The sequence below is a fragment of the Elephas maximus genome, chromosome 12, assembly GCF_024166365.1.
Source record: "Elephas maximus indicus isolate mEleMax1 chromosome 12, mEleMax1 primary haplotype, whole genome shotgun sequence".
NCBI lineage: Eukaryota > Metazoa > Chordata > Mammalia > Proboscidea > Elephantidae > Elephas > Elephas maximus.
The window spans coordinates 17,390,536-17,534,714 of NC_064830.1; the positions used below are offsets into that span (position 1 = coordinate 17,390,536).

The 144,179-nt window shown below is 41.7% G+C and overlaps 1 long non-coding RNA gene across 2 annotated transcripts; it reads right to left on the reverse strand.

Annotated features, from left to right (window-relative positions):
- Positions 1 to 5,839: 5,839 nt before the first annotated feature.
- LOC126086476 (uncharacterized) lies at positions 5,840 to 116,302 on the reverse strand. Of its 2 annotated transcripts, XR_007519538.1 has the most exons (4): positions 116,228 to 116,288; positions 88,613 to 88,709; positions 51,483 to 51,621; positions 5,840 to 6,034 (listed from the first exon to the last, which is right to left on the reverse strand). It is a non-coding gene; the product is annotated as an uncharacterized LOC126086476 (long non-coding RNA). The 2 variants fall into 2 exon arrangements; XR_007519539.1 differs by lacking the exon at positions 88,613 to 88,709 and having other exon boundaries at positions 116,228 to 116,302.
- Between the last annotated feature and the right edge of the window lie 27,877 nt (positions 116,303 to 144,179).

Here is a 144,179-nt window from a genome sequence, read left to right on the forward strand (position 1 = left end):
ACTGACCCCTTATTCCATAATACTGAGTTCAAAAAGACAGGGTTCAAAATTAAGAGGATAATACAATTTTAGTCATAGTAAAAACTATGTATACACCTACACACACACCCATAGGAAACTTCATATGCTCCCTCCTCAAAGACTAGACAAAGCAGCCAAAATCTTCATTATGGTTGCCCCTTCTCGATGACACAGATTATTTTTCCTGGGAGTCTTTATACATTTTATGATTTTCCACATTTTCTGCCCTGAATGTACATTACTTTTAGAATACTTTTATTCCAAACGAACAAACAAACAGGAAAACACAACAGCAGCCAGGAGACCAATGGCTCAATGAAAGCTTTTTAAACAAAGAATTTGAGTAATTGCATCTGTCCATTTATGCCTCTGTATCTCCACCTCCCCAACTGAAAGTCTTTGAGATATATATATATATATATATACATACTTTTTTTTTTTTTTTTTAATTCTGGGAACCCTATGCACAATAGTATAAGAAAACTCTTATCCTGACTTGGCAAACTCTGTTAGGTCTTCAAAAACAGGGTAGGTGTCTTTGTCTCGAAAGATTCTAACAGCTGTGCCAGGTAGATGGAGGTGCATTATCACAGCCTCGCCTGCTAACAAAACTACACGCTCCTGGCTGGAGCACTACTGGGCTGTTTTCAGTGGCTTATGCTCCTTTGGCAACGTGTGGGAGGTGCTGAACTCTCAGCGCAGAACCTTGCAAGCATGTTGACACTGTTGCCAGCCCTAGTTAATCAGATGCATTCTCATAGGCAGAGCATAAACAGCGTTCCACAGATGTCCATAGTGGATAGAAATTGAGTCATATCCTCGGACCACTCCCTAGTCTGAGACCCACAGGAAGACTTCACACTAGAGAGGAACATGCTGTCAAAGTAAGCACCACCATTCCCTGAGTGCTATACACATCTACAAGGATTGAGAATCAGCATGGGTTGGCCATCCCTCCAGTCATGAGGAACATCCACCCAGCTCTGTGCTGCATGCTGAACTCATTTTAGTCCCCGGAACAGCTGAGCCTCTCAAAGTTCCTGGAAGCAGCTAGTGAAAGGGTTTGTCTTTCCACTCCCTGCCCCTACTTCTATTTTAATGACAGACACTGACAGAAGGAAGGCAATGCAGACAATGGCGGCTCCTTTATCAAAGCGGAGAATGGTCACAACAGTGCCCACTTGCAAACTTCGCTGGACCCTCGGCGTTAATGAAGCTCATTAGTAAGTGCAGGTGTGTGACCTCCGACTCCTGAGACTGGATGCCCTGAAGGCCTTGCAGAGGGTATCTCATTTACTAAGAGGAAATGCCCTAATCACTAAGGTTCCCTCACCTTTTTGTTAGAGTCAGAGTTGAGGGAAAGCTACAAAACTAAGAGGATCGTGTCTTTTCAACACCCTGACCAAGCTCAAAGCTACAAATCTAAGGGGATGCTGTCTTTTCAATACCCTGATCAAGCTCACCTAAAGCACCAACACCCTAGTGCTGCAAAAGCCTCAGCTACATAGATCTTTTCTCTCCAAAACAATTTGGTTCCATTAGCTAAAATTGAAGTAATAAGGCTGAATCGGGTGGCAAGTTATAACACCCAAAGTTTAGAGAGAAATAACTATTATAGGGGCACTGGGCCAAAATATTCCAGGAAGACAGAAGGGACTAAAATCCAGTTCTCCGTAGTGTTCCTGATGCTAATTTCTGGCTGTGCCACTAGTTTTAAAAACAAGCAGAGCTATTGTGGTTAAGAGCTCAAGCTGTTTACCAAAAGATCAGTAGTTCAAATCCACCAGCCTCTCCTTGGAAACTCTATAGGGCAGTTCTTCTCTGTCCTATATGGTTGCTATGAGTCAGAACAGACTCTACAGCAACGGGTTTTTATCCTAGATGATGGGGCCCTTGTGGGCGGTGGTCAAGATCGGCAGTTCGCATGCGTCTGCTCCTCCTTGGAAACCCTGTGCTAATCTCCCCAGGGGTTCACGTCCTGTATCCCCAAGGTCTATTGCATCTATTTTGTACTTCTTTATGACTTCTCAGAATTCAGGCACCATACATTTTAGTAGATTTCTTTTTTTACATTAAATCTGACATGTCAATGAACACAATAAATGAAAATATTAAGTAGCATGGTTTAATTAAAAGATCATAGGCTTTGGAGTCTGAGCAACCTGTGATCATATCTCACATCACAGCTTATGATGTTCCGCTCCGCGAGACTCCGACTCCTCACCTTTACAATGGGATAATCCTGAGTATCTGATGGGGTCGTGGTGATTACGAGAAGTAACGAAGGGATGGTACATTAGATGGAAGCTGTGGTTATGACAACATTTTCTCACTAAAAATAAAGCTGATTTTCCTTGGCTAAAACTTCTCACCCGCTATTTATCACTCAACATGAGCTGTTTTTAGTTCAGTAATTGTCGTTATTGTCATTTGTTGTTTTCAATAAACCAAGATAAATATTTAATAAACCTGTATTGGCTGGGTACTGTGGGATGTAAACACAAAAAAGAGGTTTCTATCCTCTAAGAACTTAGACTCTATTGCAGATGGAGTCTAACACAACGCACACACACACACGCCTAGAACAAAAATAAATAGTACCTGATTAAGCGTCTAGTCCACAAGAAGTATCCAGTAAATACTTGTTTACCAAGGTGATTTGATAATTGAAGAATAAAGATGATAAAGACATAATGAGTGATCATGACCAGGAAAGAGCATGTCTCATTCATCTTATTGACTTCATCATGTACCCCAGGGCCCTGCACAAACTGGATTTGCGATATATGTTGATTTGAATGAACGAGAGAATGAATGTATGATGTTCAATGGGGCCTGGGTGGTGAATAGCTTTTAAATAAGTAAGCAAGAGCTGGGTGATGCCATGAATGGCAAGCAGCAGAAACATCTTTTTTAGAAAAAAGAACGTTTGGGTTTCTATAATGCATATTTTGCCTATTTCTGCAGGAGCAAGCAGTAGGTATTATTTTGCTTATTTTGGCTCTAAATACCATAAAAAAAATACCATAAAAATATATATATATATATACCATACAGGGGAACTATGCCTGGTCAGCTAATTTTGTTCAAGACTTTCTCCCCAGTAGGTGAAATCCTTGCTTGCTATTCCATGTCCGTGCTGGCACGGGACACCTGGCAGTAATGGAGACAGCCTGACCTGGTGCTGTGAATTCTGGGAGGTCACCCTGGCCTACCTATCGGTGATGGCCTGGATAACGACTCCATCAATGTAGAAAATGGCAGGTGCCCAGGAAGAGTGCAGGGCTGGAAGGCTGGAAACCTGGTTCTAGTTCCAGCCTTGCCATCCCCATAAGTGCTGGCTGCACGAGGTCATTTCTAAACCCTCATCCAAGCCTTAAAAAGTAAGACTCCATACGTGTATCTTACTGCCATCCATGAGGTGATGCCCCAAGCCCTTGGGCCTGACTTATAGAAAGAAAGGACATCAGCAGCTTTGATCTCTGCCCTCCTGCTCACACAAGAGGGAATCGCATCCTTTTGGAGCTGGAAGGCCCCTCCGAGACCTCTTCCATCCCTCTAACTTTACAGATGAGGAGACTCAGGCCGAACAGGCTGGCTGGCCCCGAACGGCCAGGCTGACAGGACAGCGGGCAGATGAGGCGCCACGGTCTGGGCCGCGGTGGTGCCGGCCCACACTGTCGACCAGAGCTGCCTCTTCACCAGGCTCTTAGGAAAGCATCAGACGTTATATTTAAAGCTGTCACGCTTGGGCCAACAGCCGGTGCGCCAGACATAACCGTCTGAGACGTTCTCCACGTAACTTCAGACACAATTCAGATGCTTATTTAGGTCGCAGTCTGGAAGCACCCAGAAATATGAAGCCATGACACAGCAGAAACAGTCTGGTAACAGCTTCCTCAACGATAAGAATAGTGCTATTGATGGCTCTGGGGGCTGGCACTTCGCACTTGGCACGCAATGATTTTCTGAGGTAGGAGATCCAGGTTAATGGAATAAATCCCTCAAAGTTTCCTGTTTCATAAGCAAAGAAACTGGAATTTGGACTCAGATCTGTCTGATGCTAATGCCATAGGGGTCTTGTGTTGTTTTCTTTGTGTCTGTTTCGTTCTGTTCGCCCTGCCTGACTGCTTTGCACTTTGCTGCCTTTACGTTTTGGGAGTCCATACCAAGAAGATGCCAGAATTACAATTTATGCCAGAATCTCTGACTCTTCTCAAATTATTTTTATCCTCTGTCTCTACCTAAACAAGCCTTGCTCAATCTAATGTGCTTGGCCCCATGGTACCCTAATTGACAAAATGTTCATCAGACATGCAGTGAGTGCTCAGTTTGAGGTAAGTCAGGAGAATGGAGTTCCGGTGGTAGAGTGGTTAAGTGCTCGGCTGCTAACCAAAAGGTCGGTGGTTCAAAACCACCGGCTGCTCCACAGGAGAAAGATGCGGCACCTGATTCTGTAAACATTAAACCCATTGCCATCGAGTCAATCCTGACTCATAGCAACCCTATAGGACAGAGTAGAACTGCCTCATAGAATTTCCAAAGAACTTAACCACTGTACCACCAGGGCTGCTTGGAGACCCTATGGGGCAGTTCTACTCTGTCCTATAGGGTCGCTATGAATTGGAATCAACCTACTCTATGGCAATGGGTTAGGTTTTGGGGTTTGCAGGAGAATGGAATTTATTCCAACCTGGAGATTCAAAGAAAGACCCCTGATATTGTAGTAATGTCTGTGCTATTACAAAGATTGAAAAAGGATGAGCCAGGTGAGAAGGAAATAGCATGAGAAAAAAATTTTAAAAGGCTCAGAGCATCCCGGGTGATGTAAGAAACCTATCAGCATTTCTTTTTGCAGCTCTTATATTGAAAAACCAAAACCAAACCCATTCAAGTCGACTTGACACATGGCCACTCCATGGGTACATGGAGAACACTTACAGGGTCGAAAATGTTACAGAGTAGAATTGCTCCGTAGGGTTTTCTTGGCTGTAATCTTAATGGAAGCAGTTTGCCAGGCCTTTCCTCTGCAGCACCACCAGATATGCTCAAACTGCCGACCTTTAGGTTTGTGATCAATTACAAACTGTTTGCACCACCCCAGGAGACCATTATATTAGAAAAAAAGAAGGGACTACAAATTCCCAAACCATACTCCCATAACCTAGAGGAAAGGAGGAGACGTGTTAGAAATACACTGTGTCCGGTTCTACCTCTGTGCTCTTTTTCATTCTGTTCCAACTGCCTGGACTCCTTTATTTTTTCCCTCCTCCATCTCTGGTCAAATTCTTTCCATTCTCCAAGGACCAATTCATACGCCACTTCTTCCCTGAAACTTCCCTGCTCCCATCAGCTGGAACTGATTTCCCCGTTCCCTGTGCAGGCTGTTAACTCCTGGAGGGAAAGGACCGTCTGTAACTCCCCACAGCACTTTCCAACTTGGTACTTGACGCGTAATAGAAGGTGGGTGAAGATCTGCAGAGTTTAATTGCACCGGATTCCTATGCTGAGGAATGCAGCCAGCCACGGGTGTGCGAAAGACACGGTAAGATGGTAGTTTAAATATAAATGGGGATTTCATCGTGTAGAAGAGGAAGGTAGTGTCTTAGCAAAGTCCCACTTCATGTGGGAGGGGTTGGAGGTGGTGGCCAGGGATGAAATGAGTGATGTGTGAGGATTTGCAAGACCTGGCTTACATTCCAACTCCCACCACTAACTAGCTATGAAATGAAAATAGTAATGCTCACAACAGAGAACCCCTGAGGGAGCAGGAGAGCAGTGGGATGCAGACCCCAAATTCTCATAAAAAGGCCAGACTTGATGGTCTAACTGAGACTAGAAGGACCCCGGTGGTCCTGGCCTGCAGACCTTCTGTTGCGCCAGGACAGGAACCATTCCCGAAGCCAACTCTTCAGACATGGATTGGACTGGACAAGGTGTTGGAGAGGGATGCTGGTGAGGAGTGAGCTTCTTGGATCAGGTGGACACTTGAGACTATGTTGGCATCTCCTGCCTGGAGGGGAGATGAGAGGATAGAGGGGATTAGAAGCTGGCGAAATGGACATGAAAAGAGAGAGTGGAGGCAAGGAGTAGGCTGTCTCATTAAGGGGAGAGTAATTGGGAGTATGTAGCAAGGTGTAACAACAACAACAACAAAAAAACCCGGTGGCGTAGTGGTTAAGTACTATGGCTCTTAACCAAGAGGTTGGCAGTTCGAATCAGCCAGGTGCTCCTTGGAAACTCTATGGGCCAGTTCTACTCTGTCCTATAGGATCGCTATGAGTCGGAATTGACTCGATGGCAGTGAGTTTGGTTTTTTTGGTTTAGCAAGGTGTATATAAGTTTGTGTGTGAGAGACTGACTTGATTAGTAAACTTTCACTTAAAGCACAATCAAAATTATGTATAAAAAAAGCCAATAGCAAAGGTGAAATAAAGAAAAAAAAATCCTATGGTTTTCAGAGGATTTTGTGATTAAATGAGACAATGATTAAGAAAAACAGTACATTCTAAAGTGCTATATAAATGCTAATAGAAAACTACTAAAAAAGGAAGCTGTTGCCATAGCTGTTGTTGTTAGTTGCTGTCAAGCTGATTCCCACTCATGGCAACTCCGTGTGTGCAGAGTAGAACTGTGCTCTGTAGGGTTTTCTAGGCTATGATCTTTCAAAAGTAGATTGCCAGGCCTGTCCTCCGAGGTGCTTCGGGGTGGGTTTGAACCATAAACCTTTCAGCTAGTAGTCAAGTACATAATCTTTTGCGCCACTCAAGGACCTTGCTACCAATAGTAGTGGTACCCTTCCTCCTCTTCACATGGCTTTGGACCGTTGACATTACCAATAGTAGTGGTACCCTTCCTCCTCTTCACATGGCTTTGGACCGTTGACATCCGAAGCTACAGTTAGCACAGTTGATGCCAAGTAATTCATCAAGGGCTGGCAATTCATTCAGGGCAGTGGAAGGAACCCGGAGGTTTGGGGGTAGCTAGGAAAACATTCCAATCCTGGCCTCTGGCCTGAAGGCTGTGACTGGCCTGAGTCTCTTCCGCTCGCTGTGCTTCAGTTGCCCCATCTCAAACAAAGGACTTGGCCTTGATGGTTTCCATGACCATTTCCAGATTAAGAATCCACTGATGAAAATTCTAAAATTTCTAGGATGAGGTCCCCTGCCCTCAGAGCAGCCAATAGTATGTAGTCATGTGGCATTCGCTGCTCAGTTTTTTTTTTTTTCCCCTCTTGCTTCTCCTTCTCTAGTTCCAAGTCTAGTCCATCTTTCCCAAGAGCAATGCTTAAGGACCACATCTCCGCCATTTTCTCTTGTGCTCCGCCATCTAAGTGCACTACTCAACCCTTCTTCCCCAGCGAGCGTCTCTATTCTGTTTATCAATGACCACAGCTGGGTCCCTTTCCAAAACGACTACCAAAGAAATTCCATGGCTGCATTAAGCCACCTGATGAGGAGAGAGGCTGTGAGCTCAGGCTGCCTGCCCACGGTTTGAATTAAAAAGTCCCTAAATTAAGATGGGTGTTATAAAACAAACTCCAAGTTCTCACCAGGAAATGTTCCCTGGTGGGGAGCTGAATTGAGGAAGTGACTTGTGTTCAAGCTGAACCTCTGAATCACAGGTCATTATTACACCCACTAAAATTCCTATTGGTCTTTAGACAAGGATTTGGTATGTCCACAGCAGGGGCCTGGAAGGAATCCAACCTGGGGTATTTTACCAGGCCCTGAGGGCCTCCCTATCCTGCCTCCCTTTGAAACACTATTAGGTGATTGGGTCATTTCCAGATTTGACTGACCCACGTTTTCAATCATATTAAATCACACCAAATCAACGAGCAATAACTACACCCCTACTGTGTGTCAGACTCTGGGCTAGAACCTACGGGAGCCATAAAGAAGCCCTGGAGGTTTTCTTGGCGAGAAAACGGACTCACAATATCCGAAATTTTTAAAGTTATCAAACTATATGGGAATAATACCAAAGTTTAATTGTCAAATGGGACCACAGAGAAGCCTCAAGAAGGCTGAAGGTAAACTGGGCCCGCTAAAGAGGGGGCACTGCCCAGAGAGAGAAGAAAATGGGATTTTCCAGAATAAAGACCAGGCAGCCACATCCTCAGAAGCAGGGGGATACAGGAGGACCCTAAAATTATATTCACTCCACTCATTGCAGCTTCGGAGCCCTGGCGGCACAGTGGTTAAGTGTTCGGCTGCTAACCAATAGGCATTTCAAATCCACCAGCTGCTCCCTGGAAACCCTATGGGGCAGTTCTGCTGTGTCCTATAGCGTTGCTATGAGTTGGAATCGACAGGAGAGCAACGGGTTTGTTTTTTTGGTTTTGGTTTTGGTTGCAACTTCAACTCCTTAACATGACACTAGTACCTTGGAGTCTGAGATGCTGAGAAAATTGCCAATTTTCCAACCTCAACATGTACAACAAGCTTTGGTATGAAATGCATGGGGTAGTTAAAAATGAATCGATCAGCCTGGAGGTCAGGAGACATAGCAACTACAGTGAGCGTGGGCCCTAGAACCTGGTGCTGGTCACAAAAATTCCCCAAGCCTTAGTTTTTTTACTTGTAAGGTGGGAAATAATACCACCAGCCTCCTATTTCATGGGATCAGTGTAAGAATCATATAAAGAAATGGATGTGATAGTATGATAGGACCTAAATTACTATATGACTGTAAAGTATTAGCATCTCAGCTTGGATTATTAATCCTGGCTCGTCCATGTACTAGCTTTGTAACCTTAGAGAGTTTATATGATATCTTTATACCTCAGTTTCCTCACCTGTTAAGTGGAGATAAGAATAGTTCTTCTATTTTGTAGGATTAAATAAGCTAATACTTTTAAAGCCCCCAGAACATGCTTGTCAGAGAGTAAATGTTCAATTAGCATTAGCTGTTATTATTACTAAGAAAGGCCTGGCGATCTACTTCTGAAAAAATGAGCAACTGAAAACCTTATGGAGCACAGATCTTCTGCTCTGTAACACATGGGGTCATCATGAGTTGGAATCAACTGGATGGTAACGGGTTTGGTTTGTGGTTTTATTATTATTACTATTGTTATTATTGAAAAAAAAAAATAAAAGGGACCAGTTATTTATACCATCCAAAGTCCAGTTGGACATTCTAAATAAGAAGCCTAGGAAGCATGGGCATGAGCAAGGAACCCAGGACTGCTCTATCTTCTCTTCTCTGCTTCTGACAATTGCTCCGGTTCACCACGTTATCGCTGATCTCCTGGATCTAGCTGAGTACTCTTCCTGCTACTTGCAACCCTGCTTCCGTCAGGGAATCCTTAAATAATTTCTGCTTGTTCTTTCAACCCAAGGCTTCCAACAGGTTCGTTTTGGATTGAACCCCTGCTGAGAATTTGCATTTCTAACAAGTTCCCAGGCGACACTAATGGTACTGATAAGGGACCAGTTCTGAGAACCACTAGTAGAGCAGTGATTCTCAAAATTTATTATACATAAGAATCACCTGGAGAACTTGTTAAAATGTAGATTCTGATTCAGTATATCTGGGGGTGAAAATGCAAATTCTCAGCGGGGGTTCAAACCGGAACAAACTGGTTCAAAGCCCAGTTTCCATCTCAGTTCAGAAGTCACTCCTCCAGGGAGCCTGGCTGAGTCTCTAAATCGTGTTCAGCTGCCCCTCGTATGTGTTCCTACAATACCGTACCTGCACCTTCGCTTTTCTTTCTCCCTCTGCGGCTCATGAGCTTTGAGAGGTCAGGGGCTCTGCCTCTCTGGTTTAGCCTGTATCACTGTCATCATCTAGCAGAGTGCTTGGCAGTTAGCAGGTATTCAGTACCAATTTGTTAAATGCATAAATGGATGGATGGATGAATAGTTTTATGTAATCACGTAGAGAGAAACTATTGCATTTCAGAGACAATCTTTCCTTTAAAAAAATCCATGTTTAACTGCTTTGGGCACTAAACGAATGGACTTTTGCAAAAAAAGCACTAGCTATCCTATTTTGAGTCTCCCCCTGTGGACCCCAGAGGCCGGCAACATCGCAGTCCAGGCCAGCCCTGTCCTGGCTCACACCCATTACAAAGAATGCCACTATTTGGAGGGCAGAATAGGAAAGGGTGGGAGACATTAAACCCCTGCCAAGAAACTAGCCACTGCTCTTCTGCCTCAGGAAATAGCTAAGGCTGAGAGGAAGCCATCACAGGTGTCTTTTCCATGGGCCTCTGTTTATAAGTGTCTCCATGAACTAGGAAAAATAATAGTGAAAACCAAATGTTTCAAGCGTTGTTTTGAAAATGTATTTGCAAATGCTCTGATCAGATAATTTACACTAATGTGCCTCAAATGAAAAGTGACCCAGAGTAAATTTGGCAGAGAGCTGGTTGTAGTCTGCTCTTTATTCCTCTTAGAGAATTTTGAACATCATTTGGGGTAAGACTTGGAACCTTTGAGGTTCTGTAATGCAGAGAATCAGATGTTTGCTCAAGGGTAGAATTCAAATCCAAGAATTGCAAAATTTCTGAACTGGAAGGAACACTGGGATAATCCAAACATCAGAAGATGAAGCAGAGGCCCAAGGAGGCAAGGGAGTGTGCTCAAAGTCAGAGCTAATTACTCCTGAAGCCAGAACCAGGACCCACTTCTCCTAACCCCTGGTCCAGAGACTTTCTGTTGTACCAGGATTTGCCATCATTTAGAAAAACTGCAGCCTAGATAGACTAATCAAAGTAACCAGTTAGATTGCAACTAGCAAAGATATAAAAATGTTTCCTGGTCTAAAATTTGACTCACAGCTCAGAACAGAGAGACATTCCATGATTTCCCCCTTGCCAAAACCAGTATTTATGGTATTTGAGTGAGCAGTAAATTACCAGTTGCAAGCAAAAAAAATGTCTTTCTACATGTTCACAAACATATCATCACCTCCAATACTACATCACTATAATAAAATATATGACAAATTATCTTATTATATTTGAGGTAATTTAATCAACTGTCTAATATATATTCTACCAACCCATGTAAATGACTCATAATTACAGTGTGTTTATACTCAAATAACTTCGTGTTAATGGGCCAATGAGCCACTTTAAAATGAATATCAGCCATATATATATATTTTATAATTTGGAAAAGTAGAACACTATCCAAATATGTAAAGATCTGTTAACTGTTATAAACTACTTCCTATAGCATTCTGCTTCAGAATGATGACTAAGGACAAACTTATGTAAAAGAAAATCCATTTCAGAGCCCATTCATCCTACTCACTGAGACAGAATTTTTCTGGATTAAAATACACTTGGTTTCATAAACTCAATTTCCTAAAAATGATAATAGTAATAGAAAAAGAAAAGAAAGGAAAAAATCACATACATTTGTGCAAGCAATCAGAACTTCCGGTGGTGCCTGCCTGGTAGTTAAGCATTTGACTCTTCCCTACGTGTTCACACTTGAACTATATCAAGACAAGCCCTGTGGGGATAATTAGAAGGGTGACTTTTGTCTTATTAACACATGTATATTATGTCAATGAATAATATTTTCTCAACCCTTCATGGAGCCTTCACAGAACAGGCTGGTTTGTGGGAACGAGGCAGTTAGTGTGCCAGGTCAGGGACGATGAGTGTCCTCCACTGTGGTACTCCAGCCTTGGAAAGTACGTTTCAATGCAAATTTACACAAGCTTTGCTTCCCTTTTCCTCTTCTCTTGGGAGAAGACTGTATGGGCTTAGGAACAACTCTGACCATGAAGGGATCAGTGCCCAAAGTTTGGCTCTTTTCCTCTACAGTTCTTGCCACCAGCCGCTGCATCCAAGTGGCAAATACCTTCTTTCTTCAGCTATAGTTTTTACAAGAGTTTCTTCTAAAAGCTTCCCCTGATCAAACGAATTCTCCTTGGTAACTATCAGTTAGTTAGTTCGCCCCTCTTCCCACCCCAGCTGTCTTGATTGTTTTTTAATTAGCCTGGCTGACCATAAAGAACGGGAAAGTCACACTTAGCAGCATTAGTACCCATAATATGACATCAATTGCCATTGCCACAAGCCCAGCAGAGGCACAAAGCTGACCATTTTACTTGACAATAAACATCTTCAATTTGCACACAACACCTTCCCATTTTAAAGCTCAGAGAGAGAAAATTTCAGTATAGAAAAAGGCATAATGTTGGCTGAAGTAATGGAATTCCTAGTGGAATTCCCAACAGACTCCATTACTCAACCAAAGATAACAATCAGTTTCTAAGCGGGAATTCCTTCCCTTCATTTCTCAGAAATTTACCAGCTTTTTTGAATCCCAAATCCTAAGAAAAGTCAGCTCTGAAAACAGGAATAATTATCATAATTTTTCTGTTAGAATTAACAATCAAGGCATTATTGGGTTAATGGAAGTCACTGATGGCTAGTCAAAACTCAGAGCAGGAAGTGGCAACACGTGGAGTTCAAGGTTAAGGTTAATGTTTCCAGTAACCCAGACAGGAGCATAGAGAAGCTTCAAAATCTAACCAGTTGGTCTTGCTTGTGCAGCCATTACCATGTTATAAGTGTGTGTTCTGGTCCTATCTGCTGCTAACAGTGAGCTATTCTTGCAAATAAAATAAATATCAATGTCTTTGTACAGAGTATACTTTACACGAGCCCTGTGAGTGGTATTCAAAGGAATAGTAAGTTTTAGAAGCAAAATAAATCTTTAAAAAGGAATATTGACACTTGATTCTGTGTAGTGCTGTCAACCACGCTAACCAGTTAACATCGAGTCCACTCTGAGACATCAAAACCCCATGTATGTCAGAGTAGAACTGTGCTCCACAGAGTTTTCAGTGGGTGATTTTTCAGAAGTAGATGGCCAAGCCTTCTTCCGAGGTTTATACGAGTGTACTTGAAACTCCAACCTTTGGTTAGCAGCTGAGTTATTGACTGCTTTCACCACCCAGGGATTCTTTGCTAGGAGATCCTAATGTTACATTAAGGAGTTGCTGGGTGGTACAAATGGTTAAGTGCTTGACTACCAACCCAAAGGTTGACAATTCAAACCCATCCAGAGGTGGAGGAAAAGCCTGGCAATCTACTTCCAAAAAGCCACAGCCCTGAAAATTCTACAGAATGCAGCTCTACCCTGACACACGTGGGGTCACCACGAGGCAGAATCAACTCATTAGCAACCAGCAATAAGTCGACTCAACGGCAATCGGCAAGGTTGCTTTACTGGACTACCACCTGTATTAGTTTCCTAGGGGGCGCTTAGAACAACAGAAATGTATTGTCTGACAATTCTGGAGGCAAGTAGTCTGAATTCAGGGTGTCAATAGGACCATGTTCTCTCTGAAGACTCTAGAGAAGATTCTTCCTTGTCTCTCATCTTCTGGTAGCCCTAGGCATTCCCTGGCTTCAGCTACAGCTGTGTATCTCTGTGTTTCTTCTATTTTGTAGAACACCACTCAGATGGGATTAGGACCCAACCCACTCCAGCTTGATCTCATGTTAACTTCTCTGGTAATATATGCAAAGACTCTATTTCCAAGCAAGTACAAACTCATAGGCACCAGGGATTAGTACTTCAACACATATTTTTGAAAGAACAATTGAACCAATGTTGATGCTGTTAGATGCTGTTGAGTCTGCTCCAATTCATGGTGACTTTATGTATAACAGAACTAAGTGGTGCCAGGTCTGCACCATCTTCATAAATGTTGGTTTGTTTGAGTCCATTTTATGGTTATTGTGTTAAACCATCTCACTGAGGGTTTCACTCATTTTTACTGATGCTCTACTTTACCAAACATGATATTTTTTTCTAGTGATAAGTCTTTTCTGACAACCTGTTCATATATAGTAAGTAAGCTGAAGTCTTCCCATCCTTGCTCCTAAGGAACATTCTAGTTGTGCTTCTTCTAAGGATGATTTGCTCACTCTTCTGGCAGTCCATGGCATACTCAATATTCTTTGCCAACACCAGTGGTCAAACGCATCAATTCTTCTACTGTCTTCCTTTATTGTCCAGTTTTCTCATGCATATGTCTAGTTTTCTCCTCACATATGAAGTGATTGAAAAGACCGTGGCTTGGATCAGGTGCACCTTAGTTATCAAAGTGACATCTTTGCTTTTTAGAGCATTAAAGGAGTCCTTTGCAAGAGATTTGCCCAATGCAATACATCATTTGATTTCTTGACTGATACTTCCATAGATGATAATTGATCCAAGTAGGATTAATCTTTGACAACTTAAACTGCTTTTTTCTCCATATATCATGATGTTGTTTATTGGTTCAGCTGTGAGGACTTTCATGTTCTTCACTTTCGGGTGTAATCCATACTGAAGGCTCTCATCTTTGATCTTCATCAGTAAGTGCTTCCACTTCTGGCAGTTCCCTGTCGATGTACGGCTGCAGTTACCTTTTTAATTATCTTCAGTAAAATTTTGCTAGCATGTGATATTAATGCTATTGTGTGATAATTTCTGCATTCTGTTTCATCTCCTTTCTTTGGGTTGGGTATGAATATGGATCTCTTCCAGTCAGTTAGCTATCTTCCAAATTTCTAGACATAGACAAGTAAGTACTTCAAGCATTGCATCCGTTTGTTGTTATGTTGCTGTTAGTTGCTGTCGAGTCCAGCTCATGGCTATCTATTTGTTAATACTACCCAATAATGTTCTCTGGTGTTTTCCACTGTTTGAGTATTTGTAATGGGCAACAGTCCTTTATAAATATTTTAACAGAAGAAATGCAAACAGGGGATGTGAACATTGTTGTGAAATACTCTTCATGAAATCAGAAGCTAATCTAAAATTCGAATCAGCAAAATTAATATTGATTTCAAAAGCAAAACCAAAATCTGGGCAAGTAGACACAATATTTCTGTGACTAAAAAAGAGTAACATGTGTCCTAATGCCCAACTTCAAGAAGCTTTTGGATACATACTTAACAATTTGACCAATACAACACAAAATGAAACAACAAAAGTGCTGTCTGGAATATTTGTTACCAAACAGATATTAAGACCACCAGATAGGGAAATTGATGCTTTGGGTTTTTTAAAATGTTAAACTTTTAAATATTTGTGATAATATCTTTCTACTTTTAAATGATTTTAATTTGGTGTATATTTTGCTTTAAAATTTCCTTCTTTTAAGGTTTTATATTATTAAATGTCTCTATTAAGTAGAGATCACTCTTACATGTTATCAAAATGTATAGTCTTATCACAATATATTGGTTCATAATAATAATAAACTTTCAGCTTATTATTAAATCTTGTGTTTACAGAAAGCTTCTGAAACTTTTAGGATAACCCTATTACAAAAAAAAAAAAAAAGATTCACTATTATGATCCCAGACAAAAAATGATCAGTCAGTATTAATTTAAGCTATACACATTAAGTATATGAAAAATATAGCTACTAATTATTGGGTTTAGGGGTTTCCTAGAATTTCCAGAAATTCCATTTCCTCATTCTAGAGTCCCAAATATTAATATTTCTGAGAATTTAGAAACGCTAGGCACAATAGTTAAAAATGAAGGAAGGCAAGATTTGTGATGCAGATCTTGGTGGGCAGAAAGTGTAATTTTTGTCAAATAACACTATCTAGCATTGTAATAAACTTTAACATAAAAACGTGTCCAAAAAAAGTTTAATAAAAGATTAATACTGTTTGTAAAATGAAAGCCATTATTACATGGATGATGTAACAAAGCAAAGAGAAAAAGTCTCCTCCAATTTGTAGCACTCGTTTAGAACCAAATTCTATTTCACTTAGAAATATTCAGAAGAGTTCATCTACAAATAACAATAATAGTAATATTAATAATTTAAAAACATAAATCCTTTGAAATTTAAGTTCTAAATAACTTACATTTTTTTTTCCTCTAAGTCATTTTACTTACCTTATCCCTCGATATTAGTGGGGAGAAAAAAAGAAAGAAAACAGAGAAAGAGAAAAGAAAGAAAACATGATTTTATAAAAAAATAGATTTCCTTGAAAACTGTTGTTGGAGAGAAGCCTGAAATAATCCAATAAAATAAATATCCTTTCAGATATGTCAGGAGGGATCAGTCCCTGGAGAAGGACATCACGCTTGGTAAAGTAGAGGCTCAGCTAAAAAACAGGAAGACCCTCAGTGAGATGAATTGACATGGTGGCTGCAACAATGGGCTCAAGCATAACAACGATGGTGAGCATGGTGCAGGACTGGGCAGTGTTTCATTCTGTGGTATATAGGGTGGCTATGAGTTGAAACCAGCTTGTTGGCACCTAACAACAACAACGACAGATATTCCTAATTCCTCTCTACTTGAGAGCTGTCAGAGGTTGGATTCTCCAGGAAACAGATGCTGAAAGTTGAGTGTACGTACGAGGTTTACTGGGGAGTAACACCTATTGCAAAAGAAAAAGGGAGGAAGCAGGTTTGGGCAAGAGGAACTGTCAGACTGCAGTGCTAAAAGGATAAAATCTCTGCCAGTCACTGGGAAGCCCCAGAGCAAAAGTTGTTTTCATAGGCGTCCCATGTTGGGCAGAAAGGCCTTGTACCACCACTTTGCTTGGACATCGGCTGGCGGCTGCCTGGAGAACAAGCAGGCCCTCAGCTGGATAGCTGAGTCACACCTACAGGAAACTAGCAGCTGAGGCCGTCAGCTAACAACACTCATTGCCGCTGGCAAGCAAATCCAGTTATGAAAGGAAAAATGAGCGCATATCTCTGTATCCGCCACATGGCAAATAGTATCAAAAGAGAGAAAACAAAAACTTGTGGAGCACCGGGAATTTTTAGGGCAGTGAAACTCTTCTGTATGTGACTGCACTAGTGAACACAAGACATTTTGCAGTTTTCAAAATCCGCTGGACTGTACAACACAAAGAGTAAACCCTAATGTAAACTATGGACTTTAGTTAATACATTAAAAAAAAAAAAAATTTTAAAGCATGTGAGAATTCTGCTTTTTGTACAGTTTTTCTCTAAATCGAAAACTGCTGTAAAAATACAGCCTATTAAAAAATAAATTAATTAAAAAAGCAATAAATATCAGCAAAGTTTCCCAAAAGTCCCATTAAATTGTAACGTGGTACTTTTGTTAAAAGGAGTAATTTACATCATAGATCAAGGAGGTGTTACAAGTTGCACTTAGGGGCAAGTGGGAACTAGACCCCAGTATTCACAGGCTGGTGAACAACTCTCTTCTGGGTGGGACTTTACTTTCATCTCCACAAGCACTGCTGTTAGGTGCCAAGGAGTCAATTCTGACTCATAGGGACCTCATGTTCAGAAGGTTCTCTGATACGTACAATATGATTTGAAAAAATTTTTAGGAATTAGAACCACATGGGATGTATGTGTCACAATAAAGTAGCTGCTGAAATGGTAACTTATAGTTTAGGTTATTGACTCATTTCGATTTAGTTGAGTTTCTTACGGGAATGGAAAAGTGTTGGAATTTTGGCACTGGGTTACTGACTTTAATTGGTGAGCCACAAATAAAACTATGTATTTTCTCAATCTGTTCCTGGGGTCATCTTATATTTGCAAAAGCTCACAATGAGGTGCCTGGGGTCCTAAATCCCAACAAGCGGCCATTTAAGATACTTCAATTGGTCTCAACCCACCTGGAGCAAAGGCAAAGGAAGAACACCAAGGTCACACGACAACTAAGAACCCAAGAGACAGAAAGGGCCACATGAACCAGAGACCTACATTATCCTGAGACCAGAAGAACTAGTTGGTGCCCGGCCACAATCGATGTCTGCCCTGTCAGGGAGCACAACAGACAACTCCTGAGGGAGCAGGAGACCAATGGGATATAGACCCCAAATTCTCATGAAAAGACCATACCTAATGGTATGACTGCGACTAGAGGAATCCCAGAGACAATGCTCCCCAGAACTTCTGATGGCACAGGACAGGAACCATCCCCGAAGACAAATCATCAGGCATGAAAAGGACTGGTCAGTGGGGGGGAGAGAGATGCTGATGAAGAGTGAGCTAATTAAATCAGGTGGACACTGGAGAGTGTGTTGGCAACTCTTGACTGGAGGGGGGATGGGAAGATAGAGAGAGAGGGAAGATGGAAAAATTGGCACGAAACGAGAGACTGAAAGGGCTGACTCAATAGGGGGAGAGCAAGTGGGAGAAGGGAGTAAGATGTATGTAAACCTACATGTGACAGACTGATTGGAATGGTAAATGTTCACTTGAAGCTTAAAAATTAATTAAAAAAAAAAAAAAGCTCACAATGAGATATTGGGCCAGATTTATAAAGGGTACTCACCATTTTAGCCCAGGCAATTAAAATGGAAACACATAAACTGCCCCTACAATTGCCTAATTGCAGGTGCAATCAATAGCTGGCAGGTGCAATTAGCCAGGACCCTCATTCAGAAGGGGTGAGTGACAGATTACTCAATTACTCAATAGCAGACGCAATGGTTTTCACATGCAATTTTGTATTCAAAACTATTCACAGACCCCAAAATTGATAAATAATGGGAAAGCCTCATGCAAAATTTCTTTCCCAAACTAATTGTCTGTCATCACAAAAGCAGAGACCGATTTGATTCTAGGCCCTGCTTAAGGGGTTGGCTAAACAAAAGAGAGCAATCCAACCCCCGAATTTATCCAAATTCCTCTAGAACCCTGTGAAGAAGGGAAAACCCTGGATCACTTTAGATCTTCTAAGGCCACTCGTTGGACCTATAGTACTCCTACCAATCTCAACTCATGCCATTGGGGTGAATCCATTACTTATCATATATGCATCATTTAGTCAACAAAAATGATTAAGAGCTTTCTATGTCTCAAAGTCTGAGGTACAAGAGTTAATATGGTGTGATCTCTACCAGGCAGCTAATATTCTCACAAGAGATACAGATTTGTAAGCAAGCAGATGCAATAAATGCAGTAATTGAGATGATATAAGGGTGGGAATAGCAGACAAGGTACTTCACCCTGCCCACCGCAGGGGGTGGTGGGAGACTTTGAGCAGGGCAAAAGCATCAGGCTTTGGCAAATGGATGTATATTCATTCAAGAATAGAATTATCCATTGATCATCAAGGGTAAAATGGCTTCAAATAATAATATATTTCATTCCTCAAGTTGCCTTAAAAAAGTAATTACTTTTTTTTAAGATTATTCTCCTCTATCCGCTGTTGTTGTTTTTAGGTGCTGTCGAGTCGGTTCCGACTCATAGCAACCTTATGCACAACAGAATGAAACACTGCCTGGTCCTGCGCCATCCTTAGAGTCGTTGCTATGCCTGAGCCCATTGTTGCAGCCACTGTGTCAATACATCTCATTGAGGGTCTTCCTCTTTTTCACTGGCCCTCTGCCTTATCAAGCATGATGTCTTTCTCCATGGATTGGGCCCTCCTGATAACATTGCTTAGGGTAACAAAAGCTTTAACAAAAAAAAACCCAAACATATGTATTGGCCTAAATGCCACAGAAATTCATTTTACAAGATAATAGATTTAAATCCATGTAATCGGTAATTTATTAAATATAAATAGACTATATTTTAAGTAACAAAGATTGTCAAACTGAATTTACAACAACAAAAAATTCAACTAAATGTTGCATACAAGAGACATATGTTAAATATAAGGGTACAGAGAGCTTGAAAGTAAACAAGTGGAAAAAACATATACCACACGAACACTAATAAAAAGAAAGTCGTTCTAAATCATACAAATGTTAGCAGAGATGATGAGGTAAATTTCATTAGAATAAAACAATCAATCCAACAATCCTAAATCTGAATGCACCTAATATTATAACATCAAAATATATAAATCAAAAATTTGACATAACTAAAGGAGAAAAAAAAGAAATAACTACAATCACAGTTGGAGGCTGCAACACACCTCAGTAAATGAAAGAACAAGCAGGCAGAAATATCAGTTGAGACAATGAAATATTGAACAATACAAATAACAAATGATCTAATTAACACATGTCGAACACTAAATCTGGCAGCTGAAAACACACATCCTTTTCAAGTACATTTACTCCAGGGCTACTTTAGCCCTACTACTAAGGCATGACGCATTTGGCATCTCTAGTGTGTGTCCCAGACATTCAGAGAGGACTGTTCATTTTGGCTGGTTGGAACTTAAATGTCTCCTAGTTTCATGTAAGATCTAGGAATTATTCATCGTACATCTTCCTAGTCATACTTGCCTGCCATCACAGAATTTCGTAAGATTCTCATGCTGCTTAGTAATTTACAAGAGAATCAAGGGAAAGTCTATGCAAATTTCTGACACTCTTTCTCGGCACTCTGTCTCACCAGTCCCTGCACCTCCACCTCCCTGAACCCTGATTTCCATCTTCTCAGTTCAGCAATACCACCACTCTCTGCTTGGATTCCCCCTCCTTGCAGCATGGTCTGGTTGGTGCCTCCACATGGAAAGCCAGGGCTGCTGGTTCACCTCTAGTGCCTGAAAAATTGTTTCAGATATTTAACCCAATTTTGTACTTGTTTATAGCAGCATGCTAAGTTTCTTCCAATTACTTCATCATGGTTTCTTGTTTCGTTTTTTAAAAAAAAATTTTTTTTAATTTTTATTGGCCAATAATGTGCCTAGACTCACTGAACTACCTTGATCGATGGTGTCCTGGTAAAACTGGTCACCTTTAATATCGCTAAGAATGTGTTTCATCTCTGGGATGTCATATGTGGATTATTTCACATGCAATGCCATGAGTCCATGAAGGGCAGGAATCTTAGAATCTTGCAGTGGAACCTAGATCTTAGGACCAGAACTTAAGAGATCATCTAGTCCAATCCCTCATTCCCAGAGGTGAAGTAGGAACTGACTATTTTTCCAATCTGTTTCTTTTTTCTTCCTGGCACAAAACTAGAATATATTCACCAGCCTCATATGTAATTACTGTTGTTGTTGTTAGGTGGCATTGAGTCAGTTCCAACTCATAGCGACCCTATAGGACAAAGTAGAACTCTGTAACTAGGTGTTGCTATATGACCGAGTTCAGGCCAATGGAAAATGGACAGATGTGATATATGCCATTTCTAGGCTCAATCTATTAAAAAGTACGTCTCATAAAATCTTTAACTTTTTCCTCATCTACCAGCTCAAAAGAAAGGACTAGGAGTTCCTGAAGAAGGTCAGAGCCATAACATGGAATGATATTTGATTACTGAATGACAATGTGAAAGACGGTTCACCAATAAAACACCCAACTGGCCTCGACACGAATAAGAATCTTACTGTGTTAAGCCTCTGAGCTTTAGGGGGTTTACCTACAACAGCAAAGAGTGTTACCTTAACAGATGCAGACGGGGTAACTGATATCTAGGAAAGTAATGCTAATATCTAGTCCAGTATTTTTTCACAACAAAGCTGTTTCCACATTAGTCCTATAGCCAGATCTAAAACTGCGCCTTATTAAATCATCTTCCATACCTAAAATAGTGCCTTCTTAATGTAGCATTTCATTTTTTGCCTAATATGTGCCACTTGAATATGATGAAGATGAAAGGCCCATTCAGGTATCCTCAAATAGTCTTGGAACCCAGTGAAGATTTGTATCACATTTCCCTAAGCAGATATGGCCCAGCACATGAAAGGAGTAAAGAACTTTAACAGAATAACTGAAAAGGGGCAAGTCAGTGGGTTTCTTAGTAGTAGCTATTTGCCAAGTAATGTTTAAGGAAGGGTAAGTTAGAACCTAACAGAATAATCAAATGCTCCTTCATTTAAAAATTTAAATAACCATGGAAGGTACTTCACCAGAGACCACTGGAATCAGACCCCTAAGACCAAAACCCTTGATCAAGACAAAGTTTGTCTCAAGCACCCTAACTTTTATTTAATATCTCTATTCTTGGCTATTCTGGGCAACAAGAATATCAATGTCTCATACAGCAAGTGGTTGTCTTCTTTCTATCTCCTTACCCCTGTCAGTACTATATACTAATTGAAGACCTTGTCCAGGTATTGTAAGTTCTGAGCCAGTTATTAATTTATGGTCTTTCAGCTCCAAATTCACCTTCCTTTGACCTGCTTTGTAATACTCTAAGACTCATTTTTCCCAACTGTACAGGGGGATAGGATATTGATGCTTGCTTCTTCTATGTCAAAGGATTACTTGCAGATCAAATGCAGTAGAGTACTAGAATTTCTTATACAATATTAACAAGACAGCTCTCCATTACTATAATCAGTATAGTCACCCTGGTGATATGGAATTATTTAGCATCAAAGCTTCTAGCAAAAGAGGGGGTTTCTGTTCTGAAAACATGTCAGCCCCTGATAACGTAGAGTCATATGGAAATAGGAAGCTAGCAAGTATTTCTAATCTCTTCAGCCAAATCAGCTGTTTTCTATGCCCTTCTGCTTTTGCACCTGTCCCCAACACTGTTAGTCATGTGGAAAGTCCACCCTGGCGTTCAGTTCCACAATGGGAAGAATGAGCGGAAGGAAGGAAACTCTTCTTCAAGCCCATCTGACAGGTGGTGGAGATTCAATGGAAGTAGGATTGTTTTCCCTCTCTCTCCTTTTATTGAAATAAACTCCCAAGTCCTATAATGAAAAAGTAAAGTGAATATTGCAGTATCATTTCCTGGGATATTTATTTGTACACCCACAGCTCTCAAGGGAGTTGGGTGTGGCCATAAGTATGAAGTTAATCAATTGAACTCTGACAAGTCTGACTGAAAACTTAGCCATTTTCATGGTGAAGAAGAGCAGGTGCACTCTTTCCTGTGTTGAAATGACTGGGCTGGTGGTGATGACTCAGTCACATGTGTCGTGGTTATCTGACAGTCGGTGCTCTGGAGCCCTAGAGAAAGTCTATAACCACAAGCAAATTAGGCTGGCCGTGTGTCCCTGGAGCTCTGGGCCAGCCAGCCTAGGCTCCCCTCAGAAAGCTGAGGCTCCTGGACTCTGTACAAGACACAGGTGTGGGGGAAGGAAGGTGGATAAATTATCTCCATTGTTTTTATAACAATCCCTTCCCATTTTCTATACTGCAGCTTCAGTTCATTACATGCAATTTCCTGGCATCACCCGAGCTTGAAAGGCCAGATCAAAAGAACTGAGTGTCCCAGCTGTGCGGACCTCATTCATACTGAACTTTAACCACAGCATTGCAAATAATTTATTCCATTTGAGACACGAAGATACTCTGTGTGCTTCCTCTCTGTGGGACTGGCTTGACTGTTTTCTCTACACTACATTTGTGAAAGCATTTCCTTGATGTACTTGTCTCCCTTGTGCAAAACATGTCTCCCCTTGCTTTAGTTTTATACCTCTAAGGTACACAAATGAGGAGAGCTCTTGGTGAACTGGGAGAACCCATAGTTCTCAGACATACAGACTGACTACAAGCAACAAGTCCCTTTTATTCCCCATTTGAGGAAACAAATATGGAAAGAGTATGAAGCCACATTTTACGAAATACAATGGCTCAGGAAGCTAAATTCTGTGCTGGTGATCGTATTTTAAGATTGCATTTAAGAAAGCTAAAAAGAAAACATGGGGGCATTGGTGGTTCAGTGGTAGAATTCTTGCCTGTCACGCAGGAGACCTGGGTTCCATTCTTGGCTAATGCATCTCAAGCAGAGCCACAACTCATCGATCAGTGAAGGCTTGTGTGTTGCTAGGATGCTGAACAGGCTTCAGCAGATCTCCCAGAGTAAGATGGACTAGGAAGAAGGGCCTGGTGATCTACTTCTGAAAATCAGCCAATGAAAGTCCTGTGGATCACAATGGTCCGATCTTCAACCAATCCTGGAGACGGTACAGGACCTGGTAGGGTTTTGCTCCATTGTGCGTGGGGTTGTCATGAGTCAGGAGCTAACTTATAAGCAACTAAAAACAATAAAAACAACAAGAAGAAGACATAGAGTGCTTAGTGCATAGTAGGTGCCCAGGAACTGGTAGCACCAGCAGTAGCAAATGCAGTAGGGACAGCAGAAGTAATGAAGGTGATATGAGAGCTGGGCATGGAGCCAAGGACCCCGGGGGTACCTGCAGCATTGAAGGATGCCATTCAGCAAAGATGAAGCTATGAATGCCTCTAGCTCCTTTAGTGTTCATAATTACGTTAGCTACACCAACTATAAATATTTTTAAGCCCATAAAGATGTAGAAGAGGGAAAACACTGAACTAATAGCTCTGGTGGCGAAGTGGTTAAGGGCTCGGCTGCTAACCAAAAGGTTGGCAGTTCAAATCCAACAGCCACTCTTTGGAAGCCCTATGGCACAGTTTTGCTGTCTTATAAGGTTGCTAGGAGTTGCAACTGACTCGACGGCACCTAACAACAACAACAACAAGAGCCACAAGTCCAGAGTCCTATTTCCACTCTTTTATTAACCAGCTCAAGTCGTCTAACATCTCTGACCTTCAGTTTCCTCATCTATTAAAAATAGGAATAATACTCTCAAAAAGCTTGTGGTGAAAAGTGAACAAAATTAGGTAAAACTGTTTCATGGAAGGGATTATTTTTTACCAGTTGAATAAGATAACCAAAAAGTTTAATGAATTATTTTGGTAAAATCTGAATTAGTTAAAGAACCAGGGCTCAACACTAGTCATTTCAAACAAGATGACAGGTCTTTAGTAGACACTCCTCTCTGTGCTTTACACAAAAACAGTCAAAAATTAGGCAAAACCGTTCCCTAAGGAACATATGCATCTTTCCATTTCACATTTCCTTCTGATATTTTCTCCCTCGGGGATAAGTTAAACCACGTCCTCGTCCTCCATTCTGGCTCTTTAGTAACAACTAAGGTGTTACCAAGGCTTAACGTTGCAAAGAAATACCTGATTTTAATGGGAGTTAAAGACTCTGCGGTCCACAGAATCCAGAGGTCTGGAGTTATGACGGTAGAATGACAGGCAGTAGGGTAAATATTTTGGACTGCATGAGCTGTCCTGTATCCATTCATATCATCAGCGAAATACTTCTTCTATAGCTCTGAACACAATTGCATTTCAGGGAAAACTTATGGTTTTGTTGCTGTAACAAAAACTGTCCTCTGGATCTCTTTCATAAACAGATTCTTCCTGAAGCAAGCAGTTTGAAAGAAATGGTGAAACCCAATGACATCAAAAGAAGATATCTTTTTTTTTTTTTTTTTTTTTGGTGGGGGAACTTAAGAAACCAAAGTTTTGGAATGTCTGAGTCAAAATTCAATGTGAGACAGTAGAAGACTATATGATCTAATGTAGAAGTTCCCAAACTTTCTTTCTTCATGGAGATCTTAGTGTCTCAGTAATTTTTTAACAGTGCTGTACGCAAAAAGAATTATCTAATAGTTCCATTTAAGTAATTAGGTTACAAGCATTTATGCCCTAAGAAGTCAGTAGCCTTTAAAAAAAAAGATAATACACAAATTGAACGAAAAATAACATTTTTATTTCACTTAAAATAATCACTAGACAATGCTATGTGTGCATCTGTCGAGCACGGTACAATTTCTCAATCCTCAAAATCAGATGGGACACAGCCACCCTCATTTCCTGTTTCATATTGACTCCCTGCAATAGCTGTTTTGATCATACAACCTTTGAAAATCCAGCTTTGCAAAAATGTAGAGTCAATTCTCATTATTCACAGTAGTTATGATCTATAAAGTCACCATGGATGCTGAATGAGCAAATCATGAACCATTGCTCCCAGGGCAATGTGAGCCTCTGGTCACAACATTTTTGTCAATCCATCAACACATAACCTTGTTTTGCTTGTGTTTCTGCTGAACAGAATGCAGAAATTATCAAACAATATCATTAATATTACATGCAAGAAAATTTTGCTGAAAATAATTCAAAATATGGTTGAAAACCAAAGCCAAAGCCTGAGGGTGAATGGAAGACATTCAGGGAGGCCTTTAGGATTTACTCCTTCACTTCTCCTGTTTTTCTCTTCTTGCCCTTTTTTAATATATATAGTTGATTCATTACCATTGAACTCACTGCCAATAGAACTGTAACTCAACTGAATGAAGGTTATCTCACACATGCATTTTCCCCATAAAGCACGTCACAGCCTTCTTACATTGAGGAACACTATACAGAACTTCATCACTACACACAGGGGCCATTTTAATAGTGAAATCACCAACATAAAGCACAAAAATATGAAAAAACATGGCACAGAATCAGCCAGGAAAAGAACATGTGTTTAAGGTATGATAGTTGAAACAAGAAAGCAAAGCGTTGCCTTGTTTGGCTTCATGTGGGAACATGCATCCTAAACAATTCAAATTTTTCACTGCTCTATGCATGTCTGCAAACGATTGCAAAAGTCTCTGAATATTGATTTTGGCGTTTCAAATAACTTTTAGTGAGTAGGTGAATTCGCAAATACAGGCTCCAAGAATAATGACAGTCAACTGGATCAGTGAAAGGATGTAGCATGACCTAATGTTGACACTGAATTATCTCAAGCTACTAGTTCACATGGTATCTGACTGGTATTGAGTATCACTGTGTTTCCCTAGAAAACTGAAATGTTAAAATGTCCTGAAGCAGCCCTATGAGTTCCCTGCAGTGCCCCGGGTGCATTGGAGCTCAGTTTGGGAATCACAGGTCTAATGAAAACATCTGGACTGGGCAGCTGAAGGCCTGGGCCCAGGTCCTAGCTCTGCCTTCAGCAAGCTAAGTAAGCTTCAGTCAAGAAATTAGCCTTCCTGGGCTTCCATTTCTCCATCTACATATGGGACGTAAGAATCCCTATGGGCAAAATATTGAATGACACAGGAAGTATAAAAAAAAGATGGAAGAAATACATACAGTCACTGTATCAGAAACACAGATTTGGTCTATGTTCAACCATTTCAGGAGATAGTATATGATCAAAAGCCAGTGGCACAGAATGAAGAAGTCCAAGCTGCACTGAAGGCATTGGTGAAAAATAAGCCTTCAGGCATTGACAGATATCAATTGAGATATTTCAATAAATGGATGCAATGCTGGAAGCACTCGCTTGTCTGCCAAGAAATTTGGGAGAGAGCTACCTAGCCAACCAACTGGAAGAGATCCATATTTGTACACTCTCCAAACAAAGGTGATCCAACAGAATGCAGAAATTATCAAACAATATAATTAATATCACACACAAGTAAAATTTTGCTGAAGATCATTCAAAAACGATTGCAACTGTACATCCACAAGGAACTGTCAGAACTTCACACTGGATTCAGAAGAAGACATGGAACTAGCGATATCATTGCTGATGTCAGATGGATACTAGATGAAAGCAGAGAATATCAGAAAAATGTTTACCTGTGTTTTAGTGACTATGCAAAGGCATTTGATTATGTGGGTCTTAACAGATATGGATAACATTTTGAAGAATGGAAATTCCCAAAACACTTAACTGTGCTCATGCTGAACCTGTACATAGACCAAGAGGCAGTTGTTCGAACAGGACAAAGGAATAGCTCATGGTTTAAAATCACGAAAGGTGTGTGTCAGGGCTGTATCCTTTCACCATAGCTATTCATTATGATGAGCACATAAATAATCTGAGAAGATGGACTATATGAAGAAAATGGCATCAGGATTGGAGGAAGACTCATTAACAACCTGCTACATGCAGGTGACACAACCTTGCTTGCTAAATGTGAAGAGGACCTGAAGCACTTGCTGATGAAGATCAAAGACCACAGCCTTCAGTAAAGACAACAAAAATCATTACAACTAGACCAATAGCACCATCATGATAAATGGAGAAAACATTGAAGTTGTCAAGGATTTCATTTTACTTGGATCCACAATTAATGCCCCTGGGTTTGGTTTGGATCCACAATTAATGTCCCTGGAAGCAGCAGTCAAGAAATCAAAGGACATATTGCATTGGGCAAATCTGCTGCAAAAGACCTCTTTAAAGTGTTAAAGAGCAAAGATGTCTCTTTGAGGACGAAGGTGTGCCTGACCCAAGCCACAGTGTCATAGATTGAATTGTGTCCTCCAAAAATATGTGTATCAATTTGGCTGGGTCATGATCCCCAGTATTGTGTGGTTGTCCTCCATTTCACGATTGTAATTTTCGTATGTGTAGTAAGTTGTAATCCCTGCCTGTGGTTAACGGGGCAAGATTAGATTATGTTAAAGAGGATTAGGGTGGGATGTAGCACCCTTGCTCAGGTCACATCTCTGATCCAGTGTAAAGGGGGAGTTTCCCTGCAGTGTAGCCCGCACCATTTTTTTATTTTACAAGAGACAAAAGGAAAGAGAAGCAAGCAGAGAGTAGGGACCTCGTACCACCAAGAAAGCAATGCTGGAAGCAGAGCATGTCCTTTGGACCTGGGGTTCCTGTGCTGAGAAGCTCCTAGTCCAGGGGAAGATTGATGAGAAGTACCTTCCTCCAGAGCCAACAGAGACAAAAAGCATTCCCCTGGAGCTGACACCTTGAATTTGGACTTCTAGCCTACTTTGAGGAAATAAATTTCTCTTGTTAAAGCCATTCACTTGTGGTATTTCTCTTATTAGAAGCACTAGATAACTAAGACACGTGGTATTTTCAATTGCCTCATGTGCATGTGCAAGCTGGACAATAAATAAGGAAGACCAAAAAAGAATTGATGACTTTGAATTATAGTGCTAGAGAAGAATATTGACTATACCATGGAACTGCCAGAAGAAGGCACAAATCTGTCTTGGAAGAAGTACAGCCAGAATGCTCATTAAAAGCAAGGATGACCAAGACTTTGTCTCACATACTTTGGACATGTAGTCAGGAGGGACCAATCTCTGAAGAAGGACATCATTCTTGGTAAAGCAAAGGGTCAGCGAAAAAGAGGAAGACCCTCGATGAGATGGGCTGACACAGTGCCTGCAACAACGGGCTCAAACATGGCAAGGATTGTGAGGATGGCAAAGGACCAGGTAGTGTGTCCTTCTGTTGTACACAGGATCTCTGTGAGTTGAAACCAACTCCACAGTACCTAACAACAACAAGAATCCCTAAAACCTCAACTGGTTTTATAATTTTCTCCTATAAAGAGGTTACACCAAAGTAATTCATATTTTCAGAAGAATAGAGAGAATGTGACCATCAAACACCAATCTACAGAACTCATGAAAAACAGAGACCTCTGCTGCGGCTGGGGGAGTTCTGATTCAGGTCTGAGATGCAGCCCAGAATGCGTATGTTTCAAAGTTCCTCCAGTTAACTCTGTTGCCTGGATTAATTTGGGAATCATTTCTTACTGACAACACAGCAAAATTGAGAGCCTCAAGACACACAGCGCAAAGTCATCACAAAATGTTTGCGCATATTCAAATCCCCCTCATTATTTGCTTGTAATGATACTTCATTATATTCTCTTATTCCTTTTAATGTGATCCCTCCATGCATGTGAGTTTCATTCCCAGTTTCCTGTCACAGTGGCCATGATGCGTTAACCCATTACCATGGCGCTTGCCGTGATAGGAAAACCAGAGAGGATCACCCAGTGAGGTTGGCACCAGTCTCTCTCTGTCCTTTGGCAAGAATTATACAGACATTTTCATAATGTTTTTTAAGGTCTTCTCTGGAATTTGCATTGTCTTTGACACTGACGCCTTTGATTTCTATAACATAGAAATTTCAGGGTCAAGATTCCCGAAAAATAATGAGGAAAGGACAAGCCAGCTGTTCAGGGCCGGCGGCCTTGCTTTCCCCAATGATTAGTGCAATGGAGACATGAAATTCTGATGGGGAGAAGCTGTTCCTTTCTCACAGAATTCAGCTAGTAGTCTGTAAGGGACGTTTATGGAAAAATAGTCGTTGATAAGAGTTATTTGTGGCAACTTGAAAGAGAGTTTTAAGACAACATCCACAGAGTCGAATTTGAGCTCCATCACAAGGCATTCCCTCTCCTGGAGGTTTAGGTGCTCATAACAAAGTTCATTGTTTGGGTTTGAAGCTTTTTCTGTTTTGCTTTTCTTTTTTGCCAGTTACACAAGAGCTATAATCCACAAAATACAGCAGACATCTCATGGGCATAGCTCTCCATGCTCGCAAACGTTTAAAATCACACTTGCGGTGCATAAAAGATTTATAATGATCTCACCCACAAATATAAATTTTATCCCACACAGGATAAAAGACCTAGGAGCAGAAGCAGTGAACAGCTGAATGTGAGCAGAGAGTCATAAATTCATAGCACTTAAAGCTTTTTAACAACCCCATCAAAAATGTGACTGATTTGAATTAAATGTATGGAATTTTGCAGCTGGGTCCAGGAATGTCATTTGAAAACTAAAAATTTAGAAACACCATCACCTAGTGTGGGTTTTCATTAATGGGTTAAGTAACTCTGACAAGACAAAGAACATACAGGAAGTCCTTGGTCAATGCAAAACTACTCAGGGAAATTCCTAAAATCTTTGCAGCAAACTACAGGAAGCAAAAAGGCTCAAACATCAATGTCAAACCACAGTATATACAATAAAGTCTTTCCAATGGATTTCTGGGAAATAATACAGTAGAGTAGAAGAAAAACAATATCTTTTGTGTAAAACAGATAAATCTGGATTTAAAAACCAGTCACTCATTCCTAGCTGAGTGATGATCAGATCAGGTATTTAAACCCTTTGTATCTCAGTTTCTCTATTTTAAATGAGGTATTTATTGAGCCTGTATTATGTGCTGAGTGCTGTACAAATGTTTTAAATATATTATCTTATTTCAGCTTTACTACAACTTCAGGGTGCCTGTTTTAAATTTCATTTTACAGTTGAGAAAACTGAAGCAAATGGAGATTAGCCATTTTTGTAGATTTTACTGCTAATAAATGGTGATGAGATTTACATGCAGGCAGTCTGACTCCAAAGCTCTCGTCTTAACCATTATACTAAAGCCCTTTTCTATAAAATACAAGTTCCAGGATCCATTTCAGAGAATTGCATATCGAAGTATCAAGTACCCAGGACAGTGTTCCTTGGTTTCCCTTTCTGAGATAAAATGATATCTCATCTACTATCATATTAAATAAACATTGCATTGGCCTAAATTTAGATGACCATTGGTCACTGTTAACCACTGTCCTTTGACTGTTCAAACTGATGGTTTTCCACTGAAAATTTCTTCTCACATCCAATAAGACACTATCCTAATCCCACCCTGGCAATGAGAATGCAGTGGGCCCTTATCCCAGGCAACTTCTGCATACCCCCTTCAGTCGTGAGGACTTCCAGGGTCAAATTATTTAAGCTTCCAGGAAAAGTACATCTCATCTTTGAAAAGCAGCCTGTGTTCCCTCTTGGGATTCTAGAATATATTCAGTTGCCACTTATTTGAAGGGCTAAGTACCTACTGTATATCAGGCACTGTGCTATGTACCAAAGATACAGCGTGAACATGATGCAGACATTGCCCTAATAAGCTGTACAGTCTAGAATGGATGCAGACAAGCCACAGGCAATGAGAAAAGTGTTACTGAAGAGGCAGACACTGGATGCACAGGAAAAGGGTGTCTAAACCATTGGGTGGGAGCCTGGGGGTCAGAGAACGCTTCCTAGAAGATGTGATCTCTGGGCTGGTACAAAGCTGAGCTGGGAAGGTAACTATAAGAAAGTTCAAGAAAAGTCACAGGGGAAGGCACGATAATGACAGCATGGCTGATGATCAGAACTGGCCAGGCACAGAATGATCACTGTGCTATGCTGGGCGCTGTGCAGGAGGTGTTGGATTAGAATGGGGACAACTCAGGGGAGAACTTAGGAGGCTATGGCCACAGTCCCAGCACAGGTGATGAAGAATCGGACCTTGAGAGGTGGAATGAGAAGGGAGAGAGGCATAAGATTAACCAAAACTCTAAGAAGATGCACCATTCATTCATTCGATAAACTTCACTAAGGACCATAAAGTGTGTGCTAACACATTCTGTTGCTTTATTATAAACACTGAAAATAGCAAAGAAAGGCTCAGTACAAAACGACTGCACATCTCTTTGTTCTGGACACAACCCAGTAAGAGCTAAGTAAAAAGACTGAGAATCAATCAGAAAAGTATATGATTATTAAAACGTATGATATCAAATTTGATTTGCAACAAAAAATGGGAAACCCAATGATCTTTGCTTTCTTCCCCCAAATCCAGCAAACATTCTGGATCCGAAAATATGATTTTGCAAATATTACCTGGTATAGGTCTAGGTCTGAGGGGAAAAAAAAAAAGATTTTTTTATAGGTCTGATTAACACGCTTGGTGTGTATCTCTGTATGCACAAAGCAAAATTCTATTGAATAAGAACAACTCAGTATCATAGGAAAATGCAAGACTAATAACTTTTCTTTCCTCTGAGCCCAGAAGTTAATTTCCATGCTGGACAATTCTTTAATAACACTGGATACACCATGCGATTTTAGGAAGCTCTCAGTTAGTTTTGAACCCTCTTGTTATAATTTTCCTTCCGGCTCAGATGGATCTTCTATCTATTGTACCCTTAATACCCCTGCTAATCTGAGTATAGAAAAGCTCCATAATTTGAAAAGGAGAAGTTTAACAAGATGTAAAACTGATTGTTTGCAATCAGGACATCTAATTGAGCTATAGTATTCTAAACCATGCTTGTGTGCAGGGAGATAATTTTTCCTTCATTTCCTATTTTATCAGAAAATTAACCTTCATTTAAAACACTGTGGTCTGAAACACTTTTATAGCTACATTTTCTCTGCTGTTCAGAAGAATTTGAATTTTAAATTTGCCATCCCGGTCTCTGAAAATGAAACAAACTGCAGGATACTTTGGGGACCAGGTGTTTATGATCAAACAGACATCGAATGTGACCCACGTCCAAAGCATAACAACTGCCAGCCAAGGGAATATGTAACCATATCCGCTCTTGTTCTTCCAACATTTGGTAAAATAATGAGGCTCCAAATTTGCATAGTAATCTTTTGGTCTGAGATTCTCCACAGATATTTCATTTAATTGTATGAATATCTGAAGCATTTACTAAGTATCTCTCTGCATGTTGAACTCAACAACCCAGACTTGAATTCTGTAATGATGACACAGAGGTGGCTACGGTCCAAGCGAGGTTAGGTAATCCATTTGAGAAACAGTGTGCTAAGCACCACTGGTGACGTGTATGGAAAAAGAATGGGCCCACGTTCTTCTGGGGGTCACCTTTTCTTTTAAAATCCCAATTCTTATGGATTTAAAAGTGTCTCCAAAAAAGATATGTAGAAGTCTTGACCTTCAAACCAAAACTAAACCTGTTGTTGTCAAGTCGATTCTGACTTACAGCAACCCTATAGGACAGAATAGAACTGCCCCATAGGATTTCCAAGGAGCAACTGGTAGATTTGAACTGCTGACCTTTTGGTTAGCGGCCGAGCTCTCAACCATTGCACCAGTAACCTTGTTTGTTACAACAGCTCTAAGAAACTAATATACTGGTAAAATACTCAAACTTCAATCTCACGAATTTCTGATATTCTTTAAGAAATTCAGTTCACTTCCAAAATACTTCTGAGAGTTTGAGGTGGTGGTCAAGAGGGGATATACTTTCACATTTGGCCATCTCAGCTATGATTTTACAACACTCTGGTCCAAAGGTAGACATGGCCCCATGTCTTTCATTCTAATCCAATGCTATCATGTGTAACAGACTTTTACTGAATGAGTATAAAAGGGGAAGAGCGTCACAGAACAAGAAACAATATCCAACATTACTGTTGCTGAATTTCATCACCTACAGGGAAACCCTGGCTGACCACCCCAGTCCTGGGGTCCCAGTTTGTCATCTTGTCTCCAGGGGCAGCTCCTTCCTCACGGAGTTCATACCTCCCCCCTCCCCACACACACACAATTCTCAAGTGGAATGCCCATTTCCATTATCTGCCCTTAAGAAAATCCAAATTATTTTATAGCAGAAAAACCTGTCTACCCGAAGGAGACACCTGATTTCTTGTTATGTAAAACAGCTAAACTCCCATGGTCACAACCTCCCAGAACTAGATTCTCCCCAGAACTATGATATGATCAAAGAACCAAAAGGTCCCTTAGCACATTTTTCTAAACCAATGAATAGTATGTCTGTGCTATTCAGCAACTTTAAGTGGGAGATGGTCTACAAGTTGAGTTCAAAGAGCCTTAAATCAGAATCACTTGAGGTTCTTGATAAAAATGTAGATTTCTGAGTTTGACCCCAGGCTCAATGGATTAGTTTCTGTAGAGGGAGTCGTGGAACCTTTATTTTAATAGGATTCCTTGTGGCCATGAGCCAGTATTAAAGCTACCAGCACAAACTGAAGTCGCCTTTAAAATAGCATTTCTTTCCTTCCCTCTACATAAAAATGGCATGAATGGTGGGACCGATAAAACACTCTGCAAAGTTCCCTTAAACAAAGTCAGCCTTGACTCTCCTTCCACGGGCAGCGACTCTTGAACACCACGCCACCAGCCTCCTTTCCTTCACCAGTACATAGGATGGCTATTCATCTCCATCCTGTTGTTCTCTGCCCACTGAGCTTTCAGCCCACCAAAAACCAAACCAAACGCACTGCCATCGAGTCGTTTCTGACTCATAGCGACCCTATAGGACAGGGTAGAACTGACCAGTAGAGTTTCCAACGAGCAGTTGGTGGATCCGAACTGCCGACCTCTTGGTTAGCAGCCGTAGCACTTAACCACTACGCCACCAGAATTTCCGCCTTCAGCCTACAGACGATTGAAATTGAACTCCAATGCCATGTCTCAATGAAGAACTTGGAATGCTCCTAAGCAGAGCGAGTCACTTTCTCCTCTGCCTCCTTTCTTATAACTCTCCTGTGGCACTCACCAGACAACATTTGACATAGAGATTGTGGACCCCTGGGTGCAGAGATACAGTCCCACTCAGGCTTTCTTGTTCCCCATTACCTGCTGAGACTTGGCAAGATCACCAATATTTGTTTACTAAATGAGTTGAATGAAATAATTCAAATCAAGCTATTTGATTGTATCAGAATTCAGCTCTCAAAAAAATTCTCACTCCCAGATTGGTGTACCATGCTTTGACATCTTTGGCAAAGTATAAAAATGAAGTAGGGGAAGCAACAAATATGACCTACTGTTGTCACTGGCTTTTTCTCTTTTCTTCTCCCTATACCTCCTTATCTCTTTTCCTCCTATTCATCAACACCCATGGAAGCAGCAATCAAGAAATCAGACGACATATGGAATTGGGCAAATCTACTGCAAAAGACCTTTTCAAATGTTAGAAAGCAAAGATGTCATTTTGAGGACTAAGGTGCACTTGACCCAAGCCATAGTATTTTCAATCACCTCATATGCATGTGAAAGCTGGATAATGAACAAAGAAAACAGAAGAATTGATGTATTTGAATTATGACGTTGGAGAATATTGAATATACCATGGACTGCCAGAAGAATGAACAAATCTGTCTTGGAAGAAGTACAGCCAGAATGTTCATTAGAAGCAAGGATGGAGAGACTTCGTCTCACATATTTTGGATGTTATCAGAAGGCACCAGTCCCTGGAGAAAGACATTGTTATGAATTGAATTCTGTCCCCAAAAAATGTATGGCAACTTGGCTAGGCCATAATTCCCAGTATTGTGTAATTGTTCACTATTTTGTCATCGGATGTGATTTTCCTATGTGTTGTAAATCCTACCTCTATGATGTTAATGTGGCAGGGTTAGAGGCAGTTATGCTAACAAGGAAGGACTCAATCTACAAGTTTAGGTTTTGTCTTGAGTCAATCTCTTTTGAGATAAAAAAGAGAGAAGCAAGCAGAGAGACAGATGAACCCCATGACACTGAGAAAGCAGTGCAGAGAGCAGAGAGTCCTTTGAAAGCAGGATTCCTGTGCTGAGAAGTTCCTCGACCAGGGGAAGATTGATGACAAAGATCTTCCCCCAGAACGAACAGATAGAGAAAGCCTTCCCTTCAAGCTGGTACCCTGAATTTGAACTTCTAGCCTCCTAGACTGTGAGAGACTAAATTTATCTTTGTTAAAACCACCCACCTGTGATATTCCTGTTACTGCAGCACAAGACAACTAAGACAGACATCACAGTTGGTAAAGTAGGTCAGAGAAAAAGACGAAGACCCTCAAAGAGATGGATTGACACAGTGGCTGCAACAATGGGCTCGAATATAGCAACGATTGTGAGGATGGCACAGGACCAGGCAGTGTTTTGTTGTGTTTTACATAGGGTCTCTATGAGTTCAAACTGACTCAATGGCACCTAACAACAACAACAGGTAGGAAGGAATCACACATTCATTCAACAAATATTCATCTCCTTACTTTGCTCCAGGCGATGGACATAAGTAATTCAGGGATTCTGACATGGAGGAAGTCAGACTCACACCGAAGAGAGAAACAAATGAACAATATGGAATAAATACGAACCACATTCTATGTGAGTTCAGAGTAGGGAACCCTTCCACTCTACATGACCTAATCAAGAAAGACATCACAGAGGTGATATGAACAGAGGCTTGAAGGCACCCTGAGTGAGGCATGAGAAAGAATGGATCCCTTTAGGGTTGTGTTTTTTTGGTTTTTGTTTGTTTGTTTGTTTGTTTGTTTGTTTGTTTTTTGCTTACAAGCTACAGAAACAGACCACAAGGTTAAAATATCTCACGTCCTTGAAATAACTCAAGGGGCCATAAGGTGTGGGCATTAAAACATCAGCTGCATTGGCCTGAGGGAGTTATGTAACCTTTTTGAGCCTCAGTCTTCTCATCTGCAATATGGGAGTAGTAAGAGAGTTTCAAGCAAATAAAAAAAAAAGTTTCACGTAAAGTGCTTAGAAAAGTACATAATAAGCTTCAGTAAATGCACATCCCAGAAGAAAAGGGGATTTGACAAAGATAGGTCCCAGAGCAGAGGGAAGGACTATAAAACAAGCCACGGGCAGTGTGGAACCAGGCACCTCTAGGAATCACAGCTATGGTGGCCTGTGGACCATCTCTAGGTCACTGTGTTAGATCATTCTACTCCAGGTGCCTGCAAGGTATTCTCCACCTGGCTATTTTATAAAATTCCCAGAAGAGAGATTCTGATTGTCCACCTTGGAGCAGAGGTCAGGTCACAGGGACCCCTGAGGGAGACTGTGCAACTCAGGCAGCCCTGGTACTTTGCAAAGAATATTCCGGACAAGGAAATAACCTGTGCACAGACTTAGAGGCTTGACAGACCATTGTTTCAGGGGGGAACTCAAGAGGCTTGGTATGGCTGGAGTCTGGGGTTTGTGTAGAGAGTGGCCAGTGGAAAGGAGTTTGGATTTTATTCTATGGGCAGTGAGAATCTACTGAAAGAAGCACTGAGTGCTATTTCTGGGACAAAGATCTGGGATCCTTCTTCTGAAGATGCTGTCAGGCATTCAAGCCCATGAAACAAACCCACCTTACCCTAGCCTCACCCCCAGCCCTGCAGGAGGGTCCATCCCACCAGACACTCTGGTCTCCTCCACTAGGTCTCTATGGTAATGCCTTACAGCCCAGGAATGTCTGGATACACTTGATACAAACGTGGCTAGGGTCACACTCATCTCCTTGTATAGTAAGGGTCATTTCTAAATGGCACTCTTCTAACGTGGATGCAACTAAACCGCATGGAGATTCTGGAATTCAAGTTGCAATTTTCAATGTACTTGGCCCCAAAACTCAGCAGAATTTGGATCTTTTCAAGTGTTTTAAAAACAATCTGTACTAATTGCACAATGTTCTTGTTAATGCCCTTTAAGGGCCAAATTTTCAAAAATGGCAAATAAATTTGTTTGTGGTTCCCATGTATAGTTTTATGGGTGGGCCGTAACTGAAAGAACAAGTTGATTTTTCCCTTGCAAACATTCACACTCAGGATCAGATGAGGTATAAGTTGGAAATGTCATCATACTAGCCTAAAAGGGAAGGACCATTCTCAGCTAAGCATAAATTAGGTAGTCAGGGTCAGAAAGGGGCTAGGAATTCCTGCAAGTCAGAATGTTCTCATTCAGACCTGAAGAGCTACTGGGCTGGGCTGTCCACATAGCAGAACGCAGGAAAGCTGATGTGGCTTGCTGTCTGACTCCAGTATTCTCTTCTCATTCCTACTCCCACTCTGCCTCAATTATTACCCCAGATAACCCACCCTAGACATCATTCCTGTCTGCATCTCCCAGGCTTTCTGATCACTTATATGTCAACTCCAGCTTCCTAAATCTGCTCCAGGGCCGCCTTGTTTTAGCAACTGGTTTGGCCTCTGACTTCAAACCTCAGTTCACCTCCACCCCACATCATCTCTAAACTCAGTTTTATCCCCGTTCTTAACCTCTGAGGTGCCCAGGAGTCCAGCCTGAGCCCCATAAACTCCCACTGCTTACTTCCTCATCCCAGCCTTCCCACACCCAGATATACAACCTCTTACAATCCAGGTAAGCAAGTGACTACTACATGTTCACTTTTTTTCTCATGATTCCTGGATGTGGAGAGTTAACCTGCTATCAATATAGACATTTTGAAAGACTCCGAAGCAAATCAGAAGATTAAAGATTGGGGTTGGGTTTTGCATTCTTCTGTATCCAAATCATGTTAGACCAGACTCTAGTCAGGGTGGATATGTGGCTGGGATGCACCGGGACAGCAGGGCCAGGAGTTCCTAGCTGGCTGGTGCCTTTTCTGATTGGTCATGCATCTGTTCTGATTGGTGATGTTCATGCAATGCTAGTTGTTAAATATTTTAAATATTATCCCTGGCTGTACCCATTTAAAAATGAGAAGAGTGAGATCAAACTTGGCATCCAGGCAACACTGCAAAAGGATCAGGTGGATGACAGGCTTGTAGAATATAAAGGAGTAGTAGGTGGTGCAAGCAAGCATTTAAGTGCTGGACTACCAGCCAAAATGTTGGTAGTTCGAACCCACACAGAGGTACCTCAGAAGACAAGCTTAGTGATCTGCTTCTGAAAAGTCACAGCCTTGAGAACCCTATGGAGCAGTTCTTCTCTGGCACATGGGGTCACCATGAGTCCGAATCAACTCCAAGGCATCTAACAAGAACATAAACCACCCAGGGGCTTGAATGTCCTGACCCTTCCCTCCTGGAGAGGAGGAGAAAGCAATGGGTTCAAGAAGAAATCTGGCTGTGCACACCAGGTGGGGCAGGCAGGGCATCAGGAAGGAGGCAAGCATGAAAGTTCACTTTAGAGAGGAGAGGAGGTGGCCCCTCGCACTTAGGCCATGACTCACCCATAGGAATGTTTCCTAAGGAAACCACTTGGCTTCTGGAAGCCAGGAGCTCTCAGTCATTCCCTACTCACATGAGGTCTCCTCCTCTCCAGACTCATCCCTCCCCTCACTCTGAGAATGGAAAGAAGGATTTGGCAACATGTAAGCTAGACCCTCATCCTAAAAAAGCTCACCCTTTAAATGTTAGTTGCACGTACAATACCCCACCTTTGTCCACGCTTGGCCAGGAAGGAGAGGCCTTTACCACATTTCCACACCCTGGTCATCTTCTGTGTATCCACAGCACAGAGCTCACACACTCAGCAAATGCTTGTTGAAGAAAACGAACATTGCATTTCCGAATCCAGTCTTTATTTCCTTCATAGAAGGAAAACATGAAGACAGAGCCCGTTTCCTTCGCTGTTGTATTTCAACAATTTTTCAGTGTCTCTCAAGTGACCTGCACTCAATAAATAGATACTTAAAAATATGTTGACAAAATTAGTTAATGGGACTAATAAAGCTTTCCTAGGACTCACAAGGACCCCTGGTGGCACGGTGGTTAGGAGCTACGGCTGCTAACCAAAAGGTCGGCAGTTTGAATCCACCAGCCACTCCTTGGAAAGCCTATGGGGAGGTTTTATGCTGCCCCGTAGGGTCACTATGAGTTGGAATCTGCTCGATGGCAACAGGTTTTTTTTTAAAGACTGGCAGAAAAAAAAAAATCCTTCCCCACAGCAAATACCTGATTCTCAGATAAACTTCATTTTATTGTCACCCATAAAAGCCCTAGCTTATTTGAGTAGCAAAGATTAGAGTTTATTGGTTACATATGCTCAAGTAAGTTAATGAAGTATTACTCAACAAAGAACTGGATTAGTTGTTATGTTTAGTTTGGAAGTTTCTGGCTTCACGGAAGTCAGTATTGGTTTTTAGGAATTTTCCAGTACATTTTCTCCAGCTTTATTTAAAAAAAAAAAAAAAAGGATCTGATTCAATCGTTATTATTATTATTTCTCTCTCTCTCTCTCTTGAGTTTCTACATTTAGCTTCAGGATTTATCAATGACATTTTCTCAAAGGAAAAAAAGAATCCTCAGCCAACAGCCTATCTGCTCCATAAAAGTTGAAACTTTCTCCTCTTTTGAAACCACTGGTGAGTCACCGAGAGCTCGTCACCAGCTTTTCTGAGGTGGGCTTGGGGAGAGCAGTGAAGCCGAAATTTCACTTGCCTGCCAGATCCTGGGGCAGGCACCACGGCTCTTGGTGGAATATTGCCAAGGGCCATTAATCAAATGCCATCTAATCGTACTAATTAGCGTACCCTTGAGCGTGCCCATGTGTAGCATGTGGAATGGCTTTTGGAGATGAGGTACCCTCTTGAAGTCCAGGTCTTGGTTCCAGCAGGCTGTGTCATAGAGGAACTAGCAGCCGTGGCTGTTCTAAAGGTCGTGAGCAACGTGCTGAAGAGCACGTCGCTGCCAGCCACCAGCTGTTCTGGCCAGGAGTGGTGCAGGGACACTGACCGACCCAGGCTGAGAGGTGATGTCAAATGTTCCTGTCCCCAGTCTGCTTCTGACTAAGCAGAAGCTCTCATGTAATGGGAAAGCAGCTTCCCCACTCAGCTTCACATCGGAAGAGTATTAAGGACTTATAATATCCTTCAGGAAGGTTTTGTCGGAGACATGAAGGTTTTATCCCACTAACTGGTGTTTAGATAAAAATGATTAAACACTACCAAATCTTTACTCACTCTGAATTGATGATAGCCAGAGAAAACTCTTATTTTATAAGTAGTTTTTGTTTTGTAAATAAATACTCTGAAAACTGCTCCATGATAGATTAGTGCATGATGGAATTGGAAAGAAGACAATTATTACGCCTCACTGTTGGACAACTACATGTTTGTAGATAAATTCTTTGGAGACCCCTTCCTTTGAGATAAGAGACATCCAAAGATAAAAGATGAAACTGTGCATCAATACATGAAATGAACTTAGGCCACCCAAAAAGTTACGTGCTTGTATGACTTAGATGGGACCAAGAAATCAGTATACTCAAAATAAGGAGACCTATTGAACTTATTTCGTACACGTGTAGATGTACAGCAGATATTTGCTGGGTGAGCGGTAATCACTGATTCACCTTAAATATTTGTTAAATATTTGGAAAAAAAAAGTTATTACATACTCACTATGTATTGTGTCAACTCTTTATGGGAATCTGTTTCCAAACCACGAGGAGCGCCATAGCCTAAGGTAACTTCATTAGAGGTCACTAGAAACTAGCACAGCTCTGCCTGTCTTGTCTATGAACTTGAACATCTTTTTCATGAACATAGTCAGTCCCTGAGAAAATTGTCTGATGCTTCCTTTTGAAGAATACCCAAAACATCTGGTACTTGGTGCCAACTCTCCTGCCATCTCCTTTGCCTCTGCTTCACCCCTACCCCCAGCCCCAGAGCTGGCTGACTGGTCTCTTCTGTTGGAGAAGGCTCGGCTCCCTCCCCTTTCCTATGCTGCTACTACCAACAAAGGCAGACAGGTAAGACAGCCATGGCAGTCCTGCCTCGTGAAGCTGACAGTCCAGTGAAGATGACACATAAACAAACCAGTAAACACTCACTGTCTTGGTCATCTAGTGCTGCTATAACAGAAATACCACAAGTGGATGGCTTTAACAAAGAGAATTTTATTCTCCCCTAGTCCAGTAGGCTAGAAGACCAAATTCAGGGGGCTGACTCCAGGGGAAGGCTTTCTCTCCGTTGACTTCAGAGGAAGATCCTTGTCGTCAGTCCTCCCATGGTCTGGGAGCATCTCAGCAGGAACCTCCGGTCCAAAGGATACGCTCTGCTCACAGCACTGTTTTCTTGGTGGTATAAGGTTCCCAAGTGTCTCTGATCACTTCTCTCTTTTATATCTCAAAAGAGATTGGCTTAAGACACTACCTAATCTTATAGACCTCATCAGTATAATTGCCACTAATCCACCTGATTACGTCACAGTGATAGAATTTATAACACACAGGGAAATCACATCAGAAGATAAAATGGTAGACAATCATACAAAGGAATCATGACCTAGCCAAGTTGACAGATACTTTGGGGGGACACAATTCAATCCATGACACTCACCAAACAAAAAATATAAAATTGTCAGTACCCATTGCTCCCAGATTCCCCCCGTGCTACTCTGATTTGCCCTTAACCAATCTAATACTTAAATACTGACTCCTCTGGTTCCTCTCAGTCTCCCCAAGAAAGTGTTCTTGCACTTTATTATGATTTTATTCACCACACAGCACACTCAGGATGAGTGGTTAAACCCTGCTTAGAAAATGCTGTGGATTTTTCCCCCCTTGTGGCAATTTTAATTGAAAAATCCTAAAAGCTAACTAAAGCCATGTGGGCAGACTTTTGCCCATAATCTAAACAGACTTGGGGCAACCCCCACTCGTTATGTCAACAGGGCCCAAAGATTCTTTGCAAAGCGTGCTCCTCCTGTGAAAAACCCAAACACTTGATTCTTCTTAATGAAGTGTCACAAAATGTCAATTAAGTGGCAACCAGCGCTGGAAAAACTTACCTGTCTTTCCTCAAGACTATGGAGAAAAAACTGGCATGGTGGCGCTTACGAAAACACCTCCTGGGAAAAGGGCGAGGTTGGCAAACAAATGCAGAGGGCATGTGTTATTTGCGTCAAAATATGGTACCTCCTCGGAGTCAACAACTTTTGGGAGAAAAAGGTCTGTTTTCCTCAGCTTGTTGGCAAGACATTTGCTTACATTCGAAGTTTCCTGTCCCTCTTATCACTCACTGATTGACGTAGGCTGTGGGTTTGCCTCAGCATCAGAGATGGGGATAACACATGGATCACAATTTTCATCCATATTTTTTACCATAAAATAGGACAGCTGGCCCCCTATAGCAAAAGGAGATAGCAGCATGATATGGTCCGTAAGAGCAGGAACTTCAGAGACCTGCAAATCTGCATTCCAGTTCAACTTCAATAATTACTAGCTGAGTGACCCTCGGCCGGTGGCTTCACCTTTCTGAAACTTATCAGTAAACTGAAAAATTACTGTAACAAATGAGAATTAAATAAGGTAACAGGAGTTTCCAGAATGTGGTCAGCACTCTTCAAACAGCAAACATCATTGTTAATGAAATTCTTGAGGATGGTTGTCTCATTTTTATCTTTGTTTGGAGGATTAAAAAAGACTTGGTTGTTGAAATAATTTGGTGCCGTGGCTCATGGATATTTTGTTAGTGGAAGGAGCATGGGTTTTTGACATTAAACAGTACAGTCTTAGGTTTACGTTAATCTGGCTAGGAGATGGGCCATGTTTACTGTGTGTTGTAGCCATAGGTATCAGAGGCTTCACATGCCTCTAAACCACCCCTCCCCAAAAATTTTCCAGTTGCCATCGAGTTCATTCTGACTCATGGTGTTAGAGTAGAACTGCTCCATAGGGTTTTCTTACCTGTAATCTTTATGGAAACAGTTCACCAGGCCTTTCTTCTTCAGTGCCTCTGGTTGGGTTCAAACCTTCTACTTTTAGGTTAGTACCAAACAAACCAAACTGGTTGCAATTGAGTCGATTTCGACTTATAGAAACCTTATAGGACAGAGTAGAAATGCCCCATAGGGTTTCCAAGGAGCAGCTGGTGAATTCGAACTGCCGACCTTTTGGTTAGCAGGCGAGCTCTTAACCACTGAGCCACCATGGCTGAGGACAAACCATTTGTGCCCCCCAGGGACTTCCACATTCCGCTGGTGTCCTTGTTTTCATCTCCCCTCTTGGCTTTGGGGCTTCTCTCTGCACAGGTCCTCAGAGAGATTTTATGTCTTGCAGGTCTTTCAGCTTAGTCCACTGTTACTATCCCACAGCTTGTTGATGTGGTGGTGGGATGTGGGGGAGAGGGAGTTCTATGATCTCATTAAGAGTTAGTCTTTTAAGGGGCCTGTGTCTTGGGGACCTGGTTTTCACAGGTGCTTCTATCCCTCTTCAGTGGTATACAAAAAAAAAAAAAAAGATTCATTGCTATTGAGTCGATCCTGACACATAGTGACCCTACAAGACAGAGTAGAACTGTTCCATAGGGTTTCCAAGGAGTGGCTGGTGGATTTGAACTGCCAACCTTTTGGTTAGCAGCCAAGCTCTTAACCAGTGTGCTGCCAGGGTTCCTTCAGTAGTATAGTTGTCTATTTTTCCCATCTCTTACATTCCTCCCTGGGTGCAGCAATGCTAATTTATTTCCTTGAAGCCATGCCCCTGTTAACTACATTTGTTTGTTTGTGGTATTTTCTTAGGTGAAACAGGAAGATTGGAGGGGGTTGGAGTGGGGCGGGATTCCCTTCTGCAGGCGGGATAAGATTTCAGTATTGTGTTCGTGCTCCAGTGAAGGATGTGTGAGAAAGGCTTCTCTAGAACATAAAATCCAAACTGCTCAGCCCCATCATAAAACCTGGTAAGAGCTTCAGCCTAACCTTCCTCCTGCCTACCTCCACCTCTCTTCACCCTTCCCCTTGGGAAAGATGCAGCCGCACCGAACTTTCTATAGTTCCCTGCAACCAGCAGTGATTTCACACTACTATGTTTGTATGAATTCTTCTGCCTAGGTACTTTTCCCAAACCTATCTACCAGAAAAACTCCTCTATCCATCTTTCAAGACCTAGAATAAAAGCCATTCCTCTCTGACAATTTTCCTGACCTCCAGCTTCCAGGTAGAATTAATCCATCTTTTTTTTTTATACTATCTTAGCCATAGTGTTTTCAGTTGCCTCATGCGTATGCAAAAGCTGGACAGTGAATAAGGAAGACTGAAGAAGAATTGACGCCTTTGAATTGAGGTATTGGCGAAGAATTACTGACTATACCGTGGACTGGCAAAAGAACAAACAAATCTATCTTGGAAGAAGTACAACCAGACTGCTCCTTACAACCAAAGATGGCGAGATTGTGTCTTACATACTTTGGACATGTTGTCAGGATGGATCAGTCCCTGGAGAAGGACATCATGCTTGGTAAAGTAGAGGGTGAAAAAGAGGAAGACCCTCAGCGAGATGGACTGACACAGTGGCTGCAACGATGGGCTCAAGCACAGCAACAATTTTAACGATGGTGCAGGAACAGGCAGTGTTTCATTCTGTTGTACGTGGGGTGCAATGAGTGGGAACCAACCGAATGTCACCTAACAACAACAACAACATACTGTCTTAGGGAGACAGTGGTAGTTCAGTAGTAGAATTTTCACCTTCCATGCAGGAGACCAAGGTTCAATTCCCAGCCAACGCACCTCAAGCACAGACACCTCCCATCTGTCAGTGGAAGCTTGTGTATTTCTATGATGCTAAACAGGTTTCAGGGGAGCCTCCAGACTAAAATGGACTAGAAAGAAAGGCCTGGTGATCTACTTCTGAAAATCAGCCAATGAAAACCCTATGGTTCTACAACCAATCGTGGGGATGATGCTATCGTGGATAGCATTGAGCTCTGTTGCCCGTGGGTAGCCATGAGTCAGGGACTGACTAAACTGCAGCTAACAACAACAACACATACTATCTAATCTCATAGGCCCTGTAAGCCTTCTGCACATACTGAGTTTCCATGGATGTGTTTCCCGCTAGGCCTTCAGCATTCAAGGGCAAGAGCTGTGGCTTATCTGTGTGTCCCTTCTGCCTGGCACACAGTAGATGTTATTTCACTGGCAATGTTTGTTGCAAGATAAATTGAAGGCCTTAAGAATTAAAATTCCAAATCATTATGAAGGAAATCCCTATCCTTATACCAGTCAAAGAAAGAGCAAAGAAAGAGAGGGTTACCAATCATGCAGACCAAAAAAAAAAAAAGATATTTCCATGGCTTTCACTCTGCTATTCAGCAGCTCTGGCCACTTTTCTTGGGATTTCTCTGCCCAGAGAGGCTAGGATTTAATGGGGTTGAAAGGGAAAAGCCAGGTTAGAAGGTGAAGGCTCCTCCCAGCCTTGCCTCTAGCTTCTCCTCCTCTGTTCACATTGCTATGCTCACAGGCTGTGACTCCACTCTCCAAAGAATCCTGATGGCAATGCTAAGGCTGCTCACTCCAGTCTCCATTTATTTCTCAGCACATGGCTACTAAGCATTTCAGTGAAATCTCCTGGACATCACAGGGGCTGAGTAAACAACAAATGCCACCAGTGTGCCTTGAGAAAGCCCAAACGGCCATGTGTCTCAAACCTAGTGCAATCCCAGATGCCAGTGGTAGCACACATTGACCCTGACCTTGACTGCATCATTCCAAAGATGAGGAGGCATTTTTTAGAGGTTTGTTATCTTTGAAGGGCACAGGCATAAGGCTGATGATTTCCCTTGGGCCCTATCACAAGTCATCCCAAGATTTTTTTTTTTAATGCCAAATATTTTTTCACATTTCAACTCAAATTCCAATTAAGATTTTTTTAAACTATGTTTAACATCCCACTTCCCCCCTTCAAACAAAAGAATGCATGATACAATGGACAAACAAATAAGGTGCTGGTTTATTTCTAATAACGGGTGCATGTTTGAAAGTTAGAGCAAGGGGGAGGAAAGTTAAAAGGAAGAACTGAAGTTAGTGTTGAATCAATCAATAGCAAGTAGGTGGCTGAATGGGTCTCAGGGAAGATAAACGTGGCGATGGAGCCAAGGTTATTGTAATCATAATTTGTTCTGAGATGTGCAGTCCTTCTTGTCTCTCATTCTTCCCCAAAGGTAAAGCATAACCCACTGCAAATACACGCTTTTACCTTCCTCTGGGAGTCAGCTATTCATTTCTCACGACGTTCTGAATAAAAGATTTAGTATGCTAGGTGAGTTCACACGCGCTCCATTCTAAAACAGCATGAGGACATAGAAATTGTTTTCCCTTGACCTTGACTTTTTTAGGATCTGGCTCTCTTTCTAAATCTATCTTCCTATGTCTTCTCTCCCTCTCCCTCCTCTTTTCCCCAGCTGGTATTATATGTTGTACTATGCTTTCTAGATCAGAAAATATGCAAAAAGCTTGAGCTAATAGAAGTTGGCGGCATATGAACACTTGCAGAGGTACATTCTCTAATGTTACAAATAGAACGTACATTTGGAGGAGGAAAGACAGTAGAACACTAACTAATTAGAAGTAAAAATATTAAATGTACTTATTCCTCTGCTATAAACTTAGAGACTCTCCCCCCACCCCAATTTGTCTCTGTCATAAAGACAGCTATCTTAGGGGTCATTCTAAGAAAGAATTTTCCTTTATTTCCAAGGGTGCCTCGAATATATCTTCTGTTGAGGAAAAAAAAAAACAAAAAAACCAAGGCAGTAATCTTGCTTCTTTCTATGGGGAAAAGGCAGCTTCTTCTTTTTATGTTAAAGAGTTGTCAAGATACTTATATTTTTCATAGAATTAAAAGTTATTTTTTTATTCTGCTTAATTATTCACTGAGATTTCAAAACGAAATGTGCTTCCTTGCCAAATATCTTTGTAATGTGTACATTTCACACTGGCTTATTATAATAGGTTTTCTCATGGGATCTAGTATTCTGGCATCTGCTTTGTTATGATATTATAACAATAATTAACATTTAGCACTTACTGTATAGCCAGGCTTTGATCCATATTTTTTTTTAATGTAATAACAATGATCCTTTTTCACACAGTGTCTTTCACCCCAGTGACTCAAAGTACTTGGCAGCATCATATTATAACCCGAGATACTTGTATTCACTCATAAAATCCTCCCAACGCCCCCATGGGGTTTATACGCAGCAGGCATCTTCCTTGGGGGAAAGGAAGGGAAAAAGGTCAAGTGAACTGCCAGGCAGCAAGACAATGGCGGCAGAGCCAGGAATAGAATCTAGTCCTTTCGACTTCTTGGTCAGGGATTCCAAAGCCTCAATAGCATTTATTTTTAAAATAAAGAAGATAAGGAGACAGAAGAGAGAGGCACTGACCTTATTATGACAGGGATTCAGAGATATCCTGAAAGTTATGCTATGTCTTCTGAAGCGAATCCCTTGAAAGAAAATGCTATTAGATTACGAGATGCCTCTTCAAAAAATATTAATAAGCACTTACATTTTCCAGACACTGGGTCATTTTCTTTAAGAAAGTGGTTACAAGGAAGCATACGCATGACTTGGAAAGTACAATTTTTCAGTTTTCCGAATCAGGGTAATCAACAGACCCCAAGAAGCATTGCATATGCTAAATGCTCTTTTGATTAGATGATCAACACGCATCAATTTCACCCAAAGCTACCTTGGAACAGTTATCTCTTCTCTTGTGAGTCTCAACTCTTAACCCCTCTTTACATCTATCAATTAGCCTCACAACAACACAACAACCCCATGAGGTCTGGTTATTATTCCCATTTAATGGATGAAGAAACCAAGTCCCAGGCTAATACAGCTAGTAAGTGGTTTCTTTAATGGATCTGTTTGCATCAAACCATTTGCTAGGAACTTCTTTCCTTCTTCCAAAATGAGGGGAAAAGAAGACAACGATCTGATTCTGGAATACTGGCAGCACTGAAGAAGAGAGGCCTGTCTCCACCCTTGCCAATTCTTGTTTGTCTTTTTGAAGCACCTGAAATCCCACAAAATCTACTGGTTTCTGAGCCTTCGTGCTGCCCCCACTTCCATCACCATGAAAATGAGAAAAAACACTTTTGGAAAAGGAGTGATTCAGTAAAGCACATTCCAGGCCAGTCCATAAAGAAAACATCCAATTTGATTTTAAAATAAATTTAGCCCAGATCTACATCTTTACCAATACCATATGCATCTTGCTGGACCTTCATTTTAGTGGATTCTCATGCCATACGTAAATAAAAATAATAACACCCATCAGAGCAGATCTCCAAAAAAGAGCCTTCCTCATAACAAAGCACATAGCAGGAAAATGTGCTTGGCCACCTTCCAATGCCCCAGAGTCAACGCGGGAACTAGGAGCATACATCGGTATAAACTACACAGCAAGCCTATTATCTCCATCCAGCCCCACAGCCCTTCCACACTGAAAATGAGAGACCACAATGATGAGAAACCCAGGTAGAATTCCGTTTCTTGTAACTTGGGGCAGTGAGCTAAGAGAAGTTATAAATACTTCAATTTACATTAAAAAAAAAAAAAAGATCAAATGACACCTCGGCACATTGGTGCCAACTCTGGTTCCTGAATCCAATCTTGTTTCATCTTAGAATTTTTGCCATTTGGATAAATCTGAAAATGATTCAAATTAGACTGATGTAAGTCATTATAACTTGTTCCCAAGGGATGGCATTCTCACAGTCCATGATGGCATATCCCCTGGGATAGCTTTCTCAGAAAGGGTCTTCATACCATTGTCTTTCTAGAGCAGGAACTAAGGTAATAAACAGCTTTTTGTTTCGGTTTGGTTTGTTTTCATATGAAAAGCTTTACTATAAGAATTCGTGAATTGTCTAACCAAGAAACAAACATTCTTCACATGGATTTTGAAAGCAAGGCAACATAGAGAGGACCGGCCCTAGTGCACATTGGCAATTCAATTTGATCAGAAGGAAATAAGGCTTGCTGTAAAGTCCTATGCTGAAATGTAGGTGGTGTCCTAGAACAGGGAGTGCAGAGCAAATGAAGCGCCTGAGCATCACGTGTTCGCAGCTAAGATAACCACATGCCAGCTTCAGAAAGGTGTTAAGATTCTGTCCCCAAAACACAAGCCAGCTAAGGTTTCTACATACTGAGCCAGCAGCACCTTCTCTGGAACCTTCCAGCTGCCTCTTACTAGGTGGTAGGAGTGAAATGATCCTATCCAGAAAAAAAAAAAAAAAAATTTTTTTTTTTTTTTTTTTTTTTGAGAGACTACCCTAAATACACACTGTCTGTGTTTCTCTGGCTGCTGAAAAATTCTCGGAAAAAATGCTCCATCTGAAACATGTGTTGCCTCTGATTGGACTCTGTGCCCTTCCACACTGATATTTCTCCAGACTTCCTATGGGCACGAGGTCGAAAGGGAGGTGGCAAATGCTGGCAGGCAGGGAAAGAAAACAGGGGGTGCTGCTCAGCGGTTAGGATAGAGCGTAATCAGCTGGAAAGCAAGAATTTTCCCTTCTTGCTGCTCATAAGTCTCGAGAAAAAAGTCATTTCAGATTCTGGTCTCAAGTTTGCAAAAGTATCCATTCAGATCAAATGTTGGTTAATCAAACTTATTAAACACTAAATGTTAGAGAGTAAAATTGATTACATCATGTGGGAAGCTGCACTTGGTTTATACACGCTAATCTCTAACAAACTGGAATTTAGTATCTTTTACAGCTTCCTAAATTTTTTTTTTAATGTCCCTCACAAGGAGCCCTGGTGGTGCTAAGGTTAAGCGCTTGGCTCCTAACTGAAAGGTTAGCAGTTCAAACTCACCCAGCGGAGCCATGGGAGAAGGATCTGATCCGTTTCTGTAAAGATCACAGCACAGCAAGCCCTACGGGACAGTTCTACTCTGTGACATGGGGTCGCTAGGAGTTAGAGTTGACTTTATGGCAACAACAACAACAATCTCCCTCATGCTACGGATCACACCAGCCATGCCGTACAGGCAGCTCTGTAGGGTTTAGACCCTACACATGCTTCTTAGAGCACCGCTTTTAGCAGAACCGAAGTTTGCAAGGTTGCATCCATTTTTGAGCAGCCATAATCTGAAGATAGCTCATTATTTTGATGAAAAATGAAGATGTGTCACTTACATGGCCCTGATGGAGATCTGGGGAAGGGCAAGAAATCAGAGCTTCTAAGCTACCTCCTGGGAAGATACCTGAGTTGAATGAGAGGGTGCCAGGGTTGAACTTAAAAGACAGAGGCCCTACCAACGTTTCAGTACAGGACCTATTAATATGAAAATTAATCTAATATGATTGGCTATTTCTCTTAACACAAGGGAAGAGAGCCATGAGAGCTTATTTCGCAGAATGAGAAAACTTCTCTATCTAGTTCATAAGCCTGGGGAGATTTCGGAGAAGTATGGATTTCGATGTGAGCAATAATGAGCTGGTAATGATTGTATTAATTTGCAGGCTGTAGCATTAAACCCAAATACAGACCCTGAAGGAACAGGACTGTTATCTAGGCAACAGTTATAATGCTGGAAACGCTGCTTAGAAGCTGCCCTTTAGTTCTGCTCTGCCATCATGAGCATGACTTTAATTCCTTGGGCATCTTTATTAATCCTCACAAAAATTTAATATATGTAGTGTAATCTCAAGGAGAACCAGGTTGTCATTTACAAATAAGTGCCAGTTTCAATTTTAGTTTTAGATCTCAAACTTGAAAAACACCTTGAAAAGGAGAAACCGTTCCTGTATTCCAGCTTACCTTATGTGCCCTGATTTAGGAGGAAGGGCTCTGTTGTGATAAAGCAATTGAGCTTCCACCTCGGCCGCGTGGCCTGGCGTCCGCAGGGTGGACCCTTAGCTGTTGATTTGCCAGTGAGACGATTTTTTTCAATGGAACTCTGTCCTTCCCACAGTAAGGGAAAAAAAAAAAAAAAAAACCTTTGATTTTAATGTGAGTGTTGAAAAGCAGCAAAGGACAAAATTGAACTTTATGCATACTAAGACTTCCTCACTCCATTTGCCAGGCATGAAGCAGTCCATGTAGGCAGTGCTCTTAGGGTTGTGTGAATTTTATATAACTCCTGGAAAAGAAAGACAACCTGCCTAGTGCAAGGGGCTGCCTTATCAGCAGCTGATTTGCAGCCATAATGGTATAATTATTCTATATTGAATTGGTGGAATTTCCAATACGTTCTGGAGTGCGGTTGTATTATGCTCAGGACTCACCTCTTAGAAGGCGTTTTAGAGCATCTGGGTGCAGAGGAATGCCATTCAGAGAGTTTTTGACGGCTCACATTATCTGTGCTGACAGCTCTGTGTAACCCTTTCTGCTGGTAACTTTCCAGGGTTGCAGCCTGCTTTGCCGGGTCTGGCAACCAAGCCTGCCGGTGTGCTGACAGTAGACCCTGAGGTGAGCACTGCTCTGACATGCTGGTCAAAGGAAGGCCAAAGACCAAAGAGTACCCGGATGGTTGCTCTCTGACTTCCCTTCTGACAGGCAGTGTTGACAGCAGGGACAGCAGTTGCTAAACTTTTCAGTCCCGCCACATTTAACCCGAGTCTTATTGTTGTCATCTAGGTGCCCTCAAGTTGAGTCCAACTCATAACGACCCCACGCAACAGAGTAGAACTACCCCGTAGGGTTTTGTAGGCTGTGATTTTCACCGAAACACATCACCAGGTCTTTCTCCTGCAGAGCTGCTTGGTGGGTTCGAACCGCCAACCTTTTGGTTAGCATTTAACCATTTTGCCACCAGGGCCCCTGTCTTAATCACCTAGTACTGCTACAACAGAAATACCACAAGTGGGTGGCTTTAACAAACAGAAGTTTATCCTCTCACAGTTTAGGAGGCCAGAATTCCGAATTCAGCTCCAGGAGAAGGCTTTCCCTCTCTGTCGCTTCTGGGGGAAGGTCCTTGTCATCAATCTTCCCCTAGTCTAGGAGCTTCACAACACAGGAACCCTGGTGCTAGTTTCTTGGTGACATGAGATTTCCCTGTCTCTCTGCTCCCTTCTGTCTCTTATATCTCAAAAGAAGTTAGTTGACTCAAGATACAATCTTGTAGATTGAGCGCTGCCTCATTAACATAACTGCCTCTAGTCCTGCCTCGTTAACATCATAGAAGTAGGATTTACAACACACAGGAAAATCACATCAGATGGCAAAATGGTGGACGATCACACAATACTGGGAATCATGGCCTAGTCAGGCAGACACACATTTTTAGGAGACACAATTCAATCCATGACAGTCCCTTAGAATCTTAGTATGCACCAGAAAAGTAAGGAGGAAAAAAAGAAACTATCTGTATTCAAGTGGGAGACTCCCCTCCCTGTGACTCCTTCTCTAACCTCATGAGCTCCTTCCCTGACCTGCAACACTAAAGACTACAGCAGAGTGTCAGGGCATGAGCCCTGAGGACAGACTGCCTGAGTTACAAATTCCTGCTGCATTTATTATGCTGTGTGACCTTAAGCTAGATGCTTTAATTTCTGAGTCCTCAATTTTCAAATCAGAAAATAGTAAAATATCTGTTGTATGGTGGTGTTGGGAGGTCTAAATGATTTAATCCACGTACATGTTCAATGGTCTACCAAATAGTTGGGGCTTCATATTCTTATTCAAATGCTTATGGCTATGTCTCCCGCTGCATCCTTGCATATATTTGTGGCCTTGGCATAATAGTTATGCTTTCATCGGTATAGCTCATCCCCCTCTTACTAGTGAACTCTTGGACGGCATGGATTACATGGTGGGCAATACTGACATTAAGAATCAGAAACAAAGGTGGATGGCTTCCACATCTTGAGCAAATTATTTACCATTCCTGTACCTCAATTAAAAAAGAAAAGAAAGAATGTAAACGAGGGATTTCAACAACACCAGCCCCAGAGGGCTGTTGAAAGGATCAAAAACAGGTATCAATAAAAATAATTCCATACATTTAATACCACTTTACAACATCTATTACTATAACTATTGGGCATGCAAACATATTTGTTAATTGTTTCAATTCATGATACTAGTTCTACAGGTTCTCCAGGAGCAACAAGAAAACTACTTCAAAATAGGATATCATTACTAGAATTTCTAGTTGCTCAGAGTAAAAAACTCAACAAATCCAAATAGGTTTGCCTCCTCTTCCTCCTTCTTTTCCTCCTTCTCTATACTCTGCCCCATCTCTGCAACATAATCTTCTCACCAAATCCCTTCGTACCTTGACTACTTTCAAACCATGAGCTACAGATGGGGGACCTGAAGGAATCCTACTCTCAATGGTTTGTCCCAAACCACCTTGAGTTTTCCTTGAAAGGACACACTCAACGTCCTTTCAAAGAGTATTAAAAGAATAAAACAGGAAAGCATTTTCAAAGGAAAAATTCTTTTGTTACATGCAAAGTTGTTCTTCCTAAAAAGGCTAAAAGTACTTTCACATCAATGATTTCATTGACCCCAGACCAATTCTATGAGGCAGGTATTATCAGTTTCATTTTGTGGCTAGTGAAACCAAAGACAAAGAGGGTAAGTGACCTGCCAGCATTCAGCAAAGGCCTTTTGTAAACTGGGAGTAAGCTACTCAGACAAAATCATCTTGGAGCAAACAAAGCCCTCCAGAGAAGGAGAGAGTAGATCCTAGAGGATGCTGGCTACGTCTCTCTTTTTCTAAAGGTGAAAATTGCAAAATCAAATCTGTTTCAAGAGCCGTAGCATAAAGATAGAGCATGGATCCTTTGGGTGTTCTTGAGCCAAATAGGACATGAAGCCTACAAGAAAAAAGTTAGAACAACACTTGGACAATTTTAGACTATCATCAATCTTCCCACCTATGGCAGGAAATACAGTCTCTACGTCAGATGTCACCTGGCCTCTTTTGCCTCTAGTTCATTAAGCACATCACTAAAAGAACAGTCTTCTCTGTAACTAATCCTCCTTCTTTATCTCCACAGGTAATTTCAGAGGCTCCCTGCTGCCTGAGAAAACATCCCAAGGCTTGAAATGAATGTAAAACCTTCCATAAGTCCTTCTCCCACTCCCATCTTTCCAATCTATGGTGCTGGTATGGCAATGCTATGCCTTCCCTTCCCCTGCTTCTCTGTCCCTTCACTGAAATTATCTCCATCCTTCAACACCTGTGTAGGCTCTCTCTCCCCCAAAAAGGCTTTCCTGACCATTCCTGGCCAAATTCAACTCCTCCAACTCTGAACTGGCTCATTCAATGAGCAAATTCTTATTGAGGTCCCACTATTTGCCAGGCATGATGAAGGGAGGAGCATAGAGGGTTATCTGTACTTATATATCTTTCCCGAAGTCTCTTCTTGGTACTTTGTACTTATCCAGCTTTTTATTTGTGTACCAAATATCTGCAACATGAAAAATAGCACTTCTTTTCTTTGAAAACCCATAGTGCTGGGCACCTAGGTGGAGAAGCAGGGCTAGAAAGAACCAATGCAGAAACAAAGTCAAAGCTCAGCTTGCCCCAGTGGTAGACTACCCACAGGGACCATAAAGAGTTTCCTGCTATGAATGCCTGGACCATGCCAATTGCAGCTTTCACTGCTGGCTGGCTGCCCTCTGCCTGCTGATTAGTTCCTCTATGGTTCCTGATTGAATATCAAAAACACATGTAAATCACCAAGGTTTGATAATTTCGTCAGCTAAACACTGTAATGGAATTCAGCCATTAGCAGGACTTATTATTTGATGACACACGGGCACAATTCTTTGCCTTCAGGAAGGATGTGGCCCAGAGAACTGATGTCCTCCAGGAAGCAACTTTATCACTGGCGTTTGGTGTTATAAATCTGAACTTGCACATTTACTTGCAGTTCTTTATATATACATTAGCATACATTTTCTCAGTTAATTTTCACAACAATGGCCTCAGAAGATATCACTGTCCTTATGTTATAGCCAAGGAAACTTGGTCCCCAAAGGCTGAGTGACTTGGCCAAGGTCTACAGCTTGTGGTGTCAGAAGTTCTCAAGTCCAGGTCTTCTGACAATCCAATAATCTTTCCCCGAAGAGCCTGGAAGAAACTGAGGATGTTTTTCCTTCCACATGTCTGAAGGTGGCACTTTATGTCAGAGTCTTTTTACAAATAGTTGTAGAATTAAGCAGGAAATGCTTTTTAAAAATTCTTATCATCTAGCTGGAGGAAGGTAGTATCAGGAAGAGCCTTCAGGGGCAACAAGGAATTAACAGGGCCAGATATTTCAAGTTTGACCTATTTTTGTCTTGACTTAGAGATTGAGTGAAACCAACAGGTATCTACTGAGAATTTCCCTTGTGCCTGGCACTGTGGGGTAAAACCCCAAGTGAAGCATCAATGGAATAGTCTCTGAGTACATTTCAGTTTGGAATTGGGATCCAGGGAATAAGTGTGTTAGGGGAGGAAAAAGATTAACCGGTCTTACCACTACCCTATTGCTTTTTTGTTTTATTGTTCAGCCAAACTAGGCCATCCCCTCAACCCAGTACATATAAATGTACACATACACACACCAAACACTCCCTTAAACATGGCCCATATTCATCAACATCTGTGCCTTTGTGTGCACCATTTTTTCTGTATGGAATGCCCTTGACTCTTTCTACCTCATCTAAATCCTGCCCACCCTTCATAGCCAATTCCAAATGCCAGACACCACTTGCTCCAGAAATCCTTCCTAATTATCCGTAACTGCATGTGCTGTCTCCTTCCTTTAAAAGTGCATAGGACTATTTGTATTTCCTCTTGGCATTTATATCAATTTTGTATTATAGGTCTTTCTGGTCAAATGTTTCTCCACTGATCCCCAACCCGTTCCTGCCGCCCCCACAACCACCACCACCACAAATACAGAAATATACACACTGGTCTGTGTATTCCTGAAGGGCAGGGACAATATTCTGTACTTATTAAAAATAAAAATTGCTCTTCAGCACTTTATATAGTTATGGCACATAGTAGGTGTTCATGCTGGTTGACTTTCACTTATTGAATGAAATATTTATGAGGCAATTAAGTATTAAAGTAAGCTACAGACACTAAGGGCTACTTAGAGTGTACGTTATGTGTTTCTATACATGCTTCAGAATGAAGGAATGGCTATCAGTTGAGTTGAGCCAAACATGTCTCATCCAAGTTCACACCACCTTCCCAGGTCAGTCTGTATCCAACGACTTATTCACACAAGGCCTGACCCATGGCCAAACCTCAAGACATTTCTGAACTGCCATCCAAGCTCCAGAGTTCTCTACCAGTCGAATGAAGCCTTCACTGGTACTGCCTTTCAGCTCAGCTTCTCTCTCTATTTAATCCTGCCTTCATCTGCTCCCTTCCACAGGTGTTAATCCCAGGAGATCACCTTAACAAATGTCCTGCAAGAGCAATGTGGGACCAAGAGCAAGACACATGAACATTCTGAGCAAGAAGGAGTTTCCTTTAGAAGATAGAGGGAATGATGCCTTTATCAATATGGGCGGCCATTCTTCAGCCCCCTATTTACTTCCTATACACCACGCTGATTCCCTAGATTTCCACTGCCCCTCCCTTTCTAGCAGCATCTTTTGGGAACAGCACTTCTTATAGAGTCAAGCTATAGGCCTTTGTTTATTCATTGTGTATCCCTGTAGCTCCCTTCCTTAGGCTGGGGGTCATCTTGGTGGCATGAGGCAAAACAGGCCAAAAGACTCTTTACCCACAAATTCCTTCCTGTGAGACTGAGCCCATGACTGAGATTCCCACCATTATAATCAACTCTTAGGGTGGTAGGGAGGACACACTCTCCAGATCACGGATGGAGTGGGTAGGATACACCCACCCAGCAAAATGAGACACATATTGGAAACAGGACTTGGAGGAGATAACATGTGGAAAGGGCATTTGAGGGGGCACCCAGCTGGAGGAGAGCCCAGAATTTAAACTTATGCCCCTGCTACTATCCAGAGTTTTGGTAGTACTTTTAATTACAGGCATACACAATGAATGCCTATGGGGTGACTATTACTGGTTCCATTTTTAACATAATGAGAGGTGGGCATGGATGGCTTCACTCTGTGCCACTCAATGGCAACCAAGCCTTCCCGATCTTCAGCTTTTCAAGCTGCTGTCAATCTCTTCAGCCAGTCTTCAAGCCACAGCTGAAAACCTCCCTCACCTCTAGAGCCGCAGATCGCCCTCCTGGCTGGCTGCCTTGACCCGAGTAAGGCAGCCTCCCAGCACATGTGCCCACCCTTAGGCTAGCATGGGCCAATGGAAACCCAGCATATGGGAACCTACCAGGAACTTGGCTTCCCTAGAAAAAGTAGGGGATACTATACTAGAATATTTTAATTGCTCCTTTGTCATGGATTGAATTATGTCCCCCCAAAAATGTGTATGTCAACTTGGGTAGGCCATGATTCCCAGTATTCTGTGGCTGTCCTCCACTTTGTGATTGTAACTTTATGTTAAAAAGGACGAGGGTAGGATTGTAACACCACCTTTACCCAGGTCATATCCCTGATCCAATGTAAAGGGAATTTCCCTGGGGTGTGGCCTGCACCACCTTTTCTCTCTCAAGAGATAAAAGGAAAGGGAAGCAAGCAGAAAGTTGGGGGCCTCATATCACCATGAAAGCAGCACCCGGAGCAGAGCATGTTTTTTGGATATGGGGTCCCTGTGCCTGAGAAGCTCCTCAACCAGGGGAAGATTGAGGATGAGGACCTTCTTCCAGAGTTGACAGAGAAAGAAAGCCTTCCCCTGCAGCCGATGCCCTGAATTTGGACTTGTAACCTACTGAGGCTGTGAGAAAATAAATTTCTCTTTGTTATAGCCATCCATTTGTGGTATTTCTGTTACAGCAGCACTAGGTAACTAAGACGCCCTTCTGTTCTAAGACTTCATAGCCAGACAGATGTGGGTCTGAGCCTCAGCTCATTTTCTCTCCAAGAATAAGACCAGAAAGATTGGGAAGCCAGAAGGATATTTGAGAAGCTCAGGCTGAGATGGAGATCCTGGTGCTTAACCCGGGTCTGTCAGGGACTCACGAGGTACACTGCCACTTGTTTGAAAATGTGAAGCAGACAATTGGGTCAAAATCCTGATCACATTTTATTTGCTAAATAGCTGTTAATGTGGCCAATATACAATCAGCCCTAAGTCAGATTTAAAAGTGTTCTTGTTTAGTTTGGGGAGGTCCGGAGAATGCTTTATTTCTCTCAGGGTCATCCAGTTTGGTATAATGATCATTTTCTTCTACAAACTTTTGATTTTTCATTGAATTCATTGACTTTGGCAGTTGGCAAGCAACCTTTAAAAAATTTACCAAAACATCAGCTTTGAAAGAAAAAAAAGAAAAATCAGTGGATGAATTTAATCTAAGTGCCAACCAAAGCACAAATGTTCCCTGTGGACCAGTTACAACATTGGAGGTTCACAATTGATTGCTTGAGAATGAACAAAACAATGCAGCAAAATATTTACCAAGCAAGTGTAGTCTAATATACAGTATGTTCATCCAGATAGTTACACCTGTGTCCTGTAAACCTCCAAAGCCTGCAACTTGTTAAAAATTAATGAGTAAATAAAAGCAAAATCCACCGAAGTTGTAAGATGAGGACGGTGGTAGGCCATGAACATGGATCTCATCCTTAAGAAATGTGGAACTAAACAAGAAACCAAGACCGCTCTGCCTTTGCTGAGTGCCCAGTTGCGTTGCGCGAAAGAAAAACATGACCAGAATATGACGCTGTCAGCAGCTGACTTCAGGTGCCATCTGCAGATATTCCTGGCACTATTAATTTGCAATTAACAAGGGCCTTATGTTTTATCCCCTGCAACTCGCTGTCTTGAAGTCTGAGGGAGGGAAGGGGTTTAGCGGAAGAGAACATACAGGTGGGTGGTGAGCTTTCTCAAAAGCAAATAATTACTGCTTTTTCAATACTGAATCACTAGTATGTAAGCTGCTCTCTCAAACTGATGAAAGGTCATTTCTTGAAGGGAAATAGAATATTTCCGTTATGTCATCATTTGAGGCAACTCCTCTACAGCCCAACAGTGCCTTACAGAGTGTTCTGCTGTACGGACAGACTGGCAAACATTAGCTGCACCAGACGCAATCCATCTCGAAAGTCAAATTGGTGTGTGGAAACTCCTAAATTCTTGAAGGAGGCAGAGGAGAGCAAAATCTGCTGAATTCCTGTGGACACAGAGAGCAGAAGAAAGCGTTCTAGACTGAGTTGCCCCTGGCTTTTGGCCCTGATTCTGTCACTCGGCAATTGTGTGGCCTTTGGCAAGCTCCTTAACCTCTCTGTGCCTCAATTACATCACTCATAAAATAGTAAAAAAAAAACTCATTATGAGGATTAAATGAGATAATTGTAGGTGCCTGACCCTACAAAATGTAGCCTAAATGTGGCTTACTATATGCCAGGCACTTTCCTAGTTTCCTGGTCATGTCTCAAAGTTTACTTAGAGCTACAAAAGTATTTCAGTCAGTCCTCAATGAGCCACTTTGTGATAAGAACGATATGTCCATTTTACTGAAAAAGAAATGAAGGACAAATTGTTTCACTGAGACAGACAACAGGAAAACCGGGTTTGTGTAAAATGGAGGGCCACTCTCCTTTGCCAGCTCTCTGGGACAAATCGTTCCTACCAGGGAGGTAAACAGGCGTAGGTAATTAATTCATAGGCTCCACCTGCATTCATCAGACTCGCTCCAGTTCTCCAAGGGATCGATACAATTTTGGGGTGACGAAATCTTCGAGGATTTTATGTTGTGAACCCAGCTGACGTGTGGCATAAAAATGGATAATTGACTGAAAGAAACTGATTCTTTTGCTTGTTTCTTTAAGATTTGCTTAATACAGATAGCAACAGACACCTGTTAGAGCTGACCGAATGCTGATGTAAAGCTAAAACAGTTCATCAATAGTAAACCAGAAAATCATAGCCTATTCTAAAGAACAACTAGAGTTGTTTAATAGATTCAAAGTCATTAATACTGCCACAAATAAGGCATAGGTTGTTATTGTGTGCCAGCGAGTCAATTCCAACTCATAGGGACCCTATAGGACAGAGTAGAACTGCCCCATAGTGTTTCCAAGGAGCGGCTGGTGAATTCGAACTGTCAACCTTTTGATTAGCAGCCTGAGTTCTTAACCACTGTGCCACCAGGGTTCCAAGGTATAGGTACTCATCATATATCTGCTCACTGTCTTGTAGCCAAGTCAGCAGAAAAGCGAGAACTCTGATACTTAAATGAAGAGTCATCATGATATTTAGGAAAATACAACTTCCTCCAAAGCTGCTCGAGAAATGCAGGTGCCTCTGCACCATCCAAAAACTCACAGAAAGAACATTTCATGCTGGGGGTGCCGGGACACAACTCCCTTGAACAGCCGTTCCCGGGCCAAGACTGGAGGACATGACTCATCTGGAGTGAACAAGGCAATTTTCTGTGGTGAAACGTGTCTCCACCCCAGATGTTCGCCAAGTTCTGCTTAATTAAGAAAAATCCTGTGAGCCTGAACACGTACTAGCAAATGTTTTCAGTTCTCCTTTAACAACTGTGGGAAAGATAATGATGGACAAGGGGGAGAAACAGCGTGTACCCTTGCACTCTCGCTTTAAACCAAATGCAGTATAAGAATGTCTACTATTGTGCAAAGAAAACTGACCAGCATGTTACCATTAATATTATCCAAGGATTCTACACTTCACCAAGAGCTCAATTTAGTTCCAAGTGTAGTTACCGATCATCTACCACGAATAAGAAAATTCTTTAAAAAAAAAAAGTTTGGGGCCGATAGAAAGGTAGGGAGTTGTTACGAAAAGAAGTGGGCAAAAGGTCAATGAAAACAGTTCTTCACCCAGTAAGGTTTCCATTTTTCACAGAAACTTCCATGACAAACATTATACAAGGTAGAATAAATAGGAGATAAACTTTCTCCAAAAGAGTAGAAGGACTGATTAGTTCTCACTGGAAAATATTGAGAGGGGCTTCATAGAAACCACTTTATAAATAATGCCCCAACTAGCACATTTACAAATTATAGGCCTACTAGCTTTTTTTTTTTTTTTTTCAAAAATATGATTTGTCTGCAACTTTCTCAGGCCCGGAAACCCCAGTGGTGTAGTGGTTATGTGCTACGGCTGCTAACCAAAAGATCGGCAGTTGGAATCCCCCAGGCCCTCCTTGGAAACTCCATAAGGGCATTTTTTATCAGGCACAACTTAGCTGCTTAAAACAAAATATAGGGTTTTGTTTTTATTTTAAAGGCTTGCCATTTTGCAACATTTCCCTAGAGTCTAGGGCCTAGACCAATGTCCTCCAAAGATCCTCAAGGTGATTCACTAGGGCATGTATCTCATTAGTGTTCGGCGTATGTTTTCAAAGAATTATATAGAACACAATGATGCAGCATAGGATTTCATTTTACTTGGATCCACTGTCAATGCCTATGGTAGCAGGAGTCAGGAAATCAAACGATGGATTGAATTGGGCAGATCTGCTGCAAACGATCTCTTTAAAGTGTTCAAAAGCAAAGAAATCACTTTGAAGACTAAGGGACCACCCCATTGTAACTTTCGAAAATGGTGAAATGAATACAAATAGCATGGTGGGGTAGCTTTAAACTCCTGTAATGATAGCAATAATTGTATTTACAATTTACTGAGTGTTTCCATGGGACTCAAGGAAGATGAGGAATAGCTCCTGCCTAAGAACCTCTTATTCTAATCTAAGGTAAGGATACACACTGTTCTCTGTTCCAAGAACCATATTCTGTCATTTCTTCTCATAGAGCCTTCCAAAGAGCCAGCACATGGCAGGCACTGAACAAATCTGGGGGCCTTTTGTTGATTAAAAACCAAGTTTTTACCAGCTCCTCCATTTATTCAGGTTGGTCTTATTGCCCACTTAAAACAACCACTTTCCACCATTCACCCATCCAATCCTGACTGTACCTTGGGCAGAGGTCAAGTACTTGAGGCCTCAGTAAAATTCTCTAAACATATGGTCTGCTACCAAAAATTTAGCATTAATACCAGCCTGCCTGAACTATTAATTAATGCATCATGTGTGTCGAGCCTACTTCAACTAGATTATCAGTCCCTTGAAACCAAGAAAGATGTTTTATGCAACCTGAAGCCCCAAGTGCCCAGCCTGGTGCTAAGCTAATGTTGGCCTAATTGACCAAAGTAAAGGACAGTGGAAACACTTGACCATTTCTCTTCAATAGGGGGACAAGCTCAGACTTGGGGTCCGATTGACTTAAATTGGAAATCTGACTCTGATGCACACTAATTTCATGACCTTGAGCAAATTACAAGACTTACCTGCAAGGTGTATATAACAGCATCTCACCCATCAGGTCTGTGAGAGGATCAAATGAGGTAATGCACCTGACAGCAGCCAGTCTGTAATAAGCACTCAGTAAAATGCCTAATACATACCTTTGCCTCTATCTAATTCTGCTCATTATTCGCCTTCCACCTCTCTTTACTGCAAGCCAATATCCATTTTCTGAATAAATCAATATTTAGAATACTACTGGCTGGTATCATGGAAAAAGACACTTTAAAAAAAAAAACCTAATTTGAATGTGATTTTGTTCTTTCTTAGGATCCCTTTCCTCTTAGAGTTACTCAATTTAATGATGACACTACTGATAGACACAAAAGACTCCATATCATCCTCAAAATAATCAAAGGACAATTGGATGAATTCATGTTTGATATTCAGAGATGGGCTGGATTCATTTCTTACAGCTTTTCAATACAGTGGAGTCAGTAATGTCAGGTAGATCAACTGAACACTATTTGTCCAAGTCATATGGCAGGGTCGTGGATGATGGTGGGCAGAGTGGAAGGTGAGGCGTCACGGATTGAATTGTGTCCCCCTAAAATATCTGTCAACTTAACTAAGTCATGATACCCCGTATTGTATGATTGTCTACCATTTTTTCATCTGATGTGATTTCCCAGTGTGTTGTAAATCCTATCACTTTGATGTTTACGAGATAGATTAGCGACGGTTATATTGATGAGTTCTACAAGATTAGATAGAGTTTTTTTTTTTTTTTATAATAACTTTTATTAAGCTTCAAGTGAACGTTTACAAATCCAATCAGTCTGTCACATATAAGTTTACATACATCTCACTCCCTACTCCCACTTACTCTCCCCGTCTTGAGTCAGCCCTTTCAGTCTCTCCTTTCTTGACAATTTTGCCGGCTTCCCTCTCTCTCTATCCTCCCATCCCCCCTCCAGACAAGAGTTGCCAACACAATCTCAAGTGTACACCTGATATAATTAGCTCACTCTTCATCAGCGTCTCTCTCCCACCCGCTGACCAGTCCCTTTCATGTCTGATGAGTTGTCTTCAGGGATGGTTCCTGTCCTGTGTCAACAGAAGGTCTGGAGAGCATGGCCGCCGGGATTCCTCCAGTCTCAGTCAGACCATTAAGTTTGGTCTTCTTATGAGAATTTGGGGTCTGCATCCCACTGCTCTCCTGCTCCCTCAGGGGTCCTCTGCTGAGCTCCCTGTCAGGGCAGTCATCGATTGTGGCCGGGCACCAACTAGTTCTTCTGGTCTCAGGATGATGTAGGTCTCTTGTTCATGTGGCCCTTTCTGTCTCTTGGGCTCTTAGTTGTCATGTGGGCTTGGTGTTCTTCATTTTCCTTTGCTCCAGGTGGGTTGAGACCAATTGCTGCATCTTAGATGGCTGCTTGTTAGCATTTAAGACCCCAGACGCCACATTTCAAAGTGGGATGCAGAATGATTTCATAATAGAATTATTTTGCCAATTGACTTAGAAGTCCCCGCAAACCATGTTCCCCAGACCCCCGCGCTTGCTCCGCTGAGCTTTGAAGCATTCATTTTATCCCGGAAACTTCTTTGCTTTTGGTCCAGTCCAATTGAGCTGACCTTCCATGTATTGAGTGTTGTCTTTCCCTTCACCTAAAGCAGTTCTTATCTACTGATTAATCAATAAAAAAAACCCTCTCCCACCCTCCCTCCCTCCCCCCCTCGTAACCACAAAAGTATGTGTTCTTCTCAGGTTTACTATTTCTCAAGATCTTATAATAGTGGTCTTATACAGTATTTGTCCTTTTGCCTCTGACTCATTTCGCTCAGCATAATGCCTTCCAGGTTCCTCCATGTTATGAAATGTTTCAGAGATTCGTCACTGTTCTTTATCGATGCGTAGTATTCCATTGTGTGAATATACCACAATTTATTTACCCATTCATCCGTTGATGGACACCTTGGTTGCTTCCAACTTTTTGCTATTGTAAACAGAGCTGCAATAAACATGGGTGTGCATATATCTGTTTGTATGAAGGCTCTTGTATCTCTAGGGTATATTCCGAGGAGTGGGATTTCTGGGTTGTATGGTAGTTCTATTTCTAACTGTTTAAGATAACGCCAGATAGATTTCCAAAGTGGTTGTACCATTTTACATTCCCACCAGCAGTGTATGAGAGTTCCAATCTCTCCGCAGCCTCTCCAACATTTATTATTTTGTGTTTTTTGGATTAATGCCAGCCTTGCTGGTGTGAGATGGAATCTCATCGTAGTTTTAATTTGCATTTCTCTAATGGCTAATGATCGAGAGCATTTTCTCATGTATCTGTTGGCTGCCTGAATATCTTCTTTAGAGAAATGTGTGTTCATATCCTTTGCCCACTTCTTGATTGGGTTGTTTGTCTTTTTGTGGTTGAGTTTTGACAGAATCATGTAGATTTTAGAGATCAGGCGCTGGTCGGAGATGTCATAGCTGAAAATTCTTTCCCAATCTGTAGGTGGTCTTTTTACTCTTTTGGTGAAGTCTTTAGATGAGCATAGGTGTTTGATTTTTAGGAGCTCCCAGTTATCGGGTTTCTCTTCATCATTTTTGGTAATGTTTTGTATTCTGTTTATACCTTGTATTAGGGCTCCTAGGGTTGTCCCAATTTTTTCTTCCATGATCTTTATCGTTTTAGTCTTTATGTTTAGGTCTTTGATCCACTTGGAGTTAGTTTTTGTGCATGGTGTGAGGTATGGGTCCTGTTTCATTTTTTTGCAAATGGATATCCAGTTATGCCAGCACCATTTGTTAAAAAGGCTGTCTTTTCCCCAGTTAATTGACACTGGTCCTTTGTCAAATATCAGCTGCTCATACGTGGATGGATCTATGTCTGGGTTCTCAATTCTGTTCCATTGGTCTATGTGTCTGTTGTTGTACCAATACCAGGCTGTTTTGACTACTGTGGCTGTATAATAGGTTCTGAAGTCAGGTAAGGTGAGGCCTCCCACTTTCTTCTTCTTTTTCAGTAGTGCTTTGCTTATCCGGGGCTTCTTTCCCTTCCATATGAAATTGGTGATTTGTTTCTCTATCCCCTTAAAATATGACATTGGAATTTGGATCGGAAGTGCGTTAAATGTATAGATGGCTTTTGGTAGAATAGACATTTTTACTATGTTAAGTCTTCCTATCCATGAGCAAGGTATGTTTTTCCACTTAAGTATGTCCTTTTGAATTTCTTGTAGTAGAGCTTTGTAGTTTTCTTTGTATAGGTCTTTTACATCCTTGGTAAGATTTATTCCTAAGTATCTTATCTTCTTGGGGGCTACCGTGAATGGTATTGATTTGGTTATTTCCTCTTCGGTGTTCTTTTTGTTGATGTAGAGGAATCCAAGTGATTTTTGTATGTTTATTTTATAACCTGAGACTCTGCCAAACTCTTCTATTAGTTTCAGTAGTTTTCTGGAGGATTCCTTAGGGTTTTCTGTGTATATAATCATGTCATCTGCAAATAGTGATAACTTTACTTCTTCCTTGCCAATCCGGATACCTTTTATTTCTTTGTCTAGCCTGATTGCCCTGGCTAAGACTTCCAACACGATGTTGAATAAGAGCGGTGATAAAGGGCATCCTTGTCTGGTTCCCGTTCTCAAGGGAAATGCTTTCAGGTTCTCTCCATTTAGAGTGATATTGGCTGTTGGCTTTGCATAGATGCCCTTTATTATGTTGAGGAATTTTCCTTCAATTCCTATTTTGGTAAGAGTTTTTATCATAAATGGGTGTTGGACTTTGTCAAATGCCTTTTCTGCATCAATTGATAAGATCATGTGGTTTTTGTCTTTTGTTTTATTTATGTGATGGATTACATTAATGGTTTTTCTGATATTAAACCAGCCTTGCATACCTGGTATAAATCCCACTTGATCAGGGTGAATTATTTTTTTGATGTGTTGTTGGATTCTATTGGCTAGAATTTTGTTGAGGATTTTTGCATCAATGTTCATGAGGGATATAGGTCTATAATTTTCTTTTTTTGTAATGTCTTTACCTGGTTTTGGTATCAGGGAGATGGTGGCTTCATAGAATGAGTTGGGTAGTATTCCGTCATTTTCTATGCTTTGGAATACCTTTAGTAGTAGTGGTGTTAACTCTTCTCTGAAAATTTGGTAGAACTCTGCAGTGAAGCCGTCCGGGCCAGGACTTTTTTTTGTTGGGAGTTTTTTGATTACCGTTTCAATCTCTTTTTTTGTTATGGGTCTATTTAGTTGTTCTGCTTCTGAATGTGTTAGTTTAGGTAGGTAGTGTTTTTCAAGGAATTCATCCATTTCTTCTAGGTTTTCAAATTTGTTAGAGTACAATTTTTCATAATAATCTGAAATGATTCTTTTAATTTCATTTGGTTCTGTTGTGATGTGGTCCCTCTCATTTCTTATTCGGGTTATTTGTTTCCTTTCCTGTATTTCTTTAGTCAGTCTAGCCAATGGTTTATCAATTTTGTTAATTTTTTCAAAGAACCAGCTTTTGGCTTTGTTAATTCTTTCAATTGTTTTTCTGTTCTCTAATTCATTTAGTTCAGCTCTAATTTTTATTATTTGTTTTCTTCTGGTGCCTGATGGATTCTTTTGTTGCTCACTTTCTATTTGTTCAAGTTGTAGGGACAGTTCTCTGATTTTGGCTCTTTCTTCTTTTTGTATGTGTGCATTTATTGATATAAATTGACCTCTGAGCACTGCTTTTGCTGTGTCCCAGAGGTTTTGATAGGAAGTATTTTCATTCTCGTTGCTTTCTATGAATTTCCTTATTCCCTCCTTGATGTCTTCTATAACCCAGTCTTTTTTCAGGAGGGTATTGTTCATTTTCCAAGTATTTGATTTCTTTTCCCTCGTTCTTCTGTTATTGATCTCTAGTTTTATTGCCTTGTGGTCTGAGAAGATGCTTTGTAATATTTCGATGTTTTGGACTCTGCAAAGGTTTGTTTTATGACCTAATATGTGGTCTATTCTAGAGAATGTTCCATGTGCGCTAGAAAAAAAAGTATATTTTGCAGCAGTTGGGTGGAGAGTTCTGTATAAGTCAATGAGGTCAAGTTGGTTGATTGTTGTAATTAGATCTTCCGTGTCTCTGTTGAGCTTCTTACTGGATGTCCTGTCCTTCTCCGAAAGGGGTGTGTTGAAGTCTCCTACTATAATTGTGGAGGTATCTATCTCGCTTTTCAGTTCTGTTAAAATTTGATTTATATATCTTGCAGCCCTGTCATTGGGTGCGTAAATATTTAATATGGTTATGTCTTCCTGATCAATTGTCCCTTTTATCATTATATAGTGTCCTTCTTTATCCTTTGTGGTGGATTTAAGTCTAAAGTCTATTTTGTCAGAAATTAATATTGCTACTCCTCTTCTTTTTTGCTTATTGTTTGCTTGATATACTTTTTTCCATCCTTTGAGTTTTAGTTTGTTTGTGTCTCTAAGTCTAAGGTGTGTCTCTTGTAGGCAGCATATAGATGGATCGTGTTTCTTTATCCAGTCTGTGACTCTCTGTCTCTTTATTGGTGCATTTAGTCCATTTACATTCAGGGTAATTATAGATAAATAAGTTTTTAGTGCTGTCATTTTGATGCCTTTTTATGTGTGTTGTTGACAATTTCATTTTTCCACATACTTTTTTGTGCTGAGGCGTTTTTCTTAGTAAATTGTGAGATCCTCACTTTCATAGTGTTTGACTTTATGTTAGTTGAGTCGTTACGTTTTTCTTGGTTTTTGTCTTGAGTTATAGAGTTGTTATACCTTTTTGTGGTTACCTCATTATATACCCCTATTTTTCTAAGTAAAAACCTAACTTGTATTGTTCTATATCGCCTTGTATCACTCTCCATATGGCAGTTCAATGCCTCCTGTATTTAGTCCCTCTTTTTGATTATTGTGATCTTTTACCTATTGACTTCCATGATTCCCTGTTATGTGTATTTTTTTTTAATTAATCTTAATTTGTTTGTTTTTGTGATTTCCCTATTTGAGTTGATATCAGGACGTTCTGTTTTGTGACCTTGTGTTGTGCTGATATCTGATATTATTGGTTCTCTGACCAAACAATATCCTTTAGTATTTCTTGTAGCTTTGGTTTGGTTTTTGCAAATTCTCTAAACTTGTGTTTGTCTGTAAATATCTTAATTTCGCCTTCATATTTCAGAGAGAGTTTTGCTGGATATATGATCCTTGGTTGGCAGTTCTTCTCCTTCAGTGTTCTGTATATGTCGTCCCATTCCCTTCTTGCCTGCATGGTTTCTGCTGAGTAGTCAGAACATATTCTTATTGATTCTCCCTTGAAGGAAACCTTTCTTTTCTCCCTGGCTGCTTTTAAAATTTTCTGTTTATCTTTGGTTTTGGTGAGTTTGATGATAATATGTCTTGGTGTTTTTCTTTTTGGATCAATCTTAAATGGGGTTCGATGAGCATCTTGGATAGATATCCTTTCGTCTTTCATGATGTCAGGGAAGTTTTCTGTCAGAAGTTCTTCAACTATTTTCTCTGTGTTTTCTGTCCCCCCTCCCTGTTCTGGGACTCCAATCACCCGCAGGTTATCCTTCTTGATAGAGTCCCACATAATTCTTAGGGTTTCTTCATTTTTTTTAATTCTTTTATCTGATTTTTTTTCAGCTATGTTGGTGTTGATTCCCTGGTCCTCCAGATGTCCCAGTCTGCATTCTAATTGCTCGAGTCTGCTCCTCTGACTTCCTAGTGTGTTGTCTAATTCTGTTATTTTATTGTTAATCTTTTGGATTTCTACATGTTGTCTCTCTATGGATTCTTGCAACTTATTAATTTTTCCAGTATGTTCTTGAATAATCTTTTTGAGTTCTTCAACAGTTTTATCAGTGTGTTCCTTGGCTTTTTCTGCAGATATCCTAATTTCATTTGTGATATCATTAAGCATTCTGTAAATTAGTTTTTTATATTCTGTATCTGATAATTCCAAAATTGTATCTTCATTTGGGAAAGATTTTGATTCTTTTGTTTGGGGAGTTGGAGAAGCTGTCACGGTCTGCTTCTTTAAGTGGTTTGATATGGATTGTTGTCTCCGAGCCATCACTGGGAAACTAGTTTTTCCAGAAAATCCGCTAAAAAAAAACTGCAGTCAGATCCCTATCAGAGTTCTCCCTCTGGCTCAGGCTATTCAGATGTTAATGAAGCCGCCTGGGGAGGGTGGGGGAGGGAACAGAGAGATAGGAGAGTAGCACCTCAGAATATAGCCAGAGTTGCTTGTCTTGCTTGGAATGACTCTTATATCTGAGATTCCCGCGGGCGCGTCGCCTATGTGTGCTGGCTGTGTGGAGATTGCCCCCGGGGGGTCTGGCCCGCTGGAGTCACGGTCAGATCCTCCGCTTCCAGCCCCACGCCCAGCGTCAAGGCTCCCCTACTGGGACGGTGCACTCTCGTCTCCAAAATCAGTCGCTGCCTCCCGGGGACTTCTCGTCCCTCCAGCCGCGTGGCCGTGCCGCCCCCGTGAACCAGGTGGGCCCCCTCCCGGGGTTAGTTCAGATGGGTGGAGTAGCTCCCCGTGCTTGTGCCGCGACCGAGTGTCCCGGCTGGAACGCTGTTCTCCCCGCTCCAATACCAGTCACTGCCTCCCGGGGACTTCTCCTACCGGCTGCGTCCCACGCCGCCCACGCGACCCGGATGGTCACCTTCCCGGGGTTAGTTCAGGGGGTGGAGCAACTCTCCGTGTTTATGGCGTACCTGCGTGCAGTCCAAATCCCTGTGGGACGGTTCCCCGGCTCGGATGCTACTCTTTCTGCTCCAAGATCAGTCACTGCCTCCCGGGGACTTCTCCTAACGGCTGCGTCCCACGCCGCCCATGGAACCGGCTAGTCCCCCTCCCGGGGTTAGTTCAGGGGGGTGGAGCAGGTCTCTGTGCTTGTGCCATACCTGACTGGTATGCTGGCTCCAGGCTCTGGAAACAATCGCTGCTTCCCCGTATTAGTTCGTTCTCCGTCTCTAAATCTGTGTTTGTTGTTCAGGGTTCGTAGATTGTTATGTATGTGATCGATTCACTTGTTTTTCCGTGTCTTTGTTGTAAGAGGGATCCGAGGTAGCGTCTGCCTAGTCCGCCATCTTGGCTCCGCCCCCTAGATAGAGTTTTAAGCCAATCTCTTTTGTGATATAAAAAAGAGAGACAGGGAGACCTCATATCACCAAGAAGCAAGAGCCAGGAGAATAGCGCATCCTTTGGACCAGGGGTCCCTGCACTGAGAAGCTCCTAGTTCAGCAGAAGATTGATGACAAGGACCTTCCTCCAGAGTCGGCAGAAAGAGAAAGCCTTCCCTGGGAGTTAGCACCCTGAATTCAGACTTCTAGCCTACCGGACTGTGAGAGAGTAAAGTTCTCTTAGTTAAAGCCATCCACTTGTGGTATTTCTGTTATAGCAGCATAGATGACTAAGACATGACAGTAAGATGTAGAATCTCCGGTCCCAGATAACAGGAACCAAGAATCTAACAGATGAGATAAAACTAATACCTAAGCCATCACTTTCCTTCCGGGACTGTCAGTTTCCTCAGCTGTAAAAAATGAGACTGGAGGCACTCTAAGAAAACTAGTGGAAGGTCTGAGGTCTATGTCCAGAGAGTCATGGGATTAATCAGGAAAAGAACATGAGAACTTGGGGGTGCAAAGAGACATGAGGAAGTAAGCTGCAGGAACTGCCAACCAGCTCAGAGAGCACTCTCACTCTCACAAGCTTTGATAATGTGGTTCCAGCCATGTTTAACCAGATCTCTTCAGGATGGAGGCGTCCCATCTGACACTGAGGTTCCATCTAGAAAGCTGCGATCTGTGACCTAGACCCTGAGCTCTGTGGTATGACTAGAGAAGATTAGAACACCTCTAGAGAATAATCTGGAAGAGGAGTTTAATCTGGAAGAGGAAGAGACCATGTCAAGAAGTAAAGGACAGGACTGGCTGACAGATGGTATCTTAGTCATCTAGTGCTGCCATACAGAAATACCGCAAGTGGATGGCTTTAACAATGAGAAATTTATTTTCTCACAGTCTAATAGATTACAAGTCCAAATTCAGGGCGTTGGCTCCAGGGAAGGCTTTCTCTCTCTAACAGCTCTGGAGGAAAGTCCTTGTCCTCAGTTTTCCCCTAGTCAAGGAGATTTTCTGCGCAGGAACCCAGGGTCTGAAGGACGCGTTCTGCTCCTGGTGCTGCTTTCTTGGTAGTATGAGGTCCCCAACTCTCTGCTTGCTTCCCTTTCCTTTTATCTCTTGAGCTAAAAGGTGGTGCAGGCCACACCCCAGGGAAACTCCCTTTACATTGGTTCAGGGAGGTGACCTGAGTAAGGATAGTGTTACAATCCCACCCTAATCTTCTGAACATAAAATTACAGTCACAAAATGGAGGACAACCACAGAATGCTGGGAATCATGGCCTAATCAAGTTGACACATATTTTCAGGGGGACACAATTCTATCATGACAGATGGAATGCAAGGTGTAACGAAAATGGAAAAATTCAAGGAATGCTGACAAGTCCTCACCTATTCAAGGACACCATTCCAAGGGTCCCATCTTCTCTCTCCAGCATGATTAATTTCCCATCTCTATTAGATCATTCACCTCAGCATATAAAAAACATAACTGTTTTTTCTCCCATCCTTAAAGAAGTCTTCTCTTGACACTGCTTCTGCCTCCAGCTACCATCCCTTTCTCTGTTCCTCTTTCCAGCAACACTTCTCAAGAGAATGTTTTATGAGGCTTCAATTCCTCAACAACTCTTCTTCCCTAAGCCTGCTCCCACTCAACTTTCACCCCCTTCACTCTTCCAAAACTGCTCTTATCAGAGACGGCAATGCCTTCCATGTAACTAAGCCATAGCAGCAGCATCTGGCCCCATAGACTCCTCCTTCCTCCTGGAAGTACTTTACTCCCTGGCCTTCTAGGACACCATGTGTTCTTTGTTTTCCCACTGTCTCATTAGTTACTCCTTTTCAGTCTCCTTTGCTGATTTTTAATCTTTTCCCCTGAAAGAGCCTGCATTGCCATGCCCCACCCCCCACCCCACATTACTGCAATTACTGACATTCTGAGAAACATGCATGACTGTGTGTATGGGGTGAGGCGAGTAGTCTCCATTTTCGTGTTAATATGCCAATAGAATCTTTTTTAATTTTTTTGCAAAATGGTTGATCATGGGGTATACAGAACGTCTCCTTAAAGAGGTCACAGCCACATGTATTCAGTGAATTTGACTTAAAGTTTGGTTGTTTTGCAGCAAGATTTAGGACCAAATAATTATTTTAAAAATAAATTAACTTTGAATAGCTCTGGGGACATAAATGAGAAGTCTTGTATCAGGCTACTGAACAGTTAGCGAGCATCTACTACGAGCTAGATGCTAGGGAATCAAAGGTATGAATCAGACATAATTGCAAGATTCTTGGAAAGAGTAAGTGAAATAATATATGTATGAGGTCAGGGGCAGATGATCCAATAGGCAAGGTAAGCACGGTGCTTACCATGTGAACAATTTCGCATTTTTTTTACCACATCAAAGATTCTGCTTCTGGGTACGGCTGGCATCTGTCTCCCAAAACCATAACACCTTCCTACAGAATCAAAGCCTCTTTTCAAATTACAATCCCTGACAGAGGCAGATAACCCAGTAAGCAAGGTAAGCATGGACTTACTTGTGCTTACTAACACATCTTTGATGTGGTAAAACCCATGTGAAATTATTCACTACAGATTAGTAAGCAAGCACAAATAAGCCTGTGCTTACCTTGCTTATTGGATAATCCGCCCCTGTATGAGATATCCAGCACAGTGACAGCTGGCTTCCCCTTTCAACAGCCTCCTGAAAAGCAAAGACCTATACAAGGAACCCTTCCTTCTTCGATGGGTGATCCCCCACAGTCTGAGCCCCGTGCTATGGGAGTTTAGAAAAGGAAGCGACATCACTGGAGGCAAAGGACCTCAGAGAGCAAACAGGACACAGTGGTGTTCAAATAAGAAAAATTTGAAGCTGAGGATTATAACCAAACGGATGCTTTCAAAAGTGAAGCCACTGGAATGTCAGTTTGCTGTCACTTCCATTTCATCCTTGGGCCAGTGCTGTTTCTACCCACCTTGACCGCCACCACCAACAGCTCCTACTGGCTCTCCAGAGGCTATGCAAGGCTGGAGAATGACAGGAATGAAAGAGCCCTCCACCTCATCTCAGGATTCTTGGTGATCAAACAAAAAAAAACCAAAACACAACCTTCTAAAACACCTTAAGCAACCCACTTTCCCATTCAGAATTGCTCTGGGACAATTTGAACAAATGCCTGACTGCAAAAGCAAGCCCATACCACGTACGACCATGCGGCGGCCCCCCAGGAAAGCTCTCTCGGGGCACCCGCCTCACTGTAGCTTGGAGAGCACCTTCCCACCTCCACTCAGCGCCCACAGCCTTCATCCGTCTACACTGAGAACATCTATGGGAGAGAAAACAATTGTCCCAGGAAGACTGAAAACATCACTCCCGCTCCTTGCCAGACCATTTGCATTTTTGGAAGAGGTTCTTATTTCTTTTTAAGGCTCAGAGTGAGAAGCTTTTAGAAAAGCTAAAAATATCTGGTGAAGAAGAAGAAGGAAAAAAAAAATCCAGCTTTCTTTCCTTCGTGCAAAAGGCTCAGCAGCCCTGAGAGGTGCAGAGTCAGCATTTAGATTCTCTCATGAGCTGAACATCATACAAATGAAAAGGTGTCATTGGGGCAGGGGCAGATTATCTAATAGACAAGGTAAGCATGGTGCTTGTCTTGCTTACCAGATCATCTGTAGTGAACAATTTCATATGTGAATCAAAGATGTGGTGAAACACATGTGAAATTGTTCACTATAGATTAGTAAGCAAGCACAAGTAAGCCCATGCTTACCTTGTTTACTGGGTAATCCACCCTTGTCAGGGACTGTAAATTTGAAGATGCTCTTTTTTTTTTTTTGATTCTGTAGAAAGGTGCAGTGGGTTTAGGAGAGAGATAGATGCCAGCCATACCTAGAAGCAGAATATTTGATGTGGTGAAAAAATGTGAAATTATTCACTACAGATGATCTGGTAAGCAAGGTAAACAGTGTGCTTACCTTATCTATTGGATAATCCACCCCTGCATTGGGACCTGGCTCTTTAAGAAACAAATACTGAGATAAAGATAAAAGAAACCCAAGAGCACACTATGGAATCAGAGAAGTTTAAAGCCAAAAATGGTCTCTGAGTTAATATAAATTCCACATTTTACAACTAAAAAAAAAAAAACACAGTTGCCATAGAATCTATTGCAACTCCTGGTAACCCCATGTATGTCAGAATAGAACTGTACCCCATAGGATTTTCAATGGCTGTTATCCAGAAGCATATTACCAGGCCTTTCTTCTGAGGCATCTCTGGGAGGACTAGAACTGCCAACCTTTTCTTTAGTAGCCAAGAACTTAACTGTTCACACCACTGAGGTGGCCACTTTCACAACTAAAAAAACCAAACCATTGCTGTCAAGTCAATTGTGACTCACAGCAACCCTAAAGGACAGTGTAGAACTGCCCCATAGGGTTTCTAAGGAGTGGCTGGTGAATTCAAACTGCTGACTTTTTGGTTAGCAGCCAAGTACTTAACCACTGTGCCACTTTTTTTTTTTTTTTTTTAAGGAGACTAAAATACAGAGTACTTTGCCCAGAGCCACAGGGCACAGAGTCACAGCAGCTGGGACTAGAACCCAGGTTCCTCGACTCCCTGCAGTGCTGCCTCACTGTGAGCCTCTTAGGTGGCAATGAATTGGTTCAGAAGCTCCCCCGGACCATCACACCGTACCTACAATGCCAAACAGGGCTTTTGGGGATCTGTTCAAACCATGTGAGGACACCTGATTCAAAGATATGCTGATTCAGGAGCCCCCGAAGCAGCCTTGGATTTCCTCCCAGCAGCCTCATGAGCTCCCACCAATCTCAGACTGGGGACTTGACTTCTATAGGCCTCACTGAACCACTGACATTTGCAGAGGGTTTTTCCATAGGAAGGAAATGCAATATCCATAGGAAGGTCATTAGCTCATTCAGGGTTTAGGTTGATTACTTGAAGGATTCAGTTAGAGCCATAAGGGCCACTGTGATGGATTGAACTGTGTCCCCCAAATATATGTGCTGTAAATCCTAACCCCTAGAGCTGTGGTTATAATCCCATTTGGGAATGGGTTTTCTTTGTTATGTTAATGAGGCAGGATTAGTGTAGGATACGTCTTAAATCCATGTCTTTTGAGATATAAAAAGAGCAGATTGAGCAAGCAAGCAAGCAGAGATGGGGGAGAATAGAAGCCAGGCCACATGAGATCTCCAAGGAACAGGGAAACAGAAAGCCGGCAGAAAGGGAAAGCTTTCCCCTGAAGCTGGCGCCCTGAACTTGGACTCCTAGCCTCCTAAACTGTGAGAAAATAAATTTCTGTTCGTTAAAGCTGCCCACTTGTGGTATTTCTGTTATAGCAGTACTGGATTAATAAGGCAGCCACACCCTCCATTCAAGAAAAGGAAGGCCTAGAAATTGATCATGATTTGTGCAGCCATGCCCAATCAGTCACGGCAGGTTGGGAATAGAATTCTACTTTTTACATCAGTGCTGGCCCCGCCTTGCTGTGCTGCTCATTGAGCCTTTTGTATATCTTTCATTCATTCTTTCAGCCAACATGCTAATGTGGGAATGGAATTTCACTCCCTTGTGTGTCCTTTGGAGCCCTGGTGAGGCAGTGGTTAAGAGATCGACTGCTAACTGAAAGGTCAGCAGTTTGAATCCACCAGCCACTCCTTAGAAACTCTGTGGGGTAGTTCTACCCTGTCCTATAGGGTCGCTATGAGTTGGAATGGAACCCATGGCAATGGGTTTGGTTAGATTTTGTGTGTACTTTAAGTCCATATCTCTAGCACAGGATTGCCAAATTTGGCAAATAAATATACAGGACACTCAGTTAAATCTGAATTTCCCATAAATGACAAATAATTTTTTCAGTATAAGCATGTTCCATGAAATATTTAAGGTGCATTCTTGGCCAATGCACCTCAAGGGCAACCATCACCCATCTGTCATTGGAGGCTTGCATGTTCCTAGATTGTTGAACAGGTTTCAGCAGAGTTTCCAGACTAAGATGGACTAGGAAGAAAGGTCTGGCAATCTACTTTGGGAAATCAGCCAGCGAAAACCCTTTGGATCACAATGGCCCTATCCCATTGCACATGGGATAGCCGTGAGTCAGGGGCCGACTTAACGACAGCAAACAACAACAAAAACAATACTCAAAAATTATTTGTTGTTTGTTATAGGTTGATACATGTCCTGACCTCCAGTACCTCTGAATGTGGCCTGGTTTGGAAATTGTTCTTGCAGATGAAGTCCATCACACTGGAATTGGATGGACTCTAATCAAATATGACTGGTGTCCTCATGAAAAGAGGAGAAAAGACACAGAGAAGACAGCCATGGGAAGCCAGATGCAGAAATTGGAAACACATCTATTTACAAGCTAGGCAACACCAAGGATGTGGGAAACCATGAGAAGCTAGGACTGAGGAATGATTCTCCCTCAGAGCCTCCAGAAGGAACCAGCCTTGACAACACCTTGATTCAAGACTTTCAGCCTCCAGAACTACAAGAGAACACATTTCTATTGTTTTGGCCACTCAGTTGGTGCTACTTCGTTTATCTGAAATTCAAATTTAACCTGCATTCTGTATGTCATCTGGCAACACAACTCCAGTAAATCATCCTATTTGAAACTGAAGACTGCAATATTCTCGTATTATTAGGAAGAAAATTCCTATGCAGTGTTTTCAAATTAGTGCATAAAATTTGACCCTTTTCTTCAATTTACCTATGGGAGTTGCTTAGGCCTCAGAAACAGAATGTCCACAGTAGAAAACATAAAATAATAGAAAGCTTATGACAACAGATGAGCATTCTAGATCCCTCCACTCTCCTTATACTTCTTATACGCCTAATAATTAGCCAGGCTTGTACTGCCCTTGAGGTTTTTCAGTGCATTTTAGCAGATGGTATTTTCTTGGTCTCATAGCCACCATATATGAGAAATAGGCTTGTTATTATTATTCCCAGTTTGCAAGCAGAGAAGAGGTCTGAGAGCACTTAAGCAAACCACTGAAGGCCCTTTCTGAATGTGGTCAGTGTTAGAACCACATAGGAGTGCCCGTAAGGTGCTAACAGTTAAAAACTTGGCTACTTCACTAAAAGGTTCGAGGTTCGAACCCACCCAAAGGTGCCCCAGAAGGCAGGCCTGACAATCACAGCTATGAAAACCCTATGGAGCAGTTCTACTCTGCACACGTGGGATGACGGAATTGACTCGATGGCAATCTGATTTTTTTGTTTGTTTTTAGAGCCACATATTTCCGTATCTCTGCTGATTTTTAGATGACACAGTGCTACCAGAGCCCTGGTGATTCAGCGGTTAAGACCTCGGCTGCTAACCAAAAGGTCAGCAGTTCAAATCCACCAGCTGCTCCTTGGAAACCCTATGGGGCAGTTCTGCTGTGTCCTACAGGATTGCTATGAGTTGGGATCGACTCAACAACAGCAATGCGTTTGTTTTTTATACTGCTTTTTTTTTTACCAGTATGGGTAGAGGTTTACTCTCAGGTTTCAATTTCTTAATCCTATAGCTCATACTTTGAAAAATGTCAGTAAATGAACGGTTAGCTGAATAATTAAAACAATCCTATTTTATGAAATCACACCCTCAAGAAAAGAAGGTCTTCAGGGAGCCCGTGATCCTCTCCCTACCTTTAGGCAGGTAAGGAGGAAGCCTGTTAGGCAGGTTATCTGGGGCCCACAAGGGATTCCATGGATCCTTGTCCATCCTCTGTGTGAGACCATTTGGTTGTTGTACTTGGAGTCCATTTCTTCTTGCCCTGGACTCAGAAACATGAGCAGACACTCACCTTCCTCTGAGTGTAACACCTCCACACCTTTGCATCAAATAATGACTCAAAAGCCCTCAACCTGTGACCTTCTGAGACATCCATATCAGGTATCAGCTAACTGTTACTGTGCGCGCTAGCACTAAACTGGACAAACAAGGCAACAGAGGCTCATGTAAATAATCTCTCTGCTTTCTAACCACCTGTCTTAGCTTAATCAAGGGTCCCTAGAGAAATAGAATTAGTTTCATATATATATATGTATATATGAAAAGAGAGAGAAAGAGCAGGATTTATTTTAAGGAACTGGCACATGCAATTGTGAAAGCTGGCAAGTCCAAAATCTGTAAGTCAGGTTACAGGCTGGAGATTCCCAGAGGCTTCAATCCTAAAATCTGTAAGTCACCTACAGGAAGACTGAAGTATTTCCAAAAAGATGTCTATTTATAGTCTGGAAGCAGAATATACCCTATGGAAAATTCCATTTTTGTTTTTAAGAGCTTCAACTGATTGGATAAGGCCCACCCACGTTATGGAGGGTAATCAATTGGCTTCACTTAAGGCCAACTGATTTAATCACACATAACCACTTCACAGGGTTGCTACGAGTTAGAATGGACTCAAGGGCAATGGGTTTGGGTTTTGGGTTTTTAATAACTACATGGGAGTCCCTGGGTGATGAAAACAGTTAACAGATTCAGCAGCTAACTTAAAGATTGGAGGTTCAAGTCCACCCTGAGGCACCTGGTGATATACTTCCAAAAAATTAGCCATTGAAAACCCTATGGAGCACAGTTCTTCTCTGACACACATGGGCACACCCTGAGTAGGAAATGACCAGAAAACAACTGGTTTGGTTTAATTACTTCATAACAGCAACTAGGCTAGTGTTTCACCAAACAATTAGATACCTTATCCTAACCAAGTTAGCACATGCAATTAACCATCACACCTCTTGAAAAGTATTAACCATCTCGAAAGTTAAAAAATATCTTTAATATTTTTTTAAGGATCTTCTCAAGAGTTAACAGTAACAACCCTCTACACAATAATTAAAGAGCCCTGGTGACACAATGCTGCTAACTAAAAGTTGGCTGTTGGAACCCATGAGAGAAAGACCTGGTGATCTGCTTCTATAAAGCTTACAGCCAAGAAAACCCTATGGGGGCAGATCTACCCCATTACATGGGACCTCTATCAGCCGGAATCCACTCTACGGCATCCAACAACGATGATAACCAACCAAAAAACCAAACCCACTGCCGTCAAGTCGATTCCGACTCATAGCGACCCTATAGCACAGAGTAGAACTGCCCCATAGAGTTTCCAAGGAGCACCTGGCGGATTTGAACTCCCAACCTCTTGGTTAATAGCTGCAGTAATTTACCACTATGCCACCAGGCTTTCCACAATGATAACAACACACAGTAATTAGCCACCCCATGTCCCTTCTTATTGCATGAGGAAAAGATCAGGAGAGATCAACCCTTTGATTGCTTCTCCTGCGTAGAGGAGGCAGCAATAGCTCTGAAGCAATGGCCACATCATATCACACTACACTACCTGCTGGTCACTGGTTGACCTCTCAAGGGCAGCTGATGGTCACTCTAATCACAGTCTGTGACTCCAGCTAGTTAGCAGAGGCCAGGCCCAGAGAGCCTCCTTCCCTGCCCCCCCAAATGCAGCCCTAATGTCAAACAGATGCACTTTGAACTGGAGACTCAAACCAAGGAAGACAGAAAAAGGAAAGGCAAGATAATAATAACTGTTTTTGTCAATAACCTACCTATCCATCACTTCACTGACGAAGCTTACCATATACAAATTCTGCATGGCACACTCGGTGCCTGGCCTGTATACACATGCACACACACACACACATACACACACACACACACACACACACACCTTCCAAGCAGATTAATACCTGTATCATTGGCTGCCACTGGTTTCCTAAGGAGCTTATCAGGGCATGCTCTAACTTCAACAATGACCTGCTAATGGTTTTACATTTCTCTGAAATATTATAAGCCATCTTTGTCACTCTTATCTTCTAATGAAATCAATAAATTCAGGGGACAGCAAGAGATAGAGCAAAAGCAGTGCCAGAGCCAAGGGCATGGTGTGATTGTCGCTAAGCCATAAATAACTGGCATGAAACAATGATCAAACCTTGACTTTTGCAGAGAGAAATGAAGTTGCAGTTCTCCTTGCCAAACAAAATCTCTCCCCATTTTATTTTTAAAGAAGAATAATGTTGTGGGCCGTGGAGTCGACTCTGGCTCATAACGACCCGATACGGTAGAGTAGAACTGCCCCCGTATGCTTTCCTAGGATGTGATCTTTACAGGAGCAGATCACCAGGTCTTTTCTCCCTGGAACCCACTGATGGGTTTGAATCACCAGCCTTTCCACTCGTAGATGAGCGCTTAACCATCGTGCCACCAGGGCTACTTTAAAATAATAATTCACCCCATATTTTGTGATTTGCTAACACTGAAAAACCTACCCCTGACTGACAATTCTATTCCTGTGTCTTTCAGGGAGCCTGTCATAGCACCTTGTGGCCTTTTATCTCCAGTCCATTCTAAAGTGGCTTTTTAAAGCAACAGACTGCCTAGGTGAGTGGTTCAGTTTTAGTTACCACACGGTTTGCCTTGATCTTTAAAAGTCATCTGGCCCCTACATAAATCTTCCTCACCAAACAGCAAAGATCGCTCTTTGTATTTCATTACTTCTTCCTAATCCTCCCTTATTCTGGGACAAATCTGATCAGATCACCACCAGCCACCATCTCCTGCTTAAATTACTTCAGTGGCTTCTCACTGCTATTATGGAAAGAAAAAAATTTTAATATGTCCTCTGCCAACTTCTTCTCCATTCTCTTCCCTCCTCCTCTCTTTGCTGCCTGGGCTTCAGCTCCACTGGTCCATTTCCAACTCTTACAACCTGCCTTACTGCTTTCGAATACAGGGGCTTTGCAAACACTGTGCCCTACCTCAAGCACCCTCTCCTCCTGCCTATGCATCCAGTGAACTCCTACTCATTCTTCAGACCTGTGTTCCAATGTCTCTTCCCCCAGGGAGCCTTCCTTGATCTCCCTGAGTAGGGAGGGAATTATACCATTGCTTAGCATTTTGGGGAGCCCTGTGTTGCAGTGGTTAAGAGCTCGGCTGCTAAACCAAAAGGTTGGCAGTTAGAATCCACCACCTGCTCCTTGGAATCCTACGGGACAGTTCTCCTCTGTCCTATAGCATCGCTATGAGTCAGAATCGACTCAATGGCAACTGGTTTTGTTTTGTTTTGTTTTTATAGGACTGTGCACCTTTCTTTCATACCATCAATTGCAACCATCATTTTACATTTGTTTAAGTAACAACTTGATTAATATCTATCTTTTTCTCTAGTCGGTAAGTTCCCAGAGAGCAAAAGCAAAATGTTCCTAGGGTCTAGCCAGCATGTAGAAAATATTCCATAAATATTTCATGAATGAAAAAGACAGGAGCCTGAGCTAGTTGGAGGAGATGATATTATTCCTCGACTATTGTCCTGCTCCCCTTGACGCACAGAAGTCATATCATGTGATTCAGCGTAGTCATTCCCAATCAAAGAGACTCTTTGTTCCAAGTTGCAGCTCCCCCAAGAGGGGTCACTGATTGTTCCAGATGAGGTCAGACTGACTCAGCTATGGTCAAAGGAAGAGGGTCACATAGTACGGACAAATCCACAATTGCCTGTTCCACTGCGTCATGAAGCTTGACCCCTCAAAAAAGAATGATGAGCTGATCAGGCACCCCAAAAGTTATTCACCTGCGTCCTATCATGGGAAACACAACACAACATAGCAGAAACACACACACACACCACAATGCGTTCAGTAGTACCCCTCTACCTAACGTGATACACTGATAGAAACATACTCCCTTTCTCCATAATGAAGAACAAGTCAAGATAACTGCAAGGCAATGTCATGCTGCCACCATTCCATGTCCAACATCTCTGTGTGATGTTCTTCTCTCCCTGAATTCTCTCATGATGGTGACCCATGAACTAAATGATAAGTGCAACCACGAAAATGCAAGAGTGAAGAAAAGGAAGAGGAAAGAGAACAAATATTCCCTCCTGAAGTCTAGGCTTCTAGAGAGAAGCATGGGGGAAGGTAGAATCTGAAAGAGGGCTCAGCCAGAGAAAGGCCATGACTCTGAAGGCAAGGATCTCAGGGCCTGGAAAAAGGGCAGGTAAGCCTAGCCCCTCAGCCTACAGCAAGCTTGTAAGTCATGTGGGTGATTATATTTATAGACTGCATACCCCAAAGTCAACTCTAAATCATGTGTAGTTACTCTAAGTGATACCCGACAGTTTAAAATCCCAATTCAACTTCCCCTACCATGGCCCTTAACCTAACCATCTACTCATGCCTCTCATCATTTCACCCCCAACACCAATGTGTTCCAGGACAGCATGTCTTAGACTTTCATGTGCATGTGAATTATCTAGGAATTTATTCTGGGGGTTTGTTTAAATGATGGTTCAATAGATTTGAAATTTTGCATTTCTAAAAAGATCCCAGGCGGTGTCCATGCTACTGGTCCAGGAGCCCCATAGCAGTTCTAGAATGAGTTAACAGATTAACTACATAGCTCTAAATCAGCCGGCTGAAGAGCAAGCTGATAACTAGCTGGTAACCAGTTGTTTTCTCTGGCTGTCTGTATAAGGCACATGTCAGCTGAATTCACCCCATCCTTTGAGATTTACATAAAATTAATTTGACTTCCCTCTTCCATGCCTAGAGAAAAGCGCAATGCCCTGTTCTTTAATTTCTAGTCACTTACATTCTCATAGGCAACCCTTGCCCACACCTCCCTCAGCTGGCCTCCCAGAATGATTCTCTTCCCCCTGCTTGCAACAAGCCTATGGGAGCTGATCAGCTACCTGAAACAACACTACCACCAGGTATTTGTATGTGGCACTCTTTACTGAAGATTTGGAGTCAAGAAGGTGTGTTACATCGGAGAACTTCACTGCTAGTAGCGTAAACGACTTTTCAGATGCCCTTGGAGCCCTGGCGGTGCAGCGGTTAAGAGCTACGGCTTCTAACTAAAAGGTTGGCAATTCAAATCCTCCAGCCACTCCTTGGAAGCTCTATAAAACCAAACCAAACTACACCTGTTGCCATCGAGTCTATTCTGACTCATAGCAACACTACAGGACAGAGTAGAACTGCCCCATAGAGTTTCCAAGGAGCGCCTGGTGGATTCGAACTGCTGACCTTTCGGTTAGCAGCTATAGCACTTAGCCAGTATACCACCAGGGGTCTACTCTGTCCTATAGGGTCACTATGAGTCAGAATCGACTCGATGGCAATGTTTTTTTTTTGTTTTGGGGGGAGAATGGTTCTCAAAAATTCTATCAACCCTCTAATAAAAAAATTTATTCTCACCTCCACAGGGCCTACCTTATCTGCTAGCTTGTTGCTAGGCCTTTCTGCCCCACCCTACCCCCAATTATTTATCTTGTGAGCAAAGTAGTGTTAATTTTATCTCCATTTTACTGTTTTCTTCCAAACTATGCCTTTCATCTCAAGCAAGAGTTTTGCTTAAAAAATAAAATGGCATACAGTCAGAAGAGAATTTAGACTGTTCTCTTAAGAACAGAAGACACTGCAGTTCAGTTGAGATTAAACCACTTTCTTTTTCCTCTGCTAGACACGTGGGATGGTCCAAAAAACATCAAGTTCCTTTTCTAGTAATTTCCAGTAGATGACATTGGACAAGTTGTTTCAACGCCACACCTGTTTCCTCATCTATAAACTGTAGTTAATACTACTTATCTCACAGGTAGTTGTGACATTTAAATAAGCTAACATGATACTGTACCTAATGCAGTGTTGTACATAGGGTCACTGCGAGTCGGAACTGACTCAAAGGCACCTAACAACAGCAACGACAATGCAGACTGCAGCAACAATTGCCTGACTACTACTGGCTACTACCATGCCTTTCCCTGAAACATTCATGATCATCTTAATATCAGCCACTTGTAGAAACAACTGGAGCAGTAGTAGCCCTGGTGAATTTAGAGGGAAAAGTATAATGTATTCTAGACCATTCATTAGTTTGGTTATCCATGCCACACCCCCTTTCAGCATCATGGATAATTGAAAGTTGACTGTACCATTAAATTAACATCAACTGTAAGCTTTCGATTTAATTAAACCTGCATTACATTATTCCTTAGTGCCAAGAGTAAATTCCTTAATGACTAATCCCTACACCCAGGCCCAGGAGTCAGCTTTTGTACAATAAAACCAGCCCTCGGAGGAGACACATAAGCAACCCTTTACAAAAGGAAGCCATTCTATTTTTATTATATTTGTTTTTTGAAAGCCCTGGACCAAAAATCAGAAAGCTAAGCAGAAGGCATCTGAAAAGAAATGCACCATTTGGTTTGCCTCCAAACGCATTAGTAAAGACACACACCCTTTTAGGTTTCAGTATTTTTCTCCTCCGGATTTATGACACACACAAACAGCAAGAAGACAACTGTCCTCATTAAAACACATTAATATTGTAATGACATGAATCATAATGAAAACAGTTAGGAGAACGCTCACAAGATAGCAGGTATTCTTTAGGTCCTCGATAACCCTCCATCACAGCAGTCTTCTTGGAATATTCTTCCAGCCCTTGGAAAATAAAAAGCAAGAGCGGATGGGGGTGGAGAAAATCCTGCCTTGTCTGGGTAGCCAGCAAAAACGGAGATGATGGCTAAGCCAAGTGTCTCTGGACTCTGCCTCATCGTGATTTTCAACTCGAATAGGAGTTTCCTTTTCTTTTTTTCTTTTGAACAAACAAAGCCAGAACATGGGAATTAACATAATTGAGCCCCTTTGTACGAATTCCAGCTGGCACATCTGTGGGCAACATTGTCGGAATGACTGGAACCAGGCCCAAGAAGGGTTTCTGGGGCCCTGAGGTGAAGTCGGCTCAAAGGTGTTACTACTGGCATCCTGTGAACACCCTGCCACCTGCACAGGTAAATGAGCCTTAGAGAAGAAAAGAAAAAAAAGAAGAAGAAGAACGATAACCACAGAGTTTGCAAAACTGGTTATCTCGACTTGCAGGATCTGAATCCAACCAGACCAGCAACTGCAGCTGACCAAGATTTCCATCTTGGAACCCTTGCTGCAAAAGGAGTGAAATCACGTAGCTCAGTACCCAGCCTGCTGAGAAACTGAGCTTCTGCAGACAGCGGGAGAGTCACGGCCAAAGGCATGTAGGAATCTGGATGGGAAAGTGTCTGTCTGTCTGTTGGTCCTCAGACTTCAGCCGCTTGCTTTTCCTCCCTCACCTTCACTGCATCCAAGGGGAGGTTACAGCTCACGTCTAGAGACTGAGTTTCACAAGGCTCTTACCTACACTATCTCATTTAACCCTGGCAACAATACTGCATGTTGGGCTAAAAACCCATTGCCGTCGATTCAATTCCGACTCATAGTGACCCTATAGAACAGAGCAGAACTGCCCCATAGGGTCTCCAAGGAGCACCTGGTGGATTCTAACTGCCAAGCTTTTGGTTAGCAGCCATAGCTCTTAACCACTATGCCACCAGGGTTTCCATGTTGGGCTAGGCAGTGATTATTGTCACATTCACTTTACAGTTGAGAAAGTGGAGGATTAGAGATTACTCTAGGCTACCCAGAGCTGATGTCCCCAGGCGGTGCAAATGGTTCATGAGCTCAGTTGCTATCTGAAAGTTTGGAGGTTCTAGCCTACCCAGAGGTGCCTTGAGACAAAGGCCTGGTGCTCTGCTTCTGAAAAATCAGCCATTGAAAACCTTGTGGAGCACAGTTGTACTCTGACACACATAGGGTTGCCATGAGTAGTTGCTGGGTTTTTTTTCATTTACACATAATTAGTGGTTACTAGCAAAGTGATATCCCCAACCCAAGCCTTCTACCCTCAACATGCAGGGATTCTTGTACCGGGCCATGATGTCCTCTTTAACTAGTGAAGTCCTGAAGACTATGGTTATATGATCTGGACCTGCCCACCCAGAGTGCTTGTACCATTTCTACAGAGGAAAACAAATGGGCAAGAGAGACAGAAAGGAGAGATGAAGTCAAGGGTCTACCGTCAACCACCAAAACGACTATCAGAAAAATCCTGTTGATCAAGCAAAGCTGAATGTATGGGGCTTCCTACAGTAAAGCAGAGCACCATGCTAGGCCTGGTGGCATCTATGGAGAGAAGGCCCAAAAGGGATGTTTCTCAGGCTGTTTTAAGGCCAGGGCTAGGTGATTTTGAGGCAAGACTTACAAGCAGGAAACTGATTGAAATCAGACAGTTTACCTCAGGTGAAAAAAAAAATTTTTTTTTTAAGGAACTCCTGTGGTGTGATGGTTAAGCACTAGGCTGCTAACAGAAAAGGTCATTGATTCCAACCCACCAATGGCTTTGAGGGAGAAAAGACCAAGGCGATCTGCTCCCATAAAGATTACAGTCTAGGAAATCTTATGGGGCAGTTCTACTCTGTCATGCAGGGTTGCTGTGAAGAAGAATCAACTGGATGGCACACAACACGATCATGGTGGCACAAACAGTTAAGTGCTCAACTACGAACCAAAAGATCAGTGGTTCAAATCCACCCAGATGTGCTCCTGAAGAAAGCCTGGTGATGTAATTCTGAAAGGTCACAGCCATTGAAAACCTAGGGAGCATAGTTTTATTCCGACACACAGGGGATCGTCATAAATCAGAATCCGCTCAACGGCAATTGAATTTTTTTTTTTTTTAATGACATAATAGGTTTGGATTGGTGGGCTCAGGAAGGTAAACGCCTTGAAGCAAGTACTGACGAATAGACTGTTAAGGCTGATAAAGCTATTTCATTTGTACACAGGTTTATCTTCTGGAAGCATGTATTCCTGGAGCGAATATCTATGCTATTTTTTGCTTGGTCTTGGTGTGTTAAGCACACCGTACTAAAAAAAAAAAAAAAAAGCACACCATACTACCCAGGTCTAAACCAGACTGCAGCCCTCTTCGGTCAGCCTATCCTCTCCGAGCTTCTTTTCCTCGGCCTTCTTCTGACACTTGGCACAAGCGTGCATTCTCTAGTCCACGCTCAATATCATTTTCCTCCAAATTTTGCTTTCGAACTTTTACCTTCTTTCTTATCTCCAAGGTCTCCAACCTGGACCAGGAATTCTCTTCCCACTGGATCCTATCATCTACCTAGTTTTTGTTTTATAACACACTTAACAGAATAATCAAAATGTTCACAAAGGCATTATAGAGCATATTCATTGAAAATTATAGTGGTAGGTTTTTTGATTCCTAATTGGATAGACAAGAATGCAGTTTTTATAGACAAAGGGTAGAACCATGACCTGTTTCATGATTTCTGTAGCTACTTTCATGTATCGGTTGTTATGGATTGCTGTAGAGTTTATGTCAACTCTAGGCGACCCCATGAGTCAGAGTAGAACTGTGCTCGGTAAGATTTTCAGTGGAGTCATTTTTTAGAAGTAGATCACCAGGCCCTTCTTCCTTGGCGCCTCTAGGTGGACTCGAACTTCCAACTTTTTGGTTAGTAGTCAAGCACATTAGCCATTTGAACCACCCAGGGACTCCTTACTTTCCTATTTAAAAAAACTCATATGAGAAGTGTTTGTTGAACACCTACATTTGCCAGTAGAAAGAACAGACGCACCAGAATCTAATGGCTGTGTCATTTATTCAACAATTATTTTCTGAGCTCCAAATATTCACCAAGCATGGTTCTAGAAAACAAAATGAAGAAAAACAGCCAATTAAATCTGAAATTCAGGGATAGAAGCATTTTAAATAAAATAAAAATAATAAAGCAATGTTGAAATGATTTTAGCACTAGTACATTTAGGATCCTCCAAAATAGAGAATATTCCATTCATTAAAAAAAAAAAAAGATTAAACAAAACCAGATAGTAATAAACAAGAACAAGTAGATATATTTTAAAAACAAATTAAAAAAAAAAACTTTGTTACCATCAAGTCGACTCATAGTGACCCTATAGGGCAGAGAAGAACTGCCCCATAGGATTTGCAAAGAGTAGCTGGTGGATCCAAACTGCTGACCTTTTGATTAGCAGCCGAGCACTTAACCATTGCACCACCAGGGCTCCCAAATTAGAAATACAGGATATGAAATGCTCATACACTAATTTTTTTTTTTTTAAATCTCAGCAGAATTTACCTAGAACATGACACAAGGAGTTTAAAAATTAGAGGTAGATATATGAAAGAGCTGTCAAATAAAATGAAAGACAGATTGAGAGGTTCCTTACCTACATATAATAGGAGTTTTTGGAAGAAAGGAGAGGAAATGGTAAATAAGCAATATTCAAAAAATATAATGGCCAAAAAAAGTAATTACCACAAGGGGGACATGAATCTCAATCTCCTATGATATACGTATTTTAAAACTTTAAGGCAACAAACATTACAACAGCACTAAACAAAGAAAGTTCCCACTACGGTTTCCAAGTTATAGTCGACAGACATTGGAACTAATCAAGCAAATCTCTAAATACTATAGGAAAGATTTTTGCCCCTTTATTCAACTTCACAATGATAAAATACAAATCAACATAGGTTTAACCTAAATGTTGTGTTAACTTTAAATTGTAGATAATCAGTAACTTCTTTTCTTGTCTTTCTTTCTAAACAATGAATAGCAATAATTCAGAGCTTTGCATTCACAAAAATACTTGGTCAATACCTTCTCAAAGATTCAGCTAAGAAAAAAAAAAACTTGGAACTATGCTTTAAAAATCAAAGGTAAACTAAAGATATTTAGGTTTTATAATGAATTTATTTCTAATATACGATCTATTAGTTGATTAGATCTATTTTAGATATGTAAGGATGGTTCAATATCTGTAAATCTATCAACGTAATTTACCACAGAAACAGATTTAAGGAAAATATTAATAAGATTAGCTGAAGAGATACCAAAAAATTATTCAATAAAATTCAAAATTTCTATAAGATTAAGGTGGGAAATATCTCCTAACAATACATGAGAATTTCTTTAACCCCATAAATGGTATCTACCCAAGATCTCTGCAAATATCATACTAAACAGGCCATTAATCTCAGTAACAAGGCAAGATTCTCTGCACCCACTGCTCTTGTTGTTAGCTGCCTTCAAGGCAGCTCCCCACTCATGGTGACCCCATGCACAACAGAATGAAATGCTGCCCAGTCCTGCGCCATCTCCATGATCAGTTGTAGATCAGACTGCTGTAATCCATAGTGTTTTCTTGGCTGATTTTTGGAAGTAGACTGCCAGTCCTTTCTTCCCTGTCTGTCTTAGTCTGGAAGCTCTGCTGGAACCTGTTCAGCCCACTCCTATTCATCATGTCAGAAGGATTGAAAGCAACAGCCAGAGAGCCAAACTATCAAGATTTCAAACCTGGCTCTGCTTCTTATTAGTTGTGTTACCTTGGGCAAGATATAAATTCTCTCTACTTCAATTGCCTATCAATAAATAGGAATGGTAATATTATTTACCTCATAGATTTGTCATGAAGATGAAAAAAGTTTATATATGCAAAGTGCTAAGAAGAGTATCTAGCATTAAAAAATACCATAAATTTTAGTTATTATTATTGCTGTATAGCTATGTAAAAAATAAATACAACAAGTAGACAGGAATAGGATATATAGAACATTAAGAAGAAATCCTAGAAAACTACAAATAAATGATTATATATGAGGTTGCTGGAATACCAAGCCAATAAAAAAATCAATACCAGCAATAACATAATTTTTCAAAGTAAAAAAAAAAAAAAAAACTATACAGAAAAATATTGTTATAGAAATATAGACTGTATATTAATGTAAAGTGTAAAAACCCATTGTATAATATTATTCATTGTTTCTGAATACCTATATGTGGTGAAGTATAAAAACCCATCAGGAAGGACACACCATAATTTCAGGAAAGTGGTTTCCTCTGGGAGTGGAATAAGGAAGGGGAATAGACTTATAGAGGGATAAATAGAAGACTTCACAAATATATAATGATTTATTTCTTGGGGGAAAAAAGATATGAAATAAAATGTTCAGTCTAGGCAGTAAACACCTGAGTATATTTTTTGGATTGTTTGAAATAACCTGTAATAAAAATACTGTTTCTAAAATTTGCTCTTGTGTGGGAAGTAGACTATAGGAGGAAGAGTGGAAGAAAGCAGACTAGTTAGGAAGCTATTTCACAAGCCCAGGGTAGAGGCCGTAGACATTTGGAACACAGTAACAGCTGTGGAAATGTTTTGCTAATATATTAGATGTGGAAGAGTGGATAAAATAAGGAAGAACAAGCTAGAATTAATCCTGAGTTTTTTATCTGGGTAACAAGGGAGATGGTAGAGCCATTAACTGAGAAAGGAAGGCTGGGGAAGAACAGCTTGGAAGGAGATATCAAGAGTCTTTTGTGGACATATTAGGTTTGAGGTAGTTATTAAATATCCAGATAGAGTTGCTTGATAAACAATGCAGAAGATACAGATGGATACAGACAGAAACCTGGAGCTTACAGGTGGGATCGGGGATGGAGATAAAAATTTGGGAGTTACCAGCTTCAAGGTATCACTTAAAACCATGGCTCTAGGTAAGCTCTTCTTATAGGCTGTGGATGGAGAAGAGAAGCCAGCCAATGACTGAGTTCCTGGCACTCCAACATTAAGAGGTGTACCACAAAGGTGATGCTGATGAAGGAATCTGAGAAAGAGTAGCTACCGAGACGGGCGGGGGGGGGGGGAAGTAGGCATGAAATTGTTCATGTTTCACAAGCCAAATGGTGAAAGTATTTCTCAAAGGAAGAAAGAGCACTGTGTTAAACATTGCTGAGAGATTCAGCACATGAGTAGAAAGAAATTACCGCTGGACTTGCTGAGAAGAAGGTTGTTGGTGACCGGGACAAACGTAGCTCCATGGAGTATGGGCTTAAAACCTTTTTTTTTTTAATTGTGGTAAATATATACGTCACAAAACATTTGCCATTTCAACATCCTTCACACGTACAGCTCAGTGACGTCAACCTCTGTTCACCATGTTGTTCAACCATCACCCATATCTGATCCCAAACGCTTCCATCTTATAAACCTACTTTGAAGTGCATTAAAGAGAGAATAGGAGGTGTTTGCAGTTACAGGGCAGGCTACAAGTTCAGAGTGAACACCAAAAGTGGGTAAAAATTTTGGTAATTTTTTTTTTTTTAATTTAAACATCTTTATGAAATAATAGAAAACATCTCAGTGGTAAGAAGCAAGGAGAAATGTGGGGTCAAACAAGGCTCATGTGTTTACTTTCGATAAGCTTGAATGCTAATGGAGACATTCCGGTAGAAAGAGAAGAACTGATTTTCTGGTAGAAGCTCCCCTGGGGAACAGAGAGCGGATGGACCATGGATGGACCATGAAAGCATTGGCCTAGGAGAAGAGCCCCAGAAAGGATGGCAGGAGTGCAGACAATGAGCACATTGGGTGCATGTAAAGATGAGGTTCTTCTTACCTGAGTGCTTCCACTATCTCAGAGAAGTGGGGATCTAGGCAATCAATCGAGACTGGGGAGAAGGGAAGGGTAGGGATTTGGGAAGTTGAAGAAGTTGTGAAATTGTCATTTGGGAGATAGGAGTGTGATCCACCACTTACCAGCTAAAAGACTTCAAGGACGAGTCACTTAACCTCACTGGAGTTCCTATTTCCTTAATTTCCATCCAGCCCAATTTTCTACTGGTTAGTTCTTGTACAGAAAACCCACTTCAAAATGAAATGTCAATAGTCCCAGGCAAAAGGAGAATAAAAGAAATTCTTGGTTTTCTCTTACATTTCCCAGCAACAACAACAAAACTTACAAATTGTCCCAAAGATCATACTTTGTATTTCAGGAAGAAAAAGCATCCCAAAGTAAAAGCCCATTTCTAGAACTCTGACAGCAGGAAATTCAGTCCTAAAAAAATCAATGAGCACAATAAAGTCAGGTCTTTGGGGGACCATTTTGAAACATTAAAACTCAATTTTCAATGTTAATGCTTAAAAAAAACTACATGAAGCTTGATCCTCAGCTATATGAAATCTGTTATCATTTCTTAGACTTTGGAGATTTTATTTAATTTAAATATTGAACTATGACACAATTTTCATAAGCCTACATTGCAAACCATATGTTTCTAGAGTAGAAGGCTGTTTTCACTGCCTCCCCCGTTTAATGAACTATTTCACAACCATGAAAATGTGATTCATTTATTTATATTTAATCAAAATACACTACAAAAACTTGATAACTTACTCTTGAGAGCTTTGCATCATTGATGACAGATTAGAAAAAAAAAGGTTTGGGGAGTTAATCTCATTTACCATCATAAATATTCAAATCTTACATATTTGTTCCACAAAACAGTTGTTTAAGCGGCTTTAATTTATTTTCAATTTTATTGTCTCCACTGTATAATGCAAATCAATTGTTGGAATTGTTTCGTAACATGCATCCAATAAATGCTGAAGAGTCTCTCTCTCACTCTGTCTTTTTTTAATGTACGTGAAGTGAATTAAAATGAACATGACAGAGCTTCAGAACCCGTTCGTCCATCCTGCCAATTTCAAAGTGGGTATTTGCAGCACGTCAGCTGAACCAGTTCTCTGCATGTGCCGAGTGGGGAGATACTGAAATATCTTTTTTACTTGTTACTGCAGATGTCTGAAATTTCACTGTTATCAATAATGTTTTCTTTAAAAAAAAAAAAAAATTAACCTCTAGGAATCCTGTTTCCAGTTACATGGCAGGCTACATGTTCAGAATGAACACCAAAAACAAGTAAAAAAGGTTGGTAAAATTTTTTTTAATTTAAACATCTTTATGAAATAATAAACACTAGTGGCATGGTGGTTAAGTGCTCCGGCTGCTAACCACAGGGTCGGCAGTTGGAATCCGCCAGGCGCTCCTTGGAAACTGTATGGGGCAGCTCTACTCTGTCCTATAGGGTCGCTATGAGTCGGAGTCGACTCGACAGCACTGGTTTTGTTTTTTTTTTTTTTTAATGAAATAATAAGGAATTAACAGCCCAAAATATAAGGGAAAATTGGAAACCAAAGGAGAATAGCAATGAAACCCCTCTTGTCCTGAGAGCCAATCTGGTGAACTTTCATCTTCATGGCCTTTATGACAAAGCCCAGGTCGGCAAAAAAGTGGAGAATCCAAAAAAAAAAAAGAAAAACTTTCTCCATAAAACTGGAACCCCAAAGGGCTATAGGTTCATTGTAAGAGCAAATGGGATGCAAACCCCACACTTGCACCCACAGGAGACTGCCTTGGTTCTGAGAAGGCTGGACTGGAAGCCAGGGAAGGCCTTGAGAACTTGTAACTAAAAAATAAGCTTCCTGTGGATCTATAGCTCAAATTCACAGAGCTCGAGCTTTTAGGGGGTATCTTTTTATGAGCTGGAATTGATTCAACAGCAATGGGTTTGTTTTTTGGTTTTAGGCAAATACTATCAAAAAATTGGAGTAGCTATAAAAATAATCAGGAAAAATATATTTTAAAACAAAAGTATTATCAAAGACAAAAGGGCCACAACATAATAATGAAAGAAAACTCATTAGGAAGGTATTTAAAGAAATTCCAAAAATGTGAGTGCACATAATAATGAATGTGTGAAAAGATGTGAGGAAAAAAAGGAAAACTTTGCTCACAGGGCACTGTATGATCCTAGCCTACAAATACAAGTGTGAACAACGTGCACCTCTGCTTATTTTTCTGTAACCCAACTTAAGTAAGTCACTGGGAGGAATGGTAACGAAGGCCACCCCTACTGCATTCTACTACCTCCTTTGGTTCCCATGCCCATGTATTCTAACTTCTAGGGACGCAGCATCATTGGCATAGTGTGCACGCTGTGCCCTAGAGGATAGTGTCCTGTTCTCATAGGGTATTAGCTGGCTCCTCAGCTGCTTCTATGAGAGGCCTTTCTGCCACTCTATCACGACTATCATACGTGATAGCCATGTCCCTGCTGCTGCACACCCTTCTGTAAATCCACACACAGTGGCTCTAGCTTAGAACCTGCAAGCAGAAAAGGCAAGCCCAAGCCTAAACTATTTGATGATCCCAGCCAGGATGAATTTCTGTCCCTTTCAGGGTTAAAATTGTTCACGTAGTAACTGTTCACCAAATGTCTGATTGGTTTCTTTGAGAAAGGGGCGTACACCCACTCCTCACTTATCAGTAGTCTTGTTACCTGGCATTTTGCATTCATGACAATAGTAAAAAATCTACTACCCAATTTAACAACGTACATCTGGCAATAACAAACGCCAAGGTGTGAGGTGAGAATAATGCTCCCTGTGATGGTTAAGGTTATGTGTCAGTTAGGCTAGGCCATGATTTTCAGTGGTTTGGCAGTTATGCGATGAAGTAATTTGGCAGTTAATATAATGATGTCTGTCATTTTGTCATACTGTGGGGGCTTGTGTGTTGCTGTGATGCTGGAAGCTACGCCACTGGTATTCAGATAGCTTTAGGGTCACCCATGGCAGAGAGGTTTCAGCTGAGCTTCCAGACTACGACAGGCTAGAAGAAGGACCTGAAGTCTACTTCTGAAAAGAATTAGCCAGTGAAAACTTCATGAGCAGCAGCAGAACATTATCTGATATAGTGCCAGAAGACGAGCCCCCCAGGTTGGAAGACACTTAAAAGATGACTGGGGAAGAGCTGCCTCCTCAAAATAGAGTCAACCTTAATAACGTGGATGGAGTCAAGCTTTCGGGACCTTCATTTGCTGATGTGCCATGACTCAAAATGAGAAAAAACAGCTTAAAACATCCATTAATAATCAGAACATGGAATGTACCAAGTATGAATCTAGGAAAATTGGAAATCATCAAAAATGAAATGGAACACATTAACATCGATATCCTAGGCATTAGTGAGCTGAAATGGACTGGTATTAGCTGTTTTGAATTGGACAATCATATGGTCTACTATGCTGGGAATGACAACTTGAAGAGGAATGGCACTGTCTTCATCATCAAAAAGAACATTTCAAGGCCTATCCTGAAGTCAGTGATAGGATAATATCCACACGCCTACAAGGAAGACCAGTTAATACGACTATTATTCAAATTTATGCACCAACCACCAAGGCCAAAAGATGAAGAAATTGAGGATTTTTACTAACTTCTTCAGTCTGAAATTCATCAAACATGCAATCGGGATGCAGTGATAATTACTGGTGATTGGGATGTGAAAGTTGGAAACAAAGAAGGATTGGTCGTTGGAAAATATGGCCTTGGTGATAGGAAATAATGCCGGAGATCACATGATAGAATTTTGCGAGACCAACAACTTCTTCATTGCAAATACCTTTTTTCACCAACATAAGTGATGACTATATACATGGACCTTGCCATATGGAATACACAGGAATCAAATCAACTACATCTCTGGAAAGAGACTATGGAAAATCTCAATATCATCAGCCAGAAACAAAGCCAGGGGCCTACAGTGGAAACAGACCATCAATTGCTCATACGAAAGTTCAAGTTGAAACTGAAGAAAATTAGAACAAGAGCCAAAGTACAAGTACAACCTGGAGTACATCCCACCTAAATTTATAGGCCATCTCAAGAATAGATTCAATGCGTTGAACACTAATGACCAAAGACCAGACGAGTTACGGAATGACATCAAAGACATCATACATGAAGAAAGCAAGGGGTCATTAAACAGACAGGAAAGAAAGAAAAGACCAAAGTGGATGTCAGAAGAGACTCTGAAACTTGCTCTTGAATGTCGAGCAGCTAAAGCAAAAGGAAGAAATGATGAAGCAAAAGAAGTGAACAGAAGATTTCAAAGGGCAGCTCAAGAAGATAAAGCAAAGTATTATAATGACATGTGCAAAGAGCTAGAGATAGAAAAGCAAAAGGGAAGAACACACTTGGCATTTCTCAAACTGAAAGAACTGAAGAAAAAATTCAAGCCTTGAGTTGCAATAGGAAAGGATTTTATGGGGAAAACACTAAACAATGCAGGAAACATCAAAAGAAGATGGAAGAAATACACAGAGTCATTATACCAAATAGAATTGGTCGATGTTCAACCATTTCAATAGGTAGCATATGATCAGGAACCAAGGGTACTGAAGGAAGAAGTCCAAGCTGCGCTGAAGGCCTTGGCAAAAAACAAGGCTCCAGGAATTGACGGAATATCAACTGAGATGTTTCAACAAATGGATGCAGCGCTGGAAGTGCTCACTTGTCTATGCCAAGAAATCTGGAAGACAGCTACCTGGCCAAATGACTGGAAAAGATCCATATTTATGCCTATTCCCAAGGAAGGTGATCCAACTGAATGTGGAAATTATCAAACAATATCATTAATACCACCCAGAAACCCAGTGCCATCAAGTCGATTCCAACTCATAGCAACCCTATAGGACAGATTAGAACTGCCCCATAGAGTTTCCAAGGAGCGCCTGGAGGATTTGAACTGCTGACCCTTTGGTCAGCAGCTGTAGCACTTAACCACTACGCCACCAGGGTTACCACACGCAAGAAAAATTTTACTGAAGATCATTCAAAACTGCTGCAGCACTATATCCGCAGGGAGCTACCAGAAATTCAGGCCAGATTCAGAAGGATGCGGAACCAGGGATATGATTCCTGATGTCAGATGGATCCTGGCTGAAAGCAGAGAACACTGGAAGGATGTTTACCTGTTTTATTGACTATGCAAAGGCATTCAACTGTATGGATCATACCAAATTATGGATAACATTGTGATAAATGGGAATTCCAGAATATTTAATTGTGCTCATGAGGAACCTGTAGATAGATCAAGAGGCAGTTGTTCGGACAGAACAAGGATATACTGCATCATTTAAAGTCAGGAAAGGTATGCATTACAGTTGTAGCCTTTCACCATACATATTCAATCTGTATGCTGAGCAAATAAGCTGGACTATATGAAGAAAAATGGGGCATCAGAATTGAAGGAAGACTCATTTACAACCTACTATATGCAGGTGACACAACCTTGCTTGTTCAAAGTGAAGAGGACTTGAAGCACTTACTGACGTAGATTAGGAACCATAGCCTTCAAGTATGGATTACACCTCAACATAAAGAAAACAAAAATCCTCACAACTGGACCAATAAGCAACATCATGATAAACGGGGAAAAGATTGAAGTTGTCAAGGATTTCATTTTACTCGGATACACAATCAACACCCATGGAAGCAGCAGTCAAGAAATCAAAAGACGGCAAGAAGCAGCATCAGAGAAATGGTGGCAGCAAAACCAAGAGACCAGCAGGGGAGACCGGTAGGAAATGGTGGCTTCTTGGCCCCTGGAGCAAGAAAGATGAGTGCCTTCAGGCAGGAAGCTTGCTGGCAGAGAGGGGTGTCTCTGGGTACTTCTCAGCAGAACTAAAAGAGCTTCGTAACACTTGCGAGAGCAGGGCAGAGGCTAAGGGCCAAAGAAAGGCCTGCCTGGGGGGCATGGCTGAGAAGAGATTATCCTGGTGGAAGAATTGTATCCTGAGCATTCCTGAACCTGAATTGTAAACCTGTTACTTCCCTAATAAACTGTATAACTGTGAGTATGGTCTGTGAGTTCTGTGTGGCCATTGCAATGAATTATCAAACTCAGTAGAGAAGCAGAGAATGCAGTGGGAGAGACGATTGGCATCAGAATTGGTAAAGACGGCTGAGAGAGGTGGCATGTCTGACCTCTGCCTCATAGGAACAGCCTTGGGCTTTTGATCCTGATTCTCTTTCCGCCTTGTGAAGTTAGGTAAGGTCAGGCCATGCCCCTGCCATGCCATTTTTATAACATCTCAACCCTATCCATACTCCACTCACCACCCATGGTGGCGGTCCTCGTTGTCAGCTGGCCATGAGATCCGTCTCCAAATTCCCATTTAGAATCTATTTCTCACAATCACTTCCGGTTGTCAACTGTCTTGGAGGTTTCTTAGAAACAGAGTCTGAGATGGAAAATTGAATGCAGATGGATTATAGGGGAGTATTCTTGAGAGATTCACTTACGTTGAAGTAAGAAAGAATTTTGCAGGAGAATCTGACCTGCAGTGTGGTTGCAACAGAGGCTGCCCTCAGCCAATCCTGTGGGCAGCTCTGGAGCTGGAAAACCCTTCAAATTGAGGGAAAAGGGCTGAGGCATTGTATCCCTACCTCAGCCAGTCACTGAACATGGGCTGTCCTATGGGAAGGAATGTAATGGCTGGGGGGGGGGGGGGGCGGGTGTGTACGGTTTTCTGCAACAGAGGGAAACATCCATTGAGAGACTCAGCTGTGAGTCGTTGCAGCCACAGTTCCCAGTAAGTGGGTGCTGGTGCATCACCCCTGAAAAGGAATCCAGGCAGAGCATCCCGTATCCACTTCAACCAAAAGGGGACTGACTGCCTTTTGTTCTCTTCCTTCTATTCCCACATCTATCACCTAAGATAATGAACAGAGAAAGGTCCTGTGTGAATGGGAAGGAAGGCAAAGGAAACAAGGAAATACAGGGTGAAAGGGAACCCTCAATGAATATTTCAAAATGTGATTCCACATCAGCTTAACACTGCTAAGAGAAGGTTCAACTTTTCTACCACACTCTCTTCTCCATCACACTGACATTTTCTCGAAGGCAGTGACAGGGTCATGTACATCTTTGCATCCTGAATGCCTACAGTGGTGGTACCCAAGAAGTATTAAATAAACAGGTGTTAAAATTAAGCGAGTAATGCATATTCATTCTGGTCATTTATGTGGTTCTGTGACAAAGGAAAGGGGCCCAGGATACAGAAGAAAGGATTTCAGAGTGTTTATAGAGCCCAAGGAAGATGTCCAGAAAGCACGTAGCACAATTTATATGAGGAATAGATCTAAGGAGAACATACCATTTTCTAAAACAAGAAAAAAAAAAAAAGGGAGGGGTGATAGTTCAAGTGCATAAAACAGAAGATAAAAATAACAGCCTTATATTCTCCAAGCCCCAAGTTAGAAGGTGCCCATCACCACAGGCTGTGCAGTAAGGTGGGCAGAACCCTAGCTTTGAACCAGAAGATCTTTACTTGAAGACCAGTGTGAAGAACCACCTCTCACCAGCTGAGCAAGTTACTGAGCAAGGACTCTGTCTCTTTGCCTTTAAAGCAAGATCCTAAAAGTAACAGATCCTAGCTCACAAGGTTGTTGTGCAGTCAAATGAGAGAATACAGGTAAACTGTAGTTGCTACCCTCATAAGGACAATCTTACATCAACACTCCCAGTGTAAAGAATTCCCCTGTGGATGCTTCCTTCTGGATGAGCCCTCCCTGGGTAAGCTGGAGAGAGGGGCCTGAGGAGACATCCCATAACCAGGAAGAGCAAGAGAGTTGGTGGAATCCTGGACCCCCAAGGTCCTGGCTGTGGAATCTTTTCGTTAAACTTCTTACAATATAATTTCTCCGTTTGTGAAAGGGGGATGGTAATGCCAAACTCATGGATTTGTTATAAGGATTAAAGTTTATAATTTATATAGAGCATTTGATTATTGCAGAATCAAAGAAACTATGAAGTTATGTTAATGTCCTGGGTTCCTTCTATAGAATACTAGCTGTTAATCAGGAAATTGCTTTCTTTTTTATTTCATTTTCTTTCTTTTTTCAATGGTTAAGTTGTTTTCTGTGGACTAAAAGATCATGTTCTCTGTCATTAACCACCAAGAAGGCTTGGCTTTTGCTAGTATTTTCATTTTTGCTTTAAGGAAAAAGCAAAAAAAAAAAAACTATTGACAGCAGTAACTTTTCACTGAAATTGCCTTTCCCTTCTGTTTTCTGTTTACTTCAGCCCTCCCTGACCAGCCCGGTGCTGAGCTGAGAGGGGGCTCCTGGAGAAATAGCCTTGAAGATGCATCACTGACTGGAGATGCCCTAAAGGCTGGAGTGAAGGAGTGAGAAGAGTGACATGCCACGGTTCTAACAACTAAGCTCCAGTGCAGAACTGCGTTCCTTGCCAGAAACTCAACCTTTCTCCACGGGCTAGGCACCTCCCACTGTGAACACACAGACTTGTCGCCTCTGGCTAAGATGGTCCACTGCCTCCATTAGAGGGGAACAAAGTCCGATAGGCAGCCTTGGTGTTATCACCCAGTGACGGCCTCTTGGGCTTGTACAAGAACAACCTCCAAACACTGGGCACGGTGCACATTCCCAGCTGAGTCAACATTTGCTGGACCCACCCAAAGGATCACTGCATCTGACAAATAGAGAAACCAGTTCAAACACTAATTTTATGGCAAGGAACAGGAAGCCAAGAAGACACATGGGCCAGTTTCGAGGTTAGCAGGGAGGGGTCCTAGTGAGTCCAGATCTCCAGTTTCTGTTCCTCTCCAGGGTTCAGTCCCCTCCCTACCCATCAGTCAGGCAATCAAGAAAACATGTGGAGTTAAGGATTGCGTATCGCTCATATCCAGCGCCTAACGCAGTGCCCTGCACACAGGTTGTTATTGTTAGTTGCCATCAGTGGATTCCAACTCACAGCACCCCACGTGTGCAGAGTAGAACTGCTGCATAGGGTTTCCAAGGCTGTGACCTTTCAGAAGCAGGTCACCAGGCCTGTCTTCCAAGGTGCCTCTGGGTCGGTTTGACTTGCCAGCCTTTCAGTTAGCAGCCCAGTGCTTAACCATTTACACCACCCTCTCAAGGGCACTGGGTTTTTGGGGACTCCAGCAGAGACTATAATGAGTGAATGAATTAAAGTAGAAGCTGCCCCTACTGCCAAACCACTATTGCCTCTTCCAGTAGAGTAGCACTGATTCTCAAACGGCAGAGTGGATGGTATAAGTGGGGCAGAAAATATGATCTGAGTAGTAATAGAGGTCACACACGATCAGTCAATAAATAAGCATATGAATAGCTGTATATAAACCAAGGTATTTATTACAGTTTTATTACCAGTTTAAAAAAGGTAAAACAATTTACTAGTGTGGAACTCCATTTCTTCAAGTATGATGCCCTGCAATGGGAAGTGTCTAATAATTATTTCTTGCATGATGAATAAAAGGATGGATGAATACCAGCGAGAAGTAGGGAATCTGAGCTCAACATAATCAATACTGAAAGACTGCTAACCAACGGGCACAGGAATTGAGATTGCTAGAGAAGAACCTCTGGCCCAAGGGACTTAAACCAGAAAACTCAATCCTGTTGCTGTTGAGTCAACTCCAACTCATACTGACTCTATAGGACAGAGCAGAACTGCCCCATAGGGTTTCCAAGGAGCAGCTGGTGGATTCAAACTGCCTACCTTAGCTGCCATAGCTCACCATAGCTTTTAACCAGCGTACCACCAGGGCTCCCAAAGGGGCCTTAAGGCCCTGCTAAAACAGAATGCCAGGAGAAGCAGGTAGCTAAATGAGAGAAAACAAAGGCAAAGAACTTCTAAATCCAACCCTATCCTGCCTTTTTTTTATCCTGCCTAGGAAACCCTGGTTGCATAGTGGTTAGAGCTACATCTACTAACCAAGAGGCTGGCAGTTCGAATCCACCAGGGACTCCTTGGAAACCCCATGGGGAAGTTCTACTCTGTCCTGTTGTTGTTGTTAGGTGTCATCGAGTTTGCTCCAACTCATAGTGACCCTATGTACCAAAGAACAAAACACTGCCCAGTCCTACACCATGCTCACAGTCATTGTTATGCTGAGCCCATTGTTGCAGCCACTGTGTCAATCCACCTCATCGAGGGTCTTCCTGTTTTACCAAGCATAATGTCCTTCTCCAGGGACTAATCTTGGATTACATGATAACATGTCCAAGGTATGTGAGATGTAGTCTCGCCATCCTTGCTTCTAAGAAGCATTCTGGTTGTACTTCTTCCAAGATAGATTTGTTCATTCTTTTGTCAGTCCATTCTATGTTCAATATTCTTCACCAACACCACAATTCAAAGCTGGCAATTCTTCTTCGGTCTACCTTATTCATTGGCCAGCTTTCATATGCATGTGATGCAACTGAAAATAGCATGGATTGGGTCAGGCGCACCTTAGTCTTCAAAGTGACATCTTTGCTTTCCAAAACTTTAAAGAGGTCTTCTGCAGCAGATTTGCCCAATGCAATGTGTCTTTTGATTTCTTAACTCCTGCTTCCATGGGTGTTGATTATGGATCCAAGTAAAACGAAATCCTTGACAACTTCAATCTTTTCGCCATTTATCATGATGTTGCTCATTGGTCCAGTTGTGAGGATTTTTGTTTTCTTTATGTTGAGGTGTAATCCATACTGAAGGCTGTGGTCTTTGATCTTCATCAGTAAGTGCTTCAAGTCCTCTTCACTTTCAGCAAGCAAGGTTGTGTTATCTGCATATCGCAGGTTGTTACTGAGACTTCCTCCAATCCTGATGCCCCGTTCTTCTTCATATAGTCCAGCTTCTCGGATTATTTGCTCAGCATATAGATTGAATAGGTGTGATGAAAGGATACAAACACACAGCATCCCCTTGTTCTGTTTGAATGACTGCCTCTTGATCTATGTACAGGTTCCTCATGAGCATGATTAAGGGTTCTAGAATTCCCATTCTTCGCAATATTATCCAAAATTTGTCACGATCCACATACTCAAATGCCTTTGCATAGCCAATAAAACACAGGTAAACATCCTTCTGGTATTCTCTGCTTTCAGCCAGGATCCATCTGACATCAGAAATGATATTCCCAGTTCCATGTCCTCTTCTGAATCCAGCCTGAATTTCTGGCAGCTCCCTGTTGATTACTGCTGCAGCCACTTTTGAATGATCTTCAGCAAAATTTTGCTTGCATGTGATGTTAATGATATTGTTCAATAATTTCCACATTCAGTTGGATCACCTTTCTTGGGAATAGGCATAAATATGGATCTCTTCCAGTCGGTTGGCCAGGTAGCTGTCTTCCAAATTTCTTGGCATAGACAAGTGAGTATTTCCAGCGCTACATCTGTTTGTTGAAATATCTCAGCTGGTATTCCGTTAATTCCTGGAGCCTTGTTTTCGCCAATGCCTTCAGTGCAGCTTGGACTTCTTCCTTCAGTACCATCAGTTCCTGATCAAATGCTACCTCTTGAAATGGTTGAACATCAACCAATTCTTTTTGGTATAGTGACTCTGTGTGTTCCTCCACCTTCTTTTGATGCTTCCCGCGTCATTTAATACTCTGTCCTAGAGGGTTGCTATGAGTCAGAATTGACTTGACGGCGACAGGTTTGGTTTTTTTGGTTTTATCCTGCCTAGAACTGACCCCATACACCTAGGAAACTTCATGACCCAGGAAATCAGAGCTGGTATAGATCTACTCTCAGAATTTCTAGTTGGTGCGAACAGTTAACACGCTCACTGCTAAATGAAAGATTGGAGGTTCAGGCCCATCTAGAGTCACCTTGGAAGATAGACCTAGCAATCTACTTCCAAACAATTGGCCACTGAAAGCTCTAGGGAGCACAGGTCTACTCTGACACTCATGGGGTCGCCATGGGTCAGAATCAACTTGATGGCAACTGGTTTTTATTGTTGTTGCTGTTGTAATAAATCTACTCAATGTTTCTGCCCAGTGAGAACAAAAAGTCCTTGACACATCATGTCTGTGAGACAGAAAGACTCAGAGAGAAATTGAGTATTCACTGGGGAGGAACAAAACAGACAGACAGGAATAATGGGAGTTTTAGATTGCATAATCTTTGCAAACTTTCATTTCAGAGTTCCCTCTTGGGCACTTTTCATTCTGGGCAAAATTTTTAACCTCCCAGAACTTCGGTTGGCAATTACAACAAAGCTACCTACCTCATAATATTGTTGTAAAGATTAAATAAATATAATTCTCATAAAGTGCTTCATACATTGCCCTCCATGCTATCCATGGTTATTTTTTGTTATTATACAATGTGGCCATTAACTTGCTGTGCAGTATGGACTTCTCTACCCTTGGGTGCTCGTTCTCTGATGTCACGTATGTAGCATGCTGTTGTTGTTAGGTGTGGACTCATAGCTACCCCATGTGACAGAGTAGAATGGCCACAGAAGGTTTTCTAGGCTGTAATCTTCACAGGAGCAGATTGCCAGATCTTTCTCCCACGGAGCCTCTGGGCGGGTCCAAACTGTCTTCGTTAGCAGCTGAGCACTTAGCCCTTGAGTCTTTGGAACTCCCACGTAGCATAGCCCAACATTATTACTAAACAACACAACGCAAGGGCGAGAGCCCTGCAATGGATGTCAGGAGGAGAAGGCTTTCATCTCTGACCTGCCACAGAGCCACTGTGTGAAACCTAACAGTGTCACTTCTCTGGCAAAAGAGAAGATTCACATTAGGTGGTCTCTGACCTATTTTTCCAGATCTGACAACTTCTGTGTCTCTGATTTTAGAAAGCAATCTCATGGCGGAACAGAGACTGCTGTGCATGTTGCTAGGCTCTCCTGAGCTCTCCCCCAAGCCCTTCCAAGACACCTCATCGTATTCTGCTCATGTAGAAGCCACCCTCTGGGACTGTTTATATCCCACCGCTTTGATTACAGCTGATTAGTAAATTTACAATGTGTTTGAACTTCACCAGGCTTACATTTCACAACAGAGAACAAGGTTTAGTCAACACTTCCATTTACTAAGGGCAACCATCCAGGCTTAAGAAGACTTTCCCTAAACAGACACCTTCTTAAAAAACCCCTAGGAAGCCAAGTGTTAAACAAAAGTATAACTTGAGAATTTTTCTCTTGATTCCCTATTATGGGCATTTGCTGTTTAGTTTACAATTGCATTGGCACACCCAATTTACACAGGCGTATGGACGCATACACACATGCACACACATGCACACATGCAACAGAGCACTGCCCAAGGTGTGACTATTCCTGATGGCCAAGAAGCACGGTACTAGGTATTTACATGGGTGAATGGTTCAGCAGTGTGAACAGGGTTTTCTGGAAAGGACTGTGGGACCAAATACTGCCAGAGTAAATGACAAAAAAAGGCAAATGAGGAAAATGGTCCATTCAAAACACATTGAACATTCTATCTCCTTATGCACAGAGATTACCAGTTCTCTGAGAACTAAGACTATAGATAAAACAAGGAACAATGGAAGGTCCTTAGATTTACAGATTAAAAAGCAATCAAATTCCCTTGATTCTGGTGATCTCTTTGTCACCACCTTGTTGCATAAAAAGACTTCTGAAAAATAATTACATCTCTCTGGACCTCAGTTTCCACATCTGTGAAATGAGTGTTTAAATTAATTGGCAACTCAGGTCCTTCCTACTTTCAAAATCATGCGAAATCTCTCTACAACACACCTTTAACCCTTTTGGGGTCATATGGATCACTACAAATGCCTCATGAAAACTTGGAACTTCTGTCCAGAAAAATATACGAAGGCTCAGGAACACACCGAGTTTATGCATGGAGCGTCAGGTGATCCAGAGACCTGCAGTAGCAGGAGATGCGTTGAAAACTCTGAGCTTTAAGGACACTCCAGAGACAACCTCTCTGAAATAAAAGCCAAGCACACAGCAAGTGAGGAAGGTTGGAAATCTAAAATTTTAATTTCAAAATATAGTTGTCTCATTCTGAGCTTTTAAAAATTAAGCCATAATTCTGTATAATGCTTCAAGGGAAAAAAAAAAAAAGGATGATGTTAAAGCAAGACTCATCACTGTGATGGGCCAGATAAGCTGTATCTGAAGCCAACTGGAAGTTTGGAGGCAGATTCATACAGGTCAAGTATTCTGCAAACATCCAGGACTGCAGTTAAGGAGTTGAGTGTCCCTCAGATGTTCCATCCGTGTTCCAGGGTAGGAGGGAAGCTGGCTACAGACCAAATCAAATTTTTATATTCTGTGATAGCGCCAGGCACTGAGATTTCATCAGTCTAATATCAGAGGCGCCAAGGCACCACATCACGGTTGGATAAACCTACATGCAATCCATTTTACTAAAGACAGGACAAATAAACCAGAAATCAGAGCACTCAATGACTCATATCAGAGGTATAAATTGAAAGTCAACACTTGTCCGGCATATAATCTAGCTGAAGAAGGGTTTATAGTCTGGAATTTTCCATGTTGAATGCTGGTGCTGCTTCCTAAAAGGAAGGCTTCCTGAGTGTGGGTGTGGGTGTGGATGTGGGTGTGGGTGTGGGTGTGTGTATTTATACTTACAGCTTTAAAATACACCGCTCACTCCAGGAAAATGGAAAAGAAGGAAAAGGAACTCAAAACTATTATTTTATCTAGAAATAAAAATGCAAATCATTGAAAAGAATAATGGCCAAAAGTGTAGTTGAAATTGTGATTTTAAAAGAATTATTTACTTTCAAGTATCTTTCCAGAGACAGCACTTATCAGAACTGTGTATCACCTCTTCACTCATCTCTCAGTATGGTGTGCTTGTCCTAGCTCAGATGCTGTTTTTCAAAGGAACATTTTGGAGTTTCTAGCTACTTGTACCTCTCTGGAAAACCTGGTGCTATAGTGGTTAAGAGCTATGGCTGCTAACCAAAAGATCGGCAGTTCAAATCCACCAGCCGCTCCTTGGAAACCTTATGGAGCAGTTCTACTCTGTTCTACGGTGTCACTATGAGTAGGAATCAACTTGACGTCAATGGGTTTTGTGCCCCTCTATTAATGATGCAGTCATAGTGGTGTCATAGTGATTAAGAGCTAAGGCTGCTAACCAAAAAGGTCAGCAGTTCAAATCCACCAGGCGCTCCTTGGAAACTCTATCCTACAGGATCCATATGAGTCAGAATCAGCTTGACAGCAACGGTTTTTTTTTTTTTTATGTTATTAATGATACATTGTATGGCAGTTTATATTTAGGAGTTTTTGTTCCCCTCTAGATATACTTAAGGACTGAGGTTCTACATTACTTATACATGTAGCCTCATAACACCTTGTACAATGCTTGTCACATGGATGATCCTAACTGTTTGAAAAATTAAACTTTATTTCTTGGAGGCCAATGAATGTCACGTAGTGGGCTAAGAGGCAAGACACTGAGTTCTAATGTAGCCATTCACTAGTTGTTTTAACTTAGGCAAATCCTTAAACTCCCTCTGACCTTAGTTTCCTTCTTTATAAATCAAGAGTTTGGACCAAATATGAAATCCAAGTCCCACCTAGCTTTATGATTCTCTATTAGCCAAGAATCCTGCTTCAGATGTAAGTTACCTAAATCCTGCCCATCTCAGACACGTTTTAATCAAACAAATCCGTTGCCGTTGAGTCAATTCCGACTCATAGCAACCCTACAGGACAGAGTAAAACTGGCCTATAGGGTTTCCAGGGAGCGCCTGGTGGATTCAAACTGCCAACCTTTTGGTTAGCAGCTGTAGCTCTTAACCACTGTGCCACCAGGGTTTCCTTTAATCAAACAGGATATATAGAAATAGACAATCCTTCAGGCACCCAGACGTGGCTCTGCATGCTACCAGTGAGTGGGTCAGATTTCTAGAAGCAGGGTTCCCTATTTGTGAATGGCCTCTGATTTACATGGAACCTGAAACCTACTCAGGAGACCATCTTCATTTTAAAGACCCTTTTTTTTTTTTTTTTTTAAGGTGTTCTATCTGAAGATTGCATTTGAAACTTGCACTAAAGGGAAACTTTACCTTACAAAGAAGAGGTTATTACCAAGCCCAAGGGGCAGTGAAATGACTTCTGTAAGGTGAAATGTTCTGAGCACACTAAGGTAATGGGAACACGGACTGGAAGGGGGCGGAGACAGAAGAGTGGTGCCTGTAGGCCTACTTTCCTGAACCTGCCTGGAATTTGCTGACAAGAGGAAATAAAGGCAGAACAAGGACACAGTGTTCCTCCAAGAAAAGAAGGAAGAGAAGTCAGGTGTTCAACCTGAGATCAGTTCTTTCCCTCAGTCCAAAGGTCACCCCAGAACCAGACAAGTTTTGGTGGAAAAATAGCACTGAGAGAGACAATATTGTCTATTCTGAAGGGCTGTTCACATAGACCTTCAAAAGCAGTTCCCCTGAGACCCAACGGAATCTTGTTGTAGCTCTCTGGCCTCCTGCCTTGGGGTAACTTCTCTGTCTTCCTCTGCCTGTGGGTCTTCCCTGACCTTTCTTCCCATGCCTCACACAACTACCGTCCTCATCCTCCAGACATGGCTCTCCCAAAATGCCTTGCTATATCTCTATTGTTACCTTCACTTCATTGTAAAATGATTATCTGTATATATTTCCATCTCTTATAGTGAAGGTGGGCAGCGGTGGTTCAGTGGTAGAATTTTTACCTTCCATGTGAGAGACCCAGGTTCGATTCCTGGCCAATGTACTTCAAGACTTACGTGTTTTTATGAGGTAGAACAGGTTTCAGTGGAGCTTCCAGGCTAAGACAGACTAGGGAGAAGGACCTGGAGATCTACTTCTGAATCAAACCCAGTATGCCGTATCAGCCAATAAAAACCCTATGGATTACAACAGTCCAATCCTATTGTACTTGAGGTCTTCATGAGTAATGTGGCTTCCTTGAGGCAGTATGTGTATCTAATTTATTTTGTACTTTCAGTATTTAGTTCAGTGTCTACCACAGAGTTGGCACTCAATAAAAGTTTAATGAAAGACCAAGTAAATGAATGAGTATACAAACCTGGGCAAGATGGGTATTACTTGGTGTCATGGATTGAATTATATCCCCCCAAAATATGTGTGAACTTGGCTAGGCCATGACTTCCAGTATTGTGTGATTGTCCACCATTTTGTCTTCTGATGTGATTTTCCTATGTGCTGTAAATCCTACCTCTATAATGTTAATGAGGCAGGATTAGAGGTGGTCATGCTAATGAGGCAGGACTCAATTTACAAGATTAGGTTGTGTTTTACCTCAGTCTCTTTTGAGACATAAAAGAGAAAGGCAAGCAGAGAAAGAGAGGGGGACCTCATACCACCAAGAAACAAGTGCCAGGAGAATAGTGTGTCCTTTGGACCCGGGGTCCCTGTACCGAGAAGCTCCTCGACTGGGGAAGATTGATAACAAGGACCTTCCCCCAGAGCTGACAGAGAGAGAAAGCCTTCCCGTGGAGTTAGAACACTGAACTGAAACTCTAGCCTCCTAGCCTGTGAGAGAATAAATTTCTCTTTGCTAAGGCCATCCATTTGTGGTATTTCTGTTACAGCATCACTAGATAACTGAGACATTTGGGTATATATTAATTCAATAACATTTTTTAGTGGCAGCTCCGTTGGCAGGACTTCAGGGATGGAGGAGCTCAACAGAGTAGCCAATGGGAGACAGGGATATTCCCAAGCTTTATCTCCCCTTGAGGGCCTTGGTATCCCTCTAAGTACTTACTAAAGTATGTTACAAGTATTAGTTCTATCTGTGTAAAAATGGTGACATGGTGGTCAGACCTCATCTAACTTCACAGAGGGGAGGAGAGAGATTCAAGATGAGCATCAGCCCAAGGCCAATTCCTGAGAAGGGGAGGTCAAACATATCTCTACCCTCCAACCTTTTTACCAGTTCTGACACCAGCCATCCTTCCCATGGCACTCTCTACTTCTCTGCTGGGTTCGATAATTTGTTACAATAGTCACACAGAACTCACAGACCATACTAACAGCTAAGGGTTTTATCAGGAAAGCAATAGGTTCAACTCAGGCTCAGGATCAACAGGCTACAACTTAGGATCAGGAAGCATTCAGGCAAAGTCTGGAAGGCTTCCCAAAGTAGAGAACACATCCCTCCTTCTTCAGTGTTGGACAGAGCTGTCAGCTACTCTTGGCCATGCAAGAAGTAGGCTCTTCTCTCTGCATGCACACACCCTGAGGACCGGCTCCTTTCAGACCCCTCAGGACAGGCTCCTCTCTGCCTTGGACTCTGCCCTGCTCAGACAAGTGTAACAAAGCTCTTTAGCTCTGCTAATAAGTGTCCGTAGGTAATCTACTCCTTTAGGAAGCCTTAGCCCAAAGGCACTCAGCTCTCTTGCTCCATGGGCTGCACACCCATTGTAGCTGCCTCATTCCATGGGCAGGGAAGCCCATTGTGCCATCTTGCACTGGTCTCCTGGTTCTGCTGCTGCTGTTTCTCTGCCACTGGATTCTGCTGTACTTGCCACTACATCTCTTTATCTTGTGCCTTCTCCCATGTTACAGCTGTCTCTGCCTCCTGGGTCTAGGAGGTTCTCAACGCAGGGACCCAGAGTCCAAAGGACATGCTCTGCTCCTGGCTCTTCTTGACGGTAGTGAGGTCCCCTTCTGTGCTTCTGAGATTTGGCTCCCTGTAAGCCTAGCAGAATGGCAAAGTGGACCAATTCCCCCGTTAGTGTTCCATACACCTTATACGCATTATTAGTAGGCTGTCCAATCCCCTTGATGGGCCACAAGCACCTTATTTGCATAGTTCTACCCAATCAGTTTGTGGGAGTCACAAGATCACACATGGCAGGAAGGGCCATATTAAGTAATTTACTGCACCACAGTCTATCTCTCTCTAGCCAGACCACTCCGCATGAAACAAATGCAGAGAATACTGATATGTGTCATCTCTGGTCCATAGGGACACTACTTTGGAAGATTCACCACGGAGATGATAAGCTTTCCTAGGGAAGGGGCTGAGAAGTTGATGGAGACTGGCTACCTTGAGGGAAGAGGAGGTGTTCTAAAAGGAAAAGCCGATATCTGTGTCACACCAGACCACATGAAGACAGCTAAATGGCTGTGATCCCACACACAAAATGTGCAGATGGAACAGGGCAGGGGAGACCACAACAATGGCCAGAGCAACCCAGAAAAACACTGCAGCAGTAACCTGTGAGGCAGACAGGGCTGAGTCACAGCTCGAGACTGAACCCTGCTTGGAGCCAGGGAGGGTGTTGGGTCTGTAGTTGAGACATTAGAACCTTGAATATCCTTTCTATCAACCAAAACAAATAGGATACCCAGATAACCATGGCCCTGTATATTCAACACTGTAAAGCCATATCTACAAATATATCCCTGGTGGGGCAACAGTTATAATGCTCAGCCGCTAAACAAAAGATTGAAGCTTGGAGTCCACCCAGAGGTGCCTCAGAAGAAAGACATGGAAACCTACTTCTGACAAGTCAGCAATTGAAAATCCTTTGTACCACAGTTCTACTCTGACACACATAAAGTCACCGTGAGTCAGAACTGACATGATGAAAACTAGTTATAAATAAGCACATAGACTCTGAGACTAGGTTGTTTGGGTTCTAATCCTAGCTTTGCCACTAGTCTTGTTTGTAGTAGTTATGAGACCTTGGGCAAATTACTTAACTACTCTGTACTTCAGTTTCCTCATTTGAAAATGGAGCTAATAATAATACTTACCTAACAGTGTTGTCCTGAGGTATAAATGAGTTAAAATACACAAGTCACTTAGAATAGTTAGTCCTAGCATATAGTCAGTGCTATGTATATCACTATTATTGCTTTTTATTCTTATTATTTCTATGGTAATATAGAGTAAATAAGGAGCCCAGGTGCTAACTGAAAGGTTGGTGGTTTGAACCCATCTAGCAGCTCCTAGGGAGAAAGACCTAGCGATCTGCTCCCATAAAGTTTACAGCCTAGAAAACTTTATGGGGCCGTTCTATTCTGTCACGTGGGGTCACTATGAGTCGGAATTGACTGTACCCCACCCAACAACAACAATAGAGTATATAGCAAAGAAGACATATGCAAAATCAAATCTTAAAGTATATTAAAATACACTGTGAGACGGACAGAACACAATCACATAGTTAAAGATGGTCGCATTAAAAGAGTATGCACTGTCGTTGCATCCCATAGCCAAGTAGCAGAGGGCATATGCGGCGGGGGGGCGGGGGGTGTGAGCAGGGAGAGTGGATGGGTGTGTCTGCATTCCCTGGATAAAAATTTATAGCAAAATGCATAACAATCACTTTTTCTTATTAGATTACCTACCTGATACAGGGCTGATAATGACGAGTTGGCAAGAAAGGCTACGTGGAGTAAGCATAAGCAGAAAGCGCATGGGGTGGTAGTCCCAAAACCACCACTAAGTCCCCACGTGTGACCTTGTCAAGTCACTTCGCATCTCTAGGCCTTAGATTTCTTGTGTAAAATATGAGGAGAATTAAACTAATAAGGTCACAGAAGCATGACAAGAATATCAGCTTACAGCTCTGGAAATTATCTCCTCGGACCACTTCCCCCACTCAGCAGCTCTGAGAGGCAAGTAAGCCAACCCAATGAGCCCAGGCTTTACAGACCAGGGGCAAAGGCTCAGAAATGATTTGCCCAGGTTCCCATGAGAGGTGGCAGAGTTGGCCCATGAACTAAGGTCTTCTAACTCTTGGGGTCCAGAAAAATTACCAAAGTAAGTCTGAGGGAATGAATCCGAGAGAAGGGGCACACCGTGGAAATGGATGAGAGGCCCGGGGCTCTCTAACCCTTCTCAAACCGTTGGCCCTCAAAGGTTAACTGAAGTGACAAGGAAGGCAGAGACAGCACTTGAAGAATCTTTGATGTACAAAGTCTGGTTTGCTGGGGAGGGTGTGTGGGAATCAAGGGAGAAAGTGGCACTTTGGGGACTTCGTGCAATTATTTTCCAAGACTAACAGGATGCCACTTTCTTCAAACAAATCTGATGTCCTTGTGCCCTGTTGCCCTCGATTTAGATCAGTTTCAAAGCCAACTTTCTCCCAAGGTGATCGGGGCCTATGACTCTCTTTCGAAATTGTCCTTCAGAATGCCTTTGATGTCTTGGTCCTAGCTCCCTTGGGTATATTTTCCTTGGCTCGGTCAACTCTCAAGTATGTTTCGAAGTAGTTTCTTTTCAAAAGCAGCCTTTTTGTAGTTTCTCAGTAAACATTTCAGCATAAAGTTCTATGCGTTTATGTAAAAAGCTCACTTCAACTATCAGGCTGCTTCTGAGGCCAAAAGCAGTTCAGGATTTACATGATTGGTGCTCCCTGGAAACCCTGTAGAGCAGTTCTACCCTGTCCTATAGGGTCACTATGAGTCGGAACCGACTCAACTGCAAGGAGGAGGTTTTTTTTTTTAAGTGCTCTAATCTGGTTTTGCTTGCCTACCTCATCCTAACAGCAGAGTTAGGAACACATGTTAGGAAAGCAACACCATTCATTTACTCATTCGTTCATTCATTCCACAGACTCATAAGCCTCATCAAGGTACTTGAAGAATGAAAGAAAAGGCAGTCACAAACAGTACTTACGAGAAATGAATGCTATAAGAAAGGAACGTAGAACATGTGACCAAACCAAAACCCGTTGCCATCAACTCGATTCTGACTCATAGCGACCCTACAGTACAGAGTAGAACTGCCCCATGGGGTTTCTAAGAAGCGCCTGTTGAATTTGAACTGCTGGCCTTTTTGTTAGCAGCCGTAGTTCTTAATCACTACGTTACCAGGGTTTCCAGCACATGTTAGGAGGCCTCAAAAGAGGGAAAGGTAATTGGCAGAGGCTATTAGAAAGAGCTTCCAGATGGGGCCTTGTCTACAACGATTGCCAATTTCCTTGGTGTAAATATTCCCACTTAATAATAACCAATCAGAAGCTACCAATATGACATCGCTGAATGCAGAGTTGGGAAGAGATGTGCAGCAGCACGCCATTATACAGCCACCCACTGCACAAATACAATGGACGTAAATAACTTCGAGAGCATAGATAAAAGTAAAATGCAGTGAAAGAATTAAGAAGTGACGAATTTTAGTAATATCTTTATTTTTACTATAATTTATTTAATTGTACAATTTTATAATTTAATTTTTAATAATGACTATGTTTAATGATCAGCTCTCAAAATTTCTGAAAATTCAGCTCTCATGAGTTGGCATGAGCCAGCTCCAGCACATCAGTGGGTTATTCTCTCACATACATCTACAACCTTGGTTTAAACGAATATCATACATCTTTGCAGGAGTATTATTACGCTGTCCTTCTAACCAGTCTCCTTGCCTCAAAAGCTATAAATGGAAGATGGCGGAATAGACAGACGCTACCCTCGAGCCCTCTTTACAACAAAGACCTGAAAAAAAACAAGTATATTTGTGACAAGCTGAGAGCCCTGAGCATCAAAGGCAAGCTTAGACAACGAACTGAGGGGCATGGGAAGGAAGAGACCATTCAGAAGCAGAGAGGAGTTACCCGACCTGAATCACAGGGAGCCCTCAGGCACCATCCCAGAGTGGCGGCGGCTGTGGCGGCTGTGGCGGCAGTGGCGGGCTGGTCCTGGCGTTTGGCCACAGTTTCCTCAGGGAGAAGCAGCCAGCCACACAGCCCACTCACATCTCCAGAACCTGAGGAGAAGGGCGCTCTCGGCAAAAGCTAAGGACTTGCATATATTCTACCACGCCCCCTACCTCCACCCCCAAGCCAGCTTCAGCTGCTGAATCCCTGGGCCTGAGATAGACTCTGGTGAGCACCTGGAGCCCTCCTCCCGGCCTTGGGGAAGGAAAAAAATTCCATTTGGGGGGAATAGATAATTTGCCAGCTCCATTAACTGGGAGAGCTCAGAACAGAAGCGGCTCCTGTCCAGGCATAAACTGTCCATGGACCTTGAGCACCTTTCCATTCTGCATGGACCTTTGTGGGCCTATTTCAGAATAGGCCCTTGTGGGTAGACTCCAACCATTTCTGCTATGCGGTAGAGAGGTGGGTGTTTGACGTTTGACATTGCTTTGCCTATTAAACAAGGTCTTCACCTACCCACATCAGGGACCTAAGGACTGGTAGCTCCACTCAGGTCACCCAGGCACCCATGACAGGGGTCCAAAGATAACTGGTACCTCCCAGTCCTTACAACCAAAAACATTAGGTGCCCATGGTCCCTCTGCAGAGCCCACCCACCAGCACACTCTAGGGAACAGGTATGTGCTTTCCTCAGAGACAGCTGGGAGTCGGTTCTCAGCCCCCTGCCTTGTTCAGAGCGTGACCCCCTGCTGCAGTCAGATACCAGTACATACGCCAATCACCCCTGGCCCTCTAAGACTGTAGGACAGAGCCTGTACCACACACTTGATGATCAGCTACCTGGAAACCTGAGCTGAATTCATACAAGAAAACTGACTGAATGGAATCCTAGACTGATATACTTGATAACAGCTCTAGCCAGCTGGGGACAGGACACCAGAACTCCAAACGCAAAAATAATCAAGCTAGCTCACTCAAGCAACCCATAGGGGTATACCGAAACAAAACAAAGCAAGCAGCTACGACACAGTAAGCAAGCATAAACTAATACAATAGCTTATAGATGGCTCAGAGACAAGAGTCAATACCAAGTCACATAAAGAAACAGACCATGATCACCTCAACAGGCTCTCAGAACAAAGAATCCAGGGATCTTCTAGATGAAAGTACGTTCCTGGAATTACCAGATGCAGAATACAAAAGTTTAATATATAGAACCCTTCAAGACATCAGGAAGGAAATGAGGCAATATGCAGAACAAGCCAAGGAACACACAGATAAAGCAACTGAAGAAATTAGAAAGATTATTCAGGAACATAATGAAAACTTTAATAAACTGGAAAAATCCACAGACAGACAGCAATCAGAAATTCAGAAGATTAACAATAAAATTACAGAATTAGACAACTCAATAGGAAGTCAGAGGAGCAGAATTGAGCAAGTAGAAGCTAGAATTTCTGAACTCAAAGATAAATCACTTGGCACTAATATAGTTGAAGAAAAATCAGATAAGACAAAAAAAATGAAGAAACCTTAAGAATCATGTGGGACTCTATCAAGAGAAATAACCTATGAGTGATTGGAGTACCAGAACAGGGAGGGATAACAGAAAATTCAGAGAAAATTGTTGAAGATTTTATGGCAGAAAACTTCCCTGATATTGTGAAAGATGAGAAGATATCTACCCAAGATGCTCATCGAACTCCACATAAGGTAGATCTTAAAAGAAAGTCACCAAGACATATTATAATCAAGCTTGCCAAAACCAAAGATAAAGAGACAATTATAAGAGCAGTGAGGGATAAACGAAAAGCCACCTACAAGGGAGAGCCAATAAGAATAAGCTCGGACTACTCGGCAGAAATCATGCAGGCAAGAAGCCAATGGGATGACATATTTAAAAAATTGAAGGAAAAAAACTGTCTGCCAAGAATCATATATCCATCAAAACTGTCTCTTAAATATGAAGGTGAAATTAAGACATTTCCAGATAAACACAAGTTGAGGGAATTCATAAAAACCAAACCAAAACTACAAGAAATACTAAAGGGAGTTCTTTGGTTAGAAAATCAATAATATCAGGTATCAACCCAAGACTAGAACACTGGGCAGAGCAACCAGAAGTCAACCCAGACAGGGAAATCCAAAAAAAAAAAGCAAGATTATATAAAAAAAAAAAAAGCCCAAAACAGAGTAACAGCGATGTTATTATATAAAAGAAGACAACATTAAAATAATGAAGAGGGACTAAGAAATGTAATCATACACCTTCCATATGGAGAGGAAGATACGGTGATACAAAGAAATAAAAGTTAGTTTTAAATTTAGAAAAATAGGGGTAAATAATAAGGTAACCACAAAGGAGACAAACTATCCTACTCATCAAAATAAAATACAAGGGAAAAATACAGACTCAGCAGAAACAAAATCAACAACAACGAATAGGAGGAAAGGACAATATATAAAGAAAATCTGCTCAGCACATAAAATCAAGTGGGAAAAAGAAACTGTCAACACACAAAAAAAGACATCAAAATGATGGCACTAAATTCACACCTATCCATAATTACCCTGAATGTCAATGGACTAAATGCACCAATAAAGAGACAGAGAGGGGCAGAATGGATTAAAAAACATGATCCGTCTATATGCTGCCTACAAGAGACAGACCTTAGACTTAGAGACACAAACAAACTAAAACTCAAAGGATGGAAAAAGTATAACAAGCAAACAACAATCAAAACAGAGCAGGAGTGGCAATATTAATTTCTGACGAAATAGACTTTAAAGTTAAATCCATCAGAAAGGATAAGGAAGGACACTATATAATGATTAAAGAGACAATACACCAAGAAGATATAACCATATTAAATATTTTATGCACTCACTGACAGGGCTGCAAGATACATAAAACAAACTCTAACAGCATTGAAAAGTGAGATAGACAGCTCCACAATAATAGTAGGAGATTTCAACACACCACTTTTGGTGAAGCACAGGACGTCCAGAAAGAAGCTCAATAAAGACACGGAAGATCTAAATGCCACAATCAACCAACTTGACCTCGTAGACATATACAGAACACTCCACCCAACAGCAACCAAGTATACTTTCTTTTCTAGTGCACATGCAACATTCTCTAGAATAGACCACATATTAGGTCATAAAGCAAGCCTTAGCAGAATCCAAAACACTGAAATATTACAAAGCATCTTCTCTGACCATAAGGCCATAAAAGTGGAAATCAATGACAGGAAAAGCAGGGAAAAGAAATCAAACATTTGGAAACTGAACAATACCCTGCTCAAAAAAGACTGGATTATAGAAGACATTAATGCTGGAATAAAGAAATTCAGAGAATCCAATGAGATGAAAACACTTCCTATCAGAACCTTTGGGACACAACAAAAGCGGTGCTCAGAGGCCAGTTTATATCAATAAGTGCACACATCCAAAAAGAAGAAAGGGCCAAAATCAAAGAATTATCCCTACAACTTGAACAAACAGAAAGAGAGCAACAAAAGAAACCCACAGACACCAGAAGAAAACAAATAATAAAAATTAGAGCTGAACTAAATGAAATAGAAAACAGAAAAACAATTGAAAGAATTAAAAAGACCAAAAGCCGGTTTTTTGGAAACAGATCAAGAAAATTTTTGAACCACTGGCCAAACTGACAAAAGAAAAACAGGAGAGGAAGCAAATAACCCAAATAAGAAATAAGAGGGGCGATATTACAACAGACCCAACTGAAATTAAAAGAATCATATCAGATTACTATGAAAAGCTATACTCAAATTTGAAAACCTAGAAGAAATGGATGAATTCCTAGAAACACACTGCCTACCTAAACTAACTAACTAAATAGACCCATAACAAAAGAAGAGATTGAAAAGGTAATCAAAAAACTCCCAACAAATAAAAGCCCTGGTCCAGATGGCTTCACTGCAGAGTTCTACCAAACTTTCAGAGAAGAGTTAACACCACTACTACTAAAGGTATTTCAGAGCATAGAAAAGGATGGAATACTACCAAACTCATTCTATGAAGCCACCATATCCCTGATATCAAAACCAGGTAAAGACACCACAAGAAAAGAAAATTGCAGACCTATATCCCTCATGAATGTAGATGCAAAAATCCTCAACAAAATTCTAGCCAATAGAATTCAACAACATATCAAAAAAATAATAATAATTCACCACGACCAAGTGGGATTCATACCAGTTATGCAGGGATGGTTCAACATTAAAAAAACAATTAACGTAATCCACCACATAAATAAAACAAAAGACAAGAATCACATGACTTTATCAATTGATGCAGAAAAGGCATTTGACAAAGTTCAGCACTCATTCATGATAAAAACTCTCAGGAAAATAGGAATAGAAGATACAAAGCCAACAGCCAACATCACCCTAAATGGAGAAAGCCTGAAAACATTCCCAGTGAGATCGGGAACCAGACGGGGAAGCCCTTTATCACCACTCTTATTCAACATTGTTGAATCTTATTCAACATTCCAACATTGCTGGAAGTCCTTGCCAGAGCAATTAGGCTACATAAAGAAATAAAGGGCATCCAGATTGGCAAGGAAGAATTCAAAGTATCTCTATTTGCAGATAACATGATCTTATACACAGAAAACCCTAAGGAATCCTGAATTACTGAAACTAATAGAAGAGTTCAGCAGAGTATTGGGATACAAGGTAAACATACAAAAATCAGTTGGATTCCTCTAGACCAACAAAAAGAACATCGAAGAGGAAATCACCAAATCGATGCCATTTACAGTAGCCCCCAAGAAGATCAAATACTTAGGAATAAATCTTACCAGCGATGTAAAGATGTATACAAAGAAAACTACAAGACACTACTGCAAGAAAGCAAAAGAGACTTACATAAGTGGAAGAACATACCTTGTTCGTAGATAGGAAGACTTAACATTATAAAAATGTCTATTCTACCAAAAGCTATCTATACATTTAATGCAATTCCGATCCAAATCCCAACGACATTCTTTAATGAGATGGAGAAACAAATCACCAACTTCATATGGAAGGGAAAGAGACCCCAGATAAATAAGGCATTACTGAAAAAGAAGAACAAAGTGGGAGGCCTTACTTTACTTGATTTTAGAACCTATTATACCGCCACAGTAGTCAAAACAGCCTGGCACTGGTACAACAACAGATACATGGACCAATGGAACAGAATTGAGAATCCAGATATAAATCCATCCACATATGAGCAGCTGATATTTGACAAAGGCCCCAAAACAGTTAAATGGGGAAAAGACAGTCTTTTTAACAAATGGTGCTGGCATAACTGGATATCCATCTGCAAACAAATGAAACAAGACCCATACCTCACTCCATGCACAAAAACTAACTCAAAATGGATCAAAGGCCTAAATATAAAATCTAAAACGATAAAGATCATGGAAGAAAAAATAGGGACAACGTTAGGAGCCCTAATACATGGCATAAACAGTATACAAAACACAAAGAATCTAGAAGAAAAACTGGATAACTGGGAGCTCCTAAATATCAAACACTTATGCTCATCCAAACACTTCACCAAAAGAGTAAAAAGACTTACCTATAGACTGGGGAAAAGTTTTTAGCTATGACATTTCTGATCAGCGCCTGATTTCTAAAATCTACATGATACTGCAAAAACTCAACTGCAAAAAGACAAACCCAATTAAAAAAAGGGCAAAAGATATGAATAGACACTTCCCTAAAGAAGACATTCAGGTAGCTAACAGATATATGAGGAAATGTTCACAATCATTAGCCATTAGAGAAATGCAGATCAAAACTAAAATGTGATTTCATCTCACTCCAACAAGGCTGGCGTTAATCCAAAAAATACAAAATAATAAATGTTGGAGAGGCTGTGGAGACATTGGAACACTTCTACACTGCTGGTGGGAATGTCAAATGGTACAACCACTTTGGAAATCGATTTGGAGCTTCCTTAAAAAACTGGAAATAGAACTACCATACAATCCAGCAATCCCACTCCTTGGAATATATCCTAGAGAAATAAGAGCCTTTACATGAACAGATATATGCACACCCATGTTTATTGCAACACTGTTTACAATAGCAATAACATGGAAGCAACCAAGGTGCCCATCAACGGATGAATGGATAAATAAATTATGGTATATTCTTTATTTATATGCATCAATAAAGCACAGTGAGGAATCTGTGAAACATTTCATAGCATGGAGGAACCTGGAAGGCATTATGCTGAGTGAAATTAGTCAGTTGCAAAAGGACAAATATTGTATAAGACCACTATTATAAGAACTTGAGAAATAGTTTAAACTGAGAAGAAAACATTCTTTTGCGGTTATGAGAGGGGGGAGGGAGGGAGGGTGGGAGAGGGGCATTCACTAATTAGGTAGTAGATAAGAACTACTTCAGGTGAAGGGGAAGACAGCACACAATACAGGGAAGGTCAGCACAGTTGGACTAAACCAAAAGCAAAGAAGTTTCCTGAATAAACTGAATGCTTCGAAGGCCAGTGTAGCAGGGGTAGGGGTCTGGGGACCATGGTTTCAGGGGACATCTAAGTCAATTGGCATAATAAAATCTATTAACAAAACATTCTGCATCCCACTTTGAAGAGTGGCTTCTGGGGTCTTAAACGTTAGCAAGCAGCCATCTAAGATGCATCAATTGGTCTCAACCTACCTGGGTCAAAGGAGAATGAAGAACACCAAGGACACAAGGTAATTACAAGCCCAAAAGACAGAAAGGGCCACATGAACCAGCGACTACATCATCCTGAGACCAGAAGAACTAGATGGTGTCCGGCTACAACTGATGACTGCCTTGACAGGGAGCACAACAGAGAACCCCTGAGGGAGCAGGAGAGCAGTGGGATGCAGACCCCAAATTCTCATAAGACCAGACTTAATGGTCTGACTGAGACTAGAAGGACCCAGGCGGTCATGGCCCCCAGACCTTCTGTTAGCCTAGGACAGGAACCATTCCCGAAGCCAACTCTTCAGACGTGGATTGGCCTGGACAAGGTGTTGGAGAGGGATGCTGGTGAGGAGTGAGCTTCTTGGATCAGGTGGACGCTTGAGTCTATGTTGGCATCTCCTGCCTGAAAGGGAGATGAGAGGGTGAATGGGGTTAGAAGCTGGCGAAATGGACACAAAAAGAGAGAGAGGAGGGAGAGAGTAATTGGGAGTGTGTAGCAAGGTGTAGATGGGTTTTTGTGTGAGAGACTAACTTGATTTGTAAACTTTCACTTAAAGCACAGTAAAAGTTATATAAAAAAAAGGTATAATTATTCCCTCTATTTCGCCCACTTTCCAATCCGTTCTCTACAGCAGAGCCATAGTAATCTTTCTAAACTCGAAGTGTGACTGTTATTCCCCTGACCTGATTAAAACTTATTGATGGTTCTCTGTGGTTTTCAGTCTTCTGTGCGATGCAGACCCCTCTCGCCCAGGCAGCCTGCATCTTCACCACTCCTCAACATCCCGCGTGTTCTGTCCACGTCACCAACCTCTACTTCCCCTCCTCCAACTGCACTCTGACCTTATGCTTCAGTTCCACCTGCCTAGAAGACCCTTCTCTTGATCTTCACATTTGGTTAACTCCTACCTGCCCTTCAGATCTCAACTTAGATGCAACTTCCTCTGGCAGGTCTTCCCTAGTCCCAGGACTAGAGAAGGTGCCCCTCCTTTGTGCATCCACAGCTTTCTGGGCTCAAGCCACAAAGGCACCTACCACACTGGGCTGTAATGACCTGGTTTTACAGCACAAAGTTGAACATGGAGCCTGGTGCAATTCTGCCTGGGTGCAAATCCCGGCTCTGTCACTTACTAGCTGCAGGTCCTTGGTAAAGCTACTTCACGTTTCTGATTCTCTTTCTTTCTCTGTAAAATAAGGCTAATAGCAGCCTCTCACTCACAGGGTCATTATGAGCCTGGAATGATGTAATGTACAACAGTCAAAGGGCTTACAACAGTATCTGGCCCACAGTAAGTGCTGCACACGCGTTAACTTCTATTGGCTTCCTTGTCTGTATTCCCCTTTTGACTGAACCCTCTGTGAGAACAGGGGCTGTTTCTGTCCTTTTGTTCTTGTGTATTGTTATGTATTGAATTGTGCCCCCCACCCCAAAAAAGATATACTAAAGTCCTAACCCCTGGCACCTGTAATGTGACCTTGTTTGGAAATAGGGATTTTATTTCGTTTTTAGTTAAATGAGGTCACAGTGGAGTCGGATGAATCCCACCTCTAATCCCTTCTGAGGGATGGCTTTTAAAAATACACGGAAATGGAGTCACACACAGGGGGATGACAACACGTAAGATCCATCTACAGCAAGGGGACACCAAGAATTGCCACCCTTGCAGTCACCAGAAATTGGGAGAGAGCCATGGGACATCTCCTCTCTCAAAGCCCCCAGAAGGAATCAACTTGGCCGATAGCCTGACTGAGACTTCTAGCCTCCAGAACGGTGAGAAAATAAGTCTTACCCTTTAAAACCACCCGCTTTGTGGTTATTTCATCATGGCAGCCCCAGGAAACTAAGGTGTGTGCTGTCAATGTGGCACGCACAGTGTTGGGCACCGAGAAGGTGCTCAGTGACTCTGCTGAACAAATAATTCAAAGAATGAAGGAATGAATGAATAAATGAAGCCAAGGAAAGCTGGGCATTTGTGGTAGAGAAGACACCAGGTGAGGGGACCCAGAGTATGGTGAGCTCAGAAGAAGGTGGAAACCAGAGCCTTGGTGCCGGATTCAAGCTAACGTGGCAACAAGCAAGAAGACTCCATGGGTGGTAAATGGTCAGGATCTGGACTCAGCAGTCTTTCTGAAACACCCACCTCAATTCCTCCAACCCTTCCCAACCCCTCCCAGCGCCCCTCAGCTCTACCTACAGAAAGAGCAACCCTGTCCTCTTCTCCATTCTCTGGTGTGGAGAGGTGAAGGGGAAAAACACTTCATCAGCATTCCAAGTAAGCCAGCTGCTCTGGGCACCTCTGCTAATGACTAGCTAAGTGTGTCCACTGCGACTAGAGCCTGAGAATGTGGTTTTCTAGCTAGGGACCTTATTAGCGGCTAACTGCTGAGAGATGAAAAACTGCAATAGGAGCCATTCAAGTACTTGGCCTTTCAGCTAAAGCACCCTTTCTGGGGGCTCACCTCTACCTCCACATATTCAGTTTTCCAGCCAGTTCAGTTTCTGTCAAGTAATTATTTACAAATTAGATTCCCAGGGAATACGTGATCAGAGAGTGCTAGCATTTTGCACACATAAATAAGATAATAAATGATTTTTCAATCAAAGGCAAACCATTCTCCAAATAACTAGTCATTAGAAAACTCGGGGACCTGTCACAATAGCTACCCATGACTGAAAGCATTTGTCTCCACTGATTACAGCTGGGAATTTATACAGTAAAAGTGATTGGTTAGCAGAAAGCTATGATTGATGCCTCCTAGACTTTATTTGGGGTCACTAAATACAACTTTTTTCAAATCAAATGTTCTCAATTCAAAATTCTTGGGCACTGGGTGAAAATGGACATCACGTATTCATGGTTTCATTAAAACTATAGTAACTGCTTCTTTTAGTGTTTGCAGGAATTGGTTAGGCGTTGTGACACAGCCGGCAAATTCTCATTAAATACCCACCCTTCCTCCTCGTAACAGAACCTCAGTATTATTTGTTCCCAGCTAAAAGACTTCGCTTTCCGGCGACTCTGCAGTTAGGTGTGGCCATCTAAGTTCTGACCAAGAATGTGCAAGATGAAACATGGGTCTGAAGGAGGGAGGGGGGGAAGGGCTTCCAAAAAGGCTACTTAATAAAAGCAGAAGGGAGTGGTACCTTCTTTTTTTTTCTCTTCCTCTTTTCTGCCCTCTGAAATATGGATGTGATATCTAGAGCTCCCACAAATATCTTCACCATGAGATAACTGTGAAAAAGTAAGCCACGTGCTAGAATGGTGGAGCAGGAAGGTGGGAGGAGCCTGGGTCACTGGTGTCCATGAAGTGGTCACCACGGCTGGCGACTGCCTGCACCAGACTTCTTTTGTAAGGAAGAGGGCTAAAGCTTTATCTCATGTGAGCCTCTGCTCCTTGGGTTTTCTCTCAGGGCAGCTGAACCTAACCCTAATTGATACAATGTTTTACCCATGCTCTCTGTATAGGGACCACAGATAGCATGGACGTCTGAAACTCAGTTACAGGCACTCCCTGACTTACAGTGGGGTTCTATTTCAACAACTCTGTCATAAATTGATTCTGATAGAAGTCAAGTATCTCTTTTTTTTTTTTTTAGTTTTCATTATTACTGCCTTTTATTGTCAGTATCTTTACAAATCCAATCTTTATTTGTCTTTGAGGACTGGAAGTATTACATATAAACTTACAGATACGATGCCATCAGCAAATTACATGCTGCCCCTACATTGTATGTAGTACATATTACTAACGATATAATGTCCAGGAAAAAAAAAAAAGGGACAGTCTTTAAGTGCTGTTCGTCATAACTTGCGTACGTCATAAGTCAGGGACCACCTGTGTTTTGAAGACATCACGTTTGTTTTTCTTTCACAGATTCATTTAAAGATTATTTGCTGAGATTCTGTTCACTAAGCTGCCAAAAGGCAAGTTTGGCCTTTAGCTTTCCCAATCTAGTTTAGAATTAAAATCTGCTCTTAACGAGATTAAAATATAAGGCAAGATATCCCAAACACAACTCTCCCCTGCCAGAATTTTGTCAGTGTTTCTCAAAGTATGGGAATCGAGTATGTTTGGTCTTTTCTCCTTCATGGCTTCCAGGATAGACATTCAGAAAAGCTGTGATAAAAGTGTGTGTGTGTGTGCGCGCGCGCGCGTGTGTGCCTGTGTGTGTGCCCAAGAGCTCTTAGGCATGCAAGCCTGTTGGGGGGTGGAGAAGGAAAGAGACAGAAGAAAAGTGTGAGACTATGCAGATAAATGCCACTGAATTAACATTTCCTATCAAAAGCACCACGATTCTTATTAACATTTACATCTAAACACTAACTCATCTGCATTTAAGGATTGTTAAAGCTCTACCCACCACAGCGAAGAATGTAGTGTAACAGCTCAACTCCATACAATTTTGTTCTTTTCCATAAAAACCCAATGTTAAGTATGTAACTAAAAGCAGCTGAGTTTTTATGCTTACATAATTAGACTCAAACATCTATAAACTTCATTTTAGACCACAGCCCCAAGTTTTGGTGTAAAAAAGGTGATTGCCATTATCATAAGACACCTCCATCTGAGAAAGTTAACTCTGAGAAACACCCGAAGAGTCTTGTGAATCTTCCAGAAAAAAAAAAAAATTGTTTTCATATTCCTATGATGATACTTATTACTAAGCTCAGATATTTCAAGTAATAATCATATAAAACTAAGATTCTATGCCAAGAACAAGACCCATTAGGCTGGAGTGTGGTGCAGAGTTAGTAATCGACTCTATCAACTTTAAACTGAAATTTCAGTCTTTTTCAAGAGTTTGTTAATGGCCTCTGCCTGCGAGATTGTGGGGCTCATGTTCTTTTTTTTTTCCACAAAAACCAAAATGACAATAATTAAACCAGGCAGCTGCTGCCCCTAGCAACATGACAGGCTCTCTCCACTCCCTGGAATTTGCTGGAATCACCCTGCTAGAGCTCATCTCATTCGAATTAGCTATTCCCTCCCTGTGCCCTAGCAATCTGGGTGAGTTTCACATCTATTAGCTGAATTATTCAGATGTTTTCCCACAATGGTACCTCCAGTGCTCATATAACTAGTTTCTAAATCAACAGTGAATTACATTATTGACAATCTGAGCAGATTAATTAAGAAATCTGTCAGGAATGACGCTAAGAGAGCTGGCTCACTTTCAAGTCAGAGCCACATTCTTCAAGACAGAATCCTACCGGACACGATTTCAAAAGTGGAAAGCAGAGGTAGGACCCCAGATCTGGGGACAGAGTCATCCGCAGTAGGCTTAAGGGTAAAACCAGGGTGGGCTGGGAGCAGAAACACCTGGGCAGAAAGCCACACACTCTCTCTCTCTCTCTCACACACACACACATTCACTTGCCCTCTCCTCACACACACTCACACACGTATATTTACACACACACACCTCACAGGGTTGCTGGCTGTCTCTCTCACAAACATGCACACACACATGTATATTCAGACACACACCTCCCAGGGTTGCTGGCTCTCTCTCACACACAGACACACATGCACGCATGCACACACTCTCACGCACATCTATTCACACACACCTCACGGGGTTGCTGGCTCTCTCTCACAAACATGCACACACACACGTATATTCAGACACACACCTCACAGGGTTGCTGGCTCTCTCTCACACACACACGCATGCACACACTCTCACGCACATCTATTCATACACACCTCACGGGGTCGCTGGCTCTCTCTCACACACACACATGCATGCACACACTCTCACTCACATCTATTCATACACACCTCACAGGGTTGCTGGCTCTCACACACACCCATGCACACACACATACGTGTGCACACACACATATATTCAGACACATACCTCACAGGGTTGTTGGCTCATTTACATTGACTGATGCACAGCGCTGCAAAAATATTCTCTATGCCTTTGGGTTTATGCCGGAAAGCACTTTTTAAAGATAAGCTTTATATTATTATTACTCTTGTGCCCAGATTCTGGTGACAGGAAATATTACAAGTGTGGCAGAAAAGAATACTTCACCCTTTGGGCCTTTGAATGCCTGTGCTGCTAATGTTTGGGGTCTGGAGCTCCACTAAAGTAAGACAGCCTGGGAAATCCATTTGGTGCCCAGCTATGAGAAAGCAACTTCTCTATCCACTTATTTTTTCCCCTTCTAATAAAAGATTTGGAAATCCTGGTGACGTAGTGGTTTAGAGCTACAGCTGCTAACCCAAAGATTGGCAGTTCGAATCCACCAGGTCCTCCTTGGAAACCCTACAGGGCAGCTCTACTCTGTCCTATAGGGTTGCTGTGGGTCAGAATCAACTCGACGGCAGTGGGTTTTTAATAAAAGGTTTATCAATTTTTTCCAGATACTGTGGCAACCAAAACCTAGCATAAGATGCAAATAATAAAAAATCAGAATATCATAGTACTCTATTTTTTTAATTGAATTAATTTAAGAAATTTTAAGAGCCTAAATTTTTTTTTTTTTACTAGATCAGTCGGCGATAATTTTGTAAATTTACAGTGAATAAATCATGAGATCTAAAATCTGAAGTCCTAGATTCAAGTTTAACTCAGCCCCTTACTAACTGGGTGACCTCAGGTCTGTCACTTCACCCCCATATCTCAGTGTTTTCATCTGTTAAGTAGTGGTCCCTGCCACCCAGGTTGCTGTGGGGACCGAGCAGAATAATGTATTGGAAAGATTCAATGGCTGACATTCACAGAGTGCCTGTTACCCACCGAGTACCTTAAATACCTGTTGCCATTTAATTTTCACAACAATGCTTCAAAAACAACATTACCTCTGGTTTAAGAATAAGGTCATAGAGGCTTAGAGAGGTTGAGTACATTTTCCAAAATTACAGAGTGACTAAAAGCAGGGGCCAGACCTCTGTACCTTCTGGCTCCTAGGCTGAGGCGTTTCTCCTGGGGGCCCAGGGGAACGTGAGGTGCAGAGAGAGAAAGTGTGGTAGAACTGAGATGCTGAAAGCAGGGGCAGTCAGAGTTCTCAAGGAGGGAGGAGCATGGAACGGGCGGATGCACTGGGGAAGGAGGGTGATATGGGAGTGCCCCTCAGAGAAGGAACTACATGAAGCCAGCAGCAGACATGAGGGTGCATGGGGTGTCTATGAACCAATGAGTGGTCTAATGAAGTCATCCCTACCCACAGGAGGTAGGCAGAGGTCATTATAACAACAATTAACACTTACTGAGATCTCAGATCAGACCATTGTGATCTGTAAGGGTTTCATTGGCTGATTTTCAGAAGTAGATATCCAGGTCTTCCTAGCCTGTCTTAGTCTGAAGTTCCACTGAAACCTGTTCAGGATCATAGCACCACGGCAGACTCCAATGAAAGATGGGCAGTGGCTATGCGCGCGGTGCACTAGTCAGGAATTGAACCTGGTCTCCCACGTGGAAGGCAAAAATTCTGCCATTAAACCACTGATACCCCCAGATAATTCCTTAAGGTGACAATTAAACATTCCTGAAGGATGCCTCAATCATTCTGGTTAATGGATCAATGTTATTTGAAGTCAAATAAACATGATACATAAATGTGACACCAATAAAATGTTTAATATTTCAGAATAAATGGTGACTCCTTGGGAATTCATACATGTAGAAACCAACAATAGGAAAGGCAGACCAGCACTCCTCTTCTTTCCTGAACCAAGCCTGGGGGGGCATGATACCAATGTCTGTGTGTAATCTCACAGAACCAACAAGGTGAGCACGTTCTCACCTGTACTATCTCATTTAATCCTCATAACAGCTCTACAGAGTTGCTGTTATCATCTCCATTTTAAAGATGAAAGAACCAGAGCTCTGCTAGGTTAAGTGAGCAACATTTCCAGAGCTCCCAGGATTTGAGCCCACATCCTTTGATTAAGCTTCTGTGTACTTTCTACCACACTAATGGTTTTCAAACTGATCCATTGTTGTTGTTGTTAGCTGCTGACTGGTCTCCTCCTACTCATGGTGACCTTATGTATAACAGAACAAAATGTTGCCTGACTTGTGCCATCTTCATGATCATTGGTAGGTTTGAGTCCATTGTTGAGGCTATTGTGTCCATCCTTTCATTGAGAGTTTCCTTCATTTTCACTGACCCTCTACTTTTTTTTTTCTACTTAATCAAACAGGATGTCCTTTTCTAGCAATTGTTTTTTCCTGATGACACGTCCAAAATAAGTGAGCCAAAGTCTCACTATCCTTCCTTCTAAGGAGCATTCTGTTTGTATTTCTTCTAAGACTGATCTGTTTGTTCCTTTGGCAGCCCACGATATATTCAATATTCTTCATCAACACCCCAATTCAAATGCATCAATTCATCTTCTGTCTTCCTTTTTCATTGCTCAGCTTTTGTATGCACATGAGGCAATCCAAAAGACCAAGGCTTGGGTCAACCATACCTTAGTTATCAAAATGACATCTTTGCTTTTGAGAACTTTAAAGAAATCTTTTGCAGCAGATTTACCCAGTGCAATACAGCATTTGATTTCTTCTTCCATGGACATCGATCGTTGATATAAGTAGAATGAAATCATTGACATCATCAATTTTTCCTGCATTAGAGAACTTGAACAATAGTCATAATAATGATAATGAGAACAATTATAGTAGCAAACACTGAATATTTACTATGGGTCAGCTGCTCTGTTCAGTGTGTTACTCTCTTTTTTAACCTTCACTGATATCTTGTGAATGATCAAATCACTTAACCAAGGTCACGCTGAAAACGTGGTAGAACTGGGCTGAAGCCCCAGGCATCTGACCCTGGAGACAGCATGCTTACTCACCAGTAACTTTCCTTCTATGAGATGCTACAGGGACCATTTCTGTGGATGGGAAAATAAAGGTGGGCAAGTAGGCAGAGCTCTTCTCAACTCCCCCCCTTCTGCCCTCCTTCCTCCGGTTTCCTTTAACCAGAGCAGGTCCTCTTGCTGCCTTCGGCTCTCAGGAAAGCAATGGCAAAGCTGGTAGGGTGGGGAAGGGGTCAAGGTAGGCTTTTAGTCCTACCCTCTCTGGACTTCAACAATCTCCCACCAAACCACCATTAATAAACATGTCAACTAATTAGAAACTGTATTCTTGCTATGCAAACACAGGTTTAAGGCAAGTCCCCAACCACCTGACTACACTTTCAACCCAGGTAACACTTGGGGTTTCATTTGAAGAAAGAGTTCTGTGGCCAAAAAAAAAGTAATAAAGTTTTCAAACTATTGCAACTGCTGCCTATCAATGGCATTGCTTTTATTACCAAGGGTAGGTGGTCTAGACTCTTGCTTCTCAAGGAAGTGTTCCGTGGACCAATAGTGTTAACACCACCGAGGAGTTTGTTAGACATCCGGAATCTCAGGCTCCACCCCAGACCTAATGAGTCAGAACCTATATTTTAACAAGGTTCCCAAGAAAGTTGTAAGAGAACTAGAATTGCAGGGGTACTGCTCCAGCAGACCACCAAATACAGTGATTTGAGGAATGGTTCAAGACTCCAATTGTGCCACACTATTTTTTGCACTGACTTGGGATCTCTATTCTAATTATATATTTGCCAAAGGCTATGTCTTCAAAAGTTCCTGTGCATTGGCCCATTTACTCTCATCAACATAGTTCGGTTTGTCACAGACTTCTCCTGATACAGAGCTTGTCCCTTAGGAGTGGAGCAGATACCAATTTCTAAGTTTTTCAACAGTGTAGAAATATGTGACGTTTTAATAATCAATGAAGGTGGGAGTTAAGGCATCTTTGTAAGCCTGAAGGTGTCAAATGAAAGATGGTATTTTCATTTCTTCTGTAATGAAACCCGAAGGACTTAAATTCTGTTTGATGCTTACTTCAAACTTTTCAAATGGAATACATTTGCACTCAGATCCAGAGTCCACTGGAGAGAGGACTTAGTCATATTTGATACAAAGGAAGACCTAATCATCCGACCTTGGACAAATTACTTCGACTCTCTGAGTCCAGATTTTTCTTATCCTTAAAATAGAAATTATGATACTACCTACCTCATAGCATTTCAATGGGGGTTGCAAAGCGCTAAGAACACATATAAGTATATATACTGAATACACACACACACGTACACAAGCAGAAAAGAGTTAATGCTTGTTATTTCTGCCTAGTTGCATTCCAGACGTAGAGAGATTATTATTTTCTTCCTTATGCTCTTCTATACTTTCAAGTTTTCTACAAAGATGACTTCTTATGTAGGTAATCAGAAGAAAAAACAACTATCTTAACAAAAAAAATATGTATTACAAATAGCTAACATAAAGCCCTGGCTTCTAGAAGTCTGAAGATGAAGCTGTGAAGCATTAATGGGAAAAGCACAGAAAAGGTAAGTCACAGCCTAGCCATTTGTTGGTCATTAAATTTCGGGCAAGTTTTTTAACCTCTCCAGACCTCATTTTATAATCAGCAAAAGGCATTTTACAATGTTTTATCTATAATTCCACTGGATTTCTAAAAAAATCCAACCTGATAATGTGCATAAAATGAATATTTTCTTTGTATATTTTGTTTGAATATTTGTATATTTTAAAGGGCATGCCTGTTGTTACCATCACTGTTGCTGTTGTTATATTTTTATAATAATTATTATTATTGGTATAGATGTAACCTGGACACTCAGTAACAAAATATATTTAAAATTTTTCTTTATATGAAAGTGGTAATGTAGAGGAGTATCTATTATTTTAGAACTATCATATTGACAATGAAAATAAAGTGGCCACTTTCTATATGTTTGAGTTTTATTGATATTCACTAGCCTGTTTACATAGATCCAGCTGCTTTAAAAGTGCAATTAATCAAACTGAAAATTTGCCCAGGGATCTGGGGAATAAGAAAATATTCTCCTCACATCAATCTTCCTATTTTTAAGATGAAAAACTGTATATCCTTTAGCCAAGACTAGAGGGTCATTCAGTGGAAACACAACTTCTTATTGAGGGTTGTTTTCCCCAAGGCAGTTTTCCTTGGTCCTGACACTTTCTTTGATCTGTCCAAATAAAAAATATTTACCCTTAGCAAGTCTAACCACCTTCAGAAAAACTTGAAACTGGCCGTTTAAAACAATTATGATTTTACTTATATTAAATATTACTAACACATGAACCTGCAGTATAAAGGACTTTGTAACCCTACACTACAAATTAAAACAAAACACACTGTGCAGACTTCATTTATGACCAAAAAATATATATAGTTATAGTGATGGGGTCTTCCCAGTTCAGATGATTCTATAAATGAAAACAAGAGATTTGTCATTAACTGGTATTGATGATACCCATAGTGTCCCTGTGTTTTTCAATTTCATTAACCTTTCAAATGAGGTATTCATAATGTGTTAATGACAACATAGCACAGCATTATGTTATGCAATGTAATTTCATGCATATTATGTATAGCTGATAATATTAGAATTTCTTCTCTTTACAGCTGTTAGAAAACATTATACTTTCCAAGATCATTAGGGATGGTAAATACCAGACACCTAAATCCACGGCTCCAGTAATGGTCCCTCCTTGGTCTTGAATTCAGATCAGGGGATGACTAGACAGTTTCCACTGGCAAAAGGATAAGCTCTCTTTAATGTTTTATACAAGAATTGGAAACTCACAGAGCTGATGAAAAACTTGACAATTTGTTTAATTAAATCCCCTGCCTTCAGATTGGTGGTGATAAGTTATTGTTTAGCAAATAGTCACTCCTCCTCCGCTTGGAATAGAACATACTTCTGTCCCACTGACTATGGGCTTGGCCAATGACTTGTTCTGAACAATGGAATGAGAGCAAACAAAATGGGGGCAAAGAGTTTAAATATGCTTGTGTGACGGGTTTGTCCTTTTGTGCTCCCATGATCCAGTATGAGAAGAACATGGCCCAGGTGGCCACTTCAACTTTAGTGTGAATCCCAAAATAGAAATCCTGGAGCAAACCTGAGCCTTATCTGAGCCTGGAACCAAGTTCAGCCAAGCCTACCTAGTAAGATCAACACAACCTCAGCCAACCCACAGACCCATGACTGAGAAACATACATATTTATGACAAGCCACTGAGACTTTAAAGGTCTTTATAAAGCAGCATTTTTAGGGTAGTAGTGGACTAATATAATGTCAGAACTGTTTATAAACTACAATAGAATCATAGAACCTTCTGCAGTTTGATTTCTGAGGACTACAAAATTTTCAACTTTTTTATTAAAATCTTGGCATTGATACCAAATGATCTTGCTTAATTTTGTGTGTGTGTACTTGAGTTTCTTAGTTAGTCAGTCACTCATTCACACAACAATTTTTTTTTTAAGGCTTTTTTTTTTTAATGTTCCAAACATTGTGTTAACTGCTGGAGATAAAATGGGAATAAAAGAGATAAGGTTTTTAAACTCAAGGAACTCATGTTCTATAAAATAGGTGTAACACCCATCTATCAACCTGATATGGTTGAGAAAATAAAATAAGATTGTATATGTGAAAGTGCTATGTAAAATTTCAAAGCCATGAGCAAACTAATCTTAATTTGAACTTTCAGATTTTCATTAGTTAAAAATCTAACTCAAATTAAAAAAGATTCATGAGTCTGCTTATGATAAGACTCTTACCTCCAACCCTTAAACAGACTTCCTCATCCTTAGCTTACCAAAAAAATGGAAATCTTTATCTGTTTCATCAAATATTATATGTGTTTGGCATTAAATGGTTTTGAATTCTGCAAGTGAAACCTAGGCATCTTCTATTTCATCTCTAAGACTCATGAAAACATGAATGAATTTTTTCCTTCCAATTTCTTCTGATTAATTTCTATTTTTCAAATTTAGCTTTAGCTACTCTTTAGTAATAAGGCTTATAATGGATGCATTGTGATGACAGGATTTTGGTCACTGGTGTCTGTGAAGTGGAAGGCTACCCCTAGTATGGTAGACAACTGACTCTTACAGCAGGAGGGTACCTGAAGTATCACCCAACCCCAACCCTCACCTGCACACAAGGAAACTAAAATACAGGGGTGAAGTGGTGAATTTGGAAAGAGCCAAGACTGACACCCATATCTCTCTACTCACACCATGCTCTTTCTTTAGAAGTTTCAGAAAGTTAAATGATCAATTAATAGTAATAAAATCTACAAACCATTATCTTCCATCTGCAATGCCCAGTCCTGGGTTGGAGAGATACAAATAGTAGATAATTGGCTCCCTATCCAGAAAGAGTTTCCAGAATCTCTAAGTGATAGAATCAGCTCAATCACGCAGTCCTTCTCAAGGTATAATTTTCTCTAAAAATAATCATATGTTTTTTCTCTTTGAATTTTTAAGAGCCAGTAGTAAGAGGCCTCTGCAAGGTTGTTTCTCGCAGTTGGAGTAATTGGATCTGGCATTGATGGACACAGCCCAAATTTGCTTCCTTCATTCATTCTTCTATCATGAGAACACAGAAGCAGCCAGTATCAATGGCACACCCTATATACTTTCACTATCTAATGGCCTTGCTTTCACTCTATACTGGCACACCAGCCTTTCTTTCACTGTAAAAATAAACTAATTAAAGCTACTCTCTCTGGTCCTTCTCATGTATATTCTGATTTTTACAACCCTTTGAAGTGCCTCCTATTATGCTCTTTTTACAGATGAGGAAATGAAGCTGAGCAATTAACTTGCCCAAGGCTCCACAGCTACCAAATATCTGAATCAAAATTCAAATCTAGTTCTGTCTTTACAACATTTTCCCTTCCCGCCAAAGCACACTTCTTAGCCATGGAAAGAGATGAGCAATTTCATGGCAAAGTTTTCTAAAGATGAATCCAGCTGATCTTACTTCTTAAAATCCACAGAAAACCATAACAAAACAAGAAAATTAAAACTGGGATTTTCTTTTGAATTTCACTTGGCTCTATGGTGGTATTACCTACATTGATAAAACTTTTTTACTTGCTTTAACAAGGAAACCAAAAGGTCCTTTGTAATAGTTAAAAATTTCCCAAGGTTTTTTTTACCCAATATTACAGAAATTAAAGCTCCATCCCCAAGTGACCAGAAAATGTATTTCCTACTTTTTTTTTTTTGATTGCCACATTTTAGAAAGAGGCATGAATCTCAGGAAGGTACTAAATGTGAGTTTGACAAGTAACTCCAGTAAGTTTTAAAAAAAATAAACTAATACCTAAAGCACAGATGTTATTATAATTGCCAGTAAACGTATATTCTTTGAGGCTGAGAGAATGGGGTGCCATGCTACATTTGAGGACCATGGACAAGCTCAGCCTGGACAATAATTAAGGGCGAGCATTTAGTAAATAACAGCAAAAGCACTTGGAAGATGAAAGAGCATCGTAAGTCCAACAATTGCCTGAGGCACCTGGTTTTCTGCTTCCTGGTGCTATCTCAGAACGGTAGATGGAACCAACCAACATTCTCCCAAAGAAACCAACAACGGCAGCCGTGACTTTAGACCACCCTTATGCCTCCTTCAGGATGGGAACCTATCTGAGGTGGTGAAAGAAGTCATTTTCTGCATCAACTAAAAAATAAAAAAACATAGAACAGCTTTGCCTCCACTGCTTAATGACATGACAATCTTTCTCTTCACAGGAAGTGCATGGTAGAGTTCAGCTCCACAACAGTCAAATCAAAAACAAAAAAAACAACAGAACATGTTAATTCGATTCACTTAAGGCTGCCTTTCTCACATCTGCTCACACTTGCCAAGGGGCTGTCTAAACACATTGTCCTGCTCTCGGAGACAAGACACATTCTGTGTCATAAAGGGATGCATGACAGGCACAGCTGGTCACACTGCCCGTAGTGCAGGGCTTCAGCTGCCTTCTCAATTTAGGAAGTGAGCACACCACTTCCTGTGTCATGACAGCCAAGTCACCTCGGGTCTCGTGTTCAGTGGAAACGTCTCTCAGAGCTGGGCTATTCTTTTCACACCTTCAAACGAAGCCAAATTTTCTTTGTCAGGTTTATCTCATTGTTTTGCCCCGTAGCAGAACCTCTTGTGCAGGATAACACCTGCCTTGTGGTTGCTTCTTTGCCTGCTTTCAACTCCCACAGTCCCCTTTTAGGTGGAACTCATTTACTGTGAGTTAACATCTGTTCTTTTCACTTTATACTTCAAAGGTCAGCTTTGGAAGCTCAGTGGTGAAAGGACAGGGCAGGTGTTCCTGGGAAAAAAGGAAGAATGACAAAGTTCTTCAGTGTCACACAGCAGAAACAATATGGGCCTTGGCATCAGGCAGTCCTGGATACTACTACCGACTCAAGTCATTTGCCATCTGGGTGACCTTGAGCCTCAGTTTCCTCACTGTTAAATGCAAAACAGCTAAATGAAAGAGCTTGGGCAAAGTTCTGGGTACTTGTAAGTCACTCAATAAACAATAGCATTTATAAAATATTTCAAGAGCAGTCAAGTCAAAGAGTGTAGGCTGTTTTGAAAGGCTGAAAATAATAGCTAACATTTATTGAGTGCTTACTAAGTGCTGGGCTTCAATCTTATTTTCATTTAATATGTTCAGAAATCCTGTAATGTAAATGTTGCCATTATCCACTTTTTCCAGAGGAGGATGCTAAGTTTAAGAGATTTTAAGTGACCTCTGCAAGGACATACAGTAAGCGTTGTGATACAAACCCAGGCAGTCTGACTATAAAGGCCACTGTCTTAAGTGCTCTGCTATACTAACCCTCTCCAGTGAGGCTAGCGAATCTCAGAATTTTCATTTTGAGAACCTGCCCTCCAGTGGCTCAGGTTTTTTTGTTTGTTTCTCCCCTACCAGGGAAGCTGGACTAGAACTTTTTCAAAGCTTCGTGAATGCTGGAACAGAAGCCTGGGAACACCAGTAGGAATGAGGGACGTGTCTGCAGACTGAGAAATCCCAGACAGCGAACAGCCATTTGAGACTTGACTTAGCTCAGATTCCCTAGAAAACAGAGACTGAGGCAAGTCTTAAATACTAATGGCTTATTGGAAGATACAATCTCAGGGCAGGGGTGATGAGGGGAAAGAGGGAAGTAAGAAAAGGAATAGAAAGCAAATACGAGGTTGGATGTTACCAACCTGGCCATTTCTTCATAGGCCAAGAGACACTAAGTGTCCCCTTGGCATGTGGGTTATCTTGAAACAGACTGCACAGAAAACCTGTCCCTTGGATTGGTCCACCCAAGGGTGCAATGGGGAGGAATTTCTCTCCCAGCTTTCTTCTGTCACCTGTCTCCCATTAGTCAAAACCACCCCACAAAGGCTGAACACCCCCCACGTCCCAACTGTGTCACCTGGCTTCTTCAGGAAGCCAACAGAGAAATCAGGTCCTACTCTAAACATTTCTTCCTGGTCTAGAAGTGTCAGGTGCCAGAGCCTTTGTGGCCTGGTGTAGCTCTGGACAGGAGTGTGATAGAGGCCATGTGGGAGCCTGCACCCACCCTGCGGGAGGCGAAGAGGTGTGGTAACAGAGCAGCTGCCAGGGTCCTTCATGAGTAAGCACCAAAGGGTCGAGAAAAAAAGTGAGGCTGAGAGACAAGAAGGCACTGAAAACTGCGTGATACAGGACTCCAGAGTCCCTCTGAGAAGCCACAAGCCAGGTGCAGGAGACTGTGCCGAGATGCAGTCTTGGGTTAATTCACAGGTCTGGCAGGGAGATTAATCCATGATGTCTAGAGCCATCAGTGTTATGGGGAGTCAGACCATCTTGAGCAGCATAGTCTACTCTTCAAGCTTCTTGAGATTGGGAAGACCCCATACCCCAACTAGCATCCTGAGCTGGAATCATCCTAACCACCAGCCTGGGGAAAGTCATAGTTTCAGGGCACTCTTCTTGAGACAATGGGAAGCCATTGATTTGATACCTGTTCAAGATCTGTTTGCCTCCTCTTAGTTGCATGCTCTTGGATAAGAATTTTAACCATGTCTGTGAAAAGACAGTTGTAGCCCTACCAGACTCTCAGAGGTAGCTTCCTGAGCTTCAGTCTTCTCATCTGTAAAATGCAGATGATCATCCAGGCTGATCTGACTCACGGGGTTGTTGTGAGGATCAAAGGAGGGTGATGTTGGAGAAAGTAATTTTCAGACTGAAACTCCTACAGCCCCTGCAGGGATTATTATAAGTACACATGAAAGTAAGCACAGGCCTTCAAGGCAAGGGACCAGAAAGATGTTTTCATTACTGTAGCTTAAATCTTTGCCCAATACTTCATCTCTGAGGGACACAGAGACCAGGCTTGCATCCCCTCCCCTTCTGTGGAGCTTCCCTTAAGATCATATTATTTACCAAAGCCCATAAGGGGAGGAGTTATTCCCTGAACTAGTACAACCTTTCAACTGGGGTGAGAGGAGTCCCTGCCATGGGTCCTAAACATTAGAAGGTCCCACTCTGGCCGTCTTCCACTGCACCTCTCTCCTTTGGCCCAAGGGGATGTGTCCTCCCAAAATGCGTGGCTCCTTCTACACCATGCTCTGAGGAGCTCTGGTGGCGCAAGTGGTTTGAGATAAGCTGTTAACTGAAAAGTTGGCAGTTTGAACCCCCCCAGCCACTCTGCAGAAGAAAAGTCCTGACCATCTGCTTCCATAAGGATTGTTGTTGTTGTTAGTTATGCCAAGTCGAGTCCAACTCATGGCTGCTACATGTGTGCAGAATAGAACTATTCCATAGGGTTTTCAAGGCTTTAGTCTTTCGAAAGTAAATCACCAGCCCTGTCTTCCAAGTTGTCTCTGGGTGCGTTTGAATTGCCAACCTTTTGGCTAGTGATTGAGCACTTAACTCCTTGTGCCAACAAGAAAACCCTATGAAGCAGCTCTACTTTGTAACACATGAGGTTGCAATGAGTCAGGGGTGGACTTAAGAACAATAGTATACCATGATATGGGTACCCAGGATCCGAGAATTATTGTCCAGATATGGCCACACCTACTTCCAAGGTCTATTTGCCGCTTTCTCAAGTCTGTGTTCAGTAAGCCAGCTGCAAGCACACACTCTGAAGGCTGAGGAGACTGAGTTTGTTGAGTGTCTGCTCTGTGCCCTTTGCAGGTGGTTAGAATGGAGCATGGATGCATGCATGGGCTGGGGTGTCTAGCCATATGGGTGTGAGGCCATTTGTAGGGCAAAAGGAAGCCCAGCATGGGACAAGAGGAGATATGGGAGGAGAAGGGGGAAGGCTGAGGGGGAAGGCTAGAAGCAGCTCTCCCACTGCTGCCATATTCTGGTGCTAAGTCTCAAAGAGTCTGAAGACTGAATTTGAACCTGGCCTTCAAGGTAGAGGTAGGAGGTGAGAAATGATTTTATTCAATAATTTGTAACCTTAGTTTATAATTTTTGAAGACTTGGGTATTTAAGACCAAAAGGTCCCCATTCGAATTCTTGTGTCTGGAATCTGCAAGTGTTGAGGGCCTCGGTCTCCTTTGACTCAACTTCTTTCTGGCACCATCTGCCCTCTGCTGCAGCAGATCCCTGATAGCTCCACTCACCGGCAGGAACAAGAGACTGAGGGCAGGTGGACAGCAGCTGTATAACGGACAGGACATCCTTCGGGAAGGCCATGTTCCAAAGCTGCTGTTGTGGTTGTTGTGTGCCGTCAAGTCCAACTCAATCCATAGCGTCCCCATGTGACAGAGTAGAACTGCCCCATAGGGTTTCCTAGGCTGTACTCTTTATTGATGCAGATTACCAGGTCTTTCTCCCGTGGAGCTGTTGGGTGGGTTCAAAGTGCCGATCATTCAATTAACAGTCAAACACTTACTGTTGTACCACCTGGGCTCCTTGATCCAAAATAGACCATGGTGTTCCTTCACTCAATCACTCATTTATTCAAAAAATGTTTGTTGAGTATCTTCTCTGGGCCAGGCACTGTTCCAGGCTCTGGAGATATAGCAATGAACAGAATGGGCAGAATGCTCTGCCTCATGGAGCTTACATTCTAGTAGAAGAAGACATACAATATGCTAATCGCCACATAAAATACACTGAGTGACAGTAGCAGCAACCTCCAGCACCACCAGTGACCGAGCTCCAACTATGTTCTGGGCACTACTAAGGTCCTGGCCTGTATTATTTCATGAAAGCATGTAATAAAGTCCTACCGAGGCTCAGAGAGGTTAAGTAACACACACATGGCCCCTTGACTAGTAAGTGATAGAGCTGGGATTCCTGCCCAGATGGGTTCAGTGCCAAAGCCCACACTCTTTCTATGCAGGACCAGGTCCCTCAAGTGTCAGGGATTAGTATTAATTTTAATAAGAATATTAATTAGCTAATCTTGGCTACTTCCTCTGGTACAATATTAGGACCACGCACCAGATGAGAAAGAAAATTGATTGAATACCACCCGCAGAGACAAACTGACATCATGATTAACAATGGTGGATTTCCCCCCCACCCCCCAAACACTAATAAACAGGAAAAGAGTCCTGGTTTCAAAAACCAACCAATTTTCCTGCTATTGCCGTATCTAGGTTGTGTATCAAAGAAAACAAAAATAATTCTGGGCACAGAAGAGAGATGGAATATTTTCTGCACTCAACATTGGGCCAGTTTGGCTTATTACCAGACATAAAGAATTCTGGTGTCCCTTTTTAAATAAAAATAAAAAAAAATAAAGCCGTTCAACCCCCAGACTGAGTGCCAACAAAAGTCACAAAGCAGTGGGGAGTAGGTGGATGGTGTGAAAACGTTTCGCAATTGCAAACAGCAGCCCGGTTGTGAAGCAAACAGCTGTGAGGAAAACACAGGTGTGCTAACACGCCTACCGGCTATTCCCATCCCTCCCTCCCACTGCCCCAGTGTGCTGGCCAGCATTATGGGGCTGCAGCTGACCACAGAGAGCCTCAGAGAAGGAAGGCAGGAGGGGGGGCCGTTGCCAAGCAAATGTCTGTGGAAGGGTCACGTCCCTGCTCCCACCCACACCAGCACAGTGCTCCTGTACAACCCACGCCATTTGCTCCTAGACCAGGGGGCCAGGGGTCAAAGGCTCTGCTGCTTTGCTGGTTCCTGTTGCCAGAAATAGTAACAAGGAATTTAATAAGAATACGAAAAAATACCAAATGGAGGACTCGCACTGGGTACCGCTTTGCAAGGGATTAAGGGGATAAAAAAAAAAGTTCAAATCCTCCGTTTGGCTTTGTGGCCTGGGTATGCCAATCTCTCCTGGCCTCAAGTTCCTCACTGTAAAATAAAAATAAAATTTATTTATTTTTCTGTAGCTTAGAAGAATTCTATATAATGTACATAAAGGCCCTGACATAGGAGCAGAAGTGTTCGTTGCTGTGTTCTATAATAATCCTAAACCCAGTGTGCTGCAGATGGTTAACCTGCACAGCTGCTAAACAAAAGGTTAGCAGTTCGAGTCCCCCCAGAGGTGCCTTGGGAGAAAAGCCAGCCATGGAAAAGCCAGCCATTGAAAACCCTGACACGCACGGGGTCCCTGTGAGCTGGAACCAACTGGACAGCAACTGACTTTTTTATAACAATTCCAGCAGTGATCCTAGAGCAAGTTTCTAGAAGAACTTAAAGAAATGCAAGATATAAACCTCTCTCATTATGCTAAAAGAGAAGCCGGTGACCTAGTTTCCCACCTCATACAACCACTCCCAACTCCCACAAAAGAAAACTTTCGGTAACCTTTCATATTCTTTATCTTTGAGGAGTATGAATTCTTTCCAAGTAAACTTCAGAACAGCCACAGGAAATAGAAAGAGCTGATAGAAAGTAATTGGCATTCTTATGGCCATCTTTTGCTGTATGGTTAACACCATAACTGTATTAAATGATTTAAATAAAAAAGATAACAAACTGCCATTCTTTAATGTTTTCATTGCTGTTAGATTTGCATGGCCTACAGAGGACAAGCCCATTCTTCGCTCTAATGCAAAGTTTCTAAAGCCAGCATCTCTGGGGATCCAGATGGATCCAGGAGCTCGGGAGGCTCCTGGAGTGGTGTGTACACATGCTCCTTTTCCTGGAGGGAGAATCTACAGCTCTTATTCACATCTCAAAAAGGCTAAAAGCCACCGATGCAGATCACGCACTCCAGCGCCAACTGGGAATGAAACTCCTGTATGTTGAAGACGAACCAGATATTATCAGTTCTCTCCTTTAAAAATCGACCAGGGAGGACTAAACATATTGATGCCTATTTCCAGTTCCCTGTTTGCCTTCCCTCTCTGCCTATTTCATCTACTCAAATGCACTATTTTCTCAAGGGATTCTTTTCCTGAAAATAAAAGCTAGGATGGAACATAAGACAAGGTGGCAGGAACGTGAATTTGGACGCCTAGCCTCCTAGAACGTGAGAGTATAAATTTCTGTTTGTTAAAGCCATCCACTTGTGGTATTACTATTATAGCAGCACTAGATGACTACGACACAAGGGAAACCCTCACTGAGATGGATTGACACATTAGCCTATACGCTGGAGTCATACACACCAACGATTATGAAGATGGCACAGAACTGGACAACATTTCATTCTGTTATACGTTAAGGTCATGTAAGTTGAAGCTGACTTGAGGGCAACTGAAAACAACAGCAACTAGGTGAGTACTGGCCATGAGAGATAAAACAATGAGAGGCCTGGACTGCCTCTGCTCCTGCTCACAGAAGACTGGGCGAAGGTCGCTTCAAGCTCTCTTGTGTGGCCTTTGAGCACTTAGTTCCCTGCGGGTTTTAGAATTAGATACAGTGATACTTACATCGCTGAAAGAAAACAAGAGCTGCTAGTTGAATGAATGAAGTAAAGCATTACAGTTTTACTTCAATTCTGAAAACCCACTCTCTTTGCAAGTTATCTGTGCCCTTTTGGTAAGTAGGGAGCCCTGGCAGCGCAGCAGTTAAGAGCTATGGCTCCTGACTAAAAGGTTGGCAGTTGGAATCCACCAACTGCACCTTAGAAACCCTACGGGACAGATCTATTCTGCCCTATAGGGTCACTGTGAGTTGGAATTGACTCCACAGCAATGGGTTTTTTTGTCTGTTTCTTGATAAGTAGAGGGTGTATTGGTAGTTGTTCCAGTCTCCAACCACAGGCCACTTAGGAGCACTCACCTGAGGACCATACTCTTTCTCCAGACAGTGTTCAGGGACACAGGTGCTAACTACCTGAGGCGTCTCTTTCTAAAAAAAAAAAAAAAAAAATTGTATCTCTTTCTAGAATACATTTATTTGTTTATTTGCCCATCTGATTTCTCCATAGTCAGATGCTCTGGACTTCTGAGGATCCTTACTTTGTCACTTTATTACCAGCTGGCTATATCTAAATTAGTTAACCTCTCTTAACCTTGGTTGCCCTGTCTGCAAAAACAAGGATATTTCTATATTCCTCAGAGGGTTGTTGTGAGGATTC